The 144,179-nt window shown below is 46.7% G+C and overlaps 2 protein-coding genes across 5 annotated transcripts in view; both read left to right on the forward strand.

Annotated features, from left to right (window-relative positions):
• Positions 1-12,761: 12,761 nt before the first annotated feature.
• On the forward strand, positions 12,762-115,193 carry dchs1a (dachsous cadherin-related 1a). The gene is made up of 21 exons (XM_031573035.2): positions 12,762-13,131; positions 23,975-25,795; positions 92,035-92,223; positions 93,671-93,902; positions 94,383-94,619; positions 95,410-96,468; positions 98,461-98,648; positions 99,344-99,440; positions 99,703-99,860; positions 102,010-102,859; positions 104,748-104,987; positions 105,790-105,915; positions 106,187-106,396; positions 106,615-107,481; positions 107,770-107,883; positions 107,978-108,189; positions 108,536-108,687; positions 108,982-109,112; positions 109,460-109,746; positions 109,860-110,001; positions 110,109-115,193. The coding sequence occupies exons 2-21, from the start codon at positions 23,996-23,998 to the stop codon at positions 112,709-112,711; spliced, it is 9,894 nt and encodes a 3,297-aa protein (XP_031428895.1). The 5' UTR covers positions 12,762-13,131; positions 23,975-23,995; the 3' UTR covers positions 112,712-115,193.
• Positions 115,194-144,083: 28,890 nt separating this feature from the next.
• arfip2a (ADP-ribosylation factor interacting protein 2a) overlaps positions 144,084-144,179 on the forward strand; it is a 15,159-nt gene continuing 15,063 nt past the window's right edge. The window contains exon 1 of one of the 4 annotated variants that reach the window (XM_031573039.2): positions 144,084-144,179. This exon is cut by the window's right edge and continues 158 nt beyond it. The gene's annotated coding sequence lies outside the window, so the exon portion shown is untranslated. The other 3 variants (XM_031573041.2, XM_012837961.3, XM_031573040.2) reach the window with 3 other exon arrangements.

Genomic DNA, 144,179 nt, shown 5'->3' on the forward strand with positions numbered 1-144,179 from the left:
CCAGCTCATTCAGGCAAATCCAGTGATCCAGTACTAGATTCGTTTAAAACCATGTGTGTGGCCAAGGCAGTGTGCTGGGTAGGCGAAAGGGCTGTGATGGACACGGATTCCTTGAGTTGCCAGAGAGATTGAATAATTGGTCCAAGAGTCTTCACTCGCTGACCCTGTGACCCTGAGAGTGGGCGTGAATCACCATGCCAACATTGGAATTCCCATTAGGCCCAGGCATATCAGATTGTACAAAGGACCTCATGCAAACCTCATCCAGAATGTGCAGAGTCAAGCCCCAGCACTCACCTTACAAATAAATACAAGGCGCAAAGAGGGAAATCCTATCTAAATACGATGTAATGTGAGCTTATTGGTTCTCTGTACTGGGTTCTTAACCCATATTTCTTACCCCTGTTTGCGTTATTAAAGAATGGCAATGACCTCAATTTATTTTGATACAGGAAGTGAGGGTACTAAAGTGTCATATCATGGGTCAGTGGGTTGGAATATGGAGTTTGTGAACATTTAAACATAAAAAAGATTAAATTGTACAATTATGTTTTATTCTGAATTGTGTATTTGTTGTGTGGTCTTGGAGTCTGAGTGTATAATAGGTCTTGATAAGAGTCAAGATTTTTCTCGTCAGCAGAAAAGGGATACATTTTTGGGGACCCTGTGACAAGGCCCAGATATTTAGCCAAGCAATTGTATTGTTCTAAGAACACAAGCGCTTTGGTGTTTTCAAAGAAGTGCATTCTTAACCTCTGACACAGGAGGCATTCCAGTGATTCCTCAATGATGTGAAAGTGAATCCAAACCAAAGAGAAAAGATCTCTGACCAAAACGTTCTTCTTTTATCCAATTACAGCAGAGAAAGGCATTTAAAGGGCAGACAGAATTGATACAAGCTCAAATGATCTTTCAGTCCAGACTAATAGGGGTTTCCAATTAAGAATGTCAGGGCAGATTGACATGCCAGGGAGCCACTGACACGGCAAATCAAGGACTCCAGCGGGACCATTCAGACACCGACGAGGGAGTGACTGATGGCTTTCGCATCTGGCTGCATTGTCTGCTCGTCCATTCCTTCAACATCCAAACGATCCTCTGGTCACTGGATTGCCGTAATACCCCTCATTCTCGGCTTGGCCTTGACGACCGCACGGATAGCTGTCCCCGCGCTTCTGCCAAGACTGTAGGGGCCAAGAGAAGAGGAAGCTTCTTCCCAAATGACACACAGATGTTGCCTTAAGAGTCCTCGAGGACGGTGGATAAACAAGTGTGCTTGAGGGCTTGGCAATGCGCTGGTTCTCCACTGATAATGTGCCACCTCTGTCCCCCCTACAGTACCAAGATGGCAGCCCCTTTAGTGCTACCAGATGCTGGTGGGCTGTAGCTTCCTCTTTGCTGTAAACAGCTCACCCGAAGGACAGCCATACTTGATCAATGACTCATCCGCCATGAGTGCTGCATCAATCAAACCAGGAGTGGAGGAGGAGTGAGGTGTGGAACACATACTGATCAATATGTAGCGTATGTCCAAACAGCATGATTTAATGTAACATTCAACCTGCTGTAAATAAAGATTTATTGACACTGACCATCTTCACCCCAATGACCCTAAAATGAAACCTCGCAGCTCTTCAATCAGGAAATGACTGATCTGTAAAGTACTGTGTGGTTTAGAATTTTAAAATTTAGAATTTTAAATGTAGAGCCTCCTCCTGTTATCTGGTTAAAGAGTGTAGTGTCTTTGTTTGTGAATCAGTAATCCACTGGCGCCATCTGAACATGTGCCACCGCTGCCTCACTGTAAGGGGTCGGTACCCTTCCCCTGTGCCAAGTCCTGCCGGGCAAGCATCCACAGTCCTGTGAACAGTGAACTCCAAAGATGGCCATGTGTGATCAATTGCCTTGACTTCTCTCCTACCACGAGTACAATGCGGTACCAGAGAGGAGTTGATGACAGGTGGTGATAAATTGTTGTGGTGCACTCATCTAATGCATCGTATCCTGCCCAGCATCTGTATCTGTCCCCTACTTTGTCTCTTGATTTAGTTTACCGGAAGAAGAATGAGCGAGTGAATGGGTTTGACTGATACATGACTTATGATTTCCCAGATTATACACGGGGAAAGAAGGGAACCTGCCGCCGTTTACAAAGCAGTCACTGTTTCTCACATGAGGAGCTGTTATAAGTAAGCTGAAAGTAAATGTTTGTAATGCAGTTATTGAAAAAGCAACCGTAGAAGTGACTGTTTACAAAAAGAGCGTCTATACTTGCGGCCCATTAAGCTGCATCTTGTGAAAACAAGGAAGGAGCTGTTTGATGGTGGAGTCCGATAGCCGGCCTCCCTTTGATGCTGTGCAGGCCCTTCACAGAACATCGGTGCGCTTTAGAAGGGGGAAAAGATCGCCATCTATGTGCTGATGAAACCCAACCCTGCTTTTGGCGCACGCGGAGGAAACGATCATTTTCCTTTTTTTCAGCATCCCAAGATAACAACACGGGGTAACGAAGTTAGGCAGTAAGTTGGCATTGGGGGGACGCCGAAGCCTGAAAGGGGGAGGGGGGAGGGGGGGGGGACGACAGTGGGATTGTTTCTCTAGGATGAATGTTGAGCGCCTTTCATGCACCGGAGTCTTCGGCAGCTTTGGCAGCTCAGGCGAATGACATAATTTCTTATTCACTCATGAAATTAAAGGAAAATATACTGGTCTTTGATTGAGGCCGACAATGGGGCCTTTCTCCAGTTGGATGTTTAAAATGCGGTTCAGAGCACCAATAAGAAATACTGGCTCCTGATGGTAGACTGAAAGTCCTTTGTGCTTGTATTTTTCCTCAAGTCACTGATCCTTGTTACATTGTGGGACCCTAATGTATGGATGATTTCCTCAGAGCAGGTTCCAAATCAACCATGAATCTTGTGAAGAAACTATGAATATGCCAGACTTCAGAAGAGGAACACACATTTGCCAGTCTCTTAAGTGCAATGGTTGACAAAGGGTAGCATTTAGAGGTTACATTTTGAGAGGTAAGAAACACAAAACAGTGGCCCAATAAAAGTGTGCTTTTGTCTAAAGATGAGGAACAAGGAGATGACAAAGAGGTTAGCATGAAATGGCTCCCCTAATAGAAACCATCTGTGAACCCTGCTAAAGCCCCTCTCTCCCCCCTCTAGGATATCCAATCCTGCAACCCACTATTTGATACAACACACAGACAGATCCTGATCCCCCCTCCTCCCCCCTGCCCGTGGCCCGCACTCTGACTCTCTCACCCTGTCTCTTCTCTTAACATTCCCTTTCTCGCACGCACACACACACACACACACACACATACACACGCACACTTTTTTCAGAACTTGACGCTCTTAACACTCCACAACCTTGCGCTACGTACACGCGATGCCACATGCATTACAGTCGCCATATCTCTGGATAATGTGAGCCTCCATCATCTTTAGTTTATCGCTGTGGAGAGTGTAGCCGGTCCAATGTTTATATATCACCTCAAACCCAACACAAAGATAAAAGAGCAGGTGTGCCTCGTATGCGTCCGCCTTGACCGCCACACCAACACCACACAGGCTCTCCTCACAGCTATTAAACATAATAATAACAAGGCTGGGCTCGTGTTTCCCCCTCATAAATAGTACCAGGGGTTCAAAATGTCTGCCCGCAACCTATAGGTTCGTGTTTTGTCTTTCTTAATAAAAAGTGCAGACCAGACTTCTGGCTACACAGAGGCCACTTCACTGCCCCACCCCCCCTCTCTATGTGCAGCGGCACCCCATGCGAAATTCGTCAAGGGGACCATGGTGGCCTTACATATCTCCAATATGAGAAAACCAGAGCTTTAAAAGAGGGCTCTGTTTTAGTGCACATGATTTTGATTTAAGTGGCAGAGGCAACAGTGTTTAGATCAAATAAGTTCATACAAATGTATCTGTACATTTGACTAGTTACTCCCCAACCCTGTTTGTCACTGATCACATGAGAGGTCTAGAGGTTTTTGAGTTCAGTGTTTGTGAGTGTAAGCCATCCAAACTAGTTTGTCATCAGAGTCAATCATGCATGAGAAGTCTCACTAATCTGACATCCCCTCCAAAAAGGAGAAAATGACACAATGGCAGCTCCCAAGGAAACTGACAAAGCACTGTAAACAGCATAATGGTATTCCCAAAACAATGCAAAAATAAACCGCATGAAGCCAGCCGATTTGAATTTCAAAGTGACATCTGAAGTTCCAGCTATTTCACTCTGGCAATGCTGTAGACAATGATCATATGATGCATAATGCTCTGGAGAAGAACTTAAATGTTGTTTGACTACATCAATAAAAGAAGTGACAGAACCACAAACATTTACGAAGTCACGGGAGTGAGGGGACATTTAAAAGGCTTTGATATGTTTAGGTTAAAGTCAAATAGGACAATTGAATGGTTTTCACATTCTGTGAAGGAATGCTTTGCAGGAGAGACGGGTTGATTTGAATTTTTAGTCATGCTTAATTTTCTCTGACAATTATGTTGTATTGCACCAGTTGCAGAGTTAATTGCCATTACTGTAACTTGCTAACTGATGCGAGTAATTAAAATGACTTGTTTGCGTACTGTATCCACAACACAGAATGGATGCCAGCCTCCTTGTTGTGCTGTGATGTAACCTCTGTACTGCAATAGCAGGGCCATGATTTGATGATTCGTTTGGAACCCCTTGTTTAGGCCATCCATCTGAAGGTGTGGCTGTGCGCTTTGCTTTACGTATGTGCTGTTGGTTTCATCTATGGCAGAGTTCGCTCTGCTTGTAAAGACAGTTTTCACAGGTGATCTCATTGAGCAGATTAGAATCAGAATCAGATTTATTGACCAAGTATGTTGACACACACAAGGTATTTGGTTACGGCCATTGGTGACTCTCAAGCAATACAGACAATACAAAGACAATATAAATATTATTTACAGACAATACACAATATAAAACCAATAAATAGACAAACAACATACAGAAATTGCAAGTGTATGTGGTAGTGTAAAAGACAATAATGTGCATCACATGTTAAAATGAAATTGTGATGTACAGTATGAGTGTTTGTACAATACAGTTTTTGTAGAAGCAGGGTGTAAGAACTAACTGAAGAAAACAAGAGTAGCTATGGCATAGCAGATGATGCTGGTCAGCTATTTATGAGAGTGGTGGCATGAGGAAGGACATGTCATCTGGGACTGTCCATTTACCAGAAATGACTGTTTCCTACCTGTCAGGAAGGTGATGATCCACTGACAGATGGCAGGGATACAGTGAGCTGGGAGTTTGGAGAAGAGGATTTCTGGAATATTGGTGTTGAACGCAGAGCTGAAGTCTTCAAACGGGATCCTTGCATATGTGCGTATGTGCCTGGGCAGTCAAGGTGTTGCAGGATGCAGTGCAGTCCTGTGTGGTACTGCATCATCCACTGACCTGTTTGCCCCCATAGGCAAACTGCAGGTGGTCCAGCAGGTGTCCTGTGACGTTCTTCAGGTGGGCCAACACCAGTCGTTCAAAGGACTTTGTGACCACAGACATCAGGGTGACAGGCCTGTAGGTATTCAGTCCTGCTGTGATAGAGGGTTTCTAGGGGTGAGGATGGAGCGTTTGAAGCAGGAGGGGACTTAACACAGCTCCACTGAACTCTTAAAGATCGGTGTGGAGATAGGAGCCAGCACAGGTAGTCCGCACAGGCTTTAAGACAGGAGGGGGAGACACCTGGTGCTTTCCTGGTTTTCTGTCTCTGGAAGAGCTGGCTCACATCCTCTTCACCTATCTTAAATGCAGCCTGAGTATCAGGGTGTCAGAGGAATTATGCAATACACATGTTCACTGTTAGACAATTATCTTACCAAACTATATCCAAGTTATTGAATTCCACTTTATCACCAATGAGGAAACACAACCCATTCAACACTTACGATTACAAAAGAAAGAACTTTGAGTTTCTGTGATTGTTAGCATTTAATTAATTACCTAGATTACCATCACTGGCTAGCAGTAACCCAATGTGCATGGTAACTGATAACAGTAGTGCTAATAAATTAAATTATTTATGAAGATAGCTTTAGCAGAATGCTGCTGCTTTTTAATGAAATGCTCTTTCACTACGCATTATAAATGAGAGAAAGAAGAGAGAAAAATGTGTTCATTTATCACAAGCTCATTTGGTATTTTCTTTCTTGTGAACTACAGTGTTTGTTTTAATACAAGGCTAGCAAATGACATAATTCTTATCCTAGTACCTCATGTTTCTTACCTCATGAAGAAATTACTTACAATTACTGGTTACATCATTTTCTCTAGATTATTGGATTTAGATCAAAAGATAGCGAACCTGCCCATGAATACCCCATGTGAGACACCATGCTGAAAGAGGCACCCATGTCACACACAAATGACTGATAACAATGGATCCAATTTCTTAATAATTTTATAGGATGGTATACTGTACTGTACTACTGTTTGGAAGTTATTTATTTATTTATTTATACATATATCCTAAATCCACACTCTTTTTTTTCTTTTAAAGTTCTTTTCATATTCACATTTTCTATGGTTTCATTACAATTCTAAAACACAGAGACTAGACTCTCAAAGTAACAGCCTGCAGCCTACTACCTTGAAAGTGAAGGCTGCAACACTAACAGTAACAGCAATTCAATTGTACTCATTTATATAGCAGCATTAATCATTTAAAAAAAGTGATTATAACACCTCATTCTTTCCCATCTTCAGCTCAGAGTTCCTGGTTTTATAGTTTGTTATTGTGTGTGTGTGTGTGTGTGTGTGTGTGAGACAGATAGAGTGAGAGACACAGAGAGAGAGAGAGAGAGAGAGGGAGAGAGAGAGAGAGAGAGAGCGAGGAAAGGTCTTCTTCCAAAACTATTACTGCAGACTGAAACATGTATTGCAGTAACATGTAACTATATGAACTGCTTAACTGGTCTGGCCAGTCCTCTCCATAGTTAGTTGCTCTCTGATGAAGGTCACCAAACACCCACGTTAGCAAAAGGCAAAAACTCTGCAGTCTCACTCTCTATTTATGACCCTAGCCCACATCAGATTAATGATTCATGAATTCACCGCATAACACACGCAGTAAAAAGTGGGCAATGCCTGTGTGCTCGGCACTTGTCCAAATCAACCTGCGTTGCTGCATTACTGCACCATTTTGCTGCGACGGGGTCAGGGCACCTATTGGATACTTGTTTATTATTTCTTTCCTGGGCTTCCAGCGGCACCATGGCAACCGGGGCGCGCTGGTTTGCCGACCCGTCCGTGGTAGAGTATCACCAAAATAGCCATCGCACTGAGTAATTACAAAGGCCGTGGCTCTTGTGATGTGGATTGCAGGCCGACCTCAAAGTAGTATAGCAGATCCCTCTGCCATCACGGCACCTTGCTTTTCCATCTGGAGTCGCCGGTGCTGCTGCCGCTGGTCTGAAATGATGCGAAGTCCAGGACCACGGAGCCGGCAGAGCGCACAACATAGAACCTTTCATCTGAAGGGGCCGGGGAAAGGCTGTGGGATAAAAACGGACCGTTTAGCTCTAATGTGTAAAATAAATGGGCTCATTACCAAGTGTAGCCAACACCGTATTAGTCCTGACAGGGAGAATGTGTGGACAGAGAAGAAGCACAAGCTTGTAGCTGTCTTATGTTTTCAAACTGTCTAAATAAGACATACATCTTCTCATTATTTTTTTTAAATGATGTAGCTGGAAAGTTTCTGGAACTCTTCTAATTAGATAAACACTCCCTGTGCCAACTCTATTGCTTATCACTTTTAATAAGGTTTGACGGACTCTAAAAACCCAACAGCACTCTCCCAGCAGGGTGTCTCTGACTTGACTGGCGGGGAAGGATGGTGTGGGTTTGAGCAGCCATTTCAGTTTGGTTTAAAATGATCCGGCTATTACAAACTTCAGACTTGACAAATAAGGTTAAAGCTATAATAGGGAGGTAAAGAGGGCAAGAGCTTAAACTGTCCTCTTCGCTGTTCTTGCTAGCAGCAGTGTTGGCCTCGTATTGGCTGCATATGGTCCCCTGGTAGATTTCCTTAATCAGGGAGTTACCAGGAGGCCAACTGTAAACACACCATATATGATATCTATCTCACAGCAATTAGCTTCAAGCACTGGTTAACATGCAATTAAAAGTCAGGACAGCATCAGTCATTTTTAAAGACTTTGCAAGGAGTGTCTTTTCCAGTGGGTACACAACCGGGCTGGACTGATTATGGGTCTGTTTTAAATACAGTACCGCCAGGCCACCGGCGTTCTGCTGGTAGAGGCTTATAAAAGAACTTGGCTGGACACTGTGCACTCGAAAATGGATAATGTAATAGAGCAAATATGTAATGATGCGTGTTGGCTTATAGGCGAAAAACATTCAGGGTGAATTTTCTCCGTGTAGCCTGGTCTTTAAAAAGTATCTTGACTGTGAGAACAGAAAGATTTGAGGGAAGCTTAGCGCAAACAAGCCAAGCGATGACATGTCTGGTTTGTCTTTTTGGCTGTAATCGCGCAGCTTCACTGTGCTGGACAATGAGCAATACTTCTCCTGCCGCGCAGATCGGTTTATATGGAGCAAGCTTCAGCCCTGGGTCACTGCTCTTAAATACTGTAGAGCCACAGTATCCACACTTAGGATAACAGATGGGGAGTCTTAATGAACTGATGACCAGCCTCATCAAACAGAATCATTGACTATGTATTTAATGAGTAACACAGTAAGGTGCTAGAGAATTGAAATAATGAGGTCATTTTCTGTGCTACAAAGAGGGAAAGAAATAAAAGGGGTTATTTTCTATCTATATCCAGTAATGATTAGAAGTATGAGACTGTCTGGGTTTTCCTTTGTGCTAGCAGGTCTACATTAAGGGTAGCCTCCCGTTAGTCACTAACCATGAAAGTGATCGGGTGCAGTTCTATCCATTCCAGACTGCCTATGTAACAAACAACAAAACAAATTGTTTGTAATTTTTTGTACAGATTTGACACAGAATCCATCCTGACGGCATAGCTCAGTGACAATTGAAAGGGAAATTGCAGTCTTGGATGATGATGTTATCCTGCACTGTCATTGCTTTCCTATTCATTATGGCTTGCAATTCACAGCGCTGGCTCATTTTGTATAAGGGCAGACATAGGGTTGCAGAAAATAGTTCAGGATATTTTTGGATGAAGCAATTTATATTCTGTGTTAGTGAGAACTAATGATCTTATCTGGCAGAGAAATGAAAACCATCAGCATATCTGCTGCCAGAAAAAGCGAGGGAAATGAGAGCGAGAGAGATGCGTGCCACGACCTTCATATTTTTCTCCAGGAGTTTTCAGACAGAAGGACTTTAACATTATAGAACGCATTTCCTCTTTTGCAGAGAGGGGATCCAAAAAGAATAGATCATTTTCGTTCCGTCCAAATTTACAAGTCATGAGAACATTTCAGTGATGCTGATGGTTCCTGTGTGTGAGAGAAATCACTTCCTTTCTTCCTCCCATTCTCCTGTTGCTAGTTCTGTCGACCCTCTGAGCATTACTGGTATAAATAAACAATATGGTGTGTTTTTCAGGATGACTCCATGTACGGTCGTAACATCCTAAACCATATGAAACATCTCAATCTCTCGAATCAGTTGTGACGCGCCCTCCTGATCCCCGTGGTGCTGCGCTTAAACATAGTTACCATATGCAGGCCGACCATGAAGACAGCAGTAATCATTGTTTGACTGGTTATTCTGGAAAACTGGCCCTGGTTCAGATGATCTTTGGTTTCTATTTCCTAATTTTTGGATTGCTAACTACAGACTGCTACAATTTCTTAGACAATGGCTATGTCCATCAGTGGGAGTTTTTGTTGTGCAGGCTACCTTTTTGTATGCAGAAAAGTATTTTCATTATTCATAACATTTCAGGGGCATTTTATACGGTCAACCTTTTACTGTAAAGTAATGTATTTTTGCCAAATATGTTTACAGAAATGTAAGGAGTTAAGTTGTTTCTATGTGGCTTGGAAAAAAAAACATTTTAGCTTTTTTTTGCAAGTGTCAGGTTTGTGTGCAAAACCTCCCTAATCACCCTAAGACGTGAAAAATGACTCAAATCCTGCCTTCCCCCTTCTCGTTCCCTTTACTTGATCTGCTTGGCCCTCACATTCTGAAGTTTGCTGAAATATTTTATGAGTGCTGTTTCCTCCTCTCTTTGGACCTGCACCTCTCTTTCCACAAAGTCCTTACGGTGGACGGCACTTAAATCGGAGTCCTGCAAGGCCCAGACAGGATGGGGAAGAAACGAAAACAAAACGCTCAGACAATTTATCATATCAGATGGTTTTTTTTCTCCCCTGGACATGGATGGTCTTACAAAAATAATCAACAGTAAGGGGATGAGGTCTCTGTCTTGTTTTGTGTACTTGCGCCAGGATTTGGATGTCCAGAGGCAGGGTGTGTTTTTAAGGGGTTTGACATATCCACTGTAGTTATCGACTGTTAAAATGATACCAGTGCCCTACAGGTTCCCTTCAGTGTATTGTTCGCCATGTACAGTCTTACACAAGCATAGAGCTTGACAGAAGGAGTAGGAAGTGAATGTTGCTCTTGATCATGCAAGGGAAGTAAAGTGCACCCACCCTAATTCCTGTATTTGCACCACCACAAACACACCCAGCATCTATCAGTCCTTCTGACCCCCATCCTCTACCACAGTGTTTCTCAAACTTTTTCAGACCAAGGACCACTTGTTTGAATGCAGCTCCGCGGCGGGAGTGACCCTGCATTACATTAACCAATTTCACAGCCTGGTCCAGTACTGTTTTGAGACACGGGGGCATCCTCTTGACAGCCAGCTGTTCTCTGTGAATGCAACAATGTGTTGCCGTGGCCAATGGTGCTACTGCGCATACTCGCACTATTAATCCTCTATGTTTTCCAGTCATCGCAGTTGCACCGTCTGTACAAATGCCAGTCATTTACATGACCGTGACCTTGTCAATAGATTAGGCTACTCTTTAATAGATTAGGCTACTACTGACTGTGTTCTCTTCGTTCTGAGTTGTATGTTAGAAATGTCGCAATAATTTACTTGTGACCGTCGCAGACCACTAGGTGGGCAATGGCGGACCACACTTTGAGAACGACTGCTCTACCACCACTGGAGCTGAAATAAAAACTCCAGCGCACCCTTGGGTCTTGGCCTCTGAGACAGCGGTACCTTGACGATCGGCTTTGCATTCACAGCCAAGAGTTGGCAGACTGGCCTGGCCAGGCCAGGGGGCAGGAAGGGAACGTGGGAAGCCTACCTGCCTAGTCTTGGCAAGGGCATTGGCCTGGCCTCGGCCTTTCATTTCTCTATCCTCCAGAGGGCCAAAGACGTGGCTCCCACTATAAATACTTTGCATCGAAATTGAAAGCATCCGCATATTTGAACATAGCCAAGCCACATAATTGGAGGTGCTGGGACTCTCGCGGAGACCTTCTGCTGGATTTATGGAAACGGCAGCTGAGAACAAACAGAGGCCTGTGTAACATAAAAACAGCCCTAATGTGTCTCTGGGCAACCGAGGCTTTAAATGTGCTCTATGTGGTGCCGGTAAAATGCTGGTGCTGACCGATTTTAATGCCATTAAAGGTTTTGATTAACTGCTCCCATTACGAGAAATGACTGCTCTCAAACTTTCCGCTCGTCTCTTTAGCACTTCACAAAACATCACGTCTGTAAATGTCAATATGGGTTTGCGGAGCCTAGCTGTGGTGTATCGGAGGTCTTTGGAAGCGTGAGAGGCATCTTAAAAGGCGATGTGCTGACAAATCACGCACATTTAGCAAAAATCTACAGTGACAGCGAAACGCACAATTGAGTACACATATTAAAACCCGACAACCCAGTTGTCATGGCCCATCAGAAGGAAATGGACATAGACGGCCCGTGATTCTGACGTGTTGTTCGGCAAATGTCATGGGGTCTAGGTGATTTTTGGCCTCTTTTTTCTAATTTCTGGATTGCTAACTACAGACTGCTACAATTTCTTAGACAATGGCTATGTCCGTCAGTGGGAGTTTTTGCTGTGCAGGCTACCTGCCTGTCATTATTTCTTGTATGCAGAAAAGTATTTTCATTTTTAATAACATTTTAGGGGCATTTTATGTGTTTTTCCTTCACATTACAATTAAAATGTGAATACCTTAAACAGCAGCTGGCCGTCTTCAGATGTAAAAAGTTGTACTTGTTTAATGCTCAGAAATTCACTTTCACAGAGGAAAGAAGTAATGTAATTAGGGAGTGCCCTAGTTACAGGCTACTGCAATACATGTTTCAGTCTGCAGCCATAGTTTTGGAAGAAGTCTCTCTCTCTCTCTCTCTCTCTCTCTCTCTCTCTCTCTCTCTCTTCCTTTTACTCTCCCTAACAATGTATCAGAGCACAGTGTCCGTCATCTTCACACCCCTCATTTCATTTTCCTTCTGATTAATTCTTTAAACTATATAGTACAGTATAGTATAAGTTATTGGCAGCACTGTATATGTATCCTAGATCTGCACAGAAATTCAAATAAACTTTGCTTCCCATGAATTAAGCTTGGTGGCACCAGAGCCTCATGTCAAAAGTAAACCCTCAACGTGGCTCCGCTTGAGCGCCCCCCTCTGTTCTCGGTTACTCACTGTTCACTTACACGTGGTGAATAAATTATCCAAATGAGATTGGGGGACGGTCCAGGACTGGTGTCAGATTGCACTCACAGAGGTGCAATGAGTGTGCCTGAATACGAAACTGGTACAGTGGATGCTGTTGCCGATGCCGACGAGGTGGTTGTTTGCCGTTCGCAACACTGAGACCAGAGTAAGGTACCCAAGGAAGGAGGGCAAGTCAGTCACTTTACGTTGTACTACATTACTCACACCTTTAAAGGCGGAAAGTCAACGGATTCAAAAGCACAACTTCCCGGGAATATCTAACGGATACAGAAATCCAGTCACTGAAATGGATATAATTTAACGGGAGAGTTGGACTTCAATATTGTCTGCAGACAAGCAAGGGGATCGTCTTGGATTTTGTGCAGTTTGGGATTCTTTCAGCGGACGCATACCTTGGCCAAAGCAGGAACAGATGAATGTAAGTGGCCGTTACATTTGCCTGTCAGTGTGCGCGCTGATACATTGCAGATGCAGACCACTCAGACTTGATAATCAAGCGTAATTATCTGTGAGAAGCGCGTGTTGACGCCCTGCATCATAAAGTTACCGCATTTCTTTAGAAACTGTTTGTTTTGTAACATTTTGTTATTGTTATTGTAAAGAAATAAGAGCAAACCAACACGTTGTACGGATATAACCAGAACTTTGTGTCTGGACGTAAATTAAGTATGCCGTTGTAAAACGGAGAGGAGACGATACCCACATGTCCCAATCAAGCCAGAGATATGAGTATTGTTGGAAGAATGAAATGATGATGGGTATGCCTCGGGACGCATTCGTTCTTCAAGTGCAAAATGTTTATTAATGATGATTGATCATAGGGAAACAATAATCTTGGATTTAAATTGTATTGCATTTCATTTCGTCTTATATCGGTTAAAATGTGTCTCCAAAGTTACCCAGTTTGAGCGATATATATCACAAGAGCATTCGAAGTCTACATATCTCACATACAAATATGGAAGCTATAAGATGCCATCATTCGGAAAGATTGAACTCATTGTTTGATTTGCCTCTGTGGTAGAAGGGAGGGGAGAGCTCTCGGTCTACCTCTGCAAAATGAGATTAGGGAAACCGCTGTGGCCGTATGTTTCGACAAAAGATACAGCTGGATACGTTGTTATTAACATGCTACAAGTATTGAATGACGCACTGATTAACGTATGGAAATATGAAAGTAACTATACGTGTATTGCACAAACGTTCAGTGAATGCCTTTTTATTTCTATCAGACCTAATCAGTCTTGTCAATGCCCAAGTTGGTGGGGTCTGTGCAGTGGTCAATCTGTCTGCATATAGTGCAGTGAAGCACTTGATTGAGTTGTTTGTGCAAGCATACGGGAGATTTGAACCTCTTTGGCAGGAGACATGGGCATTTAATTTAGAGAACCGCTGGAAAATCACAAGTAGGGACCTTGGAGTCAGGCCAAGACACCCTGTTATAATCTAAATTCACATGTTTAGCACTGTTTATATGACTTTCCTCCTTTGTTTCTCTATAATACGGTTTCCCAAACGTTTATGTGAAGATAAGTGACTGAGTACAGATAAGACACAGTAACCCCTTAATTCGTTGTTCAAATAAAGTGTAAATCATGCTGTGCATCGGTAGGAAGTGACCTGAATCTGTCTCTTAAGACTCATGAAACTGGAGCTTTATTGCGTGGCTGGCATTATAACCCCATATCCTTATAATCATTAACATCATGAAATTAATTAAATTAACTGTAAATAAAAGCATTCAAATGTTTAGATTATCTGCAGACGATTCCAATCATTCAAATGAAATCCAGTCAATATTTAGATTGAAACTCATGCTTTATGGCCCAAAGCAGTTGAGGTGACTTTTGTTGGCCACTCAGTTCATTTCAAAGGAAATGGCTACAAAATAACATTAGTGAAAGCACATTACTATTACTCAGTGGTCAATTATTGCTCTTGGATGACATATTGGTGCGTATAGATCTTCAGTTCCCTGGCTAAGACATTCCTTCCTAAATTGGTTTATCAGAGGAATTCTTTTGTTAAGGAAGTGGAATGCTGTGCTATTGTGTCCCCTTGACCACATTCCAAATGATTCTCAGAAGGTGGTGATAATTAATATTCACTGTGATAGGCCAGGCCTGTGCTCACCAAGCGTGAAGTAGCCTTCCTTTCGTCTTGACAAATCCATTCCAACTCAACTGGGTGTTATTCCTCTCTTTCTTCCCTCTCTTTCTCTCTTTCTTCTCTCTCTCTCTTCTCTCTCTCTTTTTCTCTCACTCACTCACACACACACACACATACACACACACACACACACACACACACACACACACACACACACACACACAAACACACACACTTGGTGGCTTTGTGGAAGGGTTGCCATGGTTGAGACGCCACATTGGCTCAGCCCGGGGTCTCCACTTCTCCTTGTGTTTGTCTTCCTCAGGGATACGAATGTAGTGCCCCTCCCATCTCTGCCCCTCAGTCCATTCATCAAATATCTGACAGCGTCCGATGCTCATTTTCACTGCTGTCAGTTTCTTTTCTCTCCGACCAGTTGAACACACACACACACACACACACACACACACACACACACACACACTCGTTTCAACACAATTATCGGCAAACCCTTAAAAGTCACGACTGTGTTATCGCTGCCTGACCAACGTTTATGTTTTGACATTCCTGGGTTAGGTTTGTAGTTCATGGGGTTTGGGGTTTATTTCCATAGCAGCAAGACACTGGAGAGGAGAGGGTCATAGATGTTTAGAAATGTCACTGAAGAACTCTGGTGTAGCCTAACTCGTCGGTCAGCATGACTGGCGTAGCTTAAGTCTCAGGAGGGCAAACAGAGGCATTCATTTCCCCCCGGTGCGGAGTGGGTTTCAGGGAGGGGAGTTTTAGGTGCATCCAGACATGGAGGAAGCCCACACATCTATTTTGCACTGACCAGGGGAGTACACCATAGCAGAGCTTTATACTTGAGACATTTGTTTGGTTGGGTACCACACTAAGGGGAATTTATGGAGTTTGCAGAGAAAATAGTAAAAGGAATTACTGGACAGAGCTTTTGTCCAGTGCCGAGAGAGCTTTCAAGGCATTCCAAGGATTACATCACTGGTCTGTCGTCTCGTTGAATAAGTAATTCCTCAAGTCTGTTCCTGCCCTCCTATTCCCTTTGGTGATCTCGACCTCTTTTTAACCGAAAGACCAAGGTCATTTGTCAACGACAGTTGCTGAGGTATTGGAGTCCAAACTAGTTCTCTCTATCATCTATCAAAGGTCCCATTGTGATTGATCTGGCAATCCTGGGGTCTCGGACTGGCCTACCTTTCAGTGGAACAGTAGTTTGAACCATCTGTGTTTCACATAGCTAGTGAATGAACACACAGACACACAGACACACAGACACACAGACACACAGACACACACACACACACACACATACACACAAACACATGTACACACTCTCTCATACAAACAGTGGTCCATGCACACATGTGCACATTTGTGCCTGTGCACAGGCAGCATCAAACACACAGCAGCATGCAAACACACACACACACACACACACACACACACACACACACGCACACGTGCATATACACTCAACCCTTTTAGACCTGCGTGCTTCAGGATGATGGCTTTGAGTCTGTGTTTCCCATTACAGCGAGAGGAGAGGTGTGTCCACGTCCATACACACACACACACACACACACACACACACACACACACACACACACACACACACACACACACACACATTTTAAACAGCTGCGCTGATCAATGGCCAGTGTCCCGGGGATGATGTTTTCACCTGGACACAGGCATTTACGAGTCCACCATTGTATAAGAGGATCCTCGTTGTCCCCGGAGACCTCTTCAATCTGTCTCCAAAATACCATTTCCTCAGTGAAGGACCAACTCAAACGTTCTCTCCACAACTGCATTTTCTTGGTCAGAGATGAAGTTTTTCCTGGAGTGAATCGCAGCCTAGTTAGAAATTGGAGTGTTTGTTCTGGAGTTGCAACTTAAACCGAGGCAACATCGACTGGCTTGCATCTCACAAGCCCCTGTCTCCAAAAAAAAGCCTTCTCATTGTTTCAGTAGACATCTTAAAGCAGTCATTTTATACAGTGCGGTGGGGTAAAGCCCAAAAGTGTGTTGTCCGGCATGCAACACATTGAGTTTGAACCCCCCCCCCCCCCCCCCCCTTCCCGTTCCAGCTCCCTGGCTTTGTTCAACCCATGTGTTTCCAATGACTCTACTGTAACTGAAGCTATGTCAGCTGGTGTCATGTTCAAAGGCGCCAGGAGCTCTTGTACCTCACTGTTTGATGCGCGGGCCCTCCCTCCACAAACACTCAGACACTCGCCATGGATCCCACCCAGCTGGGATGAGCCGATTCTATGTGTGTGTGTGTGTGTGTGTGTGTGTGTGTGTGTGTGTGTGTGTGTGTGTGTGTGTGTGTGTGCGTGTCCCATGGGCTGGACATGCGAAAGGAAGATTCCATGTTTTTCGAACTCATGCATGTTTGTTATTGCCAGACAGTAGGTACACACACACACACACACACACACACACACACACACACACACACACACACACATACATGTGAGAGCCTCTTAATGGCTTTTCCTGGTGCTCCATACCTGCCCCACCACCTCCACCCCCTGGCAGGGAGCAGCTGTGATTCCCTGGACACTTGAGCCAGACTCGTTAGGGCCCACAGATGTTATCGCTTCCGGCATGTGGAGGCTGCACCCGTGAACTCCTGTACGCCGAGGGGCATTTGTGTTTGCACCGATGCCCCCACAATGCGACGTACAATCGCCGCAGATAAACAACTCAATATGTTTTGTGGACGTGTTGTTTCCTTTTAGTCTGAGGCTCCTTTCGTTTGTTTAAATCTCTAGTGCTTGGGGGCGTACTTGTTAACTTAGAGGTACCATTGGGCATGGCTGTTTGAGCTAATGCAATCCTTATGCAACTTATCAAGGCTCGGACGACATGAGGCATCATGCAACGGCTGTTCATAATTGCACTTTAATCGTTTAGTAAATGGAATACCTGATGCTTGAGAAGTAGTTGCGAGTAGAAGTAGGTGCATGTTTGCACCAGGTCACGTGTTAGCCGTGTTAGCAGGAGTAATGTGGATTTATACAATTGTAATCTGCACGATGCAATGTCAAGAGGGTTGTGCTATTGTCACTCTTATCCTTGTGAGGTACAGTCTTCACCTAGACCCAGAAGTTTTATTGGAATTAGCTGGAACTGTGATATGGAATTTGAAGCTCATTTGGTGCGATTCATGGCCGGGCCCGGCTAGCGCGAGGCTTTGATTTCTGTGTGCGGAGCACCGCAAGGAGCGTCTCCTTTCGACCGAGCGATGTTTTAAAAGTATCCCTGCTCAGGGAGAGAGTGTTTTCACGAGATGGAGTGATAATCTCGAAGATGCAAATCTGGCAACTGACTCGTCCAGACAGTTTGTATCTGCCTGTCTCTGTCTCTCTCTCTATTTTTTTTTCACATTAAATGGAAATATTTACATAATTCAGCAATGAAAGTGCTAATGTTTCCCTGCGGTTTGTGAGGTCAGATTTGCATCTGAGAGTCTACGGTTCCTATTTCGCCGCACTGTTTTGGCTGCACTTGCGCTATTTGGTCTTTGCCATTCTCATTGTCGTCGACCCCATATTCTGCACTGAAATATGAAGCACTAGTTCCCTCTGCGAGTATGAATCGCAGCCTGGGCTGAGAATCTTCCAAACTCAAAAGTGCCTTAGCTTGGTGTTTGGCTGCAGCCAGAGGTGTTGATTAACAAAGGGGCCACATCTATGAATGGCGACAAGGCCCAGGATGTGATTTGATAAATGAATGGAGCCTCGTAGGCCATCTGGGGCTGTTTCATCTCTGGCAGCTCCTTGGGGTAATGCTTATGATGTTTGACAGTGGCTTTTATTTTGGGTTGTTTAGCTCCGAATTTTTTTGCAGTGTCAGAACTTTGGCACCCTTCTGTGAAGTGGACGCTGTGGCTAATAGAAGACGGCAGAGGTATTTGTTCAGGGGTATTGTCTTAGAATTTGCCGGCCCACAATCCCTCTCTCTGCACTGCATGCACACTCCACCCCCCCCCCACACACACACCACTCACATACACACCTCATTCCTTCAAGACAGCAAAAGGGACTAACTGACCAAAGACTCTTCGTAGTTGTTTCCTTCGAAGCTAAGTCAGTGAGCACAGAGGTTAAAAAAAAAAAAATTGCAAGCAGTGAGCCATCGGAAACCTTTTGGAAATGTTTCGGAAATGCTTTGCGAATAAACACACTGGGGGCATGTTTCGAATTTAGGAGTCAGACCTCATCAGAGCCGATATTGTGCCACCGATGTAACGCCAGTGTTTTCTTTTCCCCTTGAACTAGGCCATTTTCTGTAATTAGACGCCATATGTGCTTTGTCAGCTTTTGGTTTCGAAGGTCCGAATACACGCCACGACTTAAAGATACAGGGAGCAAAATGGAGCAAGCTGCTTAGAGGAGAAATCATTTCTGGAGTGCAACCAATAAAATGCTTCCACGGTCGAGCAAGGTGAACTTGACCCTTTGTGGAACAAGCTAATATATCTCTGAGCATTACTGTGTGTGCTGTTATACTACCTTTATGCCTGGGTAAAGCTAGTCCGGATAAAAACTGACTGTTATTCTCTTTGATCGGAGCCTCTGGCTCCTTTCCATCTGATTAGAGGGAACTGTAAGGCCGATTGAAGTCATTCTTACACAGTAACAAATCTCCATTTGTGTTGTTGCTATACCCCAAGTGAATGGGATCTTGTTACGCCCAGGTTTTACTGGGTTATAAGAAAAGTGGGTTAAGCCAGGCATGCAGCTGGAGTTGTAAAGAGTAAATCACATACATGGCAAAAAACAATCTTGGTGACCCTTTGGCGTCCGTATGAATACAAAACATGGCCACGAAAAAAGAAGATGAATGGCCTTGAGTCACCACGGTCAGTCTACATTCAGTTGAGAATAGTTAAATGGTTAAATGATTTGCTTCTCCCTGGACTCAATGACACACTCCCACCGCAAGATTTAAAACCAAACAGAGGAGACTTGGAAAAGTTTTCTTTTTCAAGCATTACGGTGGGGCATCATAAAACCCAATTGATCACAGAGGCTCTCTCTTTCTTTCTTTCTTTCTCTGTATTTCCCTGTGTTCTCTCTCTCTCTCACCCTCCCTTTCTTTCTCTCTCTCTCTTTACACCATGTAGTTTTGTTACCCTTGTGGTTTTGTGACCTGGCATTTTTTTCCAAAAAGCCATATGTTTTAACAGGGCATTAAAAACCAAAAAAGGAATGTGTGTGTGTGTGTGTGTGTGTGTGGGTGTGTGTGGGGTACTTTCACTTGACTTATTTCAATGTCTATAATGTCCTGCCTCTCTGGAACAATGGGACAATCCCTCTGTGCCCACCGGTCTTTGCTACGAGCATTAGCCTGCTCCGATGAAACCTGGAGGTTACTGAGGTTTTTTCTTAGCTGAAATGTCTTGGAAAATGTGGTAATGTATCTTTTTTACTCTTTAAGAAAGACAAAACAACTTGAACAATAGCCTGTGCAAAAAAAAGCTACAAAACGTTACGTGTCTGAAGAACTCCCATATTGGCAAGCAACATACTAGATGTCTGAGTCGACACAGTGCAGGTGCCAAAAAGGAGTGCAGTGTCTGAAGTGAGTGGACACAACCATTATATTTAAACACGTCTCTGAATATGTGTGGGCCCAAATTTGTCAGCTTTCAGTAATTTACTGTCGACAAAAAGGATTCGATGACTTCATTATTACTTCATTAATTTGGAACTCCATTAGAGGATTGTTTAGTATGACACTGGCTTTCTGAGAGAACATGACAGATGGCCCAAAAAATCTTTTCCTATGGTTGCCATATCACTTAAATAGGGATTAGCATGTGTTGTTCAAATTTATGAAAGGAGTGTCTATGAGGATTGTGTGCACATGTGGACTTGTGGATACATGGAAATACGTGTGTGTGTGCATATGTGCATTGTGCATGCCTATGTGTGTGCATGCCCGTATGCATATAGGTTAATGCACAAGCGAACAGCTGCACGTGAGTTTGTGTGTGTGTGTGTGTGTGTGTGTGTGTGCGTGTGTGTGCGTGAGGGAGACGAAAAGAGTGTGTGTCGTGCCCTGAATGTGTGTGTGAAGTTGAAGGGTTTGCAACTCTGACAGACTGAAATGAGCTTTGGAATCCCATATGTATGAGGCAGGCCTCCAGTAGACCCCAATTACAATGCTTCCGAGCCAGAGGGAGCACAGGGCAGACTGCCTGGAGCCCTCCTGGTCTGGTGTGTTACTCACACACACACACACACACACACACACACACACACACACACACACACACACACATCCATGCACACTGTTACCACTGTGAACCAGACAAACCAGCAAACGGATGAATGACTAGACAGACAGACAGACAGACAGACAGACAGACAGACAGACAGACAGACAGACAGACAGACAGACAGACAGCACCAGGATCCAGACAGACAGACAGACAGACAGACAGACAGACAGACAGACAGACAGACAGACAGACAGACAGACAGACAGCACCAGGATCCAGACAGACAGACAGACAGACAGACAGACAGACAGACAGACAGACAGACAGACAGACAGACAGCACCAGGATCCAGACAGACCAGCAAGCTGATAAATGAGAAAGATGAACAGATGGACAAACACACGCAATCAGTGCCATGGATCAAACCAGCCACCAAACTGGAGAACTATTGAACAGACTTTTAGGCACACACACACACAGACAGACAGACACAGACACACACACAGACAGACACACACACACACAGAGACAGACACTCAGTAGAAGAATGTAGAGTAATTGAAACTCTAGGGCCCTGATGAGAAAATTGCTCTGCCACCAGCATCGAGTAGCCATTTCTGCATGAATGAGAAAATGTGGAATAGAGCACGGAAAGCAGGAATCTCATGCCACGTTCCACAAACTACAGCCATCACTGTAAGACCCAGGAACACCACTGGGGGGAGTCTTGTGGGTCTACTTCTGTGAAATAATAGAGGAATAACACACACGTATATACACACACACACACACACGCATATATATATATATATATATATATAGTTTGATGAAGATGGACTGAATTATTGTTTGCTTTTAATTATCTTGAAGAAGACAAATGAAATTGCATGGATTTAGCTGTCAGAAGGTGCAGAAAGAATCAACAGTGATCAGGAACAAGATTTCCTCTCTAAGGAGTAGGAAGGCACACAGTAATTCATCCCTGCCTGCAACACATTTTGTGGTTTTGTGTTGCGCTCGCAGATGGTGACAGACTACTTTCACGGAGCCCACATGTCTTCATTGTGTCCCTGTTGAATCGCAGATCCTCGCAGATTAAACAGACAGTGTGCCAAAGCGATGCAGTTGTCTCGTTAAGTGACTTCAGTTTTTCCCCCTCATCTGCATTAAGTAGCACAGAAGACCTGGCTCTGCAGGCTGTGGCATACTAATAGGGATTTGGGAGATGAGTCCCGCAGAAGTGTGGAAATGATGGATTTCTGCATGCTGAGTTTAACATCATACTAGCTGGAAGAATTATTAAGAGGTGAAGAGATGTTATTGTGCTCGTCACAGTTATGTGTTTGCCACAGATGTTTTGTATTTAGGTCAGTACTAGCTAGGGAATGATAGAAAAGCTGTGTTCTGATATCATTGTTCCTTTGATCACATGTGCGGTAGTCTTTCAACGTATCTTCAGTTTAATATGGGTCTCTATTTAAAAAAAAACTTGAAACTTTGGCGAGATGAACATATCCTTTCAAATTATTACCAGCACACATTAATATTCTAGCTCCCGTTTCACGCTCTCTGAATTCTGTTTACAGTTGATTTAGTGGCACCGAGGCACTAATCTTTAGTTATATAACAAGATTTTCATATTTTTTTGTAAACAGCCAAGATTGCTATGCTCTATTAGCCTCATTTGTATGAGAGAGAAATCACTAATGCTAAATGAAACAAGAGTCCAGAGGACACTGAGGGCAGAGACACTGGTAAGTGATTTGTTCCAAGTGTAATTTACTGGGAATAGCTGGCAGGCGTCGCGGCATTTTCATGAGGCGTTTTAACGTGTAGCATGAATATATCACGCAGACAAAGCTCGCGTTTTACTCTCTTAAAAACACCCACCTGCCTCTGCCCTCACTTCCACTTTCCCTGAACAGGCCAAGAGTTTTACGCCTTTCAAAACAAGTGGCTGAAAAAAGGGCCCCCTTTTTTTCCTCAGCAGCTACATCACATAGGTTTTCCTTTCAGTTTTTTTTCTCCTTCTTCCCTCCTTCTTTTAGCCTGGGGTTTTCGCACTCTGCATGTCTTTGCCAGGGAGAGGACATTCCTCAAGTTAACACCCCAAAAGAAATGTGTACGGTGGGAGCACTCAATATTGTAAAAGGGGGGGGCCTTTCACATAAGGGCAGGCGGTCCGTCAGGACTTACACCCCGTCTGCTAGCCTCGCGTCAACATTTTGTCAAGTCCTGCAGTCTCTGTTTCACAGGCCCCACGTCTGTCCACACAGGTACCAAAGGGTACTGTTACAGGCCAAGCATGGAATAGCAGAACGGGCTGCAGAGCAATGCGTCTCCCCCTTAATTGAATTGGAACTGGAAGTCGAGCCAAAACGGCCCTCCGGTCAGTCGCTTGCTCTGCTTTGTATTTTTTTCTTTTCTTTTGTTTCCTGGACAAATGTGGTAGGCCTTGTGGTTTTGGATTTTTGTGCTTCCGAGGGAGGGATCTTTGTTATGGTGGAGGAACAAGGTGTTGACTTATTAGGTGAAAGTAATGGATGAAAATGATGTGTGTGAAGGATCTATTGTACGCTGTTTGGCTGGGATCAGAGCCCGTGGAACATATGGAAAGCTTTTCATGCATTCCTCCTTTTATTTGACAAAAGCTTACCTATGCAGACTAGAAACCCAACTCAACAGGGAGCCTTTTTTGGTACGTCTGATCAATGCATAATAAGCTAACTGTTGATTATGGAACAGATCTGTCCTTGACCTGGCACAGATCTACTGAATCTAGATCAGTGACAGATTGGGGCCAGAGCCATAGGCTAGCTATTAAAAAGTTACTATTGCTGTCTGTCACAGTTCATCTTTTTGTAAGCATTTCTAAAAAGTCTCTTTGATTCCACAGGTTTAGGACGAAGGAGCCAGAATGAAGACCGCACGCAAGGGTTCGGACACGTCGAGAATGGACATTCTGCATCGAGGATCCACGTGGAACAGGAGGACTCTGCTGCTGCTGTACGTGGCCCTTGAACTCATCACTGTCCACTGCTCTGCCGTGCTGGGTGCCCTGGAGCTGCAGCTGGACGAGGAGCAGCCAGCGGGCACCATAGTGGGCGACATCAGTGCTGGGTTGCCACCTGGCACCACAGCATCCCTTTACTTCATCTCCGACCATGAAGGTACTGGGGTGGGCAGCGATCTGGACATAGATGAGAATACGGGCATCATAAAGACGGCGAAAGTGTTGGATCGGGAGGTCAGGGACCGGTATAACTTTTTTGCAGTCACAATGACAGGAATTGCAGTGGAGGTCATGATTGTGGTGAATGACATCAATGACCATGCACCGACGTTCCCCAGGAAAAGAGCCACATTCAAAATTCCTGAACAAACAGTAATAGGCACTAGATTTCCATTGGAGCCTGCCCTTGATGCTGATGAGGACCAGTTGACCACACAGGGATACCTGATTAAGGATGGGAATGATGGACAGGCTTTCCTGCTGGAGACCAAAAGAGGTTCCAACAAAGTGCTCTACCTGGACCTGGTAGTCAATGCCATCTTGGACAGGGAGAAGAGGTCTTCATACACTCTCCTCTTGGAGGCTTTTGATGGAGGATCTCCTAAGAAGACTGGACAGATGATCTTAGATGTGACAGTGCAGGATATCAATGACAATGCCCCTGTTTTCAACCAGAGCCGTTACCATGCTACCATTTCAGAGAACTTGCAGCCTGGTAACAATATTGTCCAGGTGTTTGCATCTGATGCTGATGAAGGAGATAATGGGATGGTTCTGTATGAAATAAACCGAAGGCAAAGTGATCCTGAACGGTACTTTGTCATTGATCCCCGCACGGGGATCATCACCCTAAACAAACCCCTCGACTACGAGATGAGGAGGGTCCATGAACTTGTGGTGCAAGCACGGGACAATGCCACCCAGCCCGAGGTCACCAACGCCTTTGTCACCATTAATGTCCGAGACTACAACGACAACCAGCCCACCATGACGATCATCTTCCTCAGCGAGGATGGTTCCCCGCGGATCTCTGAGGGTGCCCAGCCTGGGCAGTATGTAGCTCGTATCTCTGTGACCGACCCGGACTATGGGGAGTACGCCAACGTCAACGTCTCCCTAGAGGGGGGTGAAGGGAAATTTGCTCTGACCACTAAAGACAGCATCATCTACCTCATATGTGTGGACCAGATCCTGGACCGAGAGGAGAGGGACTCGTATGAGCTCCGCGTCATGGCGACAGACTCGGGTACGCCGCCCTTGCGAGCCGAGTCTTCCTTCATCATCCAGGTCACTGACGTCAACGACAACCCGCCTTTCTTTGACCAGCAGGTCTACACACAGGTCATTCCTGAGGTGGTCTTTCCGGGAAGCTTTGTTTTACAGGTCACAGCCAGAGACAAAGACCAGGGGCCCAATGGAGATATCCATTACAGTATACTTCAGGACCATGGAACTCATGAGGGGTGGTTTGGCATAGATGCCGTGACGGGTATCATCACCACTCTGGCCCAACTGGATTATGAGGCGGACCCCAAGCCCACGGTTACTGTTGTGGCTACTGACGCTGGCAAGCCCCCTTTATCCGCCACGGCGGTGGTCAACATCGTATTGCAGGATATAAATGACAACGAGCCTGTCTTCGAGAGAAATTTCTACAACGTGTCCATTAAGGAGAACACTTCTGCTGGGACCTGCTTCCTAGAGGTAAGAATCTGTTCTACTTAAGATCTGTTAACCCACGTTGAATAATGTAAATGCATTCAGTAAATTAGAACATGCAATATGTCTTCTGCAAAATTCATGCAAAATTCTGGAACTGGAATGGTAAAATCAGGTGCAGACTAAGGTCCTTGACATATAATATATCTGACATTATTTAGCAACTTAAAGAGAGCATGAACTCAATTCATTTGAATGCAAATTCATACACTGCAGGCAGTTTTGATGTGTAGCCTGCTTGTGTTGGAACGAATGAGTCGGGAGTTACCTGCTGTCCTGCAGCTAAGGAGATTTGCTTTGTATTGGCTGTCCTCGCCTTCACCTCTCTAAGGTTTCCAAGGTAACTAAGACAGCGCAGAGGAGTGTGAACACAGAAGTGCAACCCCCGGGCCTCTAGTTAGATGTAGTTCAATGGGGATTTTCACAATGCATTCAATGGGACTAAATTGAGGGGACATTTTCAGTGAGGACCAAAGACCTCTTCACCTAACAAAAGGTGCTTAAATTATTTTTCTATACGCTGCCAGGTGTAGGAAATCTGTTTAAAAAATACTTTTTTTCTCACTAGCCCTGATGATACGCAGACTCCCAAAGTCATTCTGGGGCTGACCACAATTATGTATCATCAGAGCCTATTGTTTTTTCAGGTTGTTGTTCAGGCCTTTTCTTCCAAAAAATGTTTCACTGTTTAAAAAAAAAAAAAATAAAATCAGTTTCTGTTTTAAGACATCAAAGTGGTTTGTGTAATCAGCTGCTCCTGGAGGAGTTGTGGAGGTAGCTTTCGAAAGAAGCAGAGCAATTAGGCAGTGCACATAGTTACAGGTTATTGCAATACATGTTTCAGTCTGTAGCCATAGTTTTGGAAGAAGATGTTCCCTTTCTCTCTCTCTCTCTCGCTCACTCACTCACTCACTCGCTCACTCACTCACTCACTTTCACTCTCACACACATACACTCTCTCTTTCTCTCTCTCTCTCTCTCTCTCTCTCTCTCACACACACACACACACACACACACACACACACACACACACCCACACTAACTCGGAGCTATCACACAGCAGACCTGACAGAGGGTTTGGCAGATGGGAGTTTGGCCGCGTAGCTTCCCCGGAGAGAGGGAGGAGTTTGGAGGAAAGAGAGAGAGGAGGATGAGGGCTGTCTGACTGCTCTTGGCCCGGATCAAGAAATAGAAGCTCTTTGTAGTCACCTGGGAGGTCCTCAATATGGCTCCCGGGATAGCAGAAAACAATTAGAACATTTGTCTCTATCAACGCAAGGCGTTGTATGTATAGCAGTGAAGTGTTTATGGGTGGGAGGTAGAAAATATTTGTGATGGAAGAATTATTATTTTAGTTTTTTTTTTATCACGGTGTAATAGATTAAGATGAGGCTTGGTGGAGTAGGTTGTATCTGAATTCTGGAAGACATTTGTCAGGGAGACCATAACCAATACCGCACAGCCTGGGTCCAAGGTTATTCACCAAACCAAAGCAAATCTGTCTCTTTTCTGGCCAGCCAAGTGACTGCTGGAAACAAGATTTGGTGTGTTAGGGCCCAGCAGTTGTTTGCTAGATACGGTGCAGCTTGAAAAGGTTATGCCAACTCTGCATCCAAGCATCCCAGCAAGACATTTCGAGGGCCTTTTTTCCTCCCCTTCCCAAACCTTTGCACACAAAAAATTCCCACCGTTTTTTAAATTTTTTTTTTACTTTTCCAGACACGGAATGGTCCAAAAGCAATTACAATAGAAGTATTGTGATCAGCAACCCAAACTTTTGAAGTGGGTTGGACTGTTTTTTCTCCCCCAGGTCTCATGCACAGCAGTTCGTGATTATCATAATGCGGTCTGGCTCCACACTTACACTATGTGTGACGCTTTGTCATTTAAAGCAGTGCGGCAGTGGCTATAGGATGGAAAAGGAGGGAAAAAAGGCTGTTTCACAAGTGCCCCTGAATGACACGAGTTTTCCAACCGTCTTCACAGTCAGAGCTTTGACCTTATGGCAGCAAAATTAAAATGGGATTAACGTGCAGTGAAGACAACTGTTACTCATGAAAGTGACTTGGAGAGCCTAAGGCACAGACTGACTATGCCATGGTGTGACGACTAATCCCTTTGCACATTCTTTATGTATCTATAGTCTCATTTTGTCGCTGGGTATATCTTCATGTCACCATTCAGTGTGGAGCAACACTCAATGTGACTAACGCCAAAGCTGAAGAATATTGTCAACATGTGTGAGTTAGGTTGGGCTTTTCACAAGCTTAATTATCCTCTATATACCCAGTCTCACCCACCCTCGGTTCCACTCGGCCTCGGGGGGGGGGGTGCCAGCTCTAGACGTGAGGGGCTTAGAGAGAGGGTCCGTCTCCAAAGGTGAGCTCTTGTGGAAGTGACGGGATGAAAGGACATGGGAAAGGTGAAGGCCGGAGAAAGAGCTCGGGGGCGACGTCTTATTTTTCAGGAGCAGGGGGGGACGCTTCATGCTGTGACCGACAGGCCATTCACCCCTCCCCACCCCCACCACCCCCACCTCGGTCTCTCTCTAAAGCAGAGTGCTGGCTGTTCAGCCTGTACGGAGAGAGCTGGAGCAAGTGAAAGAAGTTTTTCACTTCTGTCAGAGAGCCGCAGCTGTGTAATTGGTGCGTTTAGTTAAGGCTCCCCATTCACTTGTGCATTGAATGGAAGGAGAGACTCCATGAGTTAGATGAAGTGCGATTGCTCGGCGGGTCTCAAGTGCTCAGCGCAGGAGGGAGGAAGCTTTTGTCCAGCTTCAGTTCATTGAGAGCCTCTGAACAATCCTGCGTTTGGTTGGAGCTTGTTAGCGCCGCACACCACTTTTTCTGCTGGGGTTTTGTGTCCCTGATACAGATTCAGCCTTGTGGGGCTCGGGGGCTGGTTTTTTTGCCGCCTTTGTGTGTGGGAAGCGCTTCTTATCTTCATACAGTGACACAGGACACACACACACACACACACAGAGAGACAGACAGACAGTCAGACACACACACACACAGAGTGCACTTCTGTCGGGGAATGGGTGCGGGGTGGTGGGGGTAAGTCAGGAGAAAGCCAACAACTGCAAGAGTAAAGAATCACTCCTCTGTGTTTAGTTTGGGTGTTGGGGTGTCTGGGACTGGCTCCAGTGGAAAGGCGAGAGGGGGTCTCCTAGCAGCTTGGGGAGGGGGTGGGGGTGGGCGGAGGAGGGAGAACCCCGGTTTTGTGGAGGCTTGAGATGGAAGTGGTGTTGATGAAAGCTCAGAGGGGTGGAGCGGGGGACTTCCTTTAGTGTCTGTGGGGGTGTCCCGTCTCCCCGTCTCCCCCCCCCCCCACCCCAGCACCTCTTATCTGATCTTGCTTCAGAGATCGTTAGTGGGGTGTGAGGACAGACCCCGAGCCCTTCGCTGACGCCTCTCTGTTCCCTCTGCCCCCTTGGACAAACCTAGAATGCCTGTCATCACCGCGGGCCTTCTTGGCAACACGAGAAGCACCCAGACATTCGCACGCCAGAAAGAAAACATTTTGGCATGCGTCTGTCCAACTTGATACTCCAACTTATACATTTATCTTTGCAACCCCTATTTTCAAAAAGGTTTCCTGCCTTGGCCGTGCCTTGGCAACGCAGGCCTCGGAGCTAAATCCCCAAGCCCTCCCCCCCCTGTCCTTGAAAAGACATCACCTAAATGCACCGCACACATTTTTTTCATGCTCAGCATTCTGATTGGTCCTGGGCATTGGACAAAAGGCCCTCTCAGAGAGCTTTGTGGTTTGAGAAAACGCGATACACCTCTGTGCCTGGTTGCCGATATTTCCAGCAAGTATTTTTTGTCTCGGGGTGATTTGGAACACATTGCTCATTTTTGCAGGAGCCATCGCTGTGCTCGCTCACCATGTGGCTACGGGAGACTGAGGGAGGAGGCCAGCTCGAGTGGCCCCTTCTTCTCTGTCTGACGACCTGAAATCAGACAAACTGTGGGAAACTTAGTAAGGAGGGAACTTCTGTCATGCCTTTGAGGGAGTGAAGTAGAACTAGAAAAGCCTGGGCAGTGTCCTTGGGAGACGAAAGAAAAAGGGCAGGATTTCCTCCCGTCTTTCCAGATTAATGGTGTTACCACAGATCATTTGAATTTCATCATGCAAACTGACTCAGTCGCAAGAGGTTGCAATGTCCTCATTCACCTTGGCAAGAACAGGTGCTGTTTCTGGGTACCTCCCTGTTCTTACGGGCCACAAAAGATGCTGTTTCTGGGTACCTCCCTGTTCTTACAGGCCACAAAAGGTAACTGTGCCGCTGTCTGTGGACTGTGCCGGCAAAAAAAAAAATGTTGGAAAAACTGGCCCCCGATTTGGAGTGAGGTAATAATTTTCTCCCCCATAATCCCTGGCTAAAGGACTAATCGGGCCCAGTGTAATTCGGTCTTGGCTAACATCTGGAGGCGCGTTGGGGTGCCGTGTGGAGAGAGGAAGCTTCCTGGGGCCACCTTCCTGAAACACAAGCGTGGTCCTCTCATGGCTCTGCCAGCCCATACTCCCCCTTTCCCCTCCCTCCTTTCCTCCTCTCCTCCTCCACCCCCCCAGCCCCTCTTGCCCCCCCTGTTTTTTTTAGTAGAACCCCTCCATAACAGCCCAGACCCCTGCCACTCTCAGCTCCGATGAAGGACACCCACTGGTGGCAGAGACACAGAGAGCTCCTTATTTGTGCTTGGAAACGGAAGACAAAGAGTCAATATTGGCTCCAGTTTCGAACTGAGGCACACAGAGTTGTGCAGTGCAAACTAGATCTAGATGTATAATCCTATGTTTTTTCTTTCTTTTTATCATGGAATATATTCAGCATCTTGTCTTTAGATGGAATAGACACACACACACACACACACACACACACACACACACACACACACACACACACACACACACACACACACACACACACATGCCCTAAAACGTAGGTGTCCCACATTTTGGAGGTTACTGGAGGACATGAGTGATCAATCTGTGCGTGCTGTGCTTTGTAGTACAGTTTACCGTCTTTGTTGTGACTGTCATACGGGGCCTGTAATATTACTAGCACAGTTAAGCTCAAATCATGAACAGATGAGTGCTCAGCGCTCTTGAGTTTTTAAGCCGCGGTATGCCTCCTCATTCCAAAGCCTCTCGCGCACGGAGCCGGTGCCCAGATCATGGGGAAAGTGGAAGGCAACATGGCTCATTAGGTAGTTTGCCCAGCACCATATGGCCAATTTTTAATCAGATGTCCGTTTTTCTTTGTCTCGGCCGCGGCCACGTCCAACTTCGCCTGCTTTTCTCCCTCCTCTCCCTCCTCCATGAAAGCCATGCACTCTGTTTCCATTGACTCGGTCACAGTGCCTTAGCATGGACAAAAGGCAACCGCTTCCCAGCTGGGCCTTGTTCAAGCCAACATTGCGTAGTGGCAGGCATTTAGATTTTCACTCCTTCGGCCGTCTTCCACAAACATCCAGAAGTGGGAGCCTCACAAAACAAGCGGGGGTCAATGCTTTGAATGCTTTGCGGGTGGGGAGTGAAAAGTACGCCTGGCCGCGCCAATCTGTTGTCAGTCCTTTAAAAAAACGAACAGACTTTCACATGTTGAAATGAAAAACGATATTAGGGAATGGAATTTGTTATACTTATGTTTATTTTAGAAGTCCTCGTCAATGTATTAATATCTTTATCTCAATAAAACATAAAACATCTAAGTAATGGCAAGACTAATAATGTAACACGTAGATTGGTTGGGTAATGGTAATGTAAATAAGTTTGTTTGACAAATTAGGCCGTCCGTTTCAGTAGTGTGCAGTCTGAAGCATCATGTGAAATGACCAGTTTGGTGCAGCCCGTTGCTGCATCAGCCCTGTAATCAGTCCAACCGGTTGTAATTCTAAAGCTAGCGGAGCTACATGACAAGTTAACTGTACTGTCTTAATGGCATGCCTCTTCAACTCTCACTCAAGGGAGTGTTATTGCTCGCGGCAGGCCGACTCCACTTTTAGTTTGCACTGTTTCTTTTTCCTCCCACTAACCTCCGAACTGCTTCTCTCTCTCTCTCTCTCTCTCTCTCTCTCTCTCTCTTTCTCTCTCTCTCTCTCTCTCTTTCTTTCTCTCTCTCTCTCTCTTTCTTTCTCTCTCTCTCTCTCTCTCTCTCTGTCTGCGCTGTGGTCTCACACATTATTTACACAGAGCAACAAAATTGCAGGAAATTCAACGCACTACTTAATGTGTTCACAAGCGTAATACTTCCTCAAGCACTTTGTCCCCGAAGGGCAGGCAGGGGCACCGAGGCGAGTGTAAACACTGATGCACATCTGGGCAGTTTGCGGGTGCTCGGGTTGGCACTTGGGCCCTGCCAGTAGACAGCTGGGCGACCGATATAGCGCTGGGGCCGTCCATCATTTCCTCTACCAACCCCGGAACCCCATCTCGAAACTTCACAGGAAAAAGGGGGCGAGAGGTTGCGGGCGGTGGAAATGTTTTAAGCTCCCCCTGGGGTGTGAATCAAAGGGGGTGGCTTTTGCACTAGTCATCGGTGACACATTTAGGATGTGTGTGTTGTAAGACAATGCCACAGAGCAGCCAAGGACAGGAGTTAGAGGAGAGTTATGTTCGCGCTGTGGTTTTTGGTGTTTTGGAGCGCCACTCTTTGATGCAGGTGGCAGCAGCCGAGCATCTCCTACGCTGACAATCAAACAAAGAGTTTTTTCCACAATCCCATTTCTTTGGTGGGCATGGTGGTGAGGCCTTCTTATGTCACCCTAATGGGTGATGAATGGTGTTTGGCAGTAGGGGCTGCTGCGAGCATATTGGGGAAGTGGGAAATGAGAGACAGGCAGCTCACACTGAGGCGTCGTCTGTGAAGGATGTAGGTCTGTAGGGAGACAGGAAAAAAGGGATCTTTCCTCCCAACATCTGGACATGGAGGATGATAGCGGGGGGGGGCGAGGAATTTTCATCAGACGATACACTCTGTCTGGCAGACATTCATGTGCAGGTGAGGCCGGGGCCTATGAAGGTGGCTGCCAAGTCTCCAAAGACGAGTGTGAGCGTCGTGAAATGGGGGGGGAGAAGAATCAAGAGATGACAGAAACACAGAAAAAAAGGAAGAGAGAGGAGGAAAAGTGAGACAGAGGGAGAGATGGAGAGCTAAAGAAAACATGAACCGGTTTCCCGGGAGGGACAGTCAGCCCTCCGGCAGCTGGTTGGAGGGCCCGACTCAGCAGCTGTATCCAGCTGTGGAAACGGCCCACAAGCCTTCACCGCTGTCTGTGTGGCGCTTGGGGCGGAATAGCTCTTTATTCCTCCTTCCCCTTCCCTTCCCTTCCTTTCCCTTCTTTTTCTTCCCCCACTCCTCCTCCTCCCCCCTCCGCCTTTATCTCTTGTCTCTCTTTCCTTTCTCACACCTCCCAATTCCGCATGCCCTTGGCCTTTGCGACTGCGTGGAGCGCTCTCACGGCACTTCCTGAAGGGATCCTGTCATCCTCCCCCGGGGGCGTGGGGGGGGAGCAGGTGACGGCTGCATCTGGCAGACACCCTCCTCCCCTTGGACACTTGCCCTTCCCCATCCCCCGCGCCCCTCGAGGGAGTGCCCCCTGCCCATGAGGTCCCAGTCACCGGCAGGTCAGCCGTACCCCTTGCTGAATAGTGCTAGGGGAAGAGACTGGTGTAAATTAACTTCTGCATGAAGTCAGCCTGCAGGTGCTGGTGTCATCGATCCCCCGGCCCTCTTCAGAGGCCTTTCCCACAGTGACCGAGTTCAGGTTCGCACACAAACCCTTCTCTGACCTACCTTGGTGACCAAACAAAGCCAACCACTTTGTCTGGACCTCTGTCTCTCTATCTCTCTCTTTCTCTCTCTATTTCTGTGTCTCTCCTCAGCTCCCTTTGTTTGTATCTCAGTTTTCTCACTATTTTTGTTTTTCCACTTTCCATGTATTTATTTTTACTTCTCTCTTCGCTTCTGCATCAATTGTTATCTCATTATTTTTTGCCATCCCTTTCTCTCTCTGTCCCTATTTTTCTCTGTCTCCCTCCCTCTCTGTGTCTCCCCCTCCCTCTCTGTGTCTCTGCCTCTCTCTCTCTCTCTCTCTCTCGCTTTCTCTCTCCCTCTGAAGAAAGACTGCTGAGTGCCTGGCATGGCTGATGGTGCAGGCCGACCAGTCCTTCTGTTCCCTCGGGCCTCCGCTCCCCTTTTGCATATGGGTCTGGCATTCGCCCCATTACGCAGGAAATGTGGAGTCCTCATCTGGCTCCCTGTTCGCAGTCCGCCCAAAACCTAGAGCTTATCCGCCCCACAAAAACCCAGCCCCGCTTCGCTCTTCTGCAGGGTCCAAAATAAAAACAAACACTGGGCCCACACAGCCAGATGCACAAGAATTAACCACAGCCGAATCTCTGGCAAAGACCAAATATGTTCACAAGATACGGTATAAATATCTCCTTCGGGGGGACATAATGTAACACACTCTCTGGAGCTCGCCCTGCCATAGTTTTAAAAAGAAATGGTTTTGTGTAATATATCTTGTCATCTTGTAATTCCGCCATGCTATATATACACACACCGTGGCCCAAAACATCTTAACCACTAAGCAAATTGTCTCCATATCCAGAACTTCGCTGTTAAAAAGAATGCATCCCCTTGTGTCTGCCAGCAACCTCAGCAACCCTCGGGGCGAGCCGTGCCAGCTTTAAAATAACGAGCGAGTAAGAATGTTTGCGAGCGCGCAGAGAAGCCCTCTCAGGCAGACTGAACCACTCAGCGTCCTCTCGGTGTGGTCGGCATCACTCTATTTCGGCATCTAATTGGATCCATTAGGGTTTAGTAAAATGTCTAATTAGGACTGTAAAGGTGGCTTAATGTACGGTGATTACCTCGATGGCTTGGCACTGGTCGTCGTGTTTTCGGACTCGGTCGGGGGGGGACAGAAGGAGAGCTACTGAAAGGAAACAGGCGTAGAGTGTGTGGCATGGCGTTAGGACTATGCCAAAATGGGCACAGTATGCCTCTATCTCACTACGACAGATGCCTTGTATGACTGAAAAGGGATTTTAGGGTGCAGATAATGCACAAGGTAGTGGGTAGCGATAGTATTGTGTAGTAGGTGTGTATGAATGTGGAAATATGCACACACACACACACACACACACACACACACACACACACACACACACACACACACACACACACACACACACACACACACACAAGAAGGGATGTACCACGCAGACAGGAAAGCTTTGGGAAGAGCGTTTTCCATTTTAAAATCGTGGCTTCCCCACAATGTCTTTCCTAGCCACAGACTTTAAGGCACCCAGCAATTCTGCAGATCTCTCTTTCTCTCTCTCTCTCTCTCTCTCTGTTCCTCCACCTCTATCTTGCTCTTTCTCCTCCTTCCTCCCTGTCTTTTTCTCTCCCTTCTCCACCACATCACGGTGGTCCTCCATATCAATCTGTCAGCTTTGTCTTTTTAAAGCCTACACAGTCCTATCCTAAATTGAACCAGTTGGTAGCAGTTTTGTTTGTTCTTAGGAAACTCCGTAAACTCAATTGACTTCCTGAGCTTACCACTTAGGATTGCATTTCATTATTGATTAAGTTATTGATCTCAAGCTTGTCTGTTTGCTGGAAGGAAGGTTAGCAAGGTGTTTTTTTTTCCCCCTGAGCAGATCTAATTACCGCAAGTCAAACCTGGTTTTGCCACCAAAAGATGCATCTACAGTTGTCCAATTGGGTTAAAGAGATCTCATCTATGCCTTGTGTCCTTGCTTTCAGTGCATGTTTACCCTTCATAGCATATTCCCTTTATGAAGCATGCATGTTAGGGTGCTTCTTACAGACATCCATGTAGAAGAGAAGAGCCTATTGGGAGAGAGAGGAGAGAGAAACGAGAAGAGCTGTAATTAGGTGGAGGCGTTAGGTGTAGGGCCCCTTGATCATGTGTGATGTGTTAGGAGTGTGGATGGGGGGGGAGGGGGTGGTGGAGGGTGGCTGTAGGAGGAAATGCTGTAATGGCTGCCCTAGATTCGACTCAAGATTGATTCAAGTGCACCTGTGGGATCGAGGGCCTCAGCAGTAGGAGTGGAGTGGAGGGGAAATTTATGACGTGCACGCACACGTGCACACACACACACACACAGACACACACACACACACACACACACACACACACACACACATTTACAACATACACAGACACCACAGATACATATATCACCACACACATACATAACACAGACTAAGACAGGCAGATGGACAGACAAACACACACACACACACACTATCTTGACGCACAAGCAAACACACACATTCTCAGATGCCTTACGAAACGCGTGCAAGCCAAAGAAAATGAGTCGAGGTATTGTGCACGGGCCCCTTCCCTTTTCCAAAGCAGTGACCTGTCCTCTGTTCCCCCGCTAGCACCCCATAAATATGGGGGACATATAACTGTCTGTTTCAAAAGACCTCGCTGACTCCTCTTGGAATGTGGAGTGAATTGGAAGGAGTGACCTCACATCTTTCTTGATGTGTGTGTGTGTGTGTCTGTGTGTCTGTGTGCCTGTGTGTGCGTGTGCCTGTGTGTGCGTGTGCCTGTGTGTACATGTGCCTTTGTGTGCCTGTGTGTGCGTGTGTTTGTGTGTGTGTGTGTGTGTGTGTGTGTGTGTGTGTGTGTGTGTGTGTGTGTGTGTGTGTGTGTGAGAGAGAGAGAGAGACACAGTGAGAGTGAGAGTGAGACACTTGTTATAAAGGGGCTGGGTAACCAACCCCCAGAGGACTTTTCAAACAAACGCCATGGATGGTTCAGTTGAGCAGGACCCAGTGAGAACAGTGTGTGTTGGGCCCCAGGCATGTGCTAGACTCTATTAACAGGAACACAGTGTAGTAGTTTTGGATGACGGACTGCAGAGTCCCTCTCCCCACCCCCCCGATGTCCATCCCTTTTTTGAAAGGGCCGATGTCATATCACCAGGGAAGGCAGTGGTATCCAAACATCTGTTTCCTTGGCTGCCTCCAGGCCAGTGCTGGCGGCCTCCTCGTGATTGAGGGCTGGAAAGTGTAGATGAAAAGTTGTGTAATGGATTCTCATCAGGTCCCTGAGATGGAATTACAGTACAACACAAATCCCTATTGCAGATCTGTCATCTGGTGCAACGTCTGCACTTTGAACCCGCAGCCTTTATGGAGCATCCCGGCGCGGGCCCAGTACTAAATTCCCTTTTCAACCTGTTGTCTCTCATGTCCTCTGTCTCTCCCTCTCTCTCTCTCTCTCTCTCTCTCTTTCTCTCTCTCTCTCTCTCTGTCTCTCTCCCCCCTCTCTCGTTTGTCTGCACTCCATCCATATGACAGTCTTTGGGTATTGTGTGGGGGAGAGGTGTATGGAAACATTGTAAGGATGGAACCTTGGTGAAAGGCCTTGCATCCACTTTCCAGTCTTTCTTTCTCTCTCTCTCTCTGTGTCTCTCTCTCTCTGTCTCCCTAGATCTCACCTCGCTTGTCTGCACATCATCCAGATGACATTGATGGTGTTGGGAAGTGGGGGTGTGGGTGTGTGGAAGGAGTGAAAGGCAGGGAACCTTGGTGATAGGCCTTGGTGATGCATCCTCTGCAATAGGCTGTGAGACTCTCATGGTGAGTCACTGGGGCACAGAACAGGCCGAGTGGAAACTGACAATAACAACAGCAGGAACCTGGACAATAGGCTTGTGGTGCATCTTCTCATTCCAGGTATGTCTGCGCGCGCTGATATGCCAGGTCTTACCGCTGCCGCATTCACTTAAGACCTGCATTGGGTTCTTTTGTCTGGTGCCACAACAAAGGCAGGGGGGTGGAAATCAATCACTGCTCATTTCCTGCTATCAGCCACCAGGCTGGTTTTCCGATCTGATTAGCCTGCGTGGTTAGCCCATGTAATAACTTGCGTACGGCGCCGTTTCGATAACACCCACACACACACGCACACGCACACGTTTGAAGTCCGGGAGCTGTTGCACCCTACGTTGGTTTTCCCTGCACAGCAGCTGGGCGAATTTTGAGCTGTGCTTTTTTTTCGACAGCCTTGACAGGCGCTACCGCGCTTATTAAACACGCCGTGCATATGGCTGCCACCTCAGCCTTTTGATGTGATTCACAATAGCGTCTGGAAGGCTGCAATGGGGTTCGGCAGTGACGTCTCGTGTTTCTCCGCTGAAGTCATGGCTGAAGGAGAATGGTTAAGGCCATGGCAAGAGTAGAGAGAGAGACAGAGAAGGAGAGAGAGAGAGAGAGAAGGAGAGAGAGAGAGAGAGAGAGAGAGACAAAAAGAAAGAGAAAGAGAAAGAGAGAGATGCTAGATTGAGTGGAAGAATCTTTGGCATTTTTTTTCTCTTGTTCACAGACTGGCTCCGGCGAAATCAGGGTTTCTCTTTTTTTTTTTTGGCGTCGTCATTAACTCTGACTTGCTCTGGAGTCAGCAGAACATAAATCACCTCGCGGTGTCGCTGTCAATCACCACCTCCGCTCCGACGCCATCTCTCCGCGGCGGCGGCGACGCCGGTCCCACATGTGTTTCATTATTTATGTGCATCATCCCCCTGTAGCAGGGCGGAGTGCGTTTCGGCTCCAGAGTCTGCTGATCTCCAAACACACCCCAGCAGAGTACCCGTGCCGACGGAGTGGAGCGCGCCCAAGTGCTGAATGAAGCCCTGTGCGGAGTTCGCCTCATCAAATGCCTACCCTGACTCAATTGATATGGAAATTGTGTTTTACTTTTAGCCCCTTGTTTTGAAAGCAATTGAGCTGGTTGAGAGAACAGGCTGTCTGAATTCAAAGTCAGATCACACACACACACACACACACACACACACGTGCACACACACACACACACACACACACACAGAGAAATACATATAATTAAGGGAGAAAGGGTTGTTTTGCTAACACTACAAGGTAAAGTAGCCGTCGTGAGGAACAGCTGTCATGGTCCATCTCTTTTGAAATGCATTATGCAAAAACACTTGAAGAATGACAAAATATGTTTGCTTCACCCAGTTATGCTCTTGTGTACACTTAATGTTGCGCCTTTGTAGTTCACTGACCCAGCAGGGTACCACCAGGCTCCAGAGATGATCTGGGTTTGGCTTATGCAAAACACCATTTTGTAAACATGCTACATACTCATGCAGAATTCAAAACTTCTTTAAATAAACCACTTTTAACTTGATAGAAGTTCTGGGCAGCCTTTTCATCGACCAGCCATCATATTTCAAACGTGGTTTCTCTTGAAATAGCTGCAATTCTGAGATCTTGTGAGAAATTGAGACAGTGTGCTTTGGATGGTTATACGATGTTATCTCCTTTGACAACTTAAGAAGATTGAATAGATGCAGTGAAAGCCTCATAAAACTAGCTCACTTGTGGCTACGGGTCAAAGCCCTATTTATAAGGTAAGAAAAGAGCGCCAAGCTGATGTTATTTTAATGAACCATCCTCTTTTAGCATCCACAATTCCTTGCCACAAGTATGTCGTCCTCAGCCATTTAACATTTTTAGAGGAGATAAGCAAGGTTTTTTATTCAGATACCCCAGATAGTACACTCCTATATCACAGAAATCTGCTGTTCACTGCAGTTTCACTACCTCAAATGAACACATTTAGTTGATAGTGATGCGCCAAGGAGCGGGGGATAAGTGTCTTGGTAGAGGGGGGGGAGGGGGGTCTGCGTCTACCCGGCCCACGGCTGGTGGTTTTCAATCTGATTTACAGTCGCCACAATTATATAAATAAGGGGATTGTTGGAAAGGCCCTAAATATGAGATTTAAACCATGTTTCCCATTAATCAGAAGACACCCAGCGTCCAGCATCCTTTGGCAGCGAGTGGCCAGTGGTGGGGTGCCGAACAAAAGCAAGAGGGTTGTGTGTGGGACGGAAAAGTCACGACAGGCGAGGAACAAAGAACAGGAAGGATGACGGCTGGCATTCTGTGGAGCCGAGCAGAGAAGAGGAGACAAGGGGGCAAAGCGATTGAGACAGACTCTGATAAATGGAGGGAAGGGGAGCGAAGGAAGGAGGGAGTGAGTGAGAGAGAGCGAGCGAGAACTAGGGGAGGGAGAGAGAGAGAGAGAGAGAGAGGGAGAGAGAGGGAGATGGGGAGGAGGGCTGAGGAGAGGGAGAGAGTGAGAGAACGAGAGCTCTGGCCCCCACGCAGAGAGGAAGCAAGAGAAACACTCCCCAGGACGAAGTGAGAGTGGTGGTGTCCATGGTAACAGAGGAAGACTTGGTTGGTTTTTTTTGGGGGGGGGGGGGGGGGCCCATCGACTCCCATGTCCCAAAGTCGGCTGTCAAGAAGGGGGGGGGGGGGGGGGGGGGGGATGGGGCAGGGGGCGTGTTGTTGTTTTTTTCACGTGTACTATCATCCCAGAGGATCCAGCTTGCCATGTCTCCACCGTGAACGCCTTGAGATAATCACACACAAAAAAATCATGCCTTTCATTGTGAACAGACCCCCCCCCCCCCCCCCCCCCCCCCCCTCTCCTCCACCCAGTTCTCTCAGCCTGTGCCATGAGTTTATCTCTCCCCTGTCCCTCAGCTTTCCTGTTGGGGTAGGAAGACTCCACTTCCTTACTCTCTGGATCTCATCACCACCATGCTGCCACCGCTGCCCTGCCTGGGCACACACACACACACACACACACACACACACACACACACACACACACACACACACACACACACACACACACACACACACACACACCAAACACCACCACATGCGAGTATTGTCTGAGCGGCTGTGTGTATCCCAGAAAGCTCATAAGCTATGTATTTCCACTCCCCCTGGTGAACGGGTTCATATTATCTGGCATGAGGAGACCTTTTAAGAAAGCAATATATCTACCCCCATCATCCCGAAAAGGCCCTGCTCCTCCTGCTGAAGGGCTCCTTGTTTAGAGAGGCTCGCTGTGAGCGAGAGCACGGTCTAAGAGCCACGCGTGTTTATCTAATGTGATGTATGCCCGGGCTGACAGGAGTCACGCAGAGGTGGAGCTACGCCCGCGGGTACCTCCGTAGGTAGGGAAGGGCGTTTGGTCCGGCCGTGCTCCTCCTGCTTGAGCGCTCTTGGTCTCTGCCTTGTGTCCAACCTTCTCCCGTCTCCCGTCTCCCGTCTCTCCTGTCTCTCCCGTCTCTCCCCCCGCTCTGGGCTCTCCTGTCCTGGCCGAATCCGTCTCCTCTACTCCCGGGGTGCAGATAAGTGATCGGGGGGGCCACTTTAATGAAGCGCCGGTATGATTAGATTCGATTCACCCTTGACTCTGTAGCGGACGGAGGGGAGCGGCTATCTGGGCCAAAAACACTTCCCCTTGGAAGTGGAGAGATCCCACACCTACACATCTGTGGACTTTGCTGAGGACCACGACACACACACACACTGTCTCTCTCTCTGTCTCTCTCTCTCTCTCTCACACACACACTCTCACACACACACATACACACACACACACACACACGCACATACACGCAGTCAAGGCATATAAGCACATACACACTGACAATATAAGCACACTGCCATATGTGAAAACACCCGAGGTTAAATTGGGTAGCGATCTCTGCTGTAAAGTAAATACGAGACAAATCCCAGCCTGTGGACACACACAGCCGTAACCTCAGATACATTAGAATCCCGAGTGCCTGGTTCTGACTCGGCGTCTCTGCAATCAGAGTTGAGGATGAATTTGATACGGACATTGCGAGTGAGAGGATTTTAATAAAATGAAATAGAATGAAGCATGGCCTTCTGGGTTTAGCGTGCCAGGGTGCTCATCACCAGAGCTGGAAGGTGGGACAAAGGGGCTACGGACCTTGGCTGACGCATCAGGAGCCAAAAAGGGGGGGGTTGGAGGGGTGGGGGGTGTGGGGTGGAAGGAGATAAGCCAAGACACACAAACCAAGAGAAGATTTTGGCACGGGTCGCCCCGGGACGCGGCTTCAATCAAAACAGAGCCGTACACAGCAGCCAGTGAGATCTGTTAGCAATCCAGCCCTTAATTGCTCGTCGGCAGGGGCGATTGACTGGAAGCGAGGGGACTGGATGGGGCCCGGGCTCGTTTCGCTTGTCACGCTCAGCAGAATTGAGTCTCTACAATCAGAATCAAAACCCAGTGACTGAAGGAGGTTCAAAAATCAAATGAAAAAGAACAGTCTGAGTTCTGATCAGTGTACTCTGTGGGAGTAGAACAGCCAATAATATGTCTGTGCGCACTGCTCTGAGAACTGTTTGAGATAAAAAGGATAAAAGTTTGTGCCTTTTGGAGCTAAATATATACTGTACATGCTACTTCATAGCATTAACTTTTTCAACATTTTCCCAACTGAATGAAAGGATTGGCTCTCATTTGTTTAGTTTAAGCACTTGATTGATCATCAACGAGACAGGCTTTTATTGTATTCTCTGGTTTAAATGAAGCCAGAGCTGTGTTGAACTTCTCTTTTTAAATGTGGGGGTTGTGATTCAGTTCATCTGATAACCACATGCGGTTAAAGCCTTACTATCACTAGGGGTGACCTTTACATGAGATCAGTTCAGCTCTGCCGATTCAAGGGAAGACAAATTATAGAAGTGTAGTAATGAAGAGATAGAGAGAACATAGTAGTTCTCTCACATTTCAGTGTGTGTGTGTGTGTGTGTGTGTGTGTGTGTGTGTGTGTGTGTGTGTGTGTGTGTGTAATTGTTCCAGTGTTACAAGCATAACGTTATTTCTCATCTGTGAGCAAGCAACCTTTTTTTTCATAGAGGAACATTTTGAGGCCTCCTTAACTGAAACCCATGGAGATTAATAGAAGACCGGCATCTTGACGGTAACTGCCACTTTGTTTGGTAGCAGAAGCTGTGGGTGGCAAACTGTGTTTTTCATCATGCTGGCAGCAGCTCAAATGAGGACTCAGCTCCATCCTTACCTCCAGGTAGGGCCTCCCTGAACACTGCAAGCTCGAGGTTGCTGTCCTCCAGTCTGGTGGTTGGTGCAACTTTAATTACACAGCGCTCGTATCAGCCGGCGCGGTTGTAGGGAGGGCATTAGTGGTGCTGAGCTCTTAATGACACCCCCAGGACCCGGCTCCAGCTCCGCTTGAGACCCGCCGCCACTGCCGCCGCCACCGTAGCAGCAGCAGGAGCAGCGTAAGATTTTCCACTATGCAGTAGGTTCCCCTGCAACCTCTCTGTTTTTTATGTAACCTCTCTGGGTTTGTTCCTGATTGGCTGGCTGGCTTTCCGATACAGCCTGTGTCTTTACCACTCTGGGCCTTTGTGTTGGACCCCACCCCCTCCCCCCCAACACCTCCACGCATCTATCCATGCAGTGCATGGTTGGCCTGTGCGATGAGGCTGGTGAAAACATGCCAGTGGGCGCCATGACAGGTCTCCCCTCCCCCTCATCACCATCACCATCGGGGAAGGAAGGGTTTTGGTGCAGTCTGTTGGAGGCTTGGGTGGTGGTGGCAGAGAGAGTGGATTATGCTAGCCATTTATTTTTTCTTTCTTTCTTTCTTTCTATTTTGTGATGTCAGAGCCATGGAAGTGGAAAGAACTGCGTTTTTGCCGCCGCCGCCACCACTTTCTCATTACTGCTAAAGTCACAGTCGTCAGAAGTGGGTAGGGTGGGATGCCAGTGGGTATTAGCACATATTAAATAACAGAGAGGGAGCTAGCAGCCCGGCTAATAGCCACTAATATCCACTTGCTTGCCAGACCCAAGTCTGTAGAACCTCAGTGCTAACTATATGTTTTTGTGTATATAATCCCTATATGCTTCTGTTTGTCTGAAAGTGCTAGCATGTGTTCAGTGTTCAAACAGAGCATACTCTTTTGCACAGTCTAGCATGACAATGGTGATCACCGCCGCCTTCTTAGGTTCCCCATTAAGACATTATTCTAATGAATGCAGTCCAGTGAGTACCCAGCTCCTAACGTATTCCCCTCATTGTTTTGCACGTCTTTTCAGCTCGATGGCCTGTTGGGCCTCGGTTGTCATGGCAACCTGAGGTTGTCATGGTGCTTTCATTATTTAACTGCAAAATTTTAATGATTGTGTGTGTTTGTGTTTTATTGTCCTCTGGAAAATGTATGTAGTAATTAGTTAAATGTCAGGAAGACTGCTTTGTACTGATTTACACTGTTCCCTAAGGTCTGTAGTTTATAAAAAAGGCAGTGGGTTGTGTTTGTGTTGTGGTTGTGTGTTTGTTCAGTGAAAGTATATATGTATATATTTCTCATAATTGGACTCTGGACTCAGTAGTCCAGTATTTGCTGGAAAGCCATGGGTTGTTGACAGGTTGAGCAGAAGTCAAATTAGCCATAGAGAAGCGTTTTGCTCAAATATATTGCAAATTGCAAAGGTGAAAAATGACAATGAGGCTCCCTGGGGAATGTCTTCTGGAGCATGTTACAGATCTTTCTGCAAAAAAATTCACAGTTGAAGCTTTTTTTTTTTTCCAAGGCTTTACTTTTTTCTCGCTCTCTCTCTCTGGGATTTTCGTAATAAGCATCCCAGTCAGAATGGCCTCTCGCTGTTCTGGGTGAGCTCAAGCTATTTCGAGATAATCAGTTCTGCCATTTTAGCCTTTGTCGCGAGAGGCGAATGACAGAAAAATTGCAGCTGGCAGAACTTTCTGGAGGTGGGTTCTCCCGACAACAGCACGTACTGTATAACAACAACAACAGACCCGGGTCTCTGGCCGTCCTGCCAATCCTTTAAGCACACATCCAGGTCCCAAGCCCCTCTGGAGTCATCAGTAGACCGGCGTTCACATTCACTTGTTTACAGGCCCGTCCCAAAACTCAACAGGCTCTGGACCAAATCTCTTGTCCAGTTCTTTCAAGATAAATATCATAAAAAGTTCAGGTGAAAGCTTAATAAAACAAAACCAAAATACCATTCCACTCTCAGCCACTGGTGCCAGACATTAGATATAAGCAAACATAGACAAACAGCCCATTTGTTTATTCATTTTCTCCTCTCTCCTCCAAACCTTTTGACATGTTGTCTAGACTTTTTAACTCCCTGCAACTTGTTGTGTTCTCGTCGCTATATAGCAAGCCAGAGGAGCGCCCCACAATGTGGGCAAGTAGAATAGCCCCTGTTACAAATACCCGGCTGTCTAAGCCCCACTGCGCTAAGGCTCCTCAACACCCCTGCTTTGTGATGGTAAAGCTGGCCTGAAAGAGGAGGACCTCCCGGGGGGGTCATACACATAACCGCATTGTACGTGAATTGACTCCTCATGTCGGATTAGCTGGTTAAATACAGTGATCCTTTCCCCTATATAAGCGCAATGGTGACATTTAGTGCATTTTAATGCCGGCTCGATAAATGGGCCACTAAGCTTCCCTTTCAGTGTCCGACTGCTGTCTTTTTTTTCTTCTCTTTTCTCGCTCTCCCTGGAGTTCTTTCCTGTGACAATCATCTCCAGCATACTTGGCAAACGTGAAAGAGGGAGAGCTGTCTCTCTCTTTCTCTTCCTCCCTCTCTCTCTCTCTCTCTCTCTCTCTCTCTCTCTCTCTCTCTCTCTCTCTCTGTCTTTGAGATTCCGACACGCTGTGCGGATGTATCTCGTCGTCCATCCCAAAATGAAATGAAATGATATGACACATGTTTTGTTTTTTGAGGAGAATGGATGGCATTTAAGTATTTGCACAGTTGTCTGGAGGGGACTCAGACGACAGGCCAGCAGGGAGGAGAAGGGGACTGCTGCACATGTGCTTACAACTCCAGCGCTAGCAGAATGAATGTCTGCGTAGCGCAGACCCTGCCAGGCCAGTGACGGGGAGAGAGCTCGCTGTCTTGGCAAGTGTTGCTGCAAAATAAATACGTGTAGGGAAGAAAAAGGCAGAGAGAGTGAGAGAGAGAGAGAGAGAGAGAAGAAGGGAGTGCTGGGATCCAAACCAGAAACCAAAGGCTGTGTTTTTTTTTTATTTTCCTCTGTCACGCACAAGGGCTGAATCACAGCTCAAGAGAAACCAAGGGGGGAGACAGCAGGAGAGAAGGACGCAGAGAGAGAGAGAGAGAGAGAGAGAGAGAAAGGGGGGGAGTAAGAAGCAGGGGGTTAAAAAGTAAGCAAGGGAGGAAAAATAGGGGGTAGGGGATGGGGTGGGCTGGGGTGCAACAGAAAGAAAGTTTGAAAAAGTGAAACGGGAGAGAAGAGAGGGGAGGAGGAGGGTTTGGGGTAAGAAGAGTAAGGCGAGGGGAGAGAATGGAATATAAAAATAGGTCCTGGAAGGGAACGCTGGTGTCTCGATGGGGCCGCCCACTAACCTCACAGGCGCCACACTCCCCGGCTCACCCAAGCCCAGTGAGCAGGAGGGGCCCCCACCACAAAGCCATGTGGCTGCCAAGGCCCGCCGCTACGCTACACTCCTCTCCTCTCCTCTCCTCTTTCTTCTCCTCTTTCTTCTCCTCTACTTGCCTCTCCTCCTCCACTCCTTTTGCTTACACCTCCTCTCTTTCTCCCCTCTTCTGCTGTCCCCCCCCATTCGGGGTCCCCCAGGGCCACTGAGGCAGCAGCAGCGCTGGAGGTAACATGGCCGCTCCTCGGTTTAAAACCGAGGCTCGCTCACTTCTCCTTCCCCTCTTTTTCTGGAGCAGCTGGCCTCCTCCTCGGCGCATGTTGGCCGGGCCAGCTGTAATCCACTTAAATGTGTGTCCACACAGCGGTGGGCGGTACCTCGGCCAGCAGCAGTAAGCTTGTCGCTTCAGATGGGCCCTTCAGAAATGCTGACACTGGCTGGAATTGGCTCCAGTTCTGGCACAGCAGCACATCATTCACGACACCAAGGTGGAATGACTACCAGACAATACTGTGGCGGGATGTCACTGATTCAGTAGGTGGTTGCCTCATCTGGTAACATAGAGTGCAACGTCTGGCCCTCATACATTTATACACATGCAGAGTTGCTGGAATGGAGAGGAAATGACAGAGGCCACGGACGTGTCCTTGCTCCGGGGGAGACAAATTACTCATTGCGTAGAAATGACTCTCTCATGCCTAGTAGCCTCTTTTTCTTTGTCATTACCGGTGTTCGAAGTAGTACTTCATTGAATGCCACTGAAAATGACAGTGGAAAATTACAGGTCTAATGCCAGGGCATTCATTATATGCATCCATGGAGACGCACTTTTGCGAAGATCAGGCGCTTTGCCCCAGCCACGGGGATGTGGAAATGTCATAGGATGACCTCTCTATCAGGAAGTGCTCTGTATCCCCCGCTGGAAATGCAGACAGACATGAGAATGGAAGGTAATAACGGAACAGAAAGTGCAATGGAGCGGCGCGATATTACTCTTCATCTGGAGAGCATTTCAAGGAAAAATATTTTCATAACTGTTTGAAATTTTAGATTTTAAGTGGATTAAGGAGACTGTACACAGTTTTTTTTTTCCCTCCCTCAGCCGATCGGTCCAAAAGACATCTGGGTTGCATTAGTGTTTTTTTTTCCCCTTTCTTATGGACAGTATTTCATTTCTCTGCTTGTGTCATCTTGCCATTGGAGGTGGGAGTTTGTAGTGTTTGTGTGTTTGTGTGTGTGTGTGTGTGTGTGTGTGTGTGTGTGTGTGTGTGTGTGTGTGTGTGTAGAGAGAGAGAAAAGGGGAAGGGTAGGGGGAGATGCACTTTTTCATGGTTAAAGTTTGAAAAATAAGGGAAGTATAATTAGATGGTGAAGACGAAATGATGTGTACTTATCTAGCCCACAGGGAACTTGCTGAGGGGCAGCTCTTTATTCCTAAGGCCCAGTCTGTAGCCCTGTAGTCTGTAGAGATGCATTCAATCTCTCAGAGTAAAGCTGTTTGACTTCCCTCCTTTAATATAAGCACACGATCTGATCAAGTTAAGACAAAAGTCTGCTTGCTCCAGAAAAAGATGGTGCTTTGTAGAGATGCATAGACGGTAGTTTTCCTCATTTCCTCTGCATAGAGGGGTTGGGGGTGGGGGCTTGACCAAAATTGCATGTCTCGAATCTCTCTGATCTTGGTGCTGATATGTTCTTTATGACATGACACAGAGGGTTCCACGCAAGGTTCTGGCTTGGCCGACCCCATGGCTCTACTTGTGGACCGTGTCAGCAGACTATAAACTAGTACATAGCAGACAAATATGCAATGGGAAGCGGCCTTGATCTGGTGAAGAACTGTTCCAGGATCAATTCCTGTCGGTGTGACCACTCCACTTCCTGTATAGTTTCAGCTGCATAATGAGGACTTGTGCTGTATGTGTGAGGTCAAACGTATAGTGGACTAGCTGACCCCAAGTAACCTCTGTGTGTGTGTATATGAATGTATGTATGTGTGTGTAAGAGAGTGTGTGTGAGAGAGAGAGATCCAGAGAGATATTGAAAAGTCATCCAAGGTTGGGTTAAGAGACAGCCGTCTGGAATGGTTGGCTCATGGCTGGACTTGCGGACCGAGGGGCTTCACTGCTTGTCAACAGACTATAAACTAACCTCGTCTCTAAAGCGCTGCCAGTAAGAGCTGCATGAACAGGTCAGACGTCTTTTTCTCTTCTGCGTGTGAGGTCGAAAGGTGACAAACTGTCTCTTGGGAAGGATGCGTGTCTCTGAGAGAGAGATCGAGTGAGAAGTATTGAAAAGTCGTCCAACAGAGAGCGGACATGTCAAACCCTGTAGAGATACAGTATGTGGGTGGCTTCACCATATTCTTTGCGTTGGCCTGCTTTTGCTTGCCTCTCATTGCAGAAGCTAGTCCCTCTGTTTAGAAGGAGATTAGTTCCTTTTGTTCCAGGCACTCGTGGGCACACACTCTACATAACAAATTTGACTCCCCCCCTCAAACCATTTCCCCAGCTAAAGCGCTCTTATGCAAATTCATCCATTAAAATGCTCCTTCCCCCCCCAGTATCCGCTTTCCAATTCATAACAGGAAATTGATCCATCTTGTGCGACGACGGCGATTCCGGGCTCCCCTCTCTCCGACTGAATGTTTAGTCCTTTTAAAGGGGCCCCCACCAACATGGACGAGTCGTTCCATCAACCCCCCCCCCCCCCCCCCCACCCCTCCACCCCATATTACCATGCAAAGAGCACGAGAGTCTTTTAGTTGCCTTGCTCTCTGTTCCCCTCTTTCAAGCGCTCCCCACATCATGCGTCCCCAGTGAATGCTTAGCTCAAGGAACAGACAAAGTCTTTCAAACGAGCCCTTTGTTTCTCTCAAATGTTTCACAAAAACTTTTTGGGGGAGAGGGTTTGCCCCATGCTGTCTTTTTTGATTTTTTTTGTGGGTAACTTTTTTTTCCGATTAGTTACGATGACCACATGGCCACATTGTTCTGCGTTCTCCTGATCGTTCTCCCTTTTTTGTAACAACAAAAAAACGTGTGATGGCTTCATCTGAGCAGGAACCCAAGCTCTGCGAGAACGTTAAGAGCCGCTCATCTGGTAGCAATCTCCCCCTGAGCTCTCTCTCTCTCTCTCTCTCTCTCTCTCTCTCTCTCTCTCTCTCTCTCTCTCTCTCTCTCTCTCTAAGCCACCAGAAAGCTCCCATCCATCAGTGACTGTCATCCGCCACAGCGAAAACTGAATGGGAGTCTAAATGCTGGGTTCGAATAGATGGTCTTTTAAAATGGAAAATACCAAATTCGACCCCTCCTTTGCACGTAATTGCCTCTTGGAAGGAAAGGAGTACGAAAGTTGAAAATGCCCTGTGTTTCGTGACGGGTTTGTGTGAGTGTGCGTGTGTGAATCACTCAGGCCGCGGCGGGGTGTTTGTTTTGAGATGAACAGGACGCTGTACGAATGCAACCCGTTGGCTTTGTCTGGGGAGGCATTTGTCTCGTGCTTACGATAACAGTGGAATTACAGTTCAATGAGTTGGTTTGATTCACACACGCACCATGCTGGCTTTGATTGCTCCCCCCCTTTCATGTGTGTGTGTGTGTGTGTGTGTGTGTGTGTGTGTGTGGAGACTGTCCCCGCCGAGTGTTTGGTTAGAGTAGATGAAATGAGCTGCAGATTCGCAGGAGCCTTGTAAAAACACAGAGAAGGGATGCAAGGGCCTCGCCAGCAAGCCTTGCCAGAGGTAACATATGACATGAAGCATTTACATAGCAAGAGCACAAAGCATATGATTTAACTATCCACAGAATAAACACGAGAGATTTCGAAAGCTTCTCGCCCGACGCAGCACTCGTCAGAACGACCCCGTCGGCAGCACGTATGTCGACGAGTGAGAGTGTGGGAGTTGTTCCCTTTTTTGTTTTTTTATCCTTTGAAGTTATGGCGTAGAAGTGCTGCTGATATGTTCGTGACGAAGCCATTTACCTCAATTTAGACCTCGGTTGATGAATGAGTAGACCTGTGTGAGAGGTAAACTGGGCTGCGGTGATTTAGCATGCAGCGAGAGGGAAGGAGACGGCCCTCAGCCGTCTTATCTGATATGAGGCCCGTCATATCCGCCGGCGGAGGAGCGCTAAGGAACCTGGATCTGAAGTAATACAGGCTGTCCGTCTGGGGAGATGAAAAGCGATCTCCCGAATTCAATATATCTTCATATCTGAGAGGTATTCAGACTCAAATGGGCACACACACACAAACAAACACACACACACACACACACACACACGCACAGACATTTACACTCTCTCATATACACACACACACACACACACATACACGCACAGACATTTACACTCTCTCATATACACACACACACACACACACACACACACAGATGTTCATCTGTGCATCCACACACCATGCAGTCGCCACTTGGACAGTCTCCTGGTTGTGTGGGGCTGGCCGAGGGGGCTTATGGGATGCTGGATGTCTGCCCTATGCTAGTTCACAAAAGGGAAATGAAGAGTTTCTAAATAAAGCCGTCCGAAATGAGCGGGGCAGAGAGAGTCCAGCAGCTTCACCAAACTCCAGGCCTCTCCTGATCTAACATGGAGAGAGAGAAAGAACAGAGAGAAAGAAACGAGACAGACCGACAAAGAGGAAGGTAGAGAGAGACAGACAAACAGAAAGATAAGAGCTGTCTGCGTGCCAGAGAGGGAAAACGGGCCATTACAAATGTCGAATTCGGGGGTTAAGAATGAAAACAAGAGGCTACACTGTTTCCCACCGCAGCTGTCTGAAACCCAAGCCTCCTTTCAAACACATTTCCTCCCGGCCTTATTGAATACCTCCAAGGTTAACACCGCTCTTAAGCAAGGGTCAACATGACCCAGTGAAGGTCATGACCCCGCCATGACAGACACCAGGTTAGACGGCTCCATGTGGTGTCGCAAACTAGCGAAAACTACACCCTATCTACATCTTTTCACTGCAAACCCCATTGGATCCCTCTTAGGTCAAACACAGACCATGTTCACCTTTTGCCTTCGGTGACCCAGGAGAAAGATTCCAGAGGCTTCTGTGTCTGGCTTGTGGCAGCCAAATCACAGCACAGCTTGAGGGTGTTAGCGCGTTTTTGCGGCAGCCTGGTTTGTCTGTGTTTTTCGCGAGGTATATATTTCCATCTTACTTCAGACGTGTTTTTACGCTCAAGAACAAAATATATAGGTGGGTGGTGTAAAAATAGCCAAGCTGTACGTGGTAGTTGAGGTGGTGGTGGAGTGAGCTGAGACGAACCACCTGCTGGTTTGTGGAGTGTGTTTTTGAAAAAAGAGAGAGAGAGAGAGAGAGAGAGCGTGCACCGGCTCTTTCAGCTGGAGCTCGTCGAAGTGTTGCTGTTAACTCCGCTTGTGGGGATCTTTTTTTGTAAACAAGGGACGGCACATCTCGAAGCCGTGGCCTTGAAGAGAACAGCTGGGTCACATCTTGCTCTCCGTCTATGTGTCCTCTGTCCTTTTCTTCTTCCTTCCATTTTTCCATCCACGCTCTCTTCCCACTTCCTGTCGTTCTATTTGTCCTTCTCTATTCACACAGTTTCTCCCTTTCTTCCCCCCATCCCTCTCTCTCCGTGGTGTTAAGTTTTAATTGCATAAGCACTGGTCATGGCCGGTCCTTTCCCCTCTGTGCTTGGCTGCAGCACTGTAGGTGTTGTGAGCCGTCCCTCATAACACCATGCTTCATTTGCTGCTCTACAACAATAAGCTTCCCCGTCCAAGACATGACCACACACACACACACACACACATACAGTCTCACTCTCACACACACACACACACATACACACATACAGTCTCAGTCTCTCTCACACACACACACACACACACACACACACACACATACAGTCTCAGTCTCTCTCTCACACACACACACACACACATACAGTCTCACTCTCCCACACACACACACACACACACACACACACACACACACACACACACACATACAGTCTCAGTCTCTCTCACACACACACACACACACACACATTCCAGTCAGACCTTGCGTAAGCTGCTCACAAATTATTGACCACTGGATTGTGCTGAGATGCCAGTCAAGGGGTTGAAAGTGGGGGAATAAAACTAAATCATTAGAAAAAAAAACCTCCCATTTGGGCGTCTGAACAGCTTGTTTTCCAATTTGAACAATCTGTGGAATCCCAACGCGAACGCCCTACTTACTCTTTGGTCTAAAGTAAGCCAAAGGCTTTCGGCTTTCTTCTCTTCCCCCTTGGACTCTATTCCCCTTGGAAACGTCTGGAAGCTCCTTGTTATTCAGCCGTGAGAAACGTGCCCTGTGAGCCACCTCCTAGGCCTGGGGCAGCCACTGTCAGCTCAGCTACACGAGTCCTAATGGCAAAGTAGTGTTTTGTCATCGAGGGTCCCTCGGTAGGCGTCCCCTTCAGCTTGGAACTCAACATGAACATCTCTATTCTTAGGGAGCTCCAGCCTGTCAGACTATCAGCCAACCCCCCTTTATTCAACATACCGCTGATGTCCTCACACCTACCTAGGGTCTCAGTCAACCGCAAGCCTGGAAAGCAGCACTTAATACCTTTATCTTGGCTTCACTTCTCCACTTCCCCCCCTCCCCTTTACCTCTTCTCCTCTCCTCGTTCCCTCTCCCTCCCTCTCTCCGTCTGTCCCTCTTCCTCCATCCGGCTCGGAGGTCCTTCAGCTGTTTGTGTAACAGTAGGCGAGCTGCCACTCCTCGGGGACCCCGACACGAATGGGAGGGGGGTAGGGGTGTGTGTCTGTCTCTCTGTGTGTGTGTGTGTGTGTGTGTGTGTGTGTGTGTGTGTGTGTTTGTTAGCCGCCTTTGTCTAGCTGAGTGGGTCCCCTGGCTCTATCAGAGTGGTTGGCTTCCGCCCCTGAATGTCTGGAGGTGTGTATGCATCCATGTTTGTGTTTGTGTGTGTGTGTGTGTGTGTGTGTGTGTGTGTGTGTGTGTACGAGCTGGCGTGTGTGTGTGTGCGCGTGTGTGTGTGTCTTGAGGAAGGGCCATGGTCTGGGCACAGGAGGTGAATGTCACATTGAGTTAATCCAGCCACGCTCCGACCGGCCGACTAGACTGGGGAACAATATTTTCCCAAGATTGGCCCCGGAGCATTGCCTCTGGCAGGGGCCTGGCGATGCGACGGTATGGGAGGGACCACGCAGGAGCCAAACGGCAGCATCAGCAGCTGCCACACTCCCAGCCTTCCTCTGGTCCACCTACACCGGCTCTACAGGCCCCTTCAGACCCGAGCACGCTAACTCTGCCTAATGTCTTCTCCTCTTGTGCCTACACACATACACACACACACACACACACACACACACACTGTCTCTCTCACACACCGTCAACTAGTCCATGCCACTGGTCCTCGCTTGGCTAATCAATTATCAGCAGGATGCAGGGGGGTGTAACTCTTAGCTGTGTTTGTGTATGTGTGTTGTGTGTGTGTGTGTGTGTGTGTGTGTGTGTGTGTGTCTGTGTCTTGAGCCTGCAGGGCAGCAGGTTTATCTTCTGTTGCTCTAGTAGTTGTAAACGATTACAGAAGCGTCTCAAGAAATGTTTAAATTCCAGTGCTTGATCGTTCTCCTCTTTCTCTCTGCTGCTCCTTCTCTCTCTCTATCTCTCTCTCTCTCTCTCTCTCTCTCTCTCTTTTCTGTTGCTCGTGATCCTGATTCTATAATAATGTTGGAGGTCTGTGCAAATCTTTAAATGAAATATTTGTCATGAGAGCCAGACACTAATATAGTCTCCAATGCAGGCTAGAGAAAAAAAAGCATGTCCAGTAAAACCAGTACATGAAAGTTTTTTTTGGAGACTGGGGAAGAATGAGGCCATGTCACACTTGAGTGAAACAGTTCCTGCCTAATTTGTTCTCGACAAAGGGCTGCAGAAGTCACACACACATCTTGTGTCAAGATGAATGAATGCCTCAGCGCTCGAAATCAAAAAACAACGGCAAATTTCATTTTATTGGACAGAATGGAAAGATTGAGTGCTTGAGCACTTGTTGTTGGGTGTCAGACTGAAAGTGGGTGTGGGTGGTTGTGTGGGAGGATGCAGGGTTGTGAAATTCCCAGGAAATGCCCTACTGAGCCCCAAATACTTGCCTCACCAGATCAGCATTTGTGACTTCATCATGGAGAGACTCTAACAGAGAGAGAGCGAGACATACGGGTTGAGTCCCGGCGCTGTTTTCTGCTCGGCTCGGCCAGGCAAGTGCAGCTGTCTGCCAGCCTCGGGGCCGGAAGACTGTGCCGAGGCGCCCAGGTGGGGGGCATCCGTGACCACCCACGGGCGTGAGCGACAATAGGGGAGTGCCAGTTTCGGCGGGCACTCCGTCAACAGCGGCACGGGCCCCTGCGTCAGCTGCACTAATCCGGGGCCCGGCGCTTATAAAAATAGGCCCTCCGTCGCTGCATGCGAACGCCAGCTGATCCTCCTGGGGGGATCATTCGGTCTGTCTGTGTGTCGGGCCCTAATCCCACAGTTGTCACCTCCAATAAAAGAAGACAAGTCTTTTCATTAGCCTGTTCATTAAGTGAATTATTTGACAACGTAATTAACCAGATGCTGCACTAATAGTTAAGTTCATGATGATCGTCCATGTGTGAATCGCAGCACAGCGAGAAGAATAAATAACGTTTTGCTGGAGCTGGAGCTGTGCTTCTTAGAGGGAGACAGAGAGAGAGAGAGAGAGAGAGACAAAGAGAGAGGGAGAGAGAGAGAGAGAGAGAGAGAGACAAAGCGAGAGGGAGAGAGAGAGAGAGAGAGAGAGAGAGAGACAAAGAGAGAGGGAGAGAGAGAGAGGAGGAGCGGGGGCTGCTGTGCCCTTGGCACACAGTGTGCTTTAAATGGGTTTAAGCCATAGCGCTCTGTCACTGTAGTGAAATGAAAGTCAAGTATGGCTTAGGAAAAAGGACCTGAGAAACGGTACATTCAAAGTAGCACTTTCTCCTCCTTTTGTATGAGAAGGAGGAAAATCAGGGACAATGAATGAGTGAGAGGGAGGGAGAGAGGGAAAGAGGGAAAGAGGGAGAGAGGGAAAGAGGGAGCGAGAGAGTCAAAAAAGAGAGCAAGAGGGAGGGAGAGTGAAAGAAACAGAATAAAGGCAGTAATTTTCCTTTCTTATCCCCCTTCCTCCCTCTCTCTCTCTCTCTCCCTCCCTCCTCCACTCCCTCTCTCTCTCTCTCCCTCCCTCTGAGTCTTTGACACTGCATGTCTGTTTAAGCCATTAGCCCTGGCAAGCACAGCGTGGTGTGCTGGTTTCAGCGCGGCTGCTTTGCATGTATCAGGCTCTACACTCAGGCCCTGACTGCAGGACCCCAGCGCCCGGCCGACAGGGGTTTGTCGCAGCCACTGACTACACACAGACTCACACTCATACACACACACACACACACACACACACACACACACACACACACACACACACGCACACAGAGACACAGAGACACACAGACACACAGACACACAGACACACAGACACACAGACACACAGACACACAGACACACACACGGCGGCCACCGGCAGACGACCTCTGGGGAGACAGGCCTCTAAAATAGGATCAGACGGACAGAAATTAATTCTGAATTTATTCCACTCCAACTGCTCCAGATCCCGTTGCACTCGCCGTTGGTCTCGGGTTGGGCGTCCCCTTTAAAAACAAAAAAAACACGTGTGATTATCCACTCCATTGATATATTTCACTAGCAGATCAGTTAAGAAACGCACTAAAGTTCTGTCGTCATTAGATGAGTAATGCAATGTAATGGGCATTGTAAGGATATGCTCAGCGCTAACATTACTGAGCTAACATTACTGTCATAACATCCCTTTACTAGGCTGGAGTCAATAACGGAAAAGCCTCTCTGGCTCACTGTTATTTTAATGCCTTACGTTCTATTAGTCATTCCCCAATCATTCCAGCCTCCCTAGCACCCAGCCATAAAGTGCCTGTTTTCTTTCCGACACATGCACGGGGTTATTTATAGCAAACTGATGGGAATACATGCAGGTTTGCACTATGTGACACCTACTCCTCCCTGGAGCACAAACACAGGGAGCGAGTGTACTCTAAAAGCTTGGAGGTACAAGGACACACAGAAAGGAGTTGGAAGAGGAGGAGGAGGAGGAGGAGGAGGAGGAGGAGGAGGAGGGGGGGGGATGGGGATGGGGAGGGGGAGCGAGAGAGAAAGTGGAAGGGAGAGTTGTGGAGAGAGAGAAAAATGGAGAGCATGCAGATGCAAAGGAAAAGAAATGAAGAGAGAAGAGAGACAAAGAGGGAGAGCCAGAATGCCAGAGAGAGCGAGAGAGAGAGAGAGAGAGAGAGAGAGAGGGGTGATGGAGTTGGATGTCGAGCTAGAGAAGGGAGGGAGAATGAACGGTAATGAAATACTGTGTAGATGGTCAAAGAAAGACAGGAGAGGATAAGGGAGGATAAGGGACAGATATAGGAGTTACCAAATTAAATATGAGGAAAAGAATACAAGCGAGAAAGAGAGGGGAGATGGGGAGAGATAAAGGAGAAAGGGGAGAAAGGGGGGAAAGGAATGGGAGACTGACGGAGCCTCCCCACCCCCCACCCCCGGGACCAAAACCCTTGTCCAAATCCATCTGCCAGCAGCGAGTGAGCGAGCAGAGGGGCTGGGGTTAGGGAGGCTTTGCCTGAGATTGTATGTCACAATAACGCCGTGATGTGCCGGCAAGAGACGCTCCCCCCTGACGGCTTACTCATGGCATTAGGTTCAGGCCGCGGGGTGTGTGTGTGTGTGTGTGTGTGTGTGTGTGTGTGTTTGTGTGTTTGTGTGTGTGTGTGTGTGTGTGTGTGTGTGTGTGTGTGTGTGTGTGTGTGTGTGTGTGTGTGTGTGTGTGTGTGTGTGTGATTCAGAGCCAGGGCCGCGGGCTGAGGGACTGTGAAAACGACCTACTTGGTTCTGTCCTCATACTGTGACCTGTCCGTGTGTTTGGGAAGTTTGAGCCTCGATTTATGGAATCTGAAGTTGCCATAGTTGCACATAGTTTGCCTCATGTTTTTTTAGGAAATCATTCCCACAGAAGTTTGGACTTCCCGGGATAAACCCTAAACGACTCTTACTAAACTATATAATTCAATGTAGTTTAGGCATTTGTAAGTGACAATAACACACATTAAGGTAATGCTGTTGGGTAGTCGTGCATGTGATGATTCTGTCTGAAATATGATGATGGCTGATTTTCTCAAATAAATGGTCTGTTCCTCCTTTCTAAAGTATGTGCTTTGCACAATGACATTAGCAGACATATCCATTTCTGTTTGCTGCCTGTGCTGTTCACTTAAGACCTCATTCAAAAAGTGGCAGTTTATTGCCTTTCTCATTTTCTCTCTTGCTTTCATTTTTCTCTCACCCTCTAGCTTTCATTTTTTTCTCTCTATCCCTCTCTCTCTTGATCTCCTCTTTATATCCACTCTGTGTGTCGGTATACTTCTCTCTCTCTCTCTTTCTCTTTCTCTTTCTCTCTCTCTCCTGAAGATGGGCTCATTGTTGTGTCACGGATAGGTCCCGGGCCGGCGTCCCAGCAGACCGTGATTCACATGCACCGCGGAGCCGCCTGAAAGCCTCTGGCTCTCGCGCGATTGGATTAGCCTTTTTAATTTTTTTTGAGCTGGCTAATTGATGAAAATGATCCCGGCGCGGAGGGTAGCGAAAGCCCATTGTCTGGTCCCTCCCTGACAAAAGTCCTAGGGCCCGTCGAGCCGAGCGTTTCTCGCGGTGCGCCAGTCCAGCCTTCGCTTCTCTGGCACGGGCGGAGCCCTGCTGGCAGCAGCGCTGGGGGATGTGAGGACCATCAGCGCTTTGTGCCGGGTCTGATGTGGTGAATTAATCCAAACAGCATTGCCAGCTAGGAGTTAGACTGTTTGTGAGGCGAGAGGAGGGGGGGCGGGGGGGAGAGAAAAAAAAGGCTGATTGATGTGATTGAAAACAAATGGGATTGCGGGGGCAAAAAAGGAAGATCTTGGCCGTGGTTACGCAACCCAGCGCCATGGGGCCCCTTTGATATGGCCTTATCATGATTCTTTTACAGCTCCCCTGCAGACTGAGCTAAACAGTAAGTCAGCTGGGCGACACGGGAATACGCATGATGAGGCCCTGCTAATTATGACAACTGATTTTTTACTGAGTCTCTGCCAATCTGCATCATTCCTAAAAACTTTGTTCTCTGAAGTCTCTCTCTCTCTGTCTCTGTCTCTCTCTCTCTCTCTCTCTCTCACTCTCTCTCTCTATGTCTCTCTGTCTCATACATACTCGTTGACTCACTCTGTCTTTCTCTCTCTCTCTGTCTCTCTCTGTCTGCCTGTCTCCTACATACTCGTTGACTCACTCTGTCTTTCTCTCTCTGTCTCTGTGGCCCTCCCTCTCTTTCGTCTGTCTTTCTTATTGGGGCGGGCTGGAATGCGTCCTGTTGTTTGGAGGGTGAGAAAAAGCATATCAAAGGTGCCGAGGCACTGGAGGGAGCCTCTGTGTTCCCTCCGCTTTGCCGTGGATTGTGTTCTAGGAGGGCAAGCTCTGGGAACGATTACCTGGAATTACCTCCCGAACTCAAAGCGCCCCGCTATCTCATTATCTCGGGGTGAGAGCCCCAAATCGACTGGCGTTTGGCCTGCACATTGAAATTTCAGCCATGCATGCACGGCGTGTAGTGAACTACCAGGGGCCTCGTATTAGAAATCCTATGGTACAGGCCAAAAAACCATACAATGGTTTAAAAATTCCACACTATGGCACAGTGTTTGCTGAAAAACGTTGAGCGGGAATCAGCAATCGTAACGATCATGTTTGAGAAAACACTCTACGTAATATGTGTAATTAATATGTGTAATTGCTATGCACACATGCCCTATGTGGTTCCAATGGGCCCATGACTAAAAGAAGTTTGTGTTAATGCGGATCGTGGGTTAACAAATCACTGACCCGAACTGGAGTGGTTTCGCATATACAGCTACAGCGAGCCCCAGTTCTTTACAGTGCAGATTAGTTTAATAGTCCCAGCCATGTCTTAACCAGATTTATGAATGCGCTCCGATATGTAATTATGTTTCATTGTCTTTTAGGGAAAGCCAGTGGGTTTGTCTGTGTTTGAATCCTCCCACAGGCCTTGTTTTGTATCTTAGCTCTGTTGTTAATGGTTCCATGTGTCTATGGTGGGTTGTCACAGGAATGCAAACCCAGGTTTTTTTTCTTCACTTGAGTAATTACAATACTGCACTTTTGTGTGTCTTGTCTCTCGCGGCCTCTCTGGTTCAGTGCTCTCCACGGCCCAGCCAGCTTTTCATTGATCACTGCCCCTGCCGCGTTTGATTGACAGCTCCATCTCCGTGGCCTCTGCAGCAGCAGCAGCTTTCTGGTTTGATTTGCCGGCATCTTCCAGGCAAACAAATTACCAGTTAGGAGAAGAGGTGTTTTTCTCTTATTGATTCAGTTCTGCTCTTGTTCTCTCGGCTCTCAGCTCGGCTCCTGCCTCATGGCTTGCAACACACATCCTCACAAAAGCTTACTCCCACAAACCCACTCACTCTCTCTCTCTCTCTCTCTCTCACACACACACACACACACACACACACACACACACACACACACACACACACACAAATGCACGCTCCCACACATATACAAATAAACACACACACACGTGGGATTGGGTTTCAGAGCCCTCTGGCCCGCTGACTGCTGAAGCCCACCTGCCTGTCGCCCGCCCCCCCCCCCCCCCCCCCCTACCCATGTGTCAATGCGCTTTAACACCTTCTGACAGGACTCAAATATTCCCTCCGGTTTCCTGCGTTTAGTTCACATGTTCGCAAGGACGCACGTTCAGGACAATGGACGGCTTTGTTCCACGGAGCGTGTGGACAGACAGCTTTTGTGAGGCCCACGCAGGACTGAAATAGCCGTGTGCTATTTTTGGGGACGTTACCTTACTCCAAAAGTAATGGCTCATTAGTGTGTTGCCGGGGTGTGTGACTTTGGTTAATGACCCATTGATGTGGTTAGTTCTCTCATGCGGTTAAAGCAAGCTGGTGTCAGTGTGTGGCAGGAACCACACACACACACACACATACACAGACACACTCAGACACATACACATTCAAACCATCATACACACATATGTTCTCACACACTCAAACATGTTACTGATGTTGAGACACAATTTACATTTGATACGCTGCAGCTTAAACCCAGATTCTCAATCAGTACACCACACGGCTTATAGTGCATCACGTTATGATATCATATGATTTGCGTAAACAGCACCTTTGAAGAAACCTGTCAAGCTTATTAAGAATTATTCATTTTTAGATACAATATTTGGGTTTTCTGGTTGTGCAATCCCATTAATATTCCTATCTTAACAGGATAATCAGAGTCACCCTTGGTATACTAATTTCTGTGGTAAATACAAATCCTCATGTGACTGGCAAGTGATTGCCTTTAGCCCGTGCAAATCATGCCACTTACTCACAACTAATGGCACCTTTTGAAGTTAAGAATGCTAAGAACTTCCTGTTTGGTGCAGCTTTGGTGCTTTAGATTGTGGCCATTAATTTGCCCTTTTTTCAGTATCAAAGAATATAGAGGATTACTTCCAGCAAAGCCACGTCTCCACCGTCCTAGAGGACACATTTATTGTGATCAACCCCCGGACTCCAAATTCCCTTTAGAGTGCCTGCCAGCATTGTGTTTGTGATGCATTTTCAACTTACAACATTTGGATGTTTATTTGAAAACATATAAAAAGGCTTGTAAGTGGCGTTCCGCAGTGATGGAATGGCGTCATGCAATCAAGCACTTTTTTCACGCAAACGCCGCTGATTGATGATTGGAGGAAGCACAACTCTGTGTTTGAGGCAGAGTGCTCACCACTGGATCATTTGACTCACTTAATAGAGTTCAACGGGTGGACTTTGGGTGTAGTGCGTTTTGCACCACCATTTTGAAAGAGTTGACACATATTTCCGTGCAGGTTTAGATATATGATATAAAAAAAAATGTATTCATAAGTTTTGGGAAAAAATTCCAACTGTTAAAATTATCATCTTTTGTTACACATTTTTCATGGCCTAAGTGCTCTCTTGGACTAGAATGAGGAAGCCACAGCCAAGGAGAGAAAGTTAAGAAGAAATATTGCATTTAACAAAAATATTGCGGGTCACAAAAAAAAGAAAACCTCTGCGTTATTAAAAGGGGGATTAGGTTGATCGATGATGCAAGGAGGGAACGTATTCAAAAAGGAACACGTGTTGCGCATCACCACGGCTAAACCCAGCTGAACGGCGTCCTCCTGGAGGACCAGATCTGCCAGAGTTTCTCGGTGTTGCCGCCACAGCAGGTGTTTTTTCGCCTCCTCAGGAGCTCATCTTCACGTGGGATTCGCCGAATTTGGGTCATGGCCGTTGCTTCCAAGCACTGCTAATCCCTCTGATCCTGCAGCTTGTAGGGATCCTCACTCCTGCATTCTACACCTGCAGAGCTCCGTTTGGCTTTGACAACGGGCAATTACTACGCTACTTATCACTTAGTGCACAGAGAAGAAGTTGTTGTAATTGAATCACCCAAAGTGAACGTTTATTTTTTATTTTTTAAACAAACCCTGAGACTACTATAATTTAGCAACGAGGCAAATGCTTATTTCTACTTTTGTTTTTTTTGCGTCATTACCCTGTTCTGCATAAGTATGGTAGACCATGAACTATCTTCGCAGATACAGCATGTGATTATGTTGCCTTTTAGCTTGAACTGCAGATGCGACTCATTGTAAAGTTTCAGCTATCGGAGGATGAACGCAGACTCGGAGATAAACGACCTCCACTCGGCGAAACTGCTCTGACCACGAGCCCTGGGCACTCAGCCCAGAGTTCAAATGAGCACCTCGTTTGGGGAGTCTGGGCTGTCTGCTGCAAGCCCCACATGGAACAGGGATGTGTATGTGTGGGGCGGAAAGTATGTGTGTCGGTTTCTGTGAGTACGAATGTGTCATGGGTGTGTATCTTTGTGTTTTTCTGGGTATGAGAATGTGTGCACATGAATTTGCATAGGCACTTGTGTGTATGTGTGTGTATGTGTGTGTGTGTGTGTGTGTGTGCACGTGTTCTTATCTTACAGTATCAACTTCCTCGCCGAAATAGCTTGTGTCAGTTCTCAAGAATTGTAGCATTTCTCGCTCCATCAGATAGAAGGACCCACATTCTTCTCCATCTGCTTTCCCTCTCTTTAGCCTGAGTCTGATGGCCAGGGACTAACATACCTTTGGGGGGTGGGGGGCAGGTCAGGGGAGTTGGGGGTGGGGGGCAGGGCAGGGGAGTTGTTCGGGTGCGGGGGACAAGAGCATGCAGCTCAGCCCACTGTTGCTACCACAACAATATTCCTGTCAGATGTTCCTGTCAACCTATATCCACAGAGAAAAGGTGTGATAGGGAAGTAGATCAAATGTTTTGAAGAATTTAGATCGGTTTAGCTTGAAAGAGCGGGTTTCTGGGTTTGTTTGGATGCTGCCTCTTCGCCCAGGGTGCTGTAGCTGCAGCTCTGTGAGGACAGGCTTCGTTATTTTGGAAGCGGAGGGCCGTGGGCTTGGTGTGTGGAGTGTGAATGGATCGGTCTCTCTGGTTCAGGGCCGCTTAGTGAGCACAGAGGGGGGACTTTTCTTTTTCCTGCCTGTGTCAGGACCATCTGTGAAAGACATGAAGCCAAGGGCAGCTGTGGACACTCTCCTTCCCTCCCTCTCTCACTTTCTCCTTCTCTCTTTCTCCCTCTCTATATCCCTGTCTCCCTCTCTCTCACACTGTCGCTCACTCACTCTCTCTCTCCCTCCCTCCCTCCCTCTCTTCCTCCCTCCCTTCCTCCCTCCCGTTCCAAACTATCCGACGGAATGAGTTCAAAGTATGGTCACTGCATTGTCCTTACCCAGAGTTGAGCGTACGGGACTCCCCTCCTTGCACCTCTCAGTGCATCCCCCAGCTGCTAATTGTGTGCAGCCTCTGCGTCCCCCCTCAGCTGTAAAATGACAAATACGCTTCAAGACACTCCGCAGAGAAGAAGAGGTCAGCTTCAAGACACACTCCGCAGAGAAGAAGAGGTCAGATCGCAGGGGTACCATCCAAGTGCCTGTCTGCAGCTGCTAAATCATCGACTTGTCGTTTTTCCTCGCCACCGTAAAAGGCAATGTTTGGTGTTCATGACACGAGCCCGAGGTCCCTCGAGTGGAAGAAAAGAGGCTAATGTTGAGTTATGTTATGGGCAATCAGCTGGCACCTTCAATGCCCATGATAATATGGTTATGGTTACGGTGACCGTATTTAGCAGACACTTTTGCCCAAAGGGTTAATAACACAAAAGAAAGTTTTCAGCTCAGGACTTTTGATTTTGGTTGCAGAAAACTTTCTAAATTTGCAGAAAACGTACTCACCTCAACTCAACTTACTCTTAATCAAAGAATCCTTTTTAATCATTCATTTGAATCATTTCATTTTGTATCATTTGTATCATGTCAATCAGACCGAGAACCCACAGAAGTGCCCTGCCTCAGAAGTGTGAGGTGGCATCTGTAAAAGTTCAATTGAAATGAGGAGACAGCACCAAGGCCCTTGTTAGGGTTCTAGATTGCACTCCTCCCCTCGCAGTGTGCCCTGGCCAGCTGAACAAACACTGGCCCTGGTGCTGCTTGACGAAGCCCAACACTCAGTTTCATAATGATTTAAGATTTTTCTAGTCCCACTCCAGAGAGCTCCAAATTCTACTTTAGCGAAGATCTCATGGGTTAGCGAGGACAGTATTTCCATCTGCAGGCTGATCACGCCACGCGTGAATCACAAGTGACTCGAGCCGTCTGAACACTCTTAACTTACTGAACCCTCGGTGAACTCACCTACAGGTCACTGGTCCCGCTGCTTCCCTCTCTCTACCCCCTCACACACACACACACACACACACACACACACACACACACACACACACACACACACACACACACACACACACACACACACACACACTCTCTTTCTCTCTGTTCTTTATGAAAGGCATATGCGCAGGGGAGCACGCTTCTCTTTTATTAAGGGCATTCTTCACCCCATCCGTACCTGTTCAGAAAAAGGAGGGCACATTTTTCACATTGCTAGCCGTAAAAAAGTTCAACATGATGTCATTGCCAGAGAAGGGGTAATGTGGCTCTGGTGAGGTTCTGGCGCTTGACTGGACCTTAAAACGCTGTTCTACAAGGTTAACTTCTTATCAGGGTGGAGTGCTGTTTTCTTTGGCTCTCTCTCGTGTATTATTGTAAGAGCTCGTTGCCAGAATTTCAGTTGTGCAAGATGACTGACTTGTACCGTGTCATCTTCGGTGTAAGCAACACCGTCCATTACCGCGCATGTGTTCCAACACAAGCTGTTGCTGGAGCTGTAGATGCCATTGGTCTGTCCATTTCTGGAGATTTGGACACGGGAGGTGGGGTGGGGGTGGAGACTTTGTGTGTGTTTGTGGGGGGGGGAGGGGGAAGCAAGCAAAAAGCAAAGCCTGTGGCTAATTTGTTTACTGTATCAATTTGTTCACATCTCTGCTCAGTGCTGGACCCTAAGACGGCATGTCTGGGACCGCTCAGGCCTCCGAGTACATCTGGAGAACGGAAGGCGATAACAGGCTGCTTACTCTGATCTCCCCCCGACCCCACCCCTAAAAAAACCTCTCCACCCCCCTCAGACTGTGGCTGTTCTCTTAAGGAAGTTGTAGCCCTGCAACGGCGTAATTCACTCATTAGCCTGGAGACTGGAGCTGTGTAGGCCTTGCCAGCGTGTTGTCTTCATTCCGTGTGACATCATCATCATGTTTCAAAAGCACCCAATAAACACATATGGTCTCTCCCAAGTTGCTTCTCTGCCCACTCTTTTTCTCAACCCTTTTTTTCTGTCTTTCTCTCTTCACTAACTCTTTCATTTCTTTTTTTCTGGTTCTCTCCTGCATTCTCTCCCTTCTCTCTCTCTCTGTCTCTCCCTCTCTCTGTTTGTGTCTTTATATTACACAGTGAGGGGAATGTGTTTTTGTCCGTTAACGCCCTTTTGTGTCTGTGTGTGGTTGTTTGTGTGTGGGTAGGTGTGCGTGGGTGGCTGGACACGTATGTGCAAGAAAATAAGAATATGTCTGAGTACCAGGCCGTGCCACTTGAAAAAAAATGAAGATTAATGTCCCCGGAATGTCCGAACAGCCCCACTCCAGGGCATGGATTTCTGCCATTGTACAACAAAACAAAGGCGAGCTTATTGCGGAGTCAGTTGCTAGTCAGCGAAAAGGTCTTAAGTCAATTCCAAATATGAGGCTTTGATACCTTCAAACGTGTGAAATTTGTTTTACAACAGTGTTGCCCTCTGAACTCCTCTCATTGTTTTCTCTCCCTTACCCTCCAAGGGCCACACAAAAAAAATGACGCATTAAATACAGCGGACTATTCAACAGTGGGAGATTTTGTGACCTCCAACAAAAACACGGTGCATTCAACTATAAACGAAAAAAAGAAAGAAAGAAGGAAAGGGAGAGAAGGGGGGTGGGAGAGAGAGAGAGAGAGAGAGAGAGAGAGAGAGAGCAAGAGAGGAGAGGCCACTTTTCCCTCATGGGAACCCGCGATCAGTAGCTTGTCTTGCTGTATCCCTACTGTACTCCGGAGGACTCTTATGTTTGGCACGGGCGTCTCGAGACGAAATGACTCTGCGGTCGAAGCGCCGGGCCTGCCAGCGCGACTCCTCCGTTGCTCTTATTCAAATGTTGATATTCAATCAGAAGCCTCAGACCGACGCGTTTGCTAAACTGTTGAAATGCTGCCTCAGCAGGCGACAGGCCATCTGAGGGGAATTTGGTTCCTAATCTGCGGGAGAGGCAAAAAAAAAAAAAAAAAGAGGCAGCGAGACCAAGACTATGGAGAGACGGACGATTGCTGTCAAAGGAGTCTCTGCTTGTTGTCATCTGTCGTCTCCTGTATATGAAATAATAATGCAGTTCTTCATCCCGTTAATACACAAAACATGTATTTTCCTACACTGTAATACAGTATGCCAAAGAAACATATACCCGTACTGTATTTATGGTCTGATAATGAGTTGCTCCAAAACCAATTGGGACCAATTTCAATCAACTTTCAGTGCTCCCTTCATGTATGGACTCATCCATCCATTTCTCTAATCTCATTCACTAGTAGGTGGATGTTAATGTAGAGTACTCTCTGGAGCCAGTGATGCATCTGACCCAAGGACGTTTTTCTGGAGTGCATCCAAGGCATTGTTTGTAGTCCTCGCTCTTGTCTGGAGAGCTAAGCTTGAGTAAACATGACACCAAGATCCTTCTCCGACAGGGAATACTGCAGGGAAAATGGGAAGATATCTGCTCCGACAAAGACAGAAAGGCAGAACAGAGGTGAAACATATTTCCTGTCTCTCCTTAAATTAGGAGTAACCGAGGCAGCTCCGTGGAATCATCTAGAACACGAGTCCAATATATTCCCTGTCTCTTTAAATAAAGGACACGTTTTTTCCCCCCTCTGCACCCCTCAATTTACCATGTAGGGCGGCGATACTTAGGGACAGCTTGAAGGTGTTATGGAGTGTCCTCTTCTTCATCTCTGTGTTTAAACCCAGGGGAAGAGGGTCTTGCTTTAAAGCACTCCATCCTTGTTTATTATGACAGTGAGGGCTCAGGAGCAGGAGGACCCGAGCCGGTGGGCTTTGTCCCAGGCAGGCGGGCGGGCGGGCTGGTGGACTGCTGTAGTGGTGGTCTTCAGGACTCCAGAGTCCCTCTGCATGTCTGTTTGCACCTGGTGGTCTCAGGCCCCGCTCTCAAATCTACACACATTAGTTGCCCAAAGCCCCCCAGTCCTCCAAATGAAATGTAATCCCACTAAGGGGGTGGTTGATCTGCTTATCGTGACCCCCCCACCCCGTCTCCTCCTCCTCCTCCTTCTTCATCTTCTCAAAGGCCACACAACTGTAGGGCCATTTTCGGCCCCCTCCTCACGCCCTCCGAAGAGCCTATCATGTGACATTTGAATCTTTAACCCATCAAATCAGCTTAAGTTTTTCACCTCGCTTTTTTTTTTCCGAGAGAGATCCCATGATTTGCCATTAATCCCCCCCTCTCCCCCCCCCTCCCCCCCCCCCCCCCCCAAGCCAATCCCCTCCATTTCTCAGACTCAGAATACAATGCATTGCTTTAGTTCTCTTCGCCATTACGCTTTTTTCCCCCACAATTAACACTTCCACAGTTCGTAGGGCTTTCAGTCAATTTCTGAACGCTAAGACTTCAATCCCTCATTAGCCTAGATATTCTGGTTAACTAATATTCTTACACAGTGCCCTCTCTTGTGACTTTGTAAGAGGTTTCTATGCATTGTGTGTTTCTGAACCAGAGAGGGAAAACTATGAACTGCATAGTGTCATCAATTTGGGACTCTAAACTTTGGAGACTGCCTAGTTATTGTTCACTATTAGTACTATAGACGTGGTTTCAAAACAGTTTAACAGGAAACGGGGGGACCCAAGGACCACACAGTTGACTGAAGTCCCTCTTTGTCCCAGCAGGTCAGTGGGGCTGAAGCAACAGGCTATGATGTAATGTGTCTTGTGCAAAGCAGGGCAGCGAAGCCGTAGTCGTGGCTCTCGATGAATGTGCTCTGAAAGGTCGGGGGCCCCGGAGGAATCCCAGGGACAGGAATGTGGGAGATTAGAACTGTTATTCCCTCGATTTCCATTTCCTTTCTTTTTTTTTTTTTTTTTTACACTTTACTATTTACACTTTTCCATTTTGCCCTCGGAAATTAGTATTTTGCTTGCACTTAATCTAATAATAGAGCAGGGATGTAGTTTTGGCTTCTCCGAGGCTAGTTTTGGATGGGATTTTCCTTCTCACCGCCTATAGATCTAACTCTCAACCAGGAGTTGTTATTAGCCCTGGTGGGTGGCAAATATAGTCAGTGACACTTGGCTTCATTCTCTGACGCTTCCAGAGCACAAGTCAGACACTTCAAGACGTTGCTGGCATCGTATATGTCAGTTGAAAGCACAGTCGCCCAGTTGTGTAAACCTATTTCATTCCTAAGTGGCCCCTTGGTGTTTCTTTGTAGTGGTTTTCATTTCCTGAAGCCCGTGGCCCTTCGCTGCAACATCAGCATATTTTCTCTCTAATACAGGAAGCACAGAGGGCCATAATATGACTTAACGGTCTTTTAAACGCTCGCGGCCCGTCATTCCTCAGACGTAGGATTTTCCCCCCTAATCTGTCTCATTTCCCCCCTTCACGTTAGAATGCAAGATTTTCAGGCGCGCCGGCCAAGGAACTCCCCGTAACCATGACGCACAACGCTCCCGATAAGGATAACGTAGCAGGCCGCTGGACGTTCCGAGAGAAGCGCATATTCTAGAAGGGGATAGAAAAAAGCCAAGGCCTTGTCTCAAAGTCCTGAGTCAGATTGCCAACATAGGGTCGCCATGTGCCCCATGTGTTTCTCAGAAAACATTGCCTTTATAGTCACCATCCAGCTGCTTCAGTTGAATGGCTAGCATTTTTAAAAGGGCTAATAAATGGGGCTCCGTGGTTGGTGGGCACACGGGTGATTATTTGCTCAGTGTGGCATGTGTTCTCCTTCCGACCCCCTCGGCAGAGCCCTTCATCACTCCAAACGAGAGATAGAGAGAGAGGGAAAGAGAGAGAGAGAGAGGGAGAGGGAAAGAGAGAGAGAGGGGAAGAGAGAGAGAAAGAGGGAAAGAAAGAAAGAGAGAGAGAGAGGGAAAGAGGGAGAGAGAGAACCCCATCAAAAATTCCCTTTGTGTGTGGGAGCTGCTTGTTGTCCTCTGTCAGAGATGAGGTGTGAAGGACTGAGCGAATTTGCAGGATCTGACAGACTTGCAAGGAGCTCAGAGCATTCATCCTCTCCTTCTTCTCATCCCCTCTTTCTTCCCTTCTCCAAAAAAAAAAAGAGCAAGAAACTTCCTCACCTAATGTGACCCTAGAGGAACTGGTTTTTCATTCGCCTCCTGTTCCTCTTTTTTCCTCTCCCTTTCTCCCTAATCCTTCTTCCTGTTTACATGGGAGAAAGACAGCTGACTTTCATAGCATAGGGGTCTATGTGGCTGTGTGGTGGAGTGAAGGCCCTTTAAGTTCTCTTTAGGATATTGTGTTGCTTTCTTTAACTGGAAAGGGATTTTAATCTTGGCCCCTTCATGCTTTAAAACACCCCAGCAGCCTTTCGTCTTTGATCTGGTCAAGGTCCACCTCTCTCCGCTGCTAAAGGGCTAACGCTGCTGCTGCCTGACCTTTCCCTCTCGTCTCTCCTAATGAAATCTCAAGATGGCTGAAGGAAAGGGAGGGAAAGACAGAGTAAGTGAAAGAAAGAGAAAAGGGGAAGATGAAGTGGAGGAGGTGGAGAGGTAAATGGAAGAGATAAATGGAGAGGGAGTGTGCTGGTTTTGTGTGTGTGTGTGTGTGTGTGTGTGTGTGTGTGTGTGAGAGAGTATAAAAGCGATAGAAAGAGAGACGTCTTCCCATGATGCATTTGGGCCTGAAGAAATACACTCACTGACAGTTTTATACAGGGCTCTGCAAAAGTTCTCGGAAGCAGGCCGTACTGAAAGTGTACACTCGAGTGCTGTACTCGGCCGGCAAGCCTTTTCATCTAACAGGTGCTTGAGAGATCTAGTCAAGTCCTCTCCTCTGATATGAAGACCATGCTCCATAGAGGCTGCAGTGCACACTAGGAGACTGGGCCAGATCTGGGCCCCATTCGCTCCGCAGTCGGAAGCCATCTGGGTATAGACAACAAGGTTCCCTGTGTAGTCTTCAGAAGAGAAGCCTTAAAAGTTTAACTTCTGGTTAACTCGACGTTTCCAGTTTTCCAAAGTGTGTCTTTTTTGCCAACAAGGGATTCTGTGTAGAACTTTTGCATACACACACACACACACACCCACACCCACACACACACACACACACACACACACACACACACACACACACATACACATACACATACACATACACATACACACACACACACACACACACAACCCATAACCATTCATGAATTGCATGGTTTTATTCTGAACAGTACAGTATGTAGTTTCTGATGGAGTCTTCATGCAGTGATCTGACATATTGAAGTAAAGTCAACATTCATTTTTTATTTATTTATTTGAATCATTCATGAATGGGAATCCTTCAGGTATGTGAATGCTGTGTGTGTGTGTGTGTGTGTGTGTGTGTGTGTGTGTGTGTGTGTTTGTGAGAGAGCGAGAAAGAGCAAGAGAGCATGTGGTGAAGGACTAAACATGAAAGATGGAGAAGGAGATAAGTCCTGCATGCTATCATAACTAAAGCATTCCCCCTAAACACCGCACCTGGTTAGTTATTCCCCAGCCTGGTGACCTCCATCCTCTCCACCCATAAGTCATCACACATCTCTCTCAGCTCCTCCGCCGAGGAGGCAGGGGCCCTCTTTGGGAAGCGGCACCCAGCCCACTCTGTGGGGGCCTCCTGGGCTGATCCTCACCCATCAAATTCCCATTTTCTCCCAGCATTGTCCAGGGAGTGTGGAGACAGCCGCCCCCAGGTCACTGCCAGGAATCCTCTGCTGAAATTCCTGGTTTAACCCCCATCATCAACCCCCTCTCACCCCCCCACCCCTTGGTGTTTGTTCAAGGCTTTTCAGTCCTCAGAACACCTAGAGAGTGTTTACGTGCGTGTTGCATTTCTGTGCCACTTCAAAGTTCTGCCAAGGAAACCTGACAGAATCCCCAAATATGGGCTCTCCTGGGGTCTAGTTCTGGAGCTGACTAATCACGTTTAAAGGAGAGAGAGAGAGAGAAAAAAGGAAAAATAGAAATACTTTGTTGTTTACTTGTTTTGTTCAGCAGCATTATTAAAAGAACGGTACTGTGTATTATCCCTGAGTTTGGGGGTTGTTTCTTTGGCTTTGTTTCATGTCTGGTCCCCGTGTTCACACCAGCCTAATTAAATCACTTCTCCATTAGACAGATTAAAGGACCTGCATCTGACCCTCTCGAAACGGTCAGTTTAAGTGACACGCCCGAGTCCCAGGGGAAGCACCGTGATTTCTTACCGGGGATGGAAAGAGGGTCCATTAATGTCTCAATATCGACAGGAGTCGAGCGAGATCGCCTCGACTTTTTGATCTCGCTCTCTCTATATGAACGCGTGTCATTTTCAATGGAACGGCTTCCTCTTTGATGGGTAACCCGATTCCTGTTCACCCCCGGTGAAACTTGTCACAGGGAGGAATTCAAGAGCGAGGGATGTAGCCCCCTACGCTACATATATCCATTACTGCTGCTCCCAGCATTCCCGCTCACCTCATGACAAGAGCTCCCAATCCAACACTATGCCTGGGGAGGAAAACAAACTGTGTGTGCATGAGGAATAAGAGGGCCCAGCTGTTCTTATCCAGGCTACTTCAAAAGGCTTGTCAGCAGGGCCAGTGATTTAGAGCATGATTCAGAATATGTCAGCTGAGAGGGAGAGATAGTAAGAGAGAGAGTGAGGGAGAGAGAGAGTGAGGGAGAGAGGGAGGGAGAGAGAGGGAGAATCCAAGAGGCTCTGTTGCTAGAGTGTCAGATCTTGCTCCTGTTAAATCCGGTGGCAGGCAAGAGGAGGGAGAATGAAGGGAGTGAGCACACCTTACCCCAGCCAGCCCCTCACACAAGAGCCTCACTCAGGAGGGGGACGGAGGCTGCCCCTTGTGTCCTTGGATCAGCAGACCGTGATGATGAGCAGGTTAAGGACTGCTGCAATGACAACCCCCAGTGGTGCCCATGTAATCCATGTCCTTATACTCGCTCTAACCTCAGGGACCTGTTAACGGCTTTTGTCTATGAAAGAGCCCTTAGTCCCTAACTTGTGTAAGGTTAGCAGGGGTGAAAACGACCTGAAGCAAGGCGTCCATTTAATTTTTGCATAACTGAGTGCACAGACAGTATAAAATCCTCAGTCAACTTATTTCTTTCTTATAAGGAAAAGTGTCTTTCTAAAAAGGATGTCATTCGTTTTTATAAGAAAGTTTTTTTTTTTTTTTTATTAATAATACTAAAGCACTTGAAAATCTTAAAAGTGTGATGTGTTTTACAAGTGGATGTTTTAACATCTAACGGCGCCCGGAATAGGATTTTTTAATCTGCGTCATCAATGCGTATCCCTTCCCATCTCCACGTGTACACTATGCATTTCACTCATGCATTAAACATCACACAGATAGCCATCACACCAAGTGTGCCTTATCAAAGAGAATGTGAATGATCATTTATAACGAGCTTAAGAAAGCGTTTCTGTGTCAGAAGCGGCCTTAGAGAAACAGGATTTGTTCCCAATCAAACAGAGCTCCACACAAGAACCCACTCAAAGCTTAAAGCCTGGTGGTTGAAGCAGAGGATTCAACATTCGTTTAAAATAATATACCGTAGGAATTGTCCGTGCGCATTACTGTCTCTTAAAGCCTAAAATGTTAGATTTGCGCTCCCAAGAAAAGAAGTTTGATCCGCATGGTTTCTCATTCAATCATGACGTGACTCCATGTGGGCTTTTTGAAGATCATTTTCAATACTTCTGGGCAGCATGATATTATATGTCTGTAATTACAGGGAGAGAACAACACATATTAAGAATATGTATATAAAACTATGAGGATTTTACCCCTAAATATAAGGAGGTTGAAAACTTTTTGGACAGGGAATCAGTGGATTTGGCCCAGCCATGTGGCGGGTAACGAGACGAGATAGATCCAGGCTGGTTCTGATCCGTGCCTGGAAGCCCAGGACAGCCCTGGCGTTTCCTCCATGGTGCACGGCACGCCCGTTTGAAGTGGGGAAGCTGGAGATCCCCATCCATCATCATCAGCGGTGGTGGTGGTGGAGGCGGCTTTGGCCCGGCCCGCACGTGGGGAGGCTGCTCGCTCACGCAGTAAAAAGAAGAAGAGAAAACAGACGGCTGGCGAGGTGAGAGGTCGCGCTGGGGCAGCTGGCCGTTTGGTTGACCTTTGACACAGAGGCCTCGGTCGTCCATCAGGCCCCCCCATCGATTGATCTGATTAGGAGGGTGTTGATCCGCCCACCCGGCTGTGTGTGTGTGTGTGTGATTCCCATTTGTGCTGTGTCTGAAATTTATGTGCGAGTGTCCTTGTGTCTAAGCATATGCAAATGTTGAAGTGCGTGATGTTGGCATATGTGTCAATGTGTGTGTGTGTAGGGAGGAAAGCAGTTTGTGGAGCTTTAGGGGGTAGATGGCCATGTGGAGATACGAGTCAGTCAGCCATGTCCACTCCATAGTCCCAGTTGCTCATGAAACCATGTCTTTTCCTGGCAACTGAAGGCTCAAGGGCTCTCTTGTGTTATCTGATTGGAGATAGTATGTGCTGGAGACAAGAGCCAGAGCTGGGCCAGAGCAGGGCCGGAACTGGCACAGCATCCGCTGCTATCTGGGAAGATAAGGGCTTGTTGGGTCTATTGGCCAAATCTATGAATAACCATGTAGAGAGCAGGTCACGCCCTGTACCGCTGGGAGAAAAAAACAGAAGGCCTGTGCCCCCAAAGGGAATCAGTATTTTATAAATGGTGCAGAATGCAGTGGTCTAAAATGCACTGATGCTAGAAGAGATTTTATGTGCCTCTGAAGAACAGTTTGATTGAAAAAAAGAAAAAGAAGAAAAAATGTGTGTACATGTTTTGTTTAGTATTTATTTTTCTCTCTCATAGATAGTGGAAACGATTTATGAAAGGCTTCTTTCTCCGTTTCCAACTTTTCTTGAAAGTGAAGTTTTCTTTCTTAATGTTCTGAAGTTCTAGTTGTCTTTTTTGTCTATTCTCTTTGAGTCTATGTGGCTGTTTCTTTAAATGTGAAGAGACTCTTGGTAAGTGGCTGTGTAACAATGACAAATGTAGTGTCTGTATCAATGTTGTCACCTGAAGTTAGAACAAGAACAAAGTCTTGCTCCTTTATCTTTCTTCCTTGATTTAATTCCAAGTATTTTCTATATTAAAGTAACTTTTTTACGGAACATATTGTTAAACTGCATCAGTGACATCCCCCTGACGGATAACCGAATGGGACACAATATGTGGGGAACCACATTAAATATTAATCAACCACAGAATGGCCAAGCAGGGGGCATGGCAAATAGAGCTCTGGCGTGTTGTACAACCAGCAGAATACAAGACAAGAGCAAAACATAAATACAAATGGCTACGCTTTTGAGCCACGATAGATAAATAAAGCCGCAACGCATTGTTATCACTCACTTCCTCTTCGCTGTGCTTTCGCAGCTGGACAAGTAATTAATCCTGTGGCGAAATGGGGCTCCAGACGCACAATAACAGCCGTATCGTTTTTCATTTCATTTTTTCCAGCCTGTTGCTCTCGGTGCTGTCGTTCTGACCCCCAGGGGGGTTAAGAACCCGCTGGCTCGCACTTGGACGGACACAGTGAACTCTTTTGAATGTAGTCCGGCCAAATTCACAGGGACTATCTTATTAGTTGACGGCGCAATTCATTTCTCGGGATTAAAAAGCCTAGTCTTGCGGCTGGCTCTGCTCAGCCTTGCCGTTTCTCCATCCGACCGCACCGGCCTCAATGGTGGGACACTTGAGTGCACACGACCTTTCGGTGAATGTTGTAATATAAGACGTTTATGATGTCCCAGGCCCTAATTGAAATAAGGCACGTTTATGTCTCTCCAGATCCTAATTTCTCCTGAAGGCTGTGTCGGTGGAAACTGACAGGGTTATTTGACCCCGGTGGGCAGAGTTCCTTGTAGGTCTCCCTAGCGCCATGAAAGAACATGAGGCCCTTAAACACAGAGACACTGAAAGGAATGCTTTGAGCCAGGCTGGACCAGCATCGAATCGCTATGTTTACATATCGGAGAATATAATCACCCCATGGCTCAAATATTTAGGTAACAACTAAATATTTAACAGGGGAAAAGAGCTTATATACAGCTCGGGTTATGTTCACCTCCGCAATTAATGGCCTACGTGTTTACATGTGTATATTTGTGAAGCAAACTTACCGGGAGTCACTGCTTACTGCTTACTCCCTTAGGGAAAATATTGACAATTAAGGGGAAGGTCGATGCAGACAGTTAGTGGCCAGCTAAACCTCGACGCAGAGACCCAGGCCTGGAGGCGACATTTAACATTCATAGAAAACTGTGTAGTGTTTAATAGAAATGCAGTCCTACTCCAGACACAGAGAAAAACCGGAAAAACAGACTGGGACTACGCCTCCAGGTGAACATGGAAAAGTAGGACTTTTGGCTCCCGGAGGGGACTTCAGAGTGATCATGCTTGGCCCCCTAGAAGCTGTATTTTAATCAGTCTGTTCTTAAATGTGCTTCGTCTCGCTCGCCACTGGTAAAGCGTTTCGCTCTGAAAGGTATGGGTCTGTTCCACGAGTTTTGGGGAGGAGAAGGGGGGTGTTGGGTGGAGGGGTGCTGGAGGGATTGGAGAGTTGGCGTCTGTTTACTTGCAATTAGGCCGGCCAGCCAAACGAGATCGGTCAATGTAAACATACGCTCAGCACATCGCCTTGCGGTTATGCGTTTTTTAACGGGGACGGGGGGAGGGATATGTTTTCACACGCCTCCGACCCTGACGTGAACCTCCGATCGTAGTGACCTCCCTGGGGAGCTGGCCCGTAGCAGAGCACAGGAGGCTGGGTTAGCCAACCGTGCGCTGGGAGTGCCAACACTATGCTGCGGACGAGCCCATCAGTTTGTCTTGTTTACTGGCTGGTGTCACCGCATGTTTATGCGGATGGCTCCAGTAGGCCCTTGTGGCCTTTAGCACCCCGGACTGGCCCCCGAGCTTCCTCTCCCGCTCTCGTTCACGCTTACTCTACCTCACTATTCTTGGTCTTCGTTTCTCTCTCTCGGTCTGTCACATACAATTTTGTCCTTTCATCTTTCTCTCTACCTTTCCGTTTATTCTCTCTCGCTTTTGTCTCCTGTCTCTTTCACTCTCTATCCATCTCCCTCTTTCTCCTCCACTCTCTCTCTCTTACTCTCTTTCATTCAGCGAAGAGAGAGTCGAGATCTTCTCCAGGAGTAATTACTTTTTGGAAAGCACTCCATTGAAGCCTGGGGGCAATTTTGCATTCATGATGTTTATTGGTGTTTAGGCTTAGTGCTAGACTATAATCAGCGCTGCATCGTCAGACAGATGGCTTGCACGGGAGAGTGTTTACAGGCAACGCGGGATGGAGACGCTATCAGACACTGAAGGATAATCTTTAGCCTCTCACAGGCTGAGTAACAGACAGGGATGTAATAACTTCAATCACTCATGGAGCGGTAACCACAGCTGTTTTGTGCATATTGCATGAACCCCCTAATTAGGATTCTTTTTTTCTTCTATGGCTGGCAAAACAAAACTCAGGTAGCAAGGTAGATTGCAAACAGACCAGACACACAGTGTTTATCCTTCAGTTGAGACCAGTCATGCTGCTCCGTAAAAGTGTGTAAACACTGCACTCATATCTGCTTTGTCGCACCTTTGTCTAGTTCCAGTGGACATAGGAGAACAAAACAAGCTACGGTGGCCCAGTAGCACAATGAAACACTCGTGTCAAAAAAAAACAAGAGAGTAGGCAGTGAGAGTGTTAATCCTCGGGTGAGCTTGCCAGACGACGCGAGTGTTCGCTGGCTCTCGGCGAAGACCTGCTCCTGCGGAGATGACCCAGAGGCACGTAACTCTGGTTTCCCCTCCAACTGTGACTGTGATTAAAGCGCTCACGCTGGTAAAACTCTTAGGACCGCTGCCCGACGCTAAAGCACCTTTCCATTGTCAAAGGTTTCTGGAGCGTACCGTGCCCACGGCAAGATGGAATGAAGGTTTTACAGTGTTAGGTGAAACACACAGAGGAGGCTGCTTGTACAGAACAGCCCATGGTCACATTTATTTTTACTTTGATCCCCCAACAAAACATGTTTGTGAACATTTATAAGGCCCGTCAACACCAGTGAAGGTAATTGTTTTGTTTGTAAATGTGGCTTAGGGCCATGACTGTGCTGTGGTTATAATGTTTTCAACTGCAGATTGCAATTTTTAATGTAATTGTGTAAAAGTGTTTGTCATTGGACTCTGGTCACTTTGTTGAATTTGACCCTCATGTATGGTCCTCTGTACGGTCCATATGCCAGTGTTTTGTATGAGCCCTTTGGGTATGCAATGCATGTCTTCTTGAAAGTGAAGAACCCATTTGGATTGGTTGGAACCATTACTATAAAATTAGAACCATTACACAAAAACAAACTTGAACAAAAATCTACCCCCTGGTAGATCCTGCCAAACAAACTTGTGGGCATGGGGGATTTTGTTTTTCCTCATAAATGTATACTTTGATCACAACAGACAAATTGGAAACAACTATTAACAAATCAGAAACATTTGACAGGGACATCAAAACATAGCTGCCGAAAAGCCGCATCCACAAGCAGTGCTCGGAAATAAATTTGTCGCTTTTTTGAGAAGACTTACAAAAACAGACATGAAAAGGAAACCCTAAGATTTTATGCTGCCACTTGCATATATAGAAAACCCACTAAGTCCTCTCTCTTTAAAGATGAAGATGAAGCCTCTTTCTCCATGGTCTCTTCTCAACTCTTCATTGGGATATAACATGGACCTTTCTTCAGCTGTTGGATCCAGCTTGGAAGGTGAAATGATATGAGGTGGTTTGCCATCTTTGCAAGCTTTCACTGGGGCTCTTCCTGTGAGAGTCTTGCTCATCCTGCAGGTTTTTGACAGTAAGGCCTCGTTGGCCCATGCTCTCCCTCGCAGACGGCCATGGTCTGTCAGTGCGCTGCACTGTGTCGACTCTAATTACTGTTTTCATTGCACGCCGAAAACGGCTTGACAGCTGACGTCTGATCCCAACATAAACAACTGGCCTACGAAGCTCCGCTTATGAAAAGGTTTCAACCGTCCGCCCTGGGCCTCACTCCTTACAACCAAAGTTAAAATTAAAAACAGAATTTGGAATTTTGCTTTTTTTCTGAACACTGACGGCTTGTCCCATTCTTTGGGCTCACAAAAATGAGATGTGGGTAGGTGTTCCTTTTGAGGACATTTTCACGAGGTCAGAGATTGGGACTCTCACCACAGATTTGGCGCCCCCTGCTGGTTCCCCACACTGGCTAACAAACACAAAAAAGTGCTCTTTGTGAGACTCAGGGCGAAAACTGCATTCATAAGTGCGGTCCAGGTTGTCTGTTATCTTACAGATGTTTTTTTTGCCTTGAACAAGGTATGATGACTGGGCGGCCCTCCCCAGTTAATCCCACTACCGCCCGTCTTCCTTTCAAATGACTGCAATATCTGCAGCTCCTTATGTTGATAGGAAAAGAAAGTAGACGAGAAGATGAATGTTTCTTTCTTTGCTTTTGAGAGGATGCCAAATTATGTGATTAGAATGTTGGTCACACAGTTTTGATTTTCTGTGTGGACCTTGAGGTAATGACCACTTATCTTCGTGGTAAACAATTTCGACAGTTTTCTCGCTTCAATTCCCCCACGCTCTGGATACCTCTCTTTTCATCTGCTGGGTCTAATACGCTGCATTTCCAACATTACTACAAGGCTAAGAGAGTTTACTGAAAGATTACAGGATCACAGAAACATTGCCAGTCATTTTTTTCGGTGGGTTGAGGGTCACAATGAAGACAGAAAGAAAGAGAGAATGAAAAAAAAAAAAAAAAAAAACTCTGGCGTTGTGAGTGGTTGTTTCCTTGGCAACAGACCAAACACAGTAGGCACTGATGGCTGGAAAGCAGTGAGCGCTGGGCTGCCTGGCGACGGTGTTTGAGTTGTGTGTTTCGCCGTAGCAGTGATTTTTGTGGTGGGCACACGGCTGCTCTGCTGGCCCACCTCAGACCAGAACACACACTGGCTTTGTACTGTTAGTCCGGACTGGTGGGTATTAACTCCCTCTCTCTCTCTCTCCATCTTGCTGTACTGCTGTACCATCAGGCCACCGACTAAGAAGAACAACCAGTGGGGTTCTTTGAGATGTTTTCAAAATTACAGTGCAATGGAGGTGTCAGTTGGCTACTTCTTCTTCTATCCTTTGAAACCTCTCTTTTTTTCCTCTCTCTCTCTCTCACTCACACACACACACACACACACACACACACACACACACACACAGTCTTTCACAGCTCATCCCCGTCTATGGTACCGGGCCAGCTGGCTGGCGGAGAGAGCCCAGGAGCTTCCTCTCCTCTCCCTAGGAGGTGGATGCGGTCAGCTGGGGTCCTCCCCGGCCAGCCTGCCTGCCTGCCTGCCCGCCTTTGGAGCTGGTCGTCCTCCACGCCCTCCCCCTGTTTGATGTCCAGTTAGCACAGGGCCCTCTGTTACTCATGGCCAATTTCCCTCTCCGACACTATGCATGTAATCAGTCAGATTCCCACCACTGCAACACTGAAAACCCTTGCTGAACATGAAAGCCTTGTAGTCCTTGCAGTAAGAGAGCTACTTTTTCAAACTCTGTCTCTGGAGGACATGTCGGCCATGGCTCCTGCTCTCGCTGTTGAGGAGACCTCCTTGTATATGGCAACTTTTCTCATCAGATCAATTCTGTATGTTTTTGAAAACGCTCCAACCCCCTGCTTTATACTCAAACCAAAAACCCACACAAAGTATTGACCCTGCTGCAGGGCCTTCTATGTGGCTTTTGATCATTTTGCCATCATAACATTTTAGAAATTTGGTCGTTTATAACTTTTTGTGGCCACGAAGAAGAAGGGAGAGACAAAAACAGGCTTCATTGAAAAGAAGTGCACCCTCAGCCTCTTTCCAACAGTTGCTTCCAAGAGATAAACGTCCAGATTAATAATGCAGACCATATGTGAGATGCTGTAAGCCATATAATAGCAAATCATTTTACAACCTAAGGAAATATTACACCAGAGAAGATGACAAGAATGCCCTTATTTTCTTCTGCAGTCTGAACGGCCACATCTGCACATGGGTTCGTTACACACACACAAAAACGAAGGCCTTGCGCAACGTAGCCCAGGCAAACCAGTAATTTTCTCTCGCTGTTTTCCTTTTTTTCCCCTTCCTTCCTTTCTTTCTTTGGTTCTTTGGTTCTTTCTTTTTCTCTGTTGTCCTCTATCCAGATCATAAACCATCAAGCAGCGTGCGTAAGAAAATAGCAGAAGCCTCGTTTCACTCGTTTGCCATTTTGAAAATAAACACGGTTAGCGGCGTGAACGTGAACAGGCCACCGCACCGGCCTCCTCATGAGGCCCCCCTGGTCTGCTAAGCAGCAGCAGCAGGAGCAACAGCAGCAGCAGCGGACCAATGCCATTCCGCGGGTCAGCTTACGTTTCCAGTCGAGATTCTTTTTTTTTGTCATGTTTGTTTTTACAAGCCAAAGTAAAACCTTCCTTGAGAATTAGTCCTGAAAGCCTTATGGGGAAAAAAAACTTGTCTCTCTCACTCTGTCTCTCTCTCTCTCTCTCTCTTTCTCTCTCTCTCGCGCGCTCTCCCTGCATCTGGTGGTAACAGTGCGGTGGTTCTTGCCTGTCCTGAACCGAAATGTGACGTGGTCCTGGGGCCAAGAAGTAGCCGAGTTCTCCAGTGAGTTCCCTCCGCCGGCCATTCCCAGGACCCCCTGCCAGTTCTTCTCTATGCCCCTTTAAGGTTTAAATTATGGGCCATTTAACTTCATCTCCTAATTACACTCTGAGTAAAAGCCGCAAATCAAATACCTATGGAGCAGCGATTCACTGACAGGCTAATATCAAGGGCTTTTTTTTTTAGCTCTGGAGCTCTTTTAAAACCAAACAGACGACTCAACTCACTGACATGCATTATTGAAGTTCAGTTGCTTAGTATACAGTGGTGTGGAGAGAGGGGGAGTGAAGGAAGGCAGAAAGAAAGAGAAAGAGAGAGAGAGAGAGGAAAAGAAGGAGGGATGGAGAGGGGAAGTGAGAAAGATTAGTGTGTACTGCTGTGTATTAAATCATATAAATAGAGTAAGCTTCCATGTATACACACTTTAATTCTGTATATATTGGAGAGTGTGTTTGTGTGTGCGTGTGCATGTGTGTGTGTGTGCGTGTGCACGTGTGCATGTGTGTAAATGAGCATGTCCTTGCATTTGTGTGTTTGTGTATGTGTGTGTGTGTCTGTGTGTGTATACTGTTTGTGTCTGTGTTTGAGAGGAAAAGACTACATCTCCGGGTGTTTACCCTGCGGCACATAAGTTCCCCTTTCGGCCGTCCTTTATTCACACACCTCCCTCACATCTCTCATCCCGGTTGGCTGTTATCTTTTCTGTCTCATTCCCCCTCCTCTCCTCTCCTTCTCCATCCCTCCCTTCTCCTTACTCCCCCTCTCCCATAAATGGTTTGATGCTTTAATCTAGTCCAGCTGTGGAGCCCAGATGAAAGACAGACACTTGCAGTTACGGAGCACTGGATGAGAGACGGAGGGGTGTGTGTGTGTGTGTGTGTGTGTATGTGTGTGTGTGTGTGTGTGTTAGGGAGAGCTGGGGCGGGGGGGGATGGGGTTTAGGAGCGAGAAAAGAAAGAAAACGGGAAACCGCGGCCCTCTGCCTGTCTGCACTCTGCCTCCCGGTGTCATTCCATCCCCGTGGCGCGCCGCTACCTTTCCCTCTGTTCTGGCGCCAGCGCCTCGTACCTGACACCGCACTCGCCCCTCACCTGCCGCCCCGGCCCAGCGCCTCGTACCTGACACCGCACTCGCCCCTTACCTGCCGCCCCGGCCCAGCGCCTCGTACCTGACACCGCGCTCGCCCCTTACCTGCCGCCCCGGCCCAGCGCCTCGTACCTGACACCGCACTCGCCCCTTACCTGCCGCCCCGGCCCAGCGCCTCGTACCTGACACCGCGCTCGCCCCTTACCTGCCGCCCCGGCCCAGCCGGAGTCAAGGCCACAGATGAAAGCAGGGCAAGGGCAGGAGAGAGCTGGGTTTTTTTTTGTACCCCGAACCTCCGATTCGGGATCCCTGTCCCCATGCTAAATCACCATGCTGTCTTCTTACCTATTCAGCTGTGTGAGTCGTGAGTTGTGCAGGATCCGATAGTTCTGGTTCTGTGTAGTTCCTTTAAGACCCTGTGGTGTCATGTTGGGGGCAATAAGAGCTTTGGGCTTCTCTGTGTTTCTTAAATAGCGGCAAATGATGGCCGAGCTGAGCCACGTCCAGGAACAGCTCTGGCCAACTATCGCTGTCCCTCGGCAGTCGCTGTTGACTGACAACACTTCAGCGGAGGGCTTAGTGTGAAACATGACCTGCGGCCTGCCAAGCAGCAAGATCAACCTGTCCAGGAATGCTTTATTAGGAATTCCCCCCGCCGTCTCCCCCGGCTGCTCATCCAGACAGGACAGTTGGGAATGATTTCCTGATATCTGTACACGGGAGAGGGACACGGCCTGATGGGTTTTGGACAGTGATGCGAGCAAGGAGGGAGAGAGTGGAACAGAGAAAGAGAGAGAGAGAGAGAGAGGGAGAGAAGAATCTGGAATCGCATGCGGAATGAATCAAAGTCCTTTCGGTGATTCCTGACATGTACATAATGTTGCACAGGGATGCCACGACGGAGCACGTTTAGTTTTAGACAGACATTTGGACGAGCTGACGAGCGCTTCGCAAATCAGAAGGGGATGTGCCAGTGACGCCACAGCGGCAAACGCGGGGAACAAGGAAATACGCGGTGAGACGCGGTGAGACGCGGGGCTCCGGCGGCTCCGCTGGCAGCCGGCTATGCCAGCGCACCAGACAGGCTGTGTGTGAGTGATCGATACGAGATGGCTAAGTAATAAAACACGGACGCTGACTCACTCGGCAGGGAACTGTGCGTGTGTCATGTAATTCTGGAGGGCCGCTCTTTTTTTCTCAGCAAATTCATCAATGAAATGGGTCATTAATAACCTTCAATGGTTCCTGGTCATTCTCCCCAGTTGCCTATTCCTTACACGCAAACAAATGCACCCTGTTGGTGGTCATATAGGTATATTGTTGTGCTTGGCTCGAGCTGCATCTTCACTATTGCGATCATCTTGTGCTGTGTTGCCCGTAATGGCTTCCCCACATGGCGTCTGAGACCGCATTAGACGTAAGAATTGTGTTTTTCCGTTTTGACAGGTCCAAATACTGCCTCGGTATCTGTGTTACCGCTGAAGAAATGTTGTATTGAAGCCGTTCTGGCACAGAATGTAGAGTGTTAAACTCAAGGGAGGGCGTGAACAGGCCTTTGGCTGCGCTGTGTGTTAAAGGTGTTTAATATCTGTGAATTGTGCCGATGGACCGGCGGACTTCAGGGCTCCTCCTGTCCTCCCTCCATAACACACAGCTCCACGACGCCCTGGCCACACACACCAGCACGTCTCGCGAGCTCTAGTGAGTCTGTGGGCTTGACCCTCAACCGTGAAGAGGGCCGACGTGGCCGTGTTTGTGGAGGCCATGTGAACGGAAGGCCCACTTGTTCCTGTGTGGGCCCCAGTGGAGCGATTAGCGCCCCAGAGTCCCGTGGAGCTAGTCTGTCTTTCTCATCCTCAACCTCAACCATCTCTCCTCTCCTCTCCTCTCCTCTCCTGTCCTCTACTCAAGCTGTCTCTTAGGCACCACACAAGTATGGCTGCTTACACACACACACACACACACACATACACATACACACACACACACACACACACACACACACATACACACACACATACACACTCTCTCTCTCTCTCTCTCTCTCTCTCTCTCTCTCTCTCTCTCTCTCTCTGTCTCTCTCTCAAATCCATGCACACACGTGCAAACACACACTGTTTTATGACTGTTATGTCCAGAAGCTTTGGACTGAATTGGCTCCCATATCAGGCTAAGCCTGGAGAAGAATCTCTCACTCACAGACACACACACACACACACACACACACACACACACACACATCTCTATTACACCCTGAGCCCTTCTAAAAATCAGGATATGTTTTGGCAGCCGTTGCAGCTCACGGTGGGTGTCGTGGCAGGGAGCGTGGTGTGTCAAACGTACCTTTGCTGTGAGGCGTTAATGAGCGTCTTGGGGTTTACATGCCCCGCTGATACCACCGTAGGGGTGCAGGAACTGTGGGAGGCTTGAGCCTTCCCATCATCCCTTTCTGCACCCAGAGCCCTCAGAAGTGCAGCCAGCACCATAGAGAGAGAGGCAGAGCTACACAACAGCTGTGATAACTCACCCCATCCCTGACATTCTCTGTCTTTCCCTCTCTCTTTCTCTCTCTATCTTTTTCTCGGTTCTATCTCTTAGTGCAGCCCCCTTTGAGTCTTTCTGCCTCTCCGTCAGTCTCTTTCTCTTTTTTTCTACCTCCTCTCCTCTCCTCTCCTTGCACTCCCTAAAAATCCATACATCAATCTGTCTTCCTAATGTGTGTCTCTCCCTTGTGGGAATCCTGCAATTATTCACTTGATTGATGGCCTCAATAAAATCGACCGTGTTAAAATCTCAGAAAATATTGGCCATTTATGGTAGTCAGGGAGTTGTCCATAAAAGTGTTGCTTTGTGAGGGGAAAAGTTCTTACCCATCTGTTTGATCTTTACATCTCTCACATATCTCCCATATACGTGAGATATGCCTTAAATTCATGGGAATGACACTGATATCATCCATACCGTCTGTAATATATATATATATATTATATGTATATAATATGCTCGTGCGGATCTGTCTGGTATCACTTGTATGATTTCTAAAAAGAGGAAGGCTGCAGGCCTTTTCTTCCACTGTAAACCATGGCAGAATGACAGAGAGTGAGTTAGATATTGCCCTTGCAGTAAGACAATGTTCTCATTGGGCCTCATTCTCGAACGCAGTTAAGAAGAATTTAAGAGGAATTTAAGAGGAATTTAAGAGGAATTGGATTTAGGACAACATTTGGCATTCATGAAAGTTTTCTCATCTGGGATTTGCTCTGAACTTCAGAAGACTTTCCGAACTCGAAATAGCAGTCGTAACTCGGCCAGAGTTTTCTCAAATGCGATTCCTTAAAAAATCGCATTTAAGAAAACTCTCCGTGTTAATGAATTTGTGAGAAATCGTTGGTGATTGCGTTCACATCAACTCTACAGATCCTCGGATTAAAGTATCATTAACAATTACGTTTCACATGTAGGCCTATAGTCATGATTCTACGAGGCACTGTGATGTCATAAAATAAATAAAAGCACTACACCGGAATGCTGCGCTCGTCTAGTGAGCGTCGTTTGGCACTGCCGTCTGTGCAAGTACGGCAATCCAGAATTTTCAAGTAGTTCCACGTTGGTGGAACGAACTGCCTAGCACTACCAGAGCAGGCACGTCCCTCTCTACCTTTAAGAAGCTTTTGAAGACCCAACTCTTCAGAGAGCACCTCCCTTCCTAACTGGCACTTCGACTAGTGCTTAACTTGCACTTATAGCAGTTACATTCCTGCACTTCGTTTTTATTTCCTATTTCGTTTTTCTATTTCTTATGTAAAGTAGTATTTATTGTTACACTAGGTCTCTATTGCTCGTAGCTTGACTGTTCTATCCCTTGTACGTCGCTTTGGACAAAAGTGTCTGCTAAATGACTAAATGTAATGTACACGAACACTGCAAATGTAAGTGAATAAATAAATAAGCACTAAACTCAATTACGTTGATATAGCTATAGTGGAATAGAATGGACACATCTACATCCTGCAACAGTCCATCTCTGCACCGTTCAAGTCATAGACATATATAGTTGAAGTTAGATCTGCGTTTACTCGAGGGTGATCGCTTTCCGCTTTGACATGACTCGTTTACGAGTTGCTTTCGTGTAGATTCGGTCGATTCCGACTGCACACGTCACTACGGTTGCGTGCCCTTATAAGGAGCTGGCAGGGCGTGTATGTATGCAAATTCAGGAGCACGAGAACGCGCTTTCAATTTAAGAAAACTCTTCCGGGGGAGCACAGCCCAGAAAACTTCTGCTGCGTAGGACCACATTTTCAAGCGTGCATGAATTTGGCGGATGTCTTTTGCTTACGTTGTTTTTCCGAAGCCCGTAAGAAACATTTCAGAAGAAACTTCAGAAAATGTTCGAGAATGAGGGCCATTGTGTGTAGAGAAGCCACCAAGGAGAAGCCACAGTTTGTCCAGTGTCTGTTCAGCTCCATCAGCTCAGCTTAATTCCCCACTTTTATTTTTTATTTTTGTTTTGCGCCGTCCAACAGCCAGTGTGTTTCCATGTGCCATTTTGAGGAGAGCCCCCGGTCCAAGACAGATAAAACCGCTCTCTGTGGAAACAGCAAACTCAGCCATAAATTACTTCGGTTCACTGGAGACCTTGAAAAGGGCATCCCTCAGTATTGGCTGTTCCTTTTTGCTCGGGGGGGTCAAACTGTTTCGTTTGGACGCGTGCTTGTGTCAGTGTTATTTGTGTGTTTAAGTTTGCGGCCACAGTCTGCCCGGCTGCGCCTTGTTTATTTTCTAAGAAGTCCCCATGACTGGAACTAGAATCACTGCAGTGACCTCAGTGAGAGGCCAGTCGTACCAGAGCTCTGCAGAAGTGTTTGCTGCTCAAGGTGCTTTGATCTAGATCCTGGGATTATTTTAATTCATGACGTCTCTTTGTCAAGTGCATGTGTTTGCCTATGTGTGTGTGTGTGTGTGTGTGTGTGTGTGTGTGTGTGTGTGTGTATGTGTTGGTGACGTGCGTTTGCTCCTTCAAAGTGTGCACGGGGGATGTGTTTGTCAGTAGGGCCTGACTGATGTTTTCCCTAATTGGCTAGTTGGCAGCACGGCCGCACACACACACACACACACACACACACACACACACATACAGCCCGTGATTCCCCGCCTGTTTGCTTTGGCCTAGACGCGGCGCTTTTGATTGGGTGGTTTCGCCTCGAGCTATGCGAGAGACGCGTTTGTTTCACTAGGCATGCACGAACGAAGCGGAGAAAAAGCCCTACCCGGGCGGTGGACAGTGCACCTCGGGTTCACCCCTGACGCTGGCACCGCCCTCCGCTGTTTCCCCCCAACCCTTGGCTGCAGCTCTCTGACTCTCGCACATGTATACACTCACACAACACCTCCGATCCCCTCACGTCTGACACAGGCCTCCAGAGGATAGAGACATAAAACATGTTGAGTGTCGGATGCAGCCACGAGAACGTTTGAGGTCACACAAGCACACACACACACACACACACACACACACACAGACACACACACACACACACACACACACACACACACACACACACACACACACAGTATATACAGTCTATATAAGTTCCCCCAGCAGAACCTGGGGCGCCCTCCGCAGCTTGAGAGGATTGTTTTTTAGCTTTCATGTTTGGTGGGTTAATACGAGGGCCAGACATCTTGTTTTTATTTTTCCGACGGTCACGTTTAGGAGGGGAAAATAAAAAAAATGGAATTCTATATATAGCAGGCCTCCGGAGTGTGGCTTTTGTGTGCGCTCCTCGTGTCTCTGGCGGCCCCTCAGCGGTCACGGAACCTCGGGGCCTGAGCCAGCGGCCGAGCCGACAGCCGAAGACCATCGCAGGAACACTCCGGCTCTTTAAGGCGAAGGAGGACGAAGAGGAGGAGACGGATGGAGGAGGAGCACACGCTCTTTCTCCCTTCTCTCTTGTTTGAGTTTGTTTGGAGGTCGAAGGGGAGGATGGGAGGAGGAACAGTGATGGGGTAGGGGGGTGGGGGTGACCTGCAGTGGCGTGCCCCAGTTATCTTTGGCATGCGTCGGCTTGTTCTTACGCCGTGCCTGGGCCGAGGCGTTCGCCCTCCCGCCCGACGGCTCTGGCTCTGCTCAGCTCCCACTCCCATCAACCCTCACTCACTCGCTCTGGGAGTGGAGCAAGGAGAACAGCTGATTCTTCATCCTCCTCCAGTACCCTCATCCCTCCTTCCGCTCCCCTCTAGCCCTCCTCTCTTTGGCACGCCTCTCTCTCTCTCTCTCTCTCTCTCTCTCAGCCCTGTTTGTTACCAAACGACGGGGACATGTGCCACATGGAATATTCACCAAGGAAATATCCCTGTGATGTCATTCATTAAATGCTTGTCGGTGGGAGCATGACGAACACTTCATTCAAGGCCCTGCACAGCGCAGACTACAGCGCAGACATATCGCAATGGATTTCCCTCATCCGAGTCCGGGTGAGGCCATTTACACCCGCAAGCATGTCTGCATTGTGTTCAGCACACAGAACAAGGTTGACGTCTATTATTCAAGGCCCTTTTTTACTTCTCCCATTAAATAAACACAGGGAAAGATCCGCGCTGTGCCAAAACCCAAGCTTCGCTCATGGTTTCCATCATCTTCATACACGTCATCCTTCCAGCCTGACAGTCGGGCCTCACGATGAGTGTCATGACAGCCTCAACGCGTCCGGCCAGATTTACTCCCTCTGTCGAATAACGGCTCATGTCGTGTGTGTTGAAGTTGCTTGTCTACCATTTTTTTAGGTCAACCCCATTCACGCGAAGGTCAGTGCTTGTGGCTTGGCTGATTATACCGTATCAAAACGATGGCAGATTTCACTTCGTTTCTGGGTGCAGTGGAGTTTCGCATTTTGTAAGCGATCAGTCTGACAACCGTCTGAATGATGTGGAGGCGGAGATGAAAAAGCAATAGCACCTGTACTGTTTTATAGGTTAAGAAGCCATCAGCATGTGTATCTGTCATTCCACAGGGAGTTCACAATATTCCATTCTCACATATTTTACCAACATGACAGGTACTGTGATCTGTACCATACTTGTAGTCACTCAATCAGTAAGCTCTCTCTCTCTTTCTCTCTCTCTCTCTCTATATGTACGCACATATACTGTATGTGTGTGTCTCCTTATGTGTTATGCACATATACAACTATGCAGGCATACGTACCTTGGTATAACTTATAGGTGAACCCTATTCAGGTCTGACAGACAGTTCAGAATTAGGCCAGGGGCTATGCGGAGAACCAGATGATGTGTGGTGATGGTGATTTGTTCATTGTATTCGTTTGGTATTCCAAATGTAACAAACACTAAAGGGAGTGGAACGAGGCTGAACTCCTTGTGAACCTACCCACAGATGCCTCCATCGCTCGCGCAGTCTCTCTGTCTTCTGAACGTACATCCCCAAATCTCTCAATCCCCTGCATTTACTGTGCTCTGAGGGAAAGCAGTTCAACTTTCCCTCTACACATACTTGGTGCGTATGCATGTGTATTTTGTGTGTATCGTGTGAGTGTGTGTGTGTTTGTGTGTGTGTGTGTGTGTGTGTGTGTGTGTGTGTGTGTGTGTGTGTGTGTGTGTGTGTGTGTGTGTATGTGTGTGTCTCTCTCCTTTCACTGCTCCCTTTTGCCCCTCAAGCCACTGAAATGACAATCGCTCAATCAGTCCGCATGACGGCTACCGCCTCACCACATTTTCAAACACACTTTTAAAATTATGAGCTAAGGTTTCCTCCTCCAATGTTTCAAAAGCCACTGCACTGAAGCGGAGCACGGGAGCTCCACAGAGTGCTGAAACCTGAGACCACTCGCAATTTCTGCTTTCGATCTTCTGCCGCTTTTTTTTTTTTAAGCGCTCAGGTGCTAGATTGCTTTTGGCTCTTTCATTAGATTTCATATCATAAATATTTAATACAGCTATTGTCTGGGTGCCAACATTTTTTTTTTTCTTCTTCTTCTTTTTTTCACATAGAGGTGGTTTGTGAAGGAAAAATAAACATTGTATGCCTTGTGGTGACTGGAATGGAAAGCGACACAGGCTTGCATTTTTCACCTCACATCGAGTCTACCGTTTCAGCGTCAGGCATGAACTGGTCAGGCCCAGGGGCCAGAAATATTTTCCTAAGAGTGCCACGGGGGGAGAGTGTGTCATTTCTCAACTACACCGAGACCTGTAAGACTTTGTCCGATACCGTTCAGCATTTTATACGCCTGAGGTCTTCATGGAAAGTGGCTTTACCCATGAGGCAAATCTTTGGTTTAAAAACACAGTTTAACCGTCCACGGCACGTTTTCCCCCCGAGCCATCGCAGCTTTGGCCCGCACGCTTCCAGCTTCTGTCACGCCAACGTGAAGAGGCGAAGAGAGTGAGCGCTAACGCTAGCTCAGAAACTTATTAATAACTCCCCCCCTGCTGGAACTCAAAACATTTAGGTAAGCTTCAGAGTTTTTAAAAAACATTTTTTTAAAGCAGAACATCCTTCAGCTTGTGAGAGCTCCTAACTCCAGTTGTTTATTTTTTCCCTCCTTTTCCCGGTTGACAGCAGTGCCAGCTTCTTAGCTCACTGGCTCCAGGGGTCTTCTGCTGGCTGTCATTCGCCTAGATCTTTCTCAAACCACTTTGCATTTGATCTCTCTACTCTCCAAAGCTGTGCTCTTCTGTTTTAAGCTTCAAAGATTGAGTTCCTACAGTGGAATTATCATCATAATCATCATTTGGTGTAAATTAATGGCTTCCACCACCACTCAGTAGCATGATGAGTCAAAGCATTTAAACCATTGTTTTGAAACTTGAGGTTTTTACCGCTTTGTAGTCATGGACGGATTTATTGTGGGGTTGGATAGAAGTTTCCTAAGTCTTTTATAGTTGGTATAGTGTTTTCTCATGTTACCTCTGACACATTTTTTTTATTGTGGCACAGCTCCCTCATCTCAGGGAACAAAAGGGTCAATTTTTTGGTATTTTTATTTGACCTATGAGGTTCTGCCCCACAGCAATCGAGATCCCGACACTTGTAAGCAATTATCCCAGCAGCCCCTGCAGGGCACGGACTGATTGGTGCGTCGTTTGCCTGGTTTGGACCGAGTAACTCTTACAGTGCCGGGGTTCTCCACCCCTGTCTGTGGCTCCAGTGCTCCTGGCATTCCAGTGCAACCCAGCCCAGTCTCCTCCACCACCAAAGTCCTCAAACTCCTCTGGGACGATGTATATTAAATCCAGATTCTGCAAGGCTGAGCTGGTGTTAGCGTAGCCCTCGCCGTGCCGAGCTATAATTTGTGTGTGTGAGTGTGTGTGTGTGTGTGTGTGTGTGTGTGTGTGGGTGTGGGTGTGGGTGTGGGTGTGTGTGTGTGTGTGTGTGTGTGGTATCCCACTGCGACGCAGCCGTCCCTGTCGCTGTCACATTTGCAGACAGACGCCACCTCTCTGAGAGGCAACACCACTCACCCCCCACCCCATCCCCCCACACACACACACACACACACACACAAATACACACACACACACACACACAAATACACACACTCACCAACTCTCCCTCCATCCCCACCCCTTGGCAACTCTCCCAGCTCTGCACTCTACTGGGCCTGTGAAAGTCATTTCCCTCCCTCCTCTTTTCTCTCTCTCTCTCTCTCTCTCTCTCTCTCTCTCTCTCTCTTTTCTCTCTCTCTCTCTCTGTTTCTCTTTCTGTCTCCCCCTCTTCCCCCCTCCCCCTCTTCTCTCCTACGGACACACACACATAACCAGGCCTGAAGAGGAGCAAAAGGCGCTCGCCAGGTGCACCTGGCACGCTAACGCTAGCAGTCTGCACCGCGCCCGTGCCAAAAGAGGCCGGGTCTGCTGAGCAGACGTTGTCGAGTGCCGTTACGCTCTGAAGAGACGTCCAGTGAATTCTTCTATTACCTCCGAGGCCTTTAGGTCACATTTTTGACAGATCCGTGTAGGTCACAACATTTCCAGTGTCCTGGGTGTACTAATCCTGAGTTTTGTGTTTGTTGGTTTTGTTTTTGGACGGGGGAAATGTTGTTCTGGAGTTGCTTGGTTGCCTCTTAATGAATCATCTTGTCTTGTTTGCCTGTGTTGTCCAGGTTACGGCGACCGACGCCGATGGCGGTTCCTTTGGGTCGATCTCGTACTCCCTGGGTTCCGGCATGGGAAGCACAGCCCCGTCTCAGTTTACCATCGGGAAAGAGACGGGCCAAATCTGCACCTCGGTCGCTCTGGACCGAGACCAGGGACCCTCCAGCTATGACTTCACTGTCACCGCTGTGGATGGGGTGAGTTTCCCTTCCCTCTGTTTCATCCAGCCAGGGCTCTAGCTCCATCACCTTGCACTGATTGGACAGCGCACTGTTGTTCATTTCACAGCTCGTCAACCATTCACTAACATGGCTAAGACCTTCCAAAGACATTTGGGGAAAATAAATCAGTTCAAGAATAAATAAGACCACATAATGAATCAATTACCAAGAAGCGATACAATATCACATGCAGCTAGACAGCACAGCACGGTAAGAGGAGGTGTCTTGGCAACGGCGTGTCAACTCAGGCTGGTGACGGAACAATAACACGGTAAAAAATACTACGTTTACAGAACTTATGCAAATAGGCAGTACATAGAAAACTAGCGTTAGCTCTCACAAGAGAAGCACAGTGGCACAGCCAGCCCGAAAGTGGAAGGCTGTACATTTAATGGGGCAATAAAATCACAAGAGAGTGAAAGGGGAACGAGGCTCCAGGCGGCACTCTATAGCGCCGCAGCACCGAACGCCCGGCCCAGAAAGTGAGACTTGAAAGAGCCGAGGCGAAAGCAGAGGAAATTGCCGCACTCATGCGCGTTGCCTTAAAAAAGCGCCGGGGCAATAATATTTAATAAGCTGGCCTGGCATTCGGCACAGGCATTCGGCACCGGCCAGCTCCTGTCCAAAAAGAACAGTGTGCCCCGCAAGGCTCTGCTCTGCTCGGAGGAGGCCGTGGCAGCCAATCAGACGGTCTGATCTTCAGTAGCGGTCTCTCCTCCCACTGGTTCTCCCTTCAAACACACACACACACACACACACACACACACAATCTCTCTCTTCTTCTCGATCTTTAGTGGCAGTTTCTCCTCCCACTGGTTCTCCCATCTCACAGACACACACATGATCTCTCTCCCCCATACACACACTCTCTTTCTCTCACACACACACACACACACAGTCTATAACAGATTGCTGTTGTCATCAGGAAGGACATGAGTGTACAGCTCCACCACCACTCCCCCCACCCCCTCAAATCATCGTTCCTCTGAAGTTGAAGCCAGAGAAAGTGAACTGAGAGAGTTCAATGGCAACGCTCCACATAACAGTAGTCAACTCCTCCATTACCTTTACCATCAGACAAGGATGCTTGCAAACTTTTAATTCATTTTGGTTGCGTGGGAAGGGTGTGCATATATCAAATATGAGTTGCTAAAGCTAAGTACATTGGCCTTGGATTTTATGTTATGGAAGGAAATGATATGTGGTGGCCATCAGTAGTTGTGGGAAGACATTATTCTGACCCCAGTCCCCTGTCTCTCCTAATATATGCCTATTGACAGTCTATTGAACCCAAGCCATTGCTGAGATGCATAATCCGTCATGCTTACAGAAATAATTCTGTGGCCAGTCGGACTGACATGCCATATTCCGTTGTAAGCGTGGAATGAAGCGCTGATGCTCTCGTGTCCTTACCTTACCCCAGGGCGGACTGAACTCTATGGCCTATGTGCGTGTGGACCTGCTGGACGTCAACGACAACCGGCCCACCTTCTATCCCCTCCAATACGCCGTCAGTCTGAGCACACAGAGCGCCCCAGGGACCTCCGTCGTCAAGGTGACGGCCAACGACCCAGACGCGGGTATTAACGGAAGGGTGACGTACCGCACTATTCCGGGAGGGGGCTCTCCGTTCTTCACCCTCAACAAAGACACAGGTGGGTGGCCACGCAGTTCTCACAGTTCCTCTCGTGGAAAGAACTTTTTATGGAGTCACCTCAACAATTACTTGCCAGCTCTCCAGAGTGGAGACTTTGACTGGGCCTTTGCTCTGCTAAAGACATTACAGTGGCTGTGCTTTGTTCCTAGTGCAGATGAAAGGCGGTTATTATTTAAATCTCCTAACTTGTGTCTTTCCCTGATGGCTTAATGCCTCATGTGAATATAACCATGCCTTAGTGTTCCGTGGGGCTCATGTCTTGCCTTTGAAAACTTCATATTGCCTTTTAGACGAAAGAAGAAAGGGGAACTGTTTGTAGATTTTCGCTCCCTACTGGTCTGTCTAAGTTGGCTGGTTTTGCTCCACCCAAGTTATACTTTGGTCTTTTGTTCTTTGGTTGGTTGTAATTGGTTACTATGGTTTCCATTTACAATTGTTCTTTATTCTCTCACACACACACACACACACACACACACAGGTGTCATCTCACTCTCCCGCTCTCTACATGGGAAGGCCAACACCGTCATCCCCGTGGTGATCTCGGCCCAGGACGGTAGCGGCCTGATGGCACTCGTGAACGCTCGGGTGAACATCAGCGTGGTGGCTGGCCTAGTGGCGCCCCCTGTGTTCGAGCAGGGTCAGTACTACTTCACCGTCACCGAGGACGCCCTGAGGGGGACTGAGGTGGGCGTGGTGCGGGCCAGCAGCAAAAGTGGTGAGTGTCGATTCTCACACACACAAACACACAAACACACACACACACACACACACACACACACATCCTGACACACACACACACATACCCAGACACACACACATTTACACCTTCTGCGTGTATGATGTCACTCTCACATTTTACACATCTGTACACATATGAACATATCCATATAAACCAACATACAGATGTACTGTATCAGACATGCCTATGCATATATTCACGCCACCAGATTCTCCACACACAAACATATACACATACCCTCATGAATTCATAAAAACATTCGACTCACATGTGCACACACACACATACACACACACACACACACACACACACACACACACACATACACACACACACACACACAGACCTCACATAGCTGCATTTATCAGTCACAGAGGATTATATATCAGAATGTGCTGAAAGGATTCTTTTCCCCCTTTGCGCACCACTTGTACAAATAGGCATAGTGCCACTGTACACACCTCATGTAGAAATCACATTAATCACAAATTCCATTTTGCCACTTTGTTTTCCAGCTAGTTCACTTTGGACATTCATTACTTACAGCCACAGCTGCACACACACTTTTTTCTCTCCCCCATGAAAAATGGCCGGCCTCCAGTCATGGCTGGGAATCTCTTTGTGAGCGAGCCTGCAGTACGTTAAAATTAAAGTGGCTCTGGCTCTTGTCACCCACTTTCTTCTTCCCTCTCGTCCACTCTACCCTCCTCCTCCTCCTCCTCCTCCTCCTCCTCTATTCTGTTCTCTTCTCTCTCCCCTCCTCCAGGGCTGCCTAAGGACATCTCCTACACCATCAGCTCTGGAGACCCCACAGGCTTCTTCATGGTGGACCCCGAGACGGGAGCGCTGAGGACGGCGCGGCCGCTGGACCACGAGTCGCAGCCTCTCCTGGAGCTGGAGGTGCAGGCGCGCAGCGGCAACCCGCCGGCGTTTGGCCAGACGCGGGTGCACGTGACGGTGGCCGACGTCAACGACAACGCGCCCGTCTTCCTGCCCTCGTCGTCCGAGTCGCTGCTGGTGGCCGAGGGCACGGAGCTTGGGGCCATCGTCTATCGCGTGCAGGCCGAGGACCGCGACTCGGGCACCAATGCTGCGCTGACCTTCGACCTCGACGCCGCGGCAGCCGGGCAGGCGCTGCAGCGCACGTTCAGCATCGACCGCGGCACGGGCGAGATCCGTCTGACTGGGCGACTGTCGTACGAGACGGCGCCGCGTCACGACCTGCACGTGACCGCGAAGGACGGCGGCGCGCCCCAGCAGAGCGCCACGATGATGCTGGTGGTGCACGTGCAGGCGGAGAACCAGCAAGGCCCCATGTTCGACACGCTGACCTATCGGGTGGAGCTGAAGGAGGGCACGCCCCTCAACACGCGCTTCCTACAAGTCCGTGCCCTCAGCCGGGACTCCGCAGGGGCGGGGTCAGGCTCAGGCTCCTCCTCCTCCTCCCCAACGCTGGCCTATCACCTTCACCCAGACGGCGACGCTGCGGGTTTTGGGATCGCGCCCGACAGCGGCTGGCTGTTTGTGAAGAGCGCTCTCGACCGCGAGGCTAAGGAGATGTACCTGTTGACCGTGCTGGCTACTTCAGGCCACGGGCAGCTGAAGAAGACGGGGAGCGCGACCGTGCGCGTGGCCGTGACGGACGAGAACGACAACCCGCCACGGCTCACACAGGATCGGGCCTTCCTGGCCGTGCGGGAGAACCTACCGGTGGGGAGCGGGTTCGGGCGCATCTCCGCCACCGATCGGGACGCCGGGCTCAACAGCCGCCTGAGTTACCGGCTGCTGCACTCCGACCGGCACTTCCACATCAACTCCCAGACAGGTGAGAGACATCAGAAAAGACCTCACATGCAGACAGACAGACATGTGTGTGTTTATGTGAGCAAGAGAGAGGATGTGCGTGTGTGTGTGTGTTTGTGTGTGTGTGTGTGTGTGTGTGTGTGTGTGTGTGTGTGTGTGTATGCATGCTTGTGCCAGTGTGTCCTTGTGTGAATGTCATTGTGTGCAACAGGATCTCACACACAGATAAAGGGTGTGTGTTGGTTTGTGTGTGTGTATAGGTGTGTCTTTGTGCATCTGTGTGCATCTAAATTCACATCACAGCCTCCCTCAGTGGAGAGCTCATGCCTCATCTGCCAAGGTGTCAGGCCTCACTTATGGTGAATCAATGAGCTGGATATGACAGGTTAGCTCCAGCACCACAGGCTGTAATCTTCCTCCACTGAAAGCACTCATCCTTATCTCATCTCTCTGTCTCGCTCACTCTCTCAATCCCTTTATCGCTTTCATCCCCAGCCTCTTTCACTCAGAATGCCTCGATTTCTTACATCTGTCACTAAATCTTTAGTTCTCTCTCTCTCTCTCAATGTCTATGTGTTCTCTCTCTCTGTCTTGCTCTCTCGGACTCATACTGTTTCTTCCCATCACCCTCTCCCTCACTCCCTCTTTCTATCTTCTTGCGTCTTCACCTCTTCGTCTTTGTGCCTCTTCATCTTTTCATTACTCGCTCCCTCTCCTCCAGCCCCCACCTCATCATCTCTCTGAGCACCTCTCTGGGTGGCAGAGTGGGCCCTGGTGGTGGGGGGCCATGCTGCTCAGGGCATCAGGGCACGTATGCGTCTGACCTCCACAGCTGCGCCCCGCCATCTGGGTGATCAAAGCCCCCCACCAGACACTCATCATCGTTCATGCCCGCTGCCACTTTCCCTCAGTGCCACCTCAGTCTCTCCGTCTCTCTCTCTCTCTCTCTCTCTCTCTCTCTCTTTCTCTCTCTCCATCTCTCTCTCTCTCTTTCTCTCTTACTCCGTGCCCCTCCATTCATCCCCCATTTGTCATGCCCACTGTGCAATCGATTGCCACTTTCAAGATTATCTACTCAACACTACCTGCTGCGCTTAGCAATCTATCTCCCCCTCTCTCCGTGTCTCTTTCTATCAGTTGAGTTCAGTTCCCAGTAGTGAGCTCTGTATTGCCAAAGTAACATGGCATCTCTGCTGTATTGCCAAGGTAATATGGCATCTCTGCTGTATTGCCAAAGTAATATGGCATCTCTGCTGTATTGCCAAAGTAACATGGCATCTCTGCTGTATTGCCAAGGTAATATGGCATCTCTGCTGTATAAAGATAAAGTAATATGGCATATCTGCTGTATTGCCAAAGTAATATGGCATCTCTGCTGTATTGCCAAAGTAATATGGCATCTCTGCTGTATTGCCAAAGTAACATGGCATCTCTGCTGTATTGCCAAGGTAATATGGCATCTCTGCTGTATTGCCAAAGTAATATGGCATCTCTGCTGTATTGCCAAGGTAATATAGCATCTCTGCTGTATTGCCAAGGTAATATGACATCTCTGCTGTATTGCCAAAGTAATATGGCATCTCTGCTGTATTGCCAAAGTAATATGGCATCTCTGCTGTATTGCCAAAGTAATATGGCATCTCTGCTGTATTGCCAAAGTAACATGGCATCTCTGCTGTATTGCCAAAGTAATATGGCATCTCTGCTGTATTGCCAAAGTAACATGGCATCTCTGCTGTATTGCCAAAGTAACATGGCATCTCTGCTGTATTGCCAAGGTAACATGGCATCTCTGCTGTATTGCCAAGGTAATATGGCATCTCTGCTGTATTGCCAAAGTAATATGGCATCTCTGCTGTATTGCCAAGGTAATATGGCATCTCTGCTGTATAAAGATAAAGCGAGAGGCGCTCCCTTACCCTCCTTGTTTAATGATCCAGTGCACTCTCCAATCTCTTCCTCTTTCTTTCCCTCTCTTTCTCCCTCTCTCTCTCTCTCTGTCGCTCCCCCACAGGTGAGATCAGTACCCGCACAGCCCTGGACCGTGAGCACCAGTCCAGCTACCAGCTGGTGGTGGTGGTGCAGGATGGAGGCACTCCTGCCCGCAGTGCCACGGGCACGGCCTTCATTACTGTGCTGGATGAGAACGACAACGCCCCCTCCTTCTCTCACAGTCAGCCTGGTAGAGATATCTACTTGCAGGTGAGACAGTAGGTTAGAGTTTGTGGGTGAGAGACAGCGAATATGATTGTGTGTCTGTGTGTGTGTGTGTGTGTGTGTGTGTGTGTGTGTGTGTGTGTGTGTGTGTGTGTGTGTGTGTTTCTCTAGAAACTCGGGAAAAGATCAGACAGACTGAATAATGAGCAGAACAGAGCAACCTAACCTCAAAAATCAATCTTACTTGAGTGAAGCCCTGTTGCTTATCTCTAGTATGCAGGTCTTCTTCACTTTCTTCAGCCTTTACTTTCTACACTTTTTTTCCCTTTGCGTGTGCAACTAAAGCTAACACTGCCTTTGTGTTCGCAACAGAGAATGGGAGTCCACCATGTTGTGTTTTCAACCTGGCAAGCAAACGCCTCACGCCTTAGTGTTGTCTCGTTGAGATATGGGTTGCCATGTGTTGGGATGGTAATCAGTGTGTGTCAATGGCAATGGTTCTAAAACAAGAAACTACACTCATTCTTTACAAGGCTATGCCAGAACCTTTACAAAAATTTCACAATGTGGCTCAAAGTAAATAAATAAGCCCAAATGATTAGGTTCTTCAGTCTTCTCACACAAAAATACAAAATACCCACTGTTTAATGGAGAAAAACAGTCCCAGGAAAACGAAAGTAATGATCCCACAAAGACAATTCTTTAATGGCACTGACATATTCCTGTGTTGCCTCATGTAGGTGATGGAGGGACAGCCATCTGGAGTGCTTATAGGAACTATACAGGCCAAGGACCCTGATGAGGGCGAGAATGGAACTGTTGTCTATTCAATGTCAGGTGAGTGACTGCATGAACGAACGAGCGAGTGAGTGAGTGAGTGAGTGAGTGAGTGAGTGAGTGAGTGAGTGAGTGAGTGAGTGAGTGAGTGAGTGAGTGAGTGAGTGAGTGAATGAGAGAGCAAATAAAAAAGTGAATAAATTTTCAGCAGACTTACTGAGTTTACTAAGCTGTTAAAACGAGTGAGGGATTAAGCAAGCAAGTGAGTGTGTGATTGAAGGTAGACATCTGACTGTCCTCCTCTGTGTCTCTGTCCCCACAGGTCCCCGAGCGGAGCGTTTCTCCCTCAACCCAAACACGGGCGAGCTGCGCTCCTCCTCGCCCCTCAGCCACTCGGACCGGGCAGAGTACGCCTTCACCCTCACGACCACGGACAGGGGCCTGCCCCCCCAGAGCTCCAGCTGTGGCCTGCGCATCCAGGTCAGTGGAACATAGCTGAACATGAAGGCAGCTCAACACAAATTATCTTTACAGATGCGCCCAAAACCCTTTGGTGGTTGGTTTCTATACTGGGTGGACCAGAATATTTTTTTTCTGCTGTAGTTCCTGTTTTTAGGGCTTAGGAGAATTTTTTCTCAATGATGGTCTTTTTTCTATGATGCTGTCTCTCCAACTGCATGTCTTGTGGTGAGTTGGGCTGTCTGTAAAGAATCTTTGTGATGACAGCCATCACTGACAAAAAGTTTGAAAGTGTTTTTTTGCAGACAGAGTAAGTCAAATTTGAATGGAATTACTTAATTAAAAACCAGAACTGCACTGTTGGGATTTGAGAATCTGCCGTCTGTTTCTGAAACCTTCAGCCCCAGCGTTCTCATTACCTCATCCCGAGTCTGTTTGGATGTTCACTGTCCTCGATTCGCCTGCACAGGATGTGAAACATTCATCTATTTCCCGTCTGTTTATTAAGGATGACAGGGATTATTTGACGAGCCTTGCACGCATTGAGTAGCGCTCATCTGGCTGCCCAGCAGCACTTCACCGCAATCCAGCCGGTTTCGGCATCTCGCCTGACTCTCCCCGCGTGTCTGTAACCCAGAAACAACAGGCGCACGTATTTTTAGCCGTGCAATTGCAGGTGGTGGGAAAAGATGCAGCTTTCACGAATAGAAGCTCAGCTTTACTGAGCCCCCGATAAAAGTTTAGTTCACGGGTCATTTTCTTTTCTTCCAGTCTCCTCTGGAGGAGATAGTGGTGTGTGAAACGCCTGCAGGGCCAGCGTGGCTGAAGCACTCCCAGCTGAGTTCTGATAAAGGCCAGCTGTAACCTGCCCCGCGATGAAGGCCGTGCTCCATGACTTCAGCACTTCTAATACAGTAGCGTCCCCCCTTTGAACACAAGAGCAGGCTCATATGAAACACGCGGTGGAACTTAATCAAGTTAATATTTCATAAACAGAGTCGGTAGCACACAGGAACAGGCCCAGAGCCTCTGCGCCCCTTGCAGTAAATCTTAATCCGGCTTTTGAGATCTGGAAAGTAGAAGCAGCCGGCTAGGAGAGGGCCTGGCGCTTTAAATCATTACTTTCCCTCCCTCTTCTCTTGCCGTCCAAAGCAAAGAGCGGGAGTTAATAATTGATATGTAATTGGATTAAAACAGAGCAGCTTCGAGGGCTCTGTTGACACATCCCTTGAAGATGTCATCATTTTTTTCACAAGGCTTCCACCAAGACTAGGGTCCAGCGCAGAGGAAGTGACCTCATGTTAATTTGGAGTTGGAACGCTCCCCGGCTTTTTCAATGGACTGTTTAATGTGGATTTGATTACCCATTGTCATATTATGTTGCACCAAGGCCCGGTTTTGACTGTCTGCGGACCCGCCAGTGGGTACAGTTCACATGAAACAGGTTGTTATTTTTGAATGAAATCAACGCAATGAAAGAAAAGGTCTCTTTGAAAAGAAAACTGTCTTCTAAGAAAAGGACCTCCAAGTTTGACGCTGGCACCAGCCAATGCACTCGTTTAGTGCTTCATTTTCACTATAGTGGAACACACGTCACAGTGAGTCAATTACTGGTTTGGGATAGGAGTGAGCTTTATTAAAACAGCGTGTCAACCATGGAGTGGGAGCTCTGTGCGTGTTTCCATATTAGGCTCCGAGGCACATTTGCTTTGAAGTCGTGCTGATTGGCCCATCATGGGCTTTGTAAAAATGGGGGTGTTTTCTGAAGACTGTGCCCTGTATCCTAATATGAATGTTCTGACTATTTCCTATTCTGATTATGTTTACTTTAATCCTTTATTATTTTTCCTGGCAGTGATGCCCCCGTCTGATTAAATCTGATTAACGCTAGCAGGCATGTTGTTTGAGTCTGTAAAAACTGCTAAAAAGTTTTGTTTTTCATCCTGAGTGGAAAAAAAAGAACATAACAAGGGAATGTGGTCTACAATATGTTTTCATTTTCTAAGCTTCCAGTGGCTGTGGTGACTTGAGCATATTAAGGCATTCATTGTTGAGTTGAGTGGAACGTAGCATATCTATGAGGTTTGGCTTTGTGTAAAAGAGCCGTAGAACACTTGCCAGGGCAACTCTTGTTCCTTTCTAAAGTGTAAAGACCTGTTCTCGTCTGCAGGTTCTGAGCTCAAGCAAAGGCAAGGCCAAAGGCAACTCGCGATCTGTATACCTCACTTCCATGGAGGGGGCCAAACCAGGCTCTGTCATTGGCACAGTCAGGTCACATGACACACGGGAACTTCCTGAGTCTGGCCAGGTGACCTACACGGTGGTTGGCGGGACAGACCGAGACGGCACGTTTGTGGTGGATCGACTGACGGGAGACGTTTACTTAGCGCGAGAGCTGGATTACGAACGGGACTATCACTACACGATACACATTGAGGTGGTGGACTTCTCCTCCACCCTGCCCAGCAGCCACATGGTCTTGCTTGACATTGACGTACAAGACAGCAATGATCATGCCCCACACTTCCCTGAAGACCCCGTCACCATTGTCATCTCTGAGAGCACAGAGCCTGGCATGCCTGTGTACACCTTCCAGGCCGCTGATGGCGATGGCAGCGGACCTAACAGTGAGCTGTACTACACCATCCAGCAGCAGGGGCCTGGAGACCCAGGGCTCCTGAACCTTGACCCCAGAACAGGGGTGCTCTCCCTGGGCCAGCCACTGGACCACGAGATCATCTCCTCACTGGTGATGGTGGTGCAGGCCACGGACTCGCCCCTAAACGCCAGCCAGCGCCGCTGGGGCTCGGTGACGGCTCGTGTGTTTGTCACGGATGAGAACGACAACGCTCCGGTCTTCACTTCGCCCTCCGTGGTCAGCGTGATGGAGGACCAGCCGGTGGGGTTCGTGGTGCTGTACGTTATGGCACGGGATGCTGACCAGGGCGAAAATGGACGCATGTCCTACCGCATCCAGGCCGGAGACTCAGCTGGAAAGTTCAGCATCAACCCCAGCACTGGTGAGTCTTTCATCCCCTCACTCAGAACACCACTAATACATTCCGTCCTTCTCAGTCGTAGAGAGAGCCGGAATGTCTCCCTTGCAGCAGTCCCCTCTCTCTTTTTCTCCCTCTCTCTTTCTCTCCCTCTCTGTGCCCCTTCTTTCTCTCCCTCTCTCTTTCTCTCCCTCTCTGTCTCTCCTCTCCAGCCTCTAGCTAAACCCTCTTCCCTGCCAAGGGCCCTGCTCACATGCTCTCAATCAGGTCTCTGTGTGTATCCATTCCCATGAAATATCTAGCTGGAGAAAAAAAAATAACACCATAGTGTCCCACACTCCACTGGACTGCTGGTAACTATTAAGATGTGGCCCACAAACTGCAGTCGGGGCTGTGAGGGAAGGACTGCACTAACACCAACATGAGCTGTTTGGATCCACAGGGACTTTGTTGCGGTACCTAAGACACGCGTTAGCCACCTCCCACGCCCTTCATCCCCCCCATTCCACAGCCATGCCTCCAAGCTTCGATCAGGAAATGCCACTCCCTGTCCAACTGTCCCTCAGGACACAAAAAAGGATGAAAGAAGGGGGGAAAAGAAACTCAGTCATGCATGTCAAACGTGCACAGACCACAGAGGGTTCTCTTCTGAAGGTGCTTTGAGCTGTGTTGGTCATTTGTTAAAATAATGACACAGTCAATCCTCAGAGCACCTGGTCTGCTCCCGTTCCGGCATCCGCCAGATGAGGAAGTGGTTTGACCCCTTCTTTGTTTTGGTTTCCTTTCCTTTTATGTTACTCGTTTCCCTACATTGCCCATCATAGAATTAAACGGAAAGTCAGAAAACTCAATTTGCTCCTTGACAGACCCGTTAGGGTTTTTTTTATTTGTTTTTGGAAATCGGTGTAATTTCAGTTCACCTTAAGCTAGCGTGTCTCTCGGCACTCTTGACTAATGCGGAGCTAGCAAGGTCGTGAAGCAGCAAACATCTTCATTCCTCTCCCTGCACCCCATGTCTTATCAAAAGCTAGGCTTATGGGCAGGATTGTTAGGGAGTCAAACTGGCTGAAAACATTTGAGCCTCTAATTCTAACCAGATTAAGGGCTCAGGGGCAAGTTATCTCAGCACTCAACAGATAGAAAGCGAACGAAAAGACAACAACACACACAAAAGGAGAAAAAAAAACAAGACTTTAAACAAAACCAAAAACAGCCCGCAGCACTGCAGCCTCTCCCTCCTGACGATTGCGGCTCAGTTTAAAGCATGAAATCGAAATTGAATCAATGCAAGCGCAGCTCCCTTGCACTCGCCCGCTGCTTAGTCAAGCCGGGGTTAATGACGTGCTGAGGGTGCCTTTAATTTCATCGGGGCACGGCAGGCTGTGTTGTGTTGCGTGTCTAGAGAGCATGTTTACCCTTTCTCCTCCCTGACCCCCCCTAAGGCTGTGGCGCTGTCTCCGTGGAAAAAACTCATAAACTGCAGCCAGATAGTTTGTTGCCACAGAGGCAGCGGTGGTGGTGGTGGTGGCGTCGGCCAGCGGTACAGTATGCAGGTAGGGCGGATCATAAAAACAAGAGAGAGAGAGAAAGGAGAGGGCTTAGCTCTGATCCACCGCTCCCACGACAAGGTTGTTCCAGCTCCTCGTTTCGCACCTCGTTCCATTGCTTCGGAAACGTGACGGGGGCTGCTCGTTAAGGCTGTTAACCCCGCAAATCACTTTGCACGCATTGCATGCGAGCATCGACTGTGGTCCCTCCAAACTGCAGGCTTACTTAGCAGCGTGCCTCCGCATTTGGCAAGTGAATGGCAGGCCTTGTTAGCGTGTCACGCGCTCTCCAACAGAAACAGGAGAATTCCAAGTTTTGAGCAACAAAATGTTTTATCTGTCAAACTCCTTCCCCCACTTCCTAGGGTCTTTGTCCATCCTCAAGCCCATTGACCGAGAGGAACAGGACCTTTACAATCTGACCGTTATTGCCGAGGATCATGGGATGCCTCAGCACTCCACCACGCAGGTGCTGTCAGTGCAGGTGATTGACGTCAACGACAAGGTACCCTGGTTTGAGGAGAGCCAGTATGAAGCTTTCGTCACTGAGAACCAGCCTTCGGGGTTCTCCGTGCTGGTGGCCACAGCTTCGGATCTGGATCAAGGTGAGTCCTAAATCATCTTCCCAAATTCAACTGAATTGTATCACACACATAATAATACATTTTTGGTGATTGCTGTGATCACTAAGGTGACTAAAATGAATGCTTCTGAGGTGTCTGCTTTCCTCTATCTGCTGGTATGCAAGCAGAACACTCTACGTCCACTTAGTGTGTGTGTGTGTGTGTGTGTGTGTTTGTTGGCACTCTGCAAATCACCAGTTGGTTCTAATTGTCAGTAACACTTAGAGGCTGGTGTAGGGACGAGAGGAGGGGTAAGAAGCACATTCTCCTGGACTTAGTCAGGAGCATATAAAAGAGAAGGATTATAAACTCTCTCTCCCTCTAACTTTCTCTACCACCATCGCTCTCCCCTTCTTGTCTCTCTCTCTCTCACTCACTCTCTCTCTCTCTGTCTCTCTCTCTCTCTCTCTCTCTCTCCAGGAGCAATTAATGAAGTAAACAGGTGTCCGTGCCAGACTCGTTCTGGGTTAGCACGCAATCTGGCATGTAGGCACCAGGGGGAAGGTGATTGCGGCCAACTGCTTAGACAGCAAAATAAACTACAAACAAATAAAAAACAAGAAAAAAACAACCTGAAGAGCATTAAAAAAAGAAAACCAGGCATGCCGCTGTGTTTACTCATTTCGTGAGAAAACTCAATTGTGCCTTTTTTGTACACAGTCATGCGTCACAGACACACACGTTTTACCCCCCTGCACCCTCCTAGCGCAGATGGAGGTAATTTGGGAAGTGTGACTTCCAGTAATTGGTGGTTGTCTCTCGTCTGCATTTCTCTCTCCCCTAGGGACAAATGGCCGGGTGACCTACGGCGTGTCTGGTGAGGATGGCTTCAGTATCCACCCAGCGACCGGTGTCATCTCCACCACTAAAGCTCTGGATAGAGAGGCCCAGGAACACTACACTCTGACAGGTACAACATTACCCCCAGGCTGCAGGAACAGATTTGCAGTATAGTGGAAAGAAAACAGACTTTTGGCTCCTTCACTGAAGCCTGTCAAGATAGCATCCACTCGCCTAATTTATGAATGTTGTGACTGGTACAGGTTCTTTCCATCACTTTCATTTTTTGTGTGTTTTTAGATCATAATTCTTTTTCCACTGAGTGGATTTGATTTTTTATGCCGTCCCTCCGCTCAACAGAAGCAATGTTAACATTGAGCCAATAACATTTCTTTCAACAGTGTATGCCAAGGATGGCGGACTCCCTCCAAATTTCGCCAAAGCAACGGTCAAGATCACAGTGTTGGATGAGAATGACAACAGCCCAGTTTTTGGCAGGGTGTACTACAGCCTGGAGGTCCCCGAGAACCAGGAGCCTGTAGCACTCTTCACGCTGAGAGCCACTGATGAAGACTCGGGAGACAGCGCAGAAATCACATATAAAATCACAGGTGATAATTACACTCACAGAAAGTCACACAGACAATCCTTTAATCCTAACAGACATTTCCCTTCTGCCATTTCTCTTTTTTTTTTATTCACTCTTCCCTGAATTATTTTCCTTAAGCTAATGTGACATAATATACCCTTAAATCTTTAGGTGATTATAATTGCTATATTTATAACTTCATAACTATATTTCCATACATTTACCTTCTTTTCTGTTTAGATGGAGACCCCATGGGTGACTTCCGTCTGGAGAGAAGTACAGGACTGCTGTCCACTTCCAGAGCTTTAGACAGGGAGAGGAAGGCTAAGTACGTGCTGACTGTCACTGCCCTGGACCAGGGCGTTCCACCTTGTAGCGCTAGCACGGTCGTAGAGGTCGCTATCCTGGATATCAATGACAACAGCCCAGTCTTCCAGAGCAGTAGCTACACCATCGATGTCTCGGAGGACGTCCCTGAGAGCTCAGCAGTGCTGGAGGTAACCGCCAGCGATGATGACGAGGGCCCAAACGGCCAGGTTCGGTACTACCTCAGCCACGAGGCCCAGGGCATGTTCTTGGTAGATGAGCAGTCAGGTCGCATCTTCACGGCTGGGCCTTTAGACAGAGAGAAGAGGGCCTCATACAGCTTCCAGGTGTGGGCTTTGGACTCCGCTCCAGCGGCCCCCCGCAACTCCACCGCCCAGGTGACGGTGCACGTGCTGGACATCAACGACAATGCGCCCTTCTTCGTGCAGGACCCGCTCATCATCAATATCTCCAGCGCCTCAGGGCAGGGCCACCGCACCCTGGCCACCATGCAGGCGGGAGACAAGGACTTTGGGGCCAACGGCTCCGTGTTTTACCGCTTTGCTAACCCCATGAAGGGCTTCGCCATCAACTCGCTGACAGGGGCCATCCAGGCCACGGAGAACCTGCAGGGGCTAACGCAGAGCCAACGGACCCTGATCGTGGAGGCCATGGATCAGGGCAGCCCGGCCCAGTCATCATTCGGGGTGGTGGTGGTGTACGTGCGTGAGCAGCCGTACCGCGGCATTCGCTTCTCACGGAATGCAAGAGACGTCAGTCTGCAGGAGAATGCTGCCCAAGGTGTGTTTGGATTTTATTACAAACTGTTCAGGGTGTTTACTAGATATGTTGAGTGCTGTTTACAGCGTGTTATTTTAAGTATGATAAGTGTTTGTGTACTGTACGTGTTTTTCAGCATGAAGTAGTGTTATACTTAGTGAAGTAGTATTGCATTCAGTGTACCCAAGGTTCATATATCCTGAAACCCTTAGGTCTGCTTAGGTCTGTGAAAAAATCTGTTCAAACAAGCAAGTTAGAATGTTACAGCTCTAAAACATGTTATAACATATTGAGCTTTGTTTTGGTCAGGTACTGTTGTTGTGCAGACTCAGGCCCAGTATCCTGATGGCTCTCGCAATGGCATCAGCTACAGTATCTTCAGTGGCAACAAGCTCCAGTCCTTTGGAATTAGTGCCAACACTGGTGAGTTAATGCAATAGCACTCTGTGTGATTAACACCTGCACATTCATCATAGCTAACAAATTAATTACCTTGGTTCTTTGCCATGTTGTCTAGGCGAGATCTGGGTTCAGAACTCTGTGGGTCTTGACTTTGAGGAGACGCCCAGAATCCGTCTAGTGGTGAAAGCCGAGACCGCATCTTCCAGCTCCTTCATGGCTGTCAACCTGATCCTGCAGGACGTCAATGACAACCTGCCACGCTTCCAGCTCCAGAACTATGTGGCGTATGTCAGAGAGGCACAGGGCTATGATTACCCCATCATCCAGGTGCAGTAACCTGTCTCCCCTGGCTTCACTGTTATGGTTGGCCTTTGTGAACGTGTGAAGTTGTACCATGAAAACATACTTCTGCCTCAAACTAAGCAGATCTGCAGATTTTCAATGCTGCTGGGATGTGGTTTCACCTTGTTATGCCGATGTGTGTATTGTCCCTGTTGAAAACACTGGCTAGGCTCTGCCATGTAGTCGAACCATGAAGCATTACCCCCCCTCTCTCTCTCTTGAAACCAGAAGTTCCAAGTCTAATATTGCTCACTGGTTCACGTTACAATGGAACAGCTGTTGCAAATCTGCCTTTATTTTCATTTGCAATTTCCCTGGTAATTTCCTCCAGGTAATGGCAGATGACCTCGACCAGGGTCAGAACGGTCAGGTGACCTACTCTATAAGGTCGTCATCCATGAGTGGGCTTTTCAAGATCGACCCCGTGACCGGTAGCATCACAACAGCTGCCATCATGGACAGAGAAATCTGGACACATACCAAGTAAAAACCTTGCCCTTTGACTTCTGTAAAATTCATTTTATCATATAGCATCTATTTTGACATGCCTAACTTTTCAACAGCCCATCGTATCTCTGTTGCATTGTTTTTCCACTGTTTCCAAGACAGCCTCATGATTCATTCACAAACTTGTTCCAAAGGGCTGAATTGAATAATAAATCTCTTCTCAGACCATCCTGAAATAAGGGGATGATGTAATCACCAGATAACACGTTGTAATGGCTGGGCAAAAGGATGAGATGAGGCTCTCATACGCGTGTTGCTTTCCCCCCCTAGGCTTGTCGTCACGGCGACCGACCGTGGGACCCCCAGGCTGGCTGGCTCGGCCACCCTCACTGTCATCATCGTGGACCTGAATGACAACAGTCCCACAATCCCCATGCCCCGCGAGGTGCGGGTGCCAGAAAGTGAGTGATACGAACCGCACTGACGTAATCAAAGAGCCGCGTGCTCATACTCACTCTCCCTCTCTCTCTGGAACACATTGTCTCAGGTTGACTCAATTAGGAGCCCCTGTTTTTGCCAAGTTCTTCACAGCTCATTTCCTGTGTAATGCTGCAAAGCTATTGCATATCCAAGGGCTCGCTAACATCAAAAATGTGCTCATGGTTTTTATACAAAATACAGTGATCATAGAGGTAAAGCTAGTATTACACTGACATTGTGTGCAACATATATTTTAATGTCAGTTAATCTCCACCTTCTAGATCAACCCATCTGATTTTTTTTTTTCTTATCTTATTTTTCCAAACAGACACAATGATTGGCACAGTGATTACCCAGGTAACAGGGAATGATGTCGACTCCGGCCCCGCCCTTTCGTATTCCCTGCACCTTGATTCTCATGCCCAGGGGAAGTTTGGTATACACCGATATGGGGGCGGGGTTTCCCTGACAGCCCCCCTGGACTTTGAGGAAAGGACCTGGTACACGGTGACCATTCGCTCCTCAGACTCCCGGCATTATAGTGAGGCGAACCTTACAGTCCTAGTGGAAGATGTGAATGACAATGCCCCCACGTTTACACAAGACCTCTACCAGGTACAGATTTGAGTTGTGGTAAATTGTAATTGAATTTTAATGAGTGGAACAGAACTAACAGAAACATTTCAGGGTTTTTATCGGCTTAGTCTTAAGAGTATCTTTCATTGTAGGTGACATTAGCAGAACATTCCCCGGCTGGCAGTCCTGTCATCACCGTGACTGCCACAGACAAGGACACTGCAGAGAATGGAAGGATCTCTTACAGAGTGATGTCATCAACAAGAGACATTTTCTACATTGATCCTAACAATGGTGGGCAAACTATACTAGCTGTATGGGTTTTGTACTCTCAGACTCTGTTGTATATGAATACAGTGATCGAGTGCATTGTGATTAATCAAATGTATGTGCTTTGGCAGGGACACTGTTCATCAACCAGAGAGCAGAGTTCCACTCTGAGCGTCCATCCATCCTTGTTGTGATTGAGGCTCGAGATGGAGGCAGCCCTGCTCTGAGTGCCTTCACCACCGTCGAAGTCCGCGTGTCTGACGTCAATGACAACACTCCCATGTTCCAGCAGTCCGAGTACAGAACCACAGTGTCTGAGGATGAGTTTCCTGGATCCACCATCCTGACCTTAGAGGCTGTCGATGGGGATATGTCCCGGGAAAACAGTGGATTTGACTTCGCCATTGCCAGTGGGAATACCGGAAATGCCTTTCAGATCGAGAGCAGCGTTCGCTTCCTCGAGGGCCGGGGTTTCCAGACAGTAGGCTCACTTATATTGGCTGATCGGCTAGACTTCGAAGCTTTGCCCAGCTACAACCTCACCATTGTGGCTTCTGATCGTGGCATCCCCCAGCGCAGCTCCAGTGTGCCGGTCCTGATCACTGTCATCGATGCTGATGACAACCCCCCAGCCTTTAGTCGAGCAGAGTATAGTGTGGTGCTAAGTGACAATGCAGCGGTAGGGACTGAGGTCTTGCGCTTGTCTGCCATTGACCCAGACTCTAACCCCAGTGGTGTAGTCAATTACGCGATCAGCTCTGGAGATGACACAGCCCTCTTCACTTTAGACAAGCGGACTGGGGCATTGCGTCTCAGGCGTTCCCTGGACAGTGAGAGGCAGTCGTCCCACATGCTCATAGTCCAGGCCTCAGATGGTCAGGGTCACTTTGCCCTGGCTCCTGTCATTGTGGAAGTCAAGGACATTAACAATAACAGGCCCTATTTCCCCTTAAAGATGCTGACCGCAAGTATTCGTGAAAACCAACCACAGAACTCTTTGGTCACCATGCTACATGCTATTGACCAAGATACTGGAATGTTTGGCCAGTTGAGGTATTTCATGATGGACAAATCAGGCGATGGGAAAGACTCATTCTTAGTCAACCAGACTTCAGGAGAAGTAAGGGCCCGATTTACTTTTGATTTTGAAAAGGTGAATTCTTTCAGCTTTGTGGCTATAGCAATGGATGTAGGCAACTACTCAGCGACTGTCACAGTCCAAGTTTATGTGACTGGAGAGGACGAGTATGACCCTGTTTTCACCTTATCAGATCTCGCGTTTCACGTGCCTGAGGGAACCAAGAAAGGACAGAGCATCGGTCAGGTTCACGCAAAAGATGAAGACAGCGGTGTGGACGGTATTATTCTGTACTCTCTTGCAGGAAACTCACCCTACTTTGAGGTAAACACATCCACAGGTGTGATATCACTGAAAATGGACAGTTACAGTAGACACGTGACCCGAGCAAAGAGGGAAACTCGTCAGATGACCCTGGATGTCATGGCCCACAGTCCCTTGGAAACCTCACGGGTGACCACAGCGAGGCTAACAATCGACGTCACACACACATCTTTTGGCCTGGCCGCAGACATGAACATGCTGCTTATTAGCATTATAGCGGTTTCCCTGGCCATGGTCATCATTTTGATTGTAATAGCTGTGGCATTATTCCTGTTTCGATCCAGACGGCGGAAGGACAGAGAGGAGCGCGAGAGGATGTCTTCTTCTGGCACTGTATTGCAGAAGCTCGAAGAAACTAAAGTCACAGGAAATGATCGAATATATCACCAGACACTGCCTGGCTATACCCCAGAACAGCAAGGCACTGGAGGGGGTCCCTACACCAGGGGTGGGTCTCTGGACCCTTCTCACTCCAGTGGACGTGGCTCTGCTGAAGCGGAAGCAGCTGAGGATGACGAAATTCGGATGATCAACGAGTACCCGCGAGTCTCCAGCATTTCCTCCTCCATGCAGGAGCACATATCTGCCCGCGGGCCTGACTCTGGGATCCAGCAGGATGCAGATCAGCTCTCTGATATCTCCTGTGAACCAGGGATGGATGCCAACCAGTGGTTCAAAGGGAAAAAGCTGGGAAGCTTGAGCGGGACCCTTTTGTCCGGTCAGGTCCCAGTGTACCGGGATGAGGGTGGTGGTTACTTGGGAGTGGGAAGGGGGCTCAGCATCTCCCAAGCCAAAGACTATGCTTTCCCAGGGGATGGGAAGCCCACTGTGGATGGCTCCCTCACAGCCATTGTGGCTAGCGACGAGGAGCTGAGGGGCAGCTACAACTGGGACTACCTCCTGAACTGGTGCCCTCAGTTCCAACCCCTAGCCAATGTCTTCACCGAGATTGCCCGACTCAAAGATGAGAGTGCTCCCCCCAACCCACGGAGGCCCTTCCAGCAGAAGACCAAGCCTGACCCCAAACCCAGGATTGACCCTCCCCCACTTATCACCAACGTGGCCCATCCAGGAGCTAAAACAGTGCCTGTAAAGCCTGCAGTAGGTCGGACTTTTCCTCAGCTAGCCTCCCTACGGCGGTCACCCCTTAGCAATGATGGGTCAATTTCGTCAGCAGCCATGTCCCCAAGCTTCTCCCCATCCCTATCACCCCTTGCTGCTCGCTCCCCAGCCATATCACCCTTCGGAGTCACACAGGGGCCCCCGGCCTCCCTCATCAGTACCACAGAGCACTCTTTAGAGCACAGTGAGGAGGCTGAGCTGAGGATTTAGACTCTTTGGAGCCTCCTCTCTCTTAAGGACCTACCCCTACAGGAGCAGTAGCATCGACCAAGCCCAACTTTGAGCTGCAACTCAGTGCCCCAATATGGATACCTTATCTGGTGTCTGGCCATGTTGTTGCCTCACTGGCTGGCCAGGGAGTTGAAGGGCATGGTGTCCAATGTGGATATATATTTGGAAAGAGGACTATAGACTCCATTCTTAAAAACTTTCAATAGACATGCCTTTTGTTTGCACATTGAAATGGAGGAGCAAGCAGTGATGTCAATTTTTTACATGAACACTTTTTTGTATTATATATTTTTGTACTGATTTGTTTTTGACTAGAAAATGACATTCCTCTTGTCAAAAGGTTGTTATAGCCTCTGATTATATTTGTATATCTGTACATTTGTGACTGTAATCTTCGTACTGTATGTGTTGTGTTAGCCCACAGAATTAACAATTGATTCACTAATGTTTTCTAATATGTTCATGGAAGGAAGAAGCTCTTAACTTTAATTTCATACATTTGGGGGAATTTGATGTGTGTCTCTTTTGTAAATATTTATACCACTAGAGAGATGTATTTGCTGGAAGAACACGTAAGCTGCGTTTTGTAGTATTGTTTGTTTGTACATTTTCTTCTTAACCTTGGTGACGTGCTGCTTCCCTTTTTACTCTGGGTGACTCATTCAAAACAAAACAACCTTCCCTGCCCTCAGTAGTCCAGATATAAAAAAAAAAATAAAAAAAACTTCAAATCAAAGTATCTCATCAAATTATATTTTAAAATAAACCAAGAGGTGCAGAAGGGACATGGGTAGGTTTTGGTTTGTGTCTGAACTGCAGTTGGCTAAAAAAAATGCAGGCTCTGAGTGAGCATGCTAGAGAGAAAAAAAGGGGGGGGGGCAAGAGAGAGGAATAGAATGAGAGAGGGGGGGTGAGAGAGAGGTTGAATTATTTGAGGGGAAAGTATGTCCAGACTCTCATAATTTAACTACAACACTTAAAGGCTCTTTACTTTTACAGCTAATGGCAGCTACATTATGATTGAAAGACTTTAAACTCACCATGCCAGCATACAGTGTGCATAACAGCCTATTAGCACATGATCGCTCATAGTACCAAACAAAACACCACATTCATACTCAAAAAACATAAATTGGAAGTGACATCTCTGGTTTTGAACTGTGGCCTGATCCATGCAATCGATATCCAACACAGTCTTTGTACACAGAAAACACCAAGTTGAAGATTTGCAGATGCTTGGAAGGAATCAATTTATCTTTTCAGTGGGAGAGAGTATTGCAGAGGGTGGAACTGTGTTCAAGCCTCCAATGCACATGCGGTAGTGTAATGAAGGTTGCGGAGTCTCCAGGCCATGACCTGTGTAGCCAATAGCAGAGAAGTGGATCTTAGTTTCCCAATGTAATTTTTGTAAAATGTATTTGCCATTTAAAAAAAAGAAATCTAAGCCAGACATTTCTGATTCTGATGATCTATGGGTTTTTTTGTTTATTTTTTTACTTTTTCAAAGGGTTTGTTGGGTTTATTGCCTTCTCATAAATGTGGTGCTATAGATTGTCCTTAAGTGAATTCAAAGCCTGTGCCATTTAAGTTAAATCCTCCATTCAGATCCTTCTTAGGCCATATGTTATCATAGGTCATGTTATACCATTGAAATGCCTTAGGTTGTGTAATCAGATTTCACTGTCACTGTGGAAACATTTTGGCTCCATCTTTGTTTCCACTATAATCTTTATATCGCTCTTGCCAGAAAGAACAGAGAAGTTCATTTTAGGAAGTTTCTGGAAATGTCAGTCAAGGACCCCATGTGTACAGTTGTATTTATTACTACAAAGGCTTTCTGCCATGTACGGAATCTGGAAATATAATCGTCTTAATATTTCTTCTGGAAATGAGTTACAAAAGAGTTGTAAAAACAACTGGCAGCTGTTTAATTGTTAACAAGCAAGGTGAAATAAAAAGTAGTGGTAAATCCCTCAAAGAAAAAAAATTATAATAATTGGTCCAAGGTTGAAATAACATTTAAAGAAAGCCTGCTATTGTCTACATGTCTTCTTTTCAGTATAGAAGAGCATTCATCTGTTCCAGCAAAAAGCTGAATTGATTTAAAATTCACCTGTTTCCCCGTAATGAAAACAAACAAAAAACAGTAACTGTGAAATGTGTTTCAGAGTGGACTCTCTCTCTCTCCACCTCTCTCTCTCTCTCTCTCTCCCTCTCTCTCTCTCTCCCTCTCTTTCTGTTTTTCTAAAACAAATTTTAATACAACAAATGTAGCAGTATTTGATAACTTGGACGGAGATGTTCATTCACTCATGCCTTGTCGTTCGTTTCTTTTTTTCTTGTTTCTTTTTTAATTGGAATCCACAATCCACTCCCAGACTGAACTCCACAATACCCCGGTGGAGAAAAAAAAAAGTTGTTTTATTTGTTCAAGTGCCTGATTAAAACATATTTGTAATTACACTGTCTCAGCCTTCTTGAACCAATAACTCTCAGACAACAAAGCATCGATAAATACAACCAGGTCAGGAAGTGTAACCCCTACATGACCCAACCCCTGTAGTCTCAAATTCCAATCACCCCATGAAGATATGTCTGTAATATGTCTGACAACGCAGTCTCTAAGAAAATATTTACAGGCAACAAACTGATTCTCAGACCTTAAATCCAAGCAATTTTCTAGGGAGGGATAACCCTGCTCTTGATACCAAACCATTTGGTTAGGAACTAATTCAGTGCTGTATGCCCACCTGTTTTGCTTTGAATTAAATTACATTAAGCTTGGACTTTTAAAGCCTTTGACTTTAAGCCAAGACAGACCTGTGCTGCATCCAGTCTGAAGTCTCCTCATTTACCAAAAAAAAAAAAAGGGAGAGAAAGCAAACGTCTGAACTTTCGGAGAGCTCATAAAGAAAGGAATGGTAGCTAAGCCTGGGAAACAGAAGAGTGTCAGCGGCTTGAGCCCCATCCACTAACTGAACTCCAAATGGATTCCAGATGCACCGGTCGAAGAAGATGGGTCAAATATAGACGTAGAATTTATTGTTTGTGACTGGAATAAAAGACACGAGAGTCATTTGTGCTAAATCTATACCTCCATGTGCCTCGCACTGTGGACGTCTTTTATCATGCTAGCGGCAACAGTGGCGGTAACCTGAAGATTCCAGTTTAGATAATGATATACTGCATTTGATGAGGGGTTCAGGTATTCGTACACTGGGTCTCATAGCAGCTAAGGGAGGAATAAAACAACATTCTCTCTGGAGCCGTCATACGCGCTGGGGCAGAGGGCAAGGGAAGTGACTCTTCCCAAACTGTCATTCTTTCAGGGTGAATATATGGCACTGGAGATAGTCGTCTTCAACTATGGAACCTGGGTCTTGTAATTACTTCAGCCTTCAAAGGACATTGTCCTAAATCAGCCCTAACCTTGCTGCACGGGGGAAAGCGGGAGAAGGAATTGGCTTCTGCTCACTAGAGCACTCAAAATTCTAGCCAAGTGCAGCGCATGTGAGGGGGGGGAAAAAAGAACACCTGAGGCAACGGTCTTCCAGCTATTAAGCAGATATACAAATTGCCAGGAGAGACAAAGACACAAAGCCATTCCAGTTCTTGTGGCTTTTGAATGTCAAACATCTGCGTCTGCTGAGAGGATTATGCTGAGGTCTGTTGAAATCAAACCACTTACTGTGTATAGCTGGTAGCACTTCACCTAAGATTCACTGTGTGTAGGGGATTAGGATGCTAATCATAGTTAGACAAACACTCTCAATAAGTTATTAAACCCAATGAACCTTAAATAGAGCTATGTATGGTAATACCTTCTCAGGATTCATTATACACACCACGATTAAACAATAGGTTTAAATGGGACTGGGCTCATGTAACAAATGAAGTTGTGGCTTGGTCAAAACACAGAGCTGGTATGTCCTCTACTGAGATTGTGTGTGTTTAGACACTGGATATAGGCTGTGTATATGGAAAACAACAGAATAGGATGGAAAATCAAATAAAAATGATCTATTGTCAACACCCTGCTGCTTTGCATAAAATATTCCCGCTGCTCCCTAGACTCTCAGGCTTTATTTGTTTAAATTAGTGCCATGTGCAGAACAGACCCCAAATGTAAAGCTTTTAATCTCATCCTGAAGACTTAGACCATAGTCGTTATCATAAAAGGTTATGGAAATAGTGTGGTGTAGACCCATGCCCGTTTATATTCGCTCTACTTGAAAGTCCTTGTGTACTTCTAAAGGTTAATGTACATCGTGTCTCAGCTCCGGCTTTGGTAGAAAACCAGAAATTGGTCACGCATGGCTTGAAGTGGTGGAGGAGAGCGGGACTGCAGATGCCGTTTTGTTCAGGCTGGCATTAGGTGAAGTCAAAGTCTTCCAAAACCAACAGTGCGCTCCTACCTGAATGTGTCCCATGCTTATGCGCAACCCTCAAAAGTTATCAATGCATCAGTCCTATAGTCATATGTAATCACTATCAGTGCGCATGATCAATCCTTTACAAGTCAGTGTTCAAAAACATCACTGGCTAGCTCTCTCCTTTTCTCTTTCTTCATTTTTCACTAATCTATGTGCATATCAGTGTTTTCTTATGTTTGCTGATTATTCATGCAGTTATAATTTTCTATAAAAAATATGCCTCAGAACATAGGGTCAGTTGAGGAGAAGGCTTTGCTTTGGTCAGCCTGTTGTTGCTGGTTTGCATTGCGTCATCAAGCCAGGCTAGCAACAGGGGGGGAAAGCATCCCATTGGAGCATAGGGCACTGAAACCAGAGCAGAAGGGGGTCTGGCACCGCGCATCAACCCAATGTGGTCGAGAGGTAAGATAGAGTAACACAGACCTAAGGAGTTCCTCGGTAACATGATGCAGGTTCACTCATAGCCATTTGTCAGTTGTCGTTGAGGGGGATTGCGTCATCTATTGGAAGGTCGGGGAGTATGTATGTGTGTGAGTGTGTGTGTTTGTGTATGTGTTGAGAGACCCACCTGGGAGCATCAACCCCCCCCCCCCCCAAAAAAAAAAAAATAAAATAAATAATATTAACACAGCGAACAGTATGTTCAGCAGTCTTTTTGTGAGACACTGCCGACCCCCAGGGATGCGTTAGGGGGTAACCATGCTGCTATAAGATGAATAATTCGTCGGGAGCCAAGTCATCACATCACACACAGTTCAAATTAAGGGGGCCTGCGGTCAGGCCCCAGTGGAACGTATCATTTTTGCGTCAGCCGGGGGGAAACACTCGTGGAAACCATCGTTCACAATGACGGCAGGCAGCCCCTGCACTGTGCATATGCCACGGCTGTCCCTGCTCACAGTGGCTCCTTTGTTTGTGAACGAGCCATTGCTTTCACCCCAGTGGCCCCGGGCTACAGTCCTCCGAGACCTCTGCTGAACTTAAGATATTGCTTCCTTTTTTCTGCCTTCCTGAAAGAAATGTCTGTGAATCAATGGATGCACTCAGTGAAAGGTTTTACACTGTTTCCACTCAAGTAGCATTGCTGATTATTAATGAGAAAATGACATCAACTTCGGTGTTTTCACAAGGACGAGAAGGTGCTAGGGAACACTGCTCTGCTTTTTGTTATAGACCATGCAGTGTTTGTTAAACACTATCATCGGGAAAACAATCGCTCCTAAATTCTTTCCATTCAGCTCCTCGAGAGTCTGTGCAATACCAAGTACCATAAAATCAGAGTTGTTTGTAGCAATTGTTTATTGGCTTTTGATGCAAGATGGGGCTCATTCATTCAAACGGAAACAGATTTTTCTTTTTTGCTCCAATATTCTGGACAACATGAACCCAAAAAAAACGTAGGGCTATTCTGTGTCTAAGTTCAGAATTTCCACTGATGACGACATGCTGGAAAACCCAACACACGTCCCTGCAGTCGGTCATTATATTTAGTCGATAATTATTTTATCGGCTTAAAAGATTGAACCTTTTAAAGACTTTTTTTTCGTGACTCGTCATAATAAAGGGTAGCAGAGAAAGTAACCTTTCGCTCAGTCCTTCCAGGACCCTTTCATGCATCTTGACTGCGGGAGACTGGTACAGCCTTGAAAAATATAATGACTAAAACGACTGGTGTGTATAATGGCTTTGCCATGAGTGCGGTCGAGAGGGCCATGCCGCTAGGCCTTTGTAGTATCTCAAATTTAAAAAGGCACCGTTCTTATAATGACATCCACCAAGTTGGGTGGGTCTACAGTATGATAGTCATCATCCCTAAGAGGCCGACAGTAATGATTAACAAGCCAGGCAGAGTGTATCAATAAGAAGCTAGACTTCTGATCTAGACATGCAGCGTAGCAGACACATAACAGTTTTGGGGGGTCTCGTGGGTGTATTCAGTAATGGCATCTTTGAGGAAGGAAAGCAGTGTGTAATATTGTGTGTGTGTGTGTGTGTGTGTGTTTGTTTCTCAGGGTGAAGGGCTGCTGAGCTTGTCTGCAGGCTCTTTGGGGAGGGGATCAGCTGAGAGAGAAGGCCCCACTATCCATTTCAAATGAGGCCTGAACTGGAGCGGCTGCTTTCCACTGCAGCGTGGATTACACTGTAAGCCTCCCATACCTGCAACTCTCACGGCAAGCACCACAAACACACACACACACACACACACACACACACACACACACACTTTCTCTCTCTCTCTCACACACACACACACACACACTCAGATCCTGAGTCCGGAGCAGCAGACTCCTGGGTGAGGCTTCAGCCCCATCCTTTACCAAAATGTCTCTAGAGGGGCTTCTGTTCCCCCTGTCCCCCTCTCCCTCCTCCTTCTTCTCCTCCTCCTTCTCCTCCTCCTCCTTCTCCTCTGTGTTTTCACTCTGTTGTTTTTTTTCCCTGCTTACTCTTCAAGGTCTTGCCAGGCTAGTTGCGTGACTAGGAGGAACGAAAAAAAAAAAGTCTTCAAAAACCCACTGGCACGCGATCCCTAATCTATTTTTGGAGAGTGTTTCGTTCCCCCCCTTCTTTTTGGTAAAAAACACACACTCACATGAGAAAAAACGCCCATCAGGGGTAAGGCAGCCAATTGTAGAGTAAAAAGGGGGTCTGGTTCTCATTTAGCTAGCCCTGCCTGCTGTCCTGTGCTGCCAGTGTCAGAACCACAGTGGCAGGGAGAGTGAGAGAGAGAGAGAGAGAGAGAGAGAGAGAGAGAGAGAGAGAGAAAATGGGAGGGAAGGAGTGGAGATAGGGGAGGAGGGAGATATAGCCTGGGAGTGAGGGAAAAGTGGTTTAGAGAGAATAAGAGACAGAGAAGGAGATGTGGACTACTTTGACGAGGGAGGTGAGCTCAAACCACCAGCTCCAGCTTCGAGCACGCATCCCAGGCCTCTGTCACCTAGCAACCACCACAACCTGCTTCTCATTAGTTGGCCAGCTGCTTGGTTTACAGGCTTCCATGCTTTGCCGTGTTTTCGTTCGTTTCTCCCCCTTTTTTTGCTGCAAGGCATTTGCCTACGAGCTCCAAACTTTGCCATGATCTTCCTACACAGTTTCTTCCCATCGCTCTTTCCCCAACCCAGTTCCTCAACACGTGATGATTTTACGTGAGCATTTATTTGTCTCAAATCACTGTTGTGATATTACTCGGTTATCACTTCTGCTTTACCAAAAAAGTCCGATTTCATTACTACCTGATTTGAAGTGAATGAATGGAGTGTAGACTGAGGTAGGGTCTTCATGAAGCAGGGTCTACATTTGACTAGAGTTTCCTCTTTGCTGCTTCCAGTTTGTCATGTTGCGGTCACAATAGTCACACTAATGTCTTTCGAAAAAACAAAGGCTTATGTGTCACATTGGTTGAGACAGAAATTCAAAAGCCCGTCCCTTTTTCAACTGCGAATGTGAAAGCAATGTTTTCCCAGTTGCCGCCTGAAGCGAATTTCTTCGTCATGTCTTCAGACTCGGACTATTTCACGAGACCATGAATACGCCAAAAGATCATAGTTCTGATGAGGTAATTGTTTATGAGGTCCCTGAGATGGGAGGGTTTCGGGGGCTGACTGGAGCTTTTGGCAGGGTACCAGGCTGTTCCATGGCGGCTCTACGTGCCAGATTAGTGGTGAGGATTCCACAGAGGGGATGAGCCACCGCAGTCCATGGGGCGGGAGTGAAAAGGGAGATCTTTGCGGTTAAGGGAAGGATAACTCTCCTCAGGGGTCGAACCAGCACCCTTATGATGCTGTCTTTCCCCCAAATGAGGGTGATCGTATAAAAATCTTCTGTGCCCCCCACCCACCACAGAGACACACACACACACACACACACACGCACACACACACACACACACATGCACACTCCCCTCATGAAATCCTCAGAAACCACACTGCCCTCAACTGGCTCTGTTAAGTCAAAACAAATGTGTCTGGGAGATGGTAATTCAGCATTTGAAGTCAAGAGGGCTGTTTATACTCCTTGGTTTAAACATCAGAGCTTGGCTCGCTTCACCATTGACTCTGATTATTTTTTCAACTGCCTTCCTAATGACCAAAGTTTCCATTGCTGGTGTCATGGAGTTCGGGGCAAGGTTTATTTCTTCAGAGAGGATGGCTACATGAGATTGGTCAAATCCCCATATGAACACCAGTCTCCTGAGGATGTTTGTTTCAGGTGTGCACCGTGACAGGTTAATATAATGTTTAGGTTCTGTGGTGGTTGCCTGCAGCAGTTTGGTGCAGGTCTGGTACATTTTGTAGGCCTGCCACACAAGAAATAACAAATGCATCACTTCAAAACCAGTACATCTACCAAAGCTGTCACAGCAGAGAAACGATAGCTATTCCCACCCCGGTCCACTGATCAATCATACATTTTACCATAACAAAGCGCAATTTGACAAATGATTTTAGTCTTGGGTCTCCCCTTAAAATGTTAACCTCTTTGAGGGCCTTTTTGCTCTTGAGTCTCTGAAAAACAAGTTATTTTATTGTCACATTGTTTTTATTGAGTAGCTACCATGTTGATCTAACCTTGCTTGCGAGAGCCAGGGTTATTTTCTTTAGTTCTCTATCTCCATGGGACCCTGGCGCTCGGACTGGGCAGGGCTTTTTCAGGAGAGCCTGAGATTGATGGAGTGAACACGGACGGCTTCCAGCTCCCTCTATGCAATGGTGCTGAAGAGAAGGCAGAGAGAGCGAGAGAGAGAGAGAGAGAGAGAGAGAGAGAGAGAGAGAGAGAGAGAGAGCGAGGAGCTGTTTTGTTCTCGGCCAGGGTTTTATATAGAGACGAGCCACAAGGAGAGCTGGACATTTCACACGCTGACATCCTGACAGCTTTTGCTCCCCACCAGTCTGGCCACACAACCCCCGCCCGTTGGCTAAATCCTCTGGTTCTGTCTGGGATAGTGCGGAAATGGACGGCTTAAATTTGGATTTTGGTGAAACAGGCCCCTTTTATTGCTGCTACCACATTCTGTCCAGGTGGTTACCGTCAAATCACACTCTCTCAAGTGTACTGTGTCCCTTCTATAGAAACCTCACTGAAGCTCGATCCATCTCTAACGGGCAGGCCTGTAGCTCTTGGCTCTGCCCATTGACAGTATGAGTTAGTGCTCCGTCTCGAGTCTTACATTAAGGGTGGCAGAGAGTAAGCATGAGGGCAGGTTCTCTTAAAACTCTTTCGAACCTTTTTTTGTGTGTAGCATACGTGCCAGACTACAGTTTAAGGTGTCAATTGATTTCTGGCTATTATTTAAAAGTACGGGATGCTGGTAGCATATCGTGATGCGCTCTCATTTTGACTCTTATCTTATCTTGATGTATCATCCCAGTCAGCCTATGGAGATTTGAGGCACCTAATGATCTACACAGCTGCATGAACCTTGTCAGGATCTTTTGGTTAACAGCCCTCTTCAGGTGAAAAATGTGAAGATGTTTGCAGCATCTGCTCCCAAACTCTTCACTTCAAACTTCAAACTTCAAACTGTGCTGCTGATGTTACATTGCATTTGCCCTGAAGAAGTCTCTGAGCTTTTTAGCATGTAGCCACCACCTGTGGCATAACAGCTGAGCACCAGAGAACAATTGGATCCTAGAGTAAGTCTCAGTTATCTCTACACCATCTACAAGCATAGATGGATGTGTGTCACCAACACAAAAAGCCTTACTGGCAACAGCAACTCACTTGACCAAGGAAGTACTCTCAACGATTTCTAAACGTTGTTTTAAACACACTTCCTTTTAAGGTCATGGTTTAAATTTTTCAGATGCATTTTTTCGCTGCTGATGGCCAAGTGGTGTTAACAGGGTAAATATGGACATGTTTGTGCTCTCTCTTCCCAATCCTGCTGCAATCCCAGCATGGGGTTTGGTGATGGAGCAGAGAAACAACGAATCTGCCAATGGGGGATGAAGGCATTGACAACTTCCATCGGCTTGCCTAGATTTATGACAGGCTATTCCCGAAACCACAAGAGATGCTTGTTTTTGTGGAAGACCAATGTAAATGCGAACATGATTTTAGCATGGAGTTGAGATGTGGTGGGATGTGAAAATGAAGGCTGTCATAGTCAACTTTGCTCTCATAGAATAATAGCATTCGAGAATGCTTAAGTACACTGCTGGTTCCTTCCATAGACCTGGTAGAAGTGTTTAGTTTTCTCATTAGAATGTTAAGATGAAGAACTCTCTGTGGAAGGGTTTTCCTTGGGGGAAAGGGTATTCCTTCCTACCGGCTTACAAGGAGAACTTTGTGGTGGGAAAAAGTATACTGTATAGAGCCTAGAACTTTCGGCCTTTTAGAGAACCCATGCAGAGCATTCTCTCTTTAAGTGTACACCCAGGAACCTTTTATGTGCATGGACATGATGAGATGAGAGTCAGCTAAACTGAGTCTTTGCTTTGGATGGTTTTCATTTCGAGGAGGGTTTGTAATCCGTCTGCTCCTGTTCTCCGTGTAACCCAGGATCCCTGCTTCTTTGTGCAGATCCTCCTAGCAAAATGGATGCCCCAGCTGTGAAAGACATTGTCTGAACTATAACTGATTAAACGTCTCACAATATAGAACATTTTCAGACAGACACTGCATCTGTTTGCTATTTAGAATGATCTGTGATTTGTGAGAGAAGTTCTTATTGAAATATGCTGAATGAAAGCCAGCTGACTATTAGACCTACCTCACATGCTTTGCTATTACAGTGTCCAACACTTAAAGTGATGTATGGTGTTTTTGTATGAAGTATAAAGGGAGTATGTGTGTATACTCCAAAACAAAAGGTTGGGAGTGCAACTTAAAACATGATCCCTAGTGTCTTACGGTCTGCAAATAGCAGCTTTGCCATGTCAGGGCCTATCAAATGAAAGAAACAGAGTAGTCAAACGTAAATATTTGCATCCTTGTAAATCAATTTGTGGCAAGCCTCAGCGTCTCAGCAAATTGTGCTTTGTGTGTTAAACACACTATTATGCGTATGTTGTGTCTCGAAACGTCCACTAATTTAAAACACAGATGGTTGCTTCTTCAGTTATCCTCGCCAGAAAGAGATGTCAACAACCGCAAATGAGTAACATGTTTTGATCTGAAAGTTTACCCTGCCCTGGATTTTCATCTGCATGATTATGAAAATTAGTCCAGTGTTTTGACAGCTCATGCCTGTTGCCAACCGCGGCCTGTTACACTTCAAAGCACTCACATTTAGGCATATTCAGTGCATCAGGTTTGCACAGCAACATGAATATGTCATACAAAAACAATCGGAGTTGCAAATCAAACATTTAACCGCTGATTGAAGTAGACAACCGATAATTTGTAATTCATAGCACTAATCAACTAAGCGGCCGTTTTACTGTTGAGATGTGTACAAATGATCTCATGTCAGTCTTTAACCCAGCCAAAGAAGAAATCCTTCTGACTGTATTTAGAAAAGCTGACTGTGCCCACTGAGCCTGTATACAAAAAATGCGCTGCATCCTAGAATTTGTGCAGTACACAATTCCCCTGGTTAACATGGAGATGAAACACTCTGCAGGATGCTTCAGATGTTCGAAAAAGCATTTGCTACGGTTTATTCCTTTCGCTATTTGAAGTGTAAGATTTATGATTGCCCGCACGATGCCTGGGCAGACCACCACTGGTATATCAACCTCTTACACCTTCTTTCCCTCTTTTTTTTTTATTTTTTTTTTTATTTTAAAGATTGCTATATGCAACTTTGCTGACTTGCATTCGGCTGAGGGCAACAGCTCTTTCTTTCACCTTGCAGCAGCTGTGGAAGTCTGTCTAGCAGGGTGGGATTTTGGCCTTTGAGAGAGAGAGAGAGAGAGCGAGAGAGCGAGAGGGGCAGCGAGGGGAGGTGTGAGCAGAATCTGGGTCCTGGTGCAGCAGGGGCCTTCACAGGGTTAGGAGTGATAAATCCCCCAGCGCCTTCACTTTAATGTGTACAATCACTCGGCTCCAACTTGTGAACACACATGCAGACACATATGTGGACACACATGCACGCGCAGACACACACACACACACACACACACACACACACACAGACACACACACACATACACACAATCTCTCTATGCTCAGACCTATTGAGGATGTCAAAAGTTGGGCTTTCCATTTCCATCCAAGCCTAACAGCCTAGAACAGGCCTTTCTCATCAACTCACTGTTTGCTAGTGGCATCCTGTATATGAAAGTATTTAAAACTAAAGTCATTCAGGGTCACTACGGTACCACTTATATAAGTTAGCCGCACAAACTTGATCATTTGAGTGAGTGGTTGGTCGAATGAAAGACATTATCTGAAAGGATTTCCACTAACTGAGGTATCCCCTAAGGGTAGGTAAGGTTGGCAGTTAGAGTGGCTAAATAGTGTTTTCACTGTAGGAGATCCAAAGAACACATCCTAGCCCTAAAAGCTAATGTTATGGGCGGGGTGTGAGGAACGGAGACATATGGTCCGTCGAAACCTTTGTAGCATGAAGGTTTTGAGAAAGTGACCCGCTTAGCTTGCCCGGGCTGCCCTGTCTGCATGTGTGTGCCAAGAGTAGGAAGCTGGAGTCTATCAGAGTCCATCTATTACACATCCACCAAAGGCTCTTTTCTGCTGCCCACTTGGCTGCCGGACCGCTGAACACCACGCTGAAAGTTCCTTTTCTTTCTTTTTTTCTAACTATTTTTTTTTCTTCCTTTCTCTACTCTTGAGTCTTTTTGCAATTAGCTTATATTTCTTTTTTAAATAATGGCATCTGAAACGGATGGTTTTTATATAAATAACTGAGTGCCTATTTCTGACATATCCATAACATGCCCTGGAAGGTTCTCAAAGACATATACTTTGAGGGGGAATTTTCACCAAAGTCCCAGAGTTTTCCAAAGGGCTGGCTTAAAAGGACGTGAGTTTCCATGATAAAGTTAAGAAGTAAAGTTAACAGCTCCATTAGGAATAGGGATGACATGCCCTTGGCCAACGTGCTCTGTCTCATACAAGCTAGTTGGCCAGAGAGCACACTGCATGCACAGCAAATTGATTGCACCCCTCTAAATTACATTATTGTGTTGAACTGGATATCATGCATGATTCCTTCTGCTTGTTGCTTTATGATTCACCAAATGTCGAACACCAAATGTTGAAACAACTCCCAGGCTTAATGTTAACCCACTCTCTATTACAATGTAGTTACATTGTAGTAACCCAATGCTGATTCGCATTTTTGCAACTCTTTAAAAAAGCAGCACACTGTCCGCTCTGGCCTCTTCCATGCACAGTAGCCCAACTGAAACATACTGCGGCATGCACGTCTCCCACAAACAAAAACAATACATGCGCCTGTTGGAGCCACAAGAACCCTTGACTTGCCCCAACGTTGATTACACATTTGGTTGGCAGCGCAGCATCTATTAATCATGGTCAGGCCCTGGCGCTGTACTCCGGAAGGCTGCCTGCCAGTGCAACTGAGTTTTGATCTTATGCTTTCTCTGAATAATTGTGCAGCCATTGATGTGCAAATGTGCCTTCTGTGTTGAGCTATAAAGGAAATGCAAGGGAAGGTTCTGGACTTGTGTTTGGAATTAGTCACAAATCTGGTCTGGGAGGTCAAACAGCAATGCATAACTTAATCTTGGGTTTTTAGAGTTTTCAACAGTCTGTCTGTCAGTGCTGGTACATGCCCATACCGGGAGGATTTGAAAAGGTCTTGGTAGCTTTGCTTTGCACTTTTATCCCCTATAAAGACTGATTGATATGGCAGGTCTGGAGGACACACCACCCTTTTTCCCACCCAAGAAGGTTCACCTTCAAACTCAGTCCAAGGTCACACAGATGCGCACATAAAAGGCTCAGGACACTTGAGGGCATTTAGCCTGCAAAGCATTATGGGGGAAACTTCCTCTGCTCGCCTTCCAAGGTCTTCCATTGGGGGGAGAAGAATCAGGATAATGGCGCTCACAAGGGGATCGTGGGGGCTTTTTCAGCTCAGGCCACTTCGGTTCAGGCCAGACCAGACGAAGCTCAACCCCTCTCCAAGTCAGCAACGCAGCCAGGAGAAGGCCCAGCTAACAGCTGTCCTGACACAAACCCCTGGACCTCAGAAATTCAGCCGTGACTGCTGAATAGGTACTTTTTGCGCCGAGACATTCCAGTCGTGGAAACTTCCTGCCTCAATCAGCATCTTTTTGGATCCTGATGAGGTGCAGACAGTCACTTCATCACACAAGTGACTCCTGAAAGCGGCGGCGAAGCCCAGTGGATTCTGGGAGGCGTGCTGGAGCAACACTCTGCCAGGACCTCAAAAAGGTGATCTATGCCATGGCACGGGTAAAACCACAACCGCCTACCAGTCCTCCGCTGGCCAAAGTATCACTGGGCCTGTGGGGTGGGAATCTACGAAATGCACAGGTGGAGAGAACAACCGCAGTGATACTATTATCCATCCACATTTCCCATGGAAGGAGCAAAACATAAATGAAAAGGAGGGGTTATTTATTGCCCAACTCACTTGTTTATTTTTCACTCATATTTCAGCCCCATTTGAGATGTGTGCATTAGAAGCTGGTATGTGGTGGACACGCAGAGCCGCTGGATGTGGTTCAGGGGGCTGGAATGTGAGCAGTCTGCGGGGAGCATCACGGTTAAGGTCATACCTGGTGGTTAAAACGATCAGGTGAAATATGACAATATGTTTGGAGTCAGCTGTATTTCGTAAAGCAATGGCTAATGTTTCTCTGCTTCCAATCTGCCAAGAAATAACTGTCTGAAAGCAGATACACATGTCCCAAAGAACAAGACAAAATATAAAGTGATTTGCAGTTTGTTTGTAGGCAAAGATTATGATTCATTATGCAAACACAGCAAATAAATACATACAGACTGTATGAAAAAATATACCGTTTGTCTTCATGGTCAAGCTGAATGATGAGTAACAGTCTATTGGGCATAACACATGCAGGGCTTTAAAAGTACATTTTCCTCTTTGCCTATTTTGTTTTAAATTGAATTTAAGATACTAAAATAAACTTTCTGTCAGGGCTTCAATCATCTTCGCCATCTTGTGCTTCTTTTATCTTTCAGCTGAATCAGGAGAAGAGAACAAACCCATGAAGGTAGCCTCTTCCACTGTCTTCCTCTCTCTCTCTCTCTCTTTTCCTCTCTCTCTCTCTCTCTCTCTCTCTCTCTTCCTCACTCTCTCTCTCTCTCTTCCTCACTCTGAATGATCTGCAACAAGGGAGCCTCTTCCACGGTCTTCCTCTCTCTCTCTCTTTCTCTCTCTCTCTCTCTTCCTCACTCTCTCTCTCTCTTTCTCACTGAATGATCTGCAACAAGGGAGCCTTTTCCACGGTCTTCCTCTCTCTCTCTCTCTCTCTTTATCTCTCTCTCTCTTCCTCACTCTCTCTCTCTCTCTTCCTCACTCTCTTTCTCTCTCTCTCTCCCTCTCTTCCTCACTCTGAATGATCTGCAACCAGGGAGCCTCTTCCACTGTCTGGAGGAGTGTGCAGTCGTGGCCTGGAACAGGGGCATTAAGGGGAGAGGAGAGTGGTTTATTTGTCATTAAACAAGCAATCTCATGAATAGTCCAGAAACCATAGGGATTTTTCATGCACTCTCTGATGAAGGATGTAATTTTGCATTCATGCCTGCTGACTATCATAACAATTGGGGAGAGAGAGAGAGAGAGAGAGAGCATGAGATTGTGGGGAGGGATACAGGATAGGGAGAAAGAGCAAGAGACAGAGAAAATAGCTTTAGCATATGGACTGCGCGTGGTGAGAAAATAAAACAAAACCAAGAGGGCAGAAAAATTCCATCAGAGGTAACAGAGGCACACATTAAAGATGCTCATATCTTGATATGGGGATACAAGAATAAAGAGACTGTCTGGCACAGCCTGTGTTTACTGTACGTTTGCAACACAATGAGCATTGATTATATAATATTTAGGGAGGTCTGAAGGTCTGGGTTAAAGCAGACTATTGAAAACAGGGATAATTTGGTTTACACTAATATGCCAGGATGGTGTAGTATTACTTCCACTAAAGAAGCATGTATGCTTTCGCTGACAAACCAGATGAAATTTGTTTGAACACTGGACTTCTTTGAACAAGCACATGACTTGTTTTCACAATATGGTTTGTCACAACTCTCTCTCTCTCTCTTTCTCTCTCTCTCTATTTCTCTCTCTCTCTCTTTCTCTCTCTCTCTCTCTCGCCCTCTCTCTCTTTCTCTCTCTCTCTCTCTCTCACCCTCTCTCTCTCTCTCTCGCCCTCTCTCTCTCTCTTTCTCTCTCTCTCTCGCCCTCTCTCTCTTTATCTCTCTCTCTCTCTCTCGCCCTCTCTCTCTCTCTTTCTCTCTCTCTCTCTCACCCTCTCTCTCTTTCTCTCTCTCTCTCTCTCTCGCCCTCTCTCTCTCTCTTTCTCTCTCTCTCTCTCGCTCTCGCTCTCTCTCAATGCTGGGAGAGCGGCAATAAACAGAAACTCAGAAAGGACAAAAAAAGGAGTTGGCCAACTTTTTAAACTCACAGTGAGAGAGAGAGAGAGAGAGAGAGAGAGAGTGAGAGAGTGAGGAAGAGAGAGAGATGAATACAGCAAAGTAGGGGAGAAACAGAAAACCAGTGATTATCGTGCAGATATTGTTTTGCTCTCTCCTGTGGATGCCAAACCCTATCCAGCCGATCATGACCTATGTTAACCGTGTTCTGAGGTTGGATATGCTTCTCCAATGTTATTTATTTGTATCATTTGACGCCACAGAACATGCTGTAGTTGTATTGGTCTATTACTGTTGTTTTTTTTGGTGTCTGAGGATCTGACCCGTTTTTCCACGGACATTCACAAGTTACTGTCAGGCAGGCATGGAGGTGTGTGCCGAGACTCTCTTTCCCAGCTTTTTGGATTTCGGTTTTAACGGCATTTGGTGTTCGATCAAACACAAATCCAACCATGCACTGCAACTTTTTAAAACCACATTGGTTCACCTAAGAATTATCGCTGATATCAAGCTGTCAGTTTTATTCCATGAAATTCCAAGGCGAAGGCTAAACTGTGTGACCCTATCTCCACTCTCCACAGCAAGGTGAACTGTGAGGCCCATTCCTGGCAACTGTCTCATCAGAGGACCATAGTCAAATATGCTCTCCTGTTGTCAGAGTTGTTTGCTGCAACCTTGTGTCCATCTGTCTCCTTCCACCGGAGGACATTAACGACCTTCGCTGTAGTGAGTCTCAATGCACAAAGCACATATTTTCATGCCTGCCCTAGTTTGAGTTCATTGAATGCATTTTATCTCCGTATGACATTTGGGGTGAATCATTTTTCTTTCATGATTCACCTCTGCATTAACCTTGAGATCTGACTAAATAAAATATTTACACAAAATCTACAGTGCATTGGGGAGCTTTTTTAACAGCCCATTGAGTTGGAATGGACCAGAATCAGGACCTGAAACTGTTCTTTCTGTCATTTTATCCAAACTAATATTGCGTACACTCATACTGTAGTTAAAGATAATTCAACTATACACAAACACCTATAACACCCTTAAAGGTTTACCACAATCTAACAAGAATAATATCATCTCTCATTTTTATTGGCAGTGCAAAGATGTCATTTCATCTGCGTGGTGGAGGCATGGTGAGTGAGGGTGTTTCACCTCGTGCTCCTACGTGTGGTTTGGGCTGTCAGCGCCGTGTCTCACTCTGGCTTTGCCTGATAACCTGACTGTACAAATTAACCTTCCATCCATGAACAATGGCCTGGGTGAGCTGGTGTAAGCCAAGTCTCTTGTCCTGTAGATAGCAGGGCTGGTTCCCTGGCCCGGGCCCAGCCACACAGAGAGAGAGAGAGAGAGAGAGAGAGAGAGAGAGAGAGAGAGAGAGAGAGAGAGAGAGAGAGATCCAAACAAGAACGGCATACTTCAAGTGGAAAATATTCCAGCCCAAAGACCCATCTGCTTTTACTTTACAGCTCGCCTCTCCACCTAAATAAAGTTGCCGTCTATGTGTTTAGTTCTTGTCGTCTTCTTTTTTTCGTTTTTATAATGCGTCAGGAAGCAGCCACATGTACATTTTATAGAGATCCAGACATGGGAGAAAGGGGCTAGTCCTTGCATACCTCGCTGTATATACTGGGTCAGTTGTTTGCACAGTGTGGGAAATTGTTTAGATATCAAGGAAGGTGCCATGATGTTTATATTGGGAAGTAATGCCTCGCTGCAGTTGAACAGTAAGGTCACCTTTTAGTGGCTGCTGCCCTGTAATTAATGACTCATTGACATCAGTCACATGATTTGCCAGATGCTCAAACAAACAGTCAGTCATGATAAGTTAGAGGGGAATGGATTAAGATTGCTTTTTAATGACTATTTCAACTGAGAATATGTGGAAATATTTCTGATTTTTAAGTGAGATAGTTTGGGCACATTTGGCATATCGTTATGCCGGTAATTTTTTCACTCCAGTACTTCTCAGGCTCTTTGAGGCTTTCCAGAACTATGATTATCAGGTGCTAGAGAGCACAGAGAAGAAGAAAAAAATCCAGATAACTTGGCACAGCTACTGTGGAAAAAAAACATATAACGCAGCGAGAGTAATGTGCGTCTCCATCATATTCCTTTAAGACCGGTGCTTAACCTTCCCCCTGCTCAGACTCCCACCCAGCCAATCCCTGCAATCAAAGCTGCTCTGTTTTGTGTCTTAAACTTTTAATTGATAAACACAGCCAAAACCTGTCACTATTGATCAAATATGGACAGGCAGTGAAATGCAATCCACAGGTATAATGCAATTATTTTTAACAATGCACACAATAGGTTTTTATAACAGGATTTTTGTACCACCAGTGTGCACTGGTGGTCCATGGGCACATGTGCTGCGTTACCTGGGCGGATTTGTAAGTGTTCAGACCCAGGTTGCACTGGCGTGACATGTGCTTGGCATTTGTATAAAGGCGCCCTAAATGAAATGTGTTTCATGTTGTTAAAATCAAGTCCTGAATCGCAACACCCCCCCCCCACCCCCCACCACCACCACCACCACCACCCACCTCCCACAGGACGTCCAGCACCCACCGTATCAAAGGCTGGGGAGTACCGGTCCTTTTAAACCACCATGTCAGCTCCATCCACAAAACCAAACACACTTTGCACATGTTAAAAAATGTATCTGCCTGTGGGCCTGCTGGGCCCGGGCCTTGTAGTAAGGTGTCTAAACACTCCCTCTCCAATTGTGACGCCTCACACAATGCTGATTCACGACACTCCAGGGAGCCCGACCTTTTCCTTTTGGTGGTTCAAAAAGAAAGATATATGCTAGGTCTTCCTTTCTTCCAAGGGCTTGGAGCAGACGTCGTCCACTGGACGGGGTGTGGGGGTAAATTGATTTTTCTTCTCATTGCGGGATTTGAAGGGGTGGTGCAGCGTGCAAAATCGATTTAGCAGCGGGGGCCGCCCTGGACGGTGTCTCGATGCCCCCACACAAAGAACACAGCGCCACCGGTGATCGATCATGCCTTTTTTGCGGTCTATCCCGGAGCCTGTCGACGTTCCCAGGAGAGCCCACACAGACGTTAGATTAGACACGTCGGAGAACAATTGAAAAACCTCAGCTTGAACTGACAAAGACAGCTGCCATTACAAATGGCTTGCAGCTATGGGCCCTAGCCCAGGAAGATCAGATGAAAAAGTTACTCCTTGATGCTTACTCAAAATCCATGCTTTTGTATGACTTGGCGTTTCCCTTGCCAAGGTTTTAATTGCTGGACTTAAAGGCTGTGCTAAAATGTCAGAAGAGTCAACACAATCCTTGTGTGTGTTTTGTACATGACACCTTCACTTTATTCTAGAATAAACCATTGGCAGCTAACATGTGAATGCAGTGTGTGTGTGTGTGTGTGTGTGTGTGTGTGTGTGTGTGTGTCTGTGTGTCTGTGTGTATGTGTGTGTATGTGTGTGTGGCCATCTTATAACAAGTCTTCTCTTAACACCTATAGATCCCTGTCTTTTGTCCAACAATCCCTGGTTGTTAAATTTCTCTAACACCTTCAGTTCAATGCCGCTGTGTGGTATTGTGTTCCCTCAGTCTGGTTCACATAATTTACGGTGAGCAGTATTATAATGGTTTACATTAAGGGTTTATTTTAAAGGAGCATATTACATTTTATGACAAGTATTACATTGCAATATGTTTTTCATAGAAAGTACCAAACCATTGTTTATGGTAGATATTCAATTTTGTTGACATAATTTGATTTTTCAATGGTTTTATCTGTAAAAGGCTCGATGACATTAGTTGGTCACCTAAATCATTTCTGACACGTGACTGAATCTCTTTCAGTATATTGTCTAACTCACACAGTAAGCGTCTTTGTTTGATATCTAAGTTCACGGTTGAATAAAACAGCTCCATAGAAAATTCAAAGACACCTTCTGAGAAGAGAAAATTCCTAAATTGTAGAAAGAGCTCTGAAAAATCCCATGATGCCTGCCTGCCTGCTGTAATCCATCAAACACTGTTCAGTCTTCACTTTAGCGTCAGTATGTGGGCTTGTATTTGCACACGACAAAGTCCTCACCCACACAGCAAGCAGGCTGTGAAAATAGGACAAATCATTTGTATGATGCAAATGTGTGCCTGAAAATTATACTCTTCTCTTTACAACTGCTCTTTCCCAACTGCTATTTCCCCACTGCTCTTTCCCGCGCTACCTGCTACTAGTTTCCAGCTGATCTTTGAACAAGTCTTAAAGTAGAAAAAAACGCACTCTCAAGCTTGTCTCATTGCTTATTTATTTTGACCAGTTTATTCACAGACGCTTTTCGGCCTAAGCCATCGTCAGTGTTTGAACAGGTCTGCCACCAATGGCATATAACTCTGGAACTGATCTGGTTGTGAGCAGGGTCAGATTAATGTTAGGGGCGCCATTTTAGTAGTGTCTATAACATACATAGGCCTCTATGCACACATTCAATTTAAGGAACCACCTGTTGTAAGCTGATGAATAGCATGTGATCTACTGTGCACCAACTTGTTTGTTTAACCAGTTGTATAAGCAATGCTTTTTATTCTGAAATTCCCAATGAACAACCATTTTTATCCATGGGGGGGGGGGGGGATTAGACCCCCCTAGTGGCTTAGCCCCCCAGCCGTACAAGTCTAGTGACAACGCTGGTTACAGCATAAGTAACTGTCTTTGAATGAGACCTGAATGGTGGATGAGTACACTCCTTTTTATAATGGTAAGTATAACAGCTTCACAGATTTGACAACAAAAACAAGATCTTTCCGTTCCTAAATTTACTCAATGCGGAGAGGATAGTCCTTGATAACAGGTTCTTGGCAGATAAGCTATGGACATTGACAAAGAACTGTTACACAACAGCACACATTCAAAAACGCTTTGCATGGATGGATGTTTCGTTTTCTCTGTGTGGTCGCTGTTGTTTTTTTTTTTTTGCCATTTACCAAATCTAATGATGGACCCGTCCCGGCCAAACACTGTGCAGTGAGGGAGGAAGCATCATGCGCTGAGGTTTAGAGAGGAGTAATGTGAGGGATAATATGTCAACAACTTCAAATGGACCAGAATGCATCCGTCAGGTTCTCTCTGAGCACTCGAGACAGCAGACCTTCAGTGAGTCCTTTAATCTCCATCTTCACCGACGACTGTCAGGTACATTGATCAGCAGACGTGAGGATGTTGCTTGTGTCTTTTGCCAACGAAAACATGTCAGTCATGCTTTTTGGCCAAGGCATTAACACATGTGAAGTTTCAAGGGGAAAATGAATTCCTGGGGCCACCACAACACTATGAATTAGTCATCTCTGTGGTGGTTTTCCAATCTCTCTCACTGTCTCTCTCTCCTACTCTCTCTCTCTCTCTCTCTCTCTTGTTTTTTCTTCGGTCAGGATAAGCATATGCTGTGTGTGCAATCTCTGGTGTGGCCTTTGTGAATGTGTCTTTCCAGGCCAAGCCCAACAGAGAAGACATGCTGTAAATATCACTGGGGTGACAGAGGCAGCTGAAGATCCATGACCTGATGTCCCGGGCCAGACACCTCCATTAAAAGTGTCCTGTCTGGCTGCCCGTATCCCATTCTGAAGGAACATTCTGGAATACGCAAATGAAAGATTTCCTGCCTGACAGGCCCACCTGGGTTTTAGTCACTGGTCCCGTAAATGGAGTTAGGGGGAAACAAGTGAGAAGGCCTTGGAAGGAGAGAGGTAAGAGGAGAAGAAAAGGAAAGAAATGTACAACCAGGCGCCCACTCCGGAGAGAATAGCAAGCAGCGTGGTTATAAACAGCAAGTCGTTTGCTGGGGCGCATGTTTGGCTTGTTAAAGTCACCTGTGAAAAATGGTGGGGTGTTTGTGTGAGTCCGGAGCTCTATCAGTAAATAAAATGGTCGGTGGCAAACCTTTGCATGGAGTTTCTGCTTTGGCACCATGATCTGTAATGGCTTTACCTGGATGGACCAGGAGACCAGCTCGCAGAACGTGAACTCTCTCTCTCACGGACCAGAGCCAAAGTGATAAGTCTAATGCTTATCAAATGCTGCAATCAACAAACTTGGCAAAATCACATTTGTCAATTTTCGTTAATGTGTTAATTATGATAAACTACACCAAGATTTGCAAATATTGCTGACTTGGCCAATCACAAATGAAATGTTTTTCTCCCCCAAAAACCGAATATCCGTTAAAGGAATCAGATTCTGGCGCGCAGCCGCACGTTATTGTGTATAACGTCTTTGAAAATCTGCATTGAGTCTAACGCAGGACGACATCCAGCTGTTCATCCACATACCACATCCACAGATGAATCTCCCCAGGGCTGAGGGAAAAATGTCAGCACTGGTTGTTGTTGTTGTGGCATAGAAAACAACCCCAAATAATTTGTTGTCAGTATGTAGAGCCCTAGGCCTTCGATGATGCAAGGACTGTTCAAAAGAGCGTATTGTTTGTAGGCCTCATAGATAGAAAAGCAGAGCCACGTAGTGCTTCTATCCAATAGAGTCAACAGCAATCTGAAAACAATTTACAATGCAAAGCACCTAGCTTTACTCTTCCAGGCATAGTTTTGGCATGACAACCTTCTGAAGTGGGTTAATTGTGCAGGTGCGTTTTAATTTTGCAGGGCAGTTTAAGTCAGATTTATCTTGTCTGATTTATTTTTGGTGAAATATTAATTAAACACGAATAAAATTAGGCTATTAATTCCCCTTTTAAGCAGGATGGTTTGCTTTATCGTGCTGTTTGATGCACATGTGCCCAAACTGCGTGGCACCGAGCACAGAGAACAGACGCAGAGGGATTGAGCATGTTTGTGATTAATGAATTAAACATGAGAAAGGGTTGCCAATAGAAGCGTGAGAGAGAGAAAAAAAAAAAACAATCTGCTCTGGGAATAAATGCAATCTGCAGCTGGTTATCCCGCATGCATGCAATTTACAGCTGCGAGAGTGTGACCATAGTAAACTGCGACAGGAGCTTCATAAAACTTGATGATATATGCGTCCTGGAGCGCCGAAAAAACCTGAGGTCCTGTGGAAATGGCTCCACATTTGAGCCCTAATGGCGTAATTTAGCTAAACCATGTGATTAAATGGAACCTCACTTGACTTTTTTTTTCTTTGCTAATGACGATAGCTTTTTGAGAACAGCTATTTATTTTCTGAGTTCATGGACAGGGCTTCCATATACACAGCATTACACACATCTCTCTTAAACATGCTCTTTACATGTAAACAGGTTTCATGCTCTTTTGAACATCAGAGAAGGTACATCAAGTAAAATAAGGGTGCAGAGACCATTACTAGACATCAGAGGCAGTCTAGTATAAACCATAACTGTGCCCATAGCAGTAAGAACCTGTAGCACAGGCGACACACTGTTGATGTATTAGTGAATGTATGGACTGCACTGTTAATATTTAGCTGAGTTTTCAGTGAAACAGGAAGTCATCAGCCCAAGAAGCTGAGGGGTGCTTTGGGGCTGGCAGCCGTGGGGCACCTGGGGCCATGTAGGACAGCAGGTGACTCAGCGCCCAAGATGATTTACATGGGCAGGGGAGTTCACAGGTGACAACCCCCCCCCCCCACCCCCCAAACGCTCACTCAGTATGATGGTGAGGGGCGGGGGGGGGGGGGTAGTTTGGGGGAATGGGGCAGGAGCAGCCCCCCACCCCTCTCTTTCAAAAGCAGCATCTGTTTCCACGTGATAAGGAAGGGGAAAGGGAGGTCAGACTACGCCGCTCTGGAGTCCAGCACACTCCCCCTCCCCTCCTATAGATTTATAGATTTATAGGAGGACGAGGGAACGGGCCGGTGGAAGTGAAGAGAGAAGGGAATGGACGGGGGGATGTTTTTCTTTGTACTATCCAGGGAGGGAGGGAGAGTAAGAGAGAGAGAGAGAGAGAGAGAGAGAAAGAGAGAGGGAGGGAGAGGAAAGGGGGCAGAGTGGACAGAGTAAGAAGGGAGAAGAGCGATGAGGGGAGAGAGAGGGGGAAAACGCAGGATTCCAAAAAAAGTACATGTTCCCCTCATACTCTTATTAATGGCAGGCTGATAACTATCTTCAAGATGTATTGGCCACTGTGCAGTAATTAAAGGGTGAACCTGAGCAATATATGAGAAATAGCATGATGCAAACTATCATTTGTTCTTAAGGGAGGCAAATGCATTCATTTTCCTATAATTAGGAGAGAGGAAGGAGTGGCTGGCCTGGACCCAACACAAATGTCCATATACTGTTTAAGCTTGAGTTATCTGAAAACATCTTCACCGCTCTTCTACACTGTAACACCCAGCAATCTTTTCAGATTGAGGAGACTTAGGAAAAAGGTAGCTCTTTTTTTCTCTCTGCAAATCCAGGCTGACTGTTATGAAGGAGTCCAGAAAGTCTGGAAAATGCAACAAACTCATACAGATGAAAAACCTCCAGTCATATTTGTAAAATGGGTGATGCATTCGTGATAATTTGGAAACAAGGACAACTTTAAATGGGAAACTTGAGAGGGGTTGAAATGGAAAACTTGAGAAGGGTTGAAATTCATTTTAAAAAGAGACTGTATTCCAGAAGATTTGTGTCTGTTGATCTCAAGAACATGGCAGTAGCGACCTCTCAGCTGCTGAAGGTCCCCCCCCCACACTCCTTCCCCTGCACACCCCCAACCCCCACAACCAGTACCTTATTAGAGCACCTTTGGCAGGCTGCTTAGCATATCCCAAACCTCTCTCTCTCTCCCTCTCTCTCTCTGTCTGTGGCTTCGTGACTAAGGCCCTGCATATTTCTCCATATATTTGCATCAGTTGGCCATGGCCAGATTGCCTCAGTAAGGCCAAGTGAATGTCTTATTGCCTTCCATCCCTAAGTGATGGATTATCCTCTACCGTTTATGACCTCCTCGCAAGGACCTTGGTGTCCAAGTCTGATCAATAATTCCTGCTGATGGAAATGAACATCACGTAGGTATTTATTAGTGTCTAAATGAAGTTTATTAAATTCGAATGACTGAAGTTGGCACAGTGGCTTACATCTTGAGTAATGGAACTTTAAAATATGCACGATAAATCGTAGGAGCTCATAGTGGAGCCATGAGCAGACTGTCTCTGTGTGCCTACTAATATGCTGCAAAACGCAAAGTGAAATGTATTTGTCTGTGCGTGCGTGTTTTATGTTTTTGGGTATTTTGAGGGGAGCGTTTGGTACACAAAGCAACAGGAAGTGGACTCGTAAATCGCCCGATTCTACTGCTGCGTGCAAGGCAGTGTTTTGCTGCTGCCACCGCAGCACTGCCAATTGCAGGTAGCACACACGAAAACAAAATTAAGAAATACTTAAACACTTCAGTGAAAACGCCAGCAAGACCTTGTGAGGTTTACGACACCCAAATAGCTTTTTCCTGTTTATATGTGGGCTTATATGTGGTCGCCCCTCCTGACCATGCAGGTGAATTTAATGGGCCAGTATCAGAGGGTTCCCACTGGGCTGGCGAGGCAGCTGGTCGCTGGGCGGCTTTTTGGGCTCCCTCAGCCGGCTTTTATCAGTCGAGCTGCTCTCACGACATTCTCAGGGTCATGGTAGCAGCACAGCTGACGTGTGCATGTGAGTGAATAGAGAGACCAAAAATCCCAGCGTGTCTCCACAGCATCAGGTCTCTGCATGTGGCTGGATGGGAAACCACACCATATCTAATCAGAGAAGTTCCCTGGGAGAGTCAAGTATGCATCATATTTTGATGAAGTAGAGGGGTGTTTTGAAATGTCCTTAAAATCCATAAAGCAGCTCAGTGGTACGTTTTCTTTTTCTTTTTTCTTCCAAAACACCACTAATATTTTAATGGTTCTATGTTATGAGGTTTCCCTCAGCTTTCATCACAGTCTTTACTTATTTGACAGGGCCAGACCTTAAAGCTCAAGTCCCAGATCCTCTTGAAGGGTTGAAGCTGGTTGGCTTCTTTTTTATTCCCATGAAGAAAGACTCTGGGTGAAAGCTGATGGGTGAAAGGGACTGTGTAAATAGTCTGCGCTTTTCCCTTCTGCCAGAACCAATTTATTTTATTTTTTTAAAAGCTTGAATTAATGTCTAAACACATAAATAAAATATATTCCAAAATGAGTGTCTGGTATCTTGAGAAATCAGCATGTTTTAAAATATTCAGACAACAAAATACTTGACACAAAGGTAATTTACCATTCTTAATTTATGATCTCCTTATACCAAATTTCTTATAGAAATAACATATAATACATTAGTAATGTTAGAAAATGTATCCCCATAGTACTGTTGAACCTATGCTGTATGATATATCAGTTTTCATATTGTTTTAGCTAGGTTTTCCTTTAGTGGTCATCTCTACTGATGATTCAGCCATGAAAATCACCTCTTCATTAGTAGATATGGGAAAGGTTTTAAGAAGAACCTTTAAATTGGGAACATTTGAGGACACTTAACTGGTTAGTGGAAATGCATTCTTTATCACATTACCTCAACACTGCAACATCCGCTTCTGGTTACTAGAAGTAGTATACGCCTAATCAAAACATACTTTTACTTTTAAAACTCCTTTTGTTGACAAATAGGTGACTCTATCCCTGATGGTCAAAAACTTGTAGATTATAGAAATGTAAGCTGTAAGAGTATCGCCAACATTATCAGCAACTATTTTCCCACACAGCAACGATCATAATAAGGTACTCATAATAATAGAAGATATGTTTCTTATTTCATGTTCCTCAGCAACTGATCAAGTTCCCATCATCACCACTGCCTGGAGAAACATCCTCCTGGCGCTGTTCTTCAGACGTCTGCGCTGTTTGTCCTCCAAAAAAGCCTCCTGTCCTTCCAAAAAAGAGTGCTCCATGGCAGCGCAATCCATACTGTACAACTCCCAAGCTCTTCTTCTGCGTTGGCAGTCAGCACACAGAGCTGTTTCATCTAACATGAGAAGGGGCTCCATGCAGATTGCCATTCTCGGGCATGCCAGGCCATTCAACCTCATAAAACAGTATCAGCTGTCGGTTCAGCCTTGTAATGAATTTGTTATCACGGAGCGCAAACAAATGTGCTGAGTCAGTTTTCTCAGACAGACAGACAGACGGTTGGCCATGCAGGCGCTGCAGAGGGTGGTGTGCGGGTGAGCGCGTCTGTCTGTCTTTCTGACTGTGTGTCTGTCTAAAATGATCGTGGCGCCAATATCTCTCCAGCTTCCTGTGATTGTGCCCCCTCATCCAACCTCAGGAATGCTGGGTGATTAGGCTTCGGTTCTGGTTCTTGTTACTCCAGGCAGAACCCACATCTTCTCCCCAGCTGGACCCCACCCACCCACCCAACCAGTCCTATCTCTGGATGCCGACCTTCTTTCTCCAGTGCAACTTCATGGATGTCGAGGTGAAAGTATTAAACGCCCGTACAGTACCTAACCTGACACAAAAGTATGGTCCAGTAAATTGCATTTAACACAATGACCTACAATGAAATGATGATTTCAACACCAAAGTAATGATGCAGAACTTTCTTTTTTAAGCTCCTGCTGCTGAACTTCCTAGACTTGCTGACTCACTGTTGGTGACTCATTTTTTGTTCTTTTTTGTTTATGAATCATTTTGTTTTCTTTTCTTTCTTCAACTAACAATGTGGCTTGTTTGAAGAAGCACAGATTTGCTCTCTTACTAGTTCTATGTATAGGCAATGAAATGTCTTCCTTTTTTTATCACAACGGACAAGCGCAGACTGAAATAAAAAAAACATAACAATAACATCTTTAGTCATTCTTTTCGTTCTCTTTTTACTGTGTATTTTTATCAGCCTGTTGTTCACAGTCACGCATAAGAGGGATCCATAATAATGATGGATTAAACTTACTCTGATTAAACCACCAACAGGAGAGGAAAAATGTTGACAGCTTGTTTGAAATTGCACATTACAAAAACTATAAAAGGATCAAGCCCATATGCTATTCACTATAAACACGGAACAGTGTTTGTAAGTGTTTTCCTTGTGGAATAATGACATAGCCAGCAAGAAATCTTGAGAGTCTGAGTGTGTGTGTGCATGTGCATGTGCATGTGCATGTGCATGTGCGTGTGCGTGTGCATGTGCGTGTATGTGTGTGTGTGTGTGCACTTCTTGACCATATCTTTTCTTTTTTTACAGTCTCCTCTTTTTTTATGATTTTCTTTCTTTTTCCCCCCCACATTGCGATCAATGCTGCTGAAGTGCAAAGATGATGGCTTCACTGAAGAGGAATGGCCCTGCCAACATCTGGAAGGGCACTTCATGATCATTAAAAACAAGACACAAACTTTTTACTGAATGCCTGTGGGGGTGTCAGGGTAGGGGTGCATGTGAAAGGGTGTGGGGGGTTACAGAAGTCAGAAGCCCCGCAGCCCTGGAATGGCTTCGTGACATGTGCCCTCACGTGTCGCTTCAAACTCAGTGAGTAAGCACCCCCACCCCACTCTCTCTCTCTCTCTCTCTCATACACACACACACACTCAGTGAGTAAGCACCCCCACCCCACTCTCTCTCTCTCTCTCTCTCATACACACACACCCCCTCCTAACTTTAAATTTAACAGCGCCTTGTTTTCAATTTATGACCACCAGTAAAATGAGATCCAAGGGGCTTGTCTGTGTGTGGCTTTCCTGTATACAGACGCTGGGTCTGAATCAAACGTCTTATGACTGGGTCCTTTATCTTACCACTGTGTATGTGGTCCGATATGAGATCTTAAGCTCTCTTTGATAGAGCTCTCCAAGAAGCTGGCTGTTTGGTGAAAATGGCTGAACGTGTTTGAATCGATTATGCCTTACTTTGCTGTTTTAAAAGGCTTATAGTATCTGATAAGAGGAGGTAGAGTTCTTCGTTCAGTCGTTCTCTGTTTTTCCCATGCCATTATGCAATGCATGGAGGCAATGTGTTTTTTCACAGTCCACTGCCCAAAGAAAGCAAAACAACTGGTTTTAAAATCAAATCTGATGGAACACGAGGATCGCTTGTGGGCCATGAATAATTCGGAGGTCAAAGGTGACAGGAGAAAGGATGTTGCATCTGCCACTCTTTTTTTTAACAGCAAACCAAAAACATGCTTCTCCAATACTCCTGAATGCAGGCATGCTCGCTTGAGGCATCTAAAACCTTCAAAATAGGCAGCACGTGACACGCTTTCAAGCTCCAGTGCCAAACAACTTTAACACACACTGTCATGCTCATATCTACTTTAAAAGCCTATCTTCTAATTTATGCTTCTGTAGTTGTGTACGATGTACTAAATCTTTCTAATCACCACAGCACACATGCATCTGTGAATATATGAATGACATTTGAAGTGTTGAGAAACCCTGTTCAAAAGACTAACAAAAATAATGTCTCAAAACATGGAACACCACAGGCTCCCAGAATACAGTTCACTATCCGGTATCACCATGCGTATAAGTCATTTAAGATGTTGTTTTATGATTCACATATAGAGATCCTGACAGGTTGCCTTCCGAAGAAACACATATTCTTCAGCCAACCGAAACACAATAAACATTCATGAGAGTATTGATTTACAGTGAACTTTGTTTAAAACTCATGCACTCTGATGTGCAGGTCTACTGCACCACACATCAAACAAGATTTCCCTTTACAGATTTCACCAAAGCGATACTCTTATTTATTTCCGTGCTCTGGAATAAAACATACATCAAAGGAGGTTGAGCATTTAGGACAGAATGAGAGTGGCACATTAAATCTGTGAGGACTACTCAATGGCATTACATCTGTGTACTCAATGACATTTTTACCGTTGTCATCAAAAAAGTTGAGTTACATCTTTTAGCACTAATATTACTGCCTCTTCCTCTTACAACTTTCAGCTCGAAAAAAATGTTCACATTGCCTACCAAAACATTACCCAAATACATTCTGCAAAAGAATACAGTTAACCACAATTGAGATAATTTCAGGAATTGTTATAAACGTGTAGGCTACAATCAGCAGTGCAGTGGTAGAATTCCCTCAACTGGTAGCCAATAGCTTATTTTTCCAAAGGACTATAGTGACACCATCTGACAGTAAGCTACAACAACAACGCTTCCATTATTGGCCCTCCAGGACCAGCACAACGGTGCTGAATAATAATAATTATAATAATTATAATAACAATAATAATAACCACCATCATCATCATCATCATAATTTTAATTGCCTGCCAATTTTCTGCGCGTGAGTTTATAAAGCAGGTGGGAAAAATAACCAACTCATGAAATAATCTTTAAACAAGTAGCTTATTTCTTGGTGTCTCAAAAGTCAAAAGTCTCGAGGTGATGTAATTATGCATTCATGAAGCGCAACTTCCGTCGCACCAGTTTCCTTTCTTACTGTACTCCTACTTACTGTGGTCAAAGACCACGGACACAGTAGGCATTTTATGACATTTGCACGAGCTGAATAGAACGTGTCGTCAGTTCCGTTTTCTGTCAGTCGGGTTGAGCAGATTTGCATTGGTTGGAGAT

Source organism: Clupea harengus, chromosome 9, assembly GCF_900700415.2.
Source record: "Clupea harengus chromosome 9, Ch_v2.0.2, whole genome shotgun sequence".
Taxonomy (NCBI): Eukaryota; Metazoa; Chordata; class Actinopteri; order Clupeiformes; family Clupeidae; genus Clupea; species Clupea harengus.

What these genes read in the sequence shown, in the direction of transcription:
- dchs1a (XM_031573035.2), top strand. Translation starts at nt 23,996, where the DNA reads ATGAAGACCGCACGCAAGGGTTCGGACACGTCGAGAATGGACATTCTG. An exon ending in GCGGGCCAGCAGCAAAAGTG is followed by an intron (nt 94,620 to 95,409) that starts GTGAGTGTCGAT and finishes CCCCTCCTCCAG; the next exon opens with GGCTGCCTAAGGACATCTCC. An exon ending in ATGATTACCCCATCATCCAG is followed by an intron (nt 108,190 to 108,535) that starts GTGCAGTAACCT and finishes AATTTCCTCCAG; the next exon opens with GTAATGGCAGATGACCTCGA.